Raw genomic sequence first — 119632 nt, forward strand, 5'->3', positions numbered from 1 at the left:
AATTATTGTACCTGAAATGGTCTTGGCTAAAAGCAGAACTTGGTTTCCTGAATTTCTAAAAGACGTATGGATGCCATGCTAAAATACTAATATAACCTTTATTAAAAAGGTGATATTAGTATTTTATCAGGGCATCCATGCCTCCTTTAGAATTATTAAAATTGTAATAAAGACTAAAATTCTGGGTAGCGCAAGTAGACAACAAGGGAAAGAAGAGGTGGTCTGGTGCTCCCAAAACTGCAAGTAATTCTCCTCATGACCAGAATTGAGCCCAAAATTTCTGTTGCTAAGTAAGACATTTGTTAAGTGAGTTTTGCCCCACTTTATGACCTTTCTTGCCACAGTGAATCACTGCAGTTGCTAAGTTAGTAACCCAGTTGTGAAGAGAATCTGGCTTCCCCATTGACTTTGCTTGTCATAAAGTCGCAAAAGGTGATCACATGAACTTGGGACATAGCAACGGTCATAAATATAAACCAGTTGCCAAGCGTCTGAATTTTGATCACATGATCATGGGGATGCTGCAAAGATCGTAACAGTCACATTTTTCAGTGCTGCTGTAATTTTGAACGGTCACTAAACTAACGTAAGTCGAGGACTACCTGAACATATAATATGGTAATCATTCCAGTGTATGCCTACGATGCTGGACAAGCAAGGAGGAGAAAAAGAAAGGCCTTTCTTTTTAGCATCCTGACTAAAACATCTGCAGCCTTCTCTCTGTTGAGGCTCTCCAAATATGCTAAAAGCTAAATTTCAACTATCACTGAAGTCTGGTGCATCTGAAGAGCATCTAGGAGGGGAAAAAAATCAGGCAAGAAGTCTAGAGCATGGGTCTCCAATCTTGGCAACTTTAAGCCTGGTGGACTTCAATTCCCAGAATTCCCCAGCCAGCAAAACAAAACTGGCTGGGGAATTCTGGGAGTTGAAGTCCACCAGGCTTAACGTTGCCAAGGTTGGAGATCCCTGCTCTAGAGGACCTCCAAGGTTCTTCGTTATTCTGTTATACTGTTAATGGCTTTTGAGCAGAAGTCTAAAGAAACAGAGATGTGCCCAGGGCCTCATATTCAAATTTCCTTGACGTCGTTCGCGGGGGGGGGGGGGGGGCCGCCCCGATCACGTGATCCAAGCGCCGACAAACTCGCTTTCCCACAAACCCGGAGCCCTTCCGCCGCGGAGCCGGTGACGTCATCGCGCATGCCCCCTTTGAGGCGAAGCGGCTTCGGTGACCTTGGGCCTGGAGGAAGTGGTAATTGGGACGGAAGTGAAAAAAGAAACATCGCCAAACGCGGTGAGAGGGGAAAACAGGGAGGCAGCTAACCGTCAACCAGGAGGAGAAGCCGCTGCAGGGGAAGGAAGGTTGAACGTTCGTCCGTTAAATCAATCATGCCGAGGGGGAGCCGAAGCCGAACGTCCCGGATGGCGCCACCCGCCAGGTAAAGGAGGTAGAATTGCAGCCGAGGGGGACCAAATCCAGACACGACTGGAGGGCAGCCGAGGCCTTGTTTAAACGGGCCTTGTTTTGGGGGGGGGAGGAGAAGGGGGCGGATTTCGGATGGGGGTGCATTGAAAAGCCGTTGAGGGAAGCTGGGGGTGTGTGTGGAGGGGGGACGCAGGCTGTTATTTGCCTTATCACGGCTGAGGGGCCACGTGACCTAGAGCGGCGGCGACTCATCAGGTAGATCCTGACTAGGTGGCTCAGTAGCTAAGACACTGAGCTTGTCGATTAGAAAGGTCGGCGGTTCGAATCCCTAGTACAGGTCTCCTGCGTGAGCAGTGGGTTGGACTAGATCAGGGGTCACCAACCTTTCGGATCTCAGGGACCACTAAATTCATAATTATAAATCCCGCGGACCACTAATATGATTTTTTTTTTAAAAAAAAAAGATAAATAGTATTTAGCGCAATATTAAAAAATGCAAATAATTTTTCTGCGGACCACCAAAATTTTCTCACGGACCACCAGTGGTTCATGGACCACCAGTTGGTGACCGCTGGACTAGATGATCTCCAAGGTCCCTTCCAACTCTGTTACTGTTAACTGTTAAGAGCCGATGGGAAGGCCGTTTTGAGAGGGCTGGAGAGCTGGGAGGAGCATCCCCGGAGGCTGGGCTGAGGGAGGCAGAGGAAAAAGAACATGGCGGGCAGAATTTTAAAAAAAGGAAAGTGCCGCTTGCACTTTAATTTTTTTAGATTGTTATCCCTCCTTTTTATTATTATTATTTATTTTATATTACATATAATTTAAGGCAGCAAACATTGTTTATTAACAGAGTTGGAAGGGACCTTATAGGTCTAGTCCAGGGGTCTCCAACCTTGGTAACTTTAAGACTTGTGGACTTCAACTCCCAGAATTCCTCAGCCAGCTATACTGGATGAGGAATTCTGGGAGTTGAAGTCCACAAGTCTTAAAGTTGCCAAGGTTGGAGACCCCTGATCTAGTCCAACCCCCTCTTCTCCCCACCTCCCGCGCAAGCAGCAAATCCTACACAATTTCTGTTAAATTCATTTGTAAAATGTATATATGCCATCCCTCTTGCGGTTCATATTTAATGCTGATGCCTCATATTATCACCACAACAACCCTGAGAGGCGGACTGGGCTAAGAGAAACTGACTGGCCCAAAGTTATTCAGACAGCTTTTATGTCTAGGTAGGGGAGGCCTAGAACTCGCAGCCTCCTGGTTTCCAGCCAAGCACATTCATCAATACACCAAACTGGCTTAGTTCAAGGCAACAAACTTGCCTCTCTTCATTTCAGTGCTGCCACACAACAAACCTGTGGGGAAGGTTGGTTGACCCACACCCACTGAATTGAGGTTTGAGGGCTGAAAGTGGACTCTCAATGTATTTGATTGGGTACCATGGTATGCAATAGGAGTAGTTGGTCAAGAGGAGTGAAAGGAACGGAAAAACAGAAACCCCAGGCTTGGCTAAAAGGAAGGGGTGGGCTGCAAGATAGAATAATACCACAGATGTGTATAGAATGGAATTGGAATATGTAAATGAAGACTCAGTCATCCAGGCCAAAAGTATCTAAAAGGGTTAAATCATGGCAACTGGACCAAAGTTTATTAAAAGTAGGTAACATTTTGTTACTCATCCAAGTAACATCTTCAGTCAAAATGAAACTTTTGGGTAGGCAGAGAGTCTTTGGAATGAATCAAATCTTGCAGACATACAGACAGCAGGGGGGGTTCTCCCCAAAATGAAAAGCAACATGTAAATCAAGGTTCAAATCATCCAGCCCAAAAGTATTTAAAAAGGTTAAATCATGGCAACATGGAAATGGAATTGGAAGATACCGGAAAGATAATCTAGTCCAGCCTGCTGCAGTGCACAGATAGTGACTATCCAGGCTGTTTTTAAAACTTCTAGATGGACATCCCATAAATTCCACGGGTAGACTGTTCCAGCATTGTACAGAACTTAACATCCAAATGCTTTTTCCTGATGTTTAAAAAGCATCAAGATAGTCACAACATAAATCCAATATTTTTGTCCTAGTTTTTATCATAATAGAAAAGATGACTTCACTGTCTTTATAGCAGCCTTTTTATGTAACTCACCTTTGATATGTCTCCTGTCAGTCATCCTTGCTCCAGACTGAACATCTGCCTGACTTTAGAGAACCAGATCTCAAATCCCCAGTTAATTTTTGTTACCTTCCTCTAATCCATCACTATCCTTTCGGAGATACGATATCCAAAACTGTACAGATAGAATTTATGCTTAAATATTCTAGTTGTCTAAAATCTTACTGACTGTAGGCTTATCCTGGAAAAGCATGGTCTGTGTCAAATGTCGTAATTTAGTTATATCTTCAAAAGCAGCAGTTGCAGGCTTCCATGTTTTATAAAAGTCACAATTGTAAATGCAAATTATAAAAATGCAATTGTAAATTGTAATATACATTATGCTTTAAATTGCATCTTCCTACTTTCTATGTATGATTCAGAGTGATTTATGTGTGGACCTGTTAAATATAGGTTTCATTTTCTATCACGTGTTTTTTTCCAATTAAACAAGCTTTAAAAGACCGACAAAATGACTGTCAGCTAGTTTTGCCAAAGATCAGCCATAGCTGTGTTTTTCTGTCTTCTGGGCAGTGCAGATTACATAAAATGTATGTGAATATTTAACTCATCTAGCAGTGTCACAGCTTTGTAATTTGTTATGTTGACAGTTCAGTTAAACATTACAGTAGAGAAAATAAATGTTCCTTTTCTTTGAGAAAAAGAAAATCAGATTCTTCCAACAAGTCAACTCTAATCTTATTCTGTGAACAAGAGGTCCGTCCTTACCTATGAAAAATTTGTCCCCTTTAGTATATTAGTGTGCCATAGGATGGTTCAGACAGCATGTCTGAAAACGTGTTCCAGGTGACCTGTAGGCACATTTTATGACTGATACAAATGGATTCATCTGAATATAAGGGTAATGGTAACAAGTTATATTGAAATTTAATTTTCATCTGCCCAGGCTTCTTCAGAGAAGGAGAAGCCAAAGCATAAACAGACATAAATATTGCTGTTTATAGTGCTTCAGCGTCTCTTATATGTTGTAATGGTGCAAGACACCAAGAAGATACAGCGTTTTTTTCTGCTTCCTCAATTATTTACTTATCTGTTGATACAGTCTGTGAGAATGTGGTTGGCACTTTGAAAATAATTCCCAATTTCAACTGGAATTTCATCGCACTGTCCCCAAATTTACTATACTGGCTCTGTGTTCTCAGAAAGCACTGGCAAACTACAGGTGTGCTTCATCTTGTCCTTTCAGACTGTATGCTCTGAAACATGACCTTTCCCAGCTCAGTTTACCTCACAGGGTGGTTGCTGTAGGGAAAAATAGCAACGAGTGGTAAGTACAGGTAATCCTCAACTTACAACCACAATTGAGCGCAAAATTTCTTTTGTTAAGCAAAGCAGTTTTAAGTAAGTTTTGCCCCATGACCTTTTTTGCTACAGTTTTTAAACGAATCACTGCAGTTGTTAAGTGAATCATGCAGTCAGTTGCCAACTGCTTGGATTTTGATCATGTGACCACACGGATGCTGCAATGGCCTAATTTTCCCTTTTTAAATTGTAAATTTTAAATTTGTCTTAACCATTAGGGGTGTTTTTAATTTGTCCCGGGTCAAGTTATTTAATGTGGTTTTATACTGTCTTTTAAATTTTGTAATCTATGTGTTTTATTTTTTGGCTGTTCACCTCCCTGAGTCCTTCGGGAGTAGGGTGGTATATAAATTTAATAAAATAAAATAAATAAATTAAATAAATAAATTAAATAAATAAATAAATAAATAAATAAATGGTCATAAGTGTGAAAAACAGTCATAGGTAACTTTTTCGGTGCCATTGTAACTTCAGTCACTAAATGAATGGTTGTAAGACAAGGACTACCTGTATGCCTCGAGCTCCTTAATGAAAAGTGGAATATAAGCCAAAAAAAAAATAAATAGGTTGAAATGTGGCAGCAGTTCGTGAAAACATGCAAGAGATACTGCAGAGCGGTATCTTCAGTAATCTTCAAATGTGAAAGAAGCTGGCATTTGGAATTATACAGTCCGTGAATTTTAATTGTTTTCTCCCTTTCTTTTCATAGCCGTGTACCAATGCGATCAGCTCCACCCATGGCTGCCCGTGCTCCTGCCCCAGCCCCAGCCCCTGCTTCAGCAGTGGGTTCTCCTGCCCCCAAGCAGCCTGGCCTGATGGCCCAGATGGCCACCACAGCTGCAGGTGTCGCTGTAGGTTCTGCTGTGGGCCATACTCTAGGACATGCCATGACTGGCGGCTTTGGGGGTGGAAGCTCTGAAGCTGCAAGACCTGACATCACTTACCAGGTAAAAGAAATTATTTCTTTTCTGAAATGTATACTTGTCAAGAAAGATTGTGAACTGGCTAATAAATAGGGAGAACAAAAAGGGAAAGACATGTGCTTTAAAAAATGATATTTTAAGATGAAGTGCTACTCTTTTTTTGAAGAGTACATTTTTTCATAGTATTCCACAAGACAAACCATCTGTTATCTTTTTCAGGCTCTTATTAGCATAATTGTATTAAATATCATGGAATGCTTGAGATATTTAGTTGAAGAAATTGGAGGATAAAACCTGCTGATTAGGAAAGGCGTTACATGAAATTGTCAGCAGGGCTGAGAATTCCACAAATTATGGAATTCCACAATTTGTGTATGTGAATTTTCCCCATTTTTGCAGTTTGTAACAAAAAGAGGTCCTGGTTGGACGTCCTTATCAGGATCTGTTCTCTCCCTTCCCCTCTTCCAATTCTCAATCTCATTGCTTGCATTTCCTCTTTAGGAGCCTCAGCCAGCCCAGCCTGCTATGCAGCAGTCCCAATACACGGCTTGCCAATATGAGATGAAGCAGTTCTTGGAGTGTGCTCAGAACCAGGCTGATCTGAAGCTATGCGAAGGCTTCAGCGAAGTGCTGAAGCAATGCCGATTTGCAAATGGTATGTAGCTTCTGTGGCTTCCTCTGGAAATTGGAAGCAGGCTTCTTTTTGAAGCATGAGAAAGAGGACAATTGGTTTAGGCACTGTTATGAATCATTGCTGGAGGACGTTTGAAGGTGATGGTTACAATGTTAGGAAAACATTTAATTTTGTTAACTTAATTCATACAAAACATTAAACACTGCTTACTTACAGTGATAACTGAACTTCATTATTTCATGCAGGATGACAATTTAAAACTGATTTCTATAGTTGCATGCCAGTTTATCTTGCAAACTTAAGATTTTCATTGTTTGTGTGCCTCCTAGCAAGCTGTTAATTCCAACTTTGTTAGACATTCCTGACATAGTGCTTAATCTAAACTTTATGATAAGAGGTATTTTGAAGATACCCAGTTATTGGTAGTGGTCTAGTATTGGCTATCAGTTTACCTCGTTGTATCCTGATGAAATGCAAATACATAATGCATTAAAGTAAAGTCATATCTGTGTTTGATCAAGATAGTAAGTCACATGAATATACAACTTGGGAAAGTCTGTACTAAAAATCTTCAGGTAGAATTTAGTATCCAGCAGCCCATTTCTACTAGCTCATTTTTAGAATTTTGATAAAAGAATGAAAAATAATATTGGCTTGGTGTAAAAAGTGGAGGAAAAAATGCAAAGTGGCTATGATAGTACTTAAATGTGGTATGGAAAGGTCAGGGAACTTAAATGTGATTTTCTAGATCATGCAGTGCATTCTTTTTATGTATTGATACTTATATATGTATGTTTTATTTTTTCCTTCAAATCCACAGGCTTATCTTAATTAAACGCTGGAGGATCAAATCTAGCTCCATCACTGAGATAGATTGCCAGTAAAATTTTCTTTTTAACATCTAAAAGCTCTCCGACGTGTCTTTGTTTTCCATCTGACAAGAAAGCATGAAGCTTGCAGCAAAAAGAATTGTGGCAGTAACTTCTTGTGATTGGGAAAGTAGAATGGTCATCCAATTTTAGGATTATTTCACTTGTGTTATTCCAGATTGTAATTGTGTATGATCCTCAGAATAAAAAAATATTATTCTGGAAAAGAGGTTTTAAATTCCTTTTGATAAATAATGATGACTGAAAACACAGGAGGCATGGGATGCATTACTTTATCTGTAAGTTAAGAATTTGTTTTCTTAATTTATTGTTAAGAATGCACAATATTATAAAATGCAACATCTACTGACATTTTTCCTGGACAGTTGGGCTCAATCCACATTTTGCAACTTGGAGAGAGAGAATTATTTATTTAGTCCATTTTTGAGGCTGTTCACAAATGGACAGCTAACAAGGGTTAAAGAAATTTCAAAGACAAAAAACACATCAGGTGTGTCTGAGGAAGTGCTACTATCCAGATCCAAAAGTGGAAAAAATAAATCATGGGGGTGATTTAGGGGGTGGGGGGAGTCAATCCAGACACCATACCATTTAATGTCAAGTGTCAAGATGATCTTCCCCCTCCGCATCATCTGCTAACAGACTCAACTGCAAAATACTTCTTAATATTTCTATAACATTTCCACAAGTATCAACAAGGTGTCATAAAATTCAGCACTGATCCCCACATTTCTTGAGCAAACAATCAGGAACATTCCATGGTTGAAGCAATACATTCAGTCACTATTCTGAAAAAGCAACAAGGGCATTTCAAGTGACTTTTCAAGTCTCACTTCATGAATTCAGTACAGAGTCATGGCAATTGATACAGTATTTGAATTTGTATAAAAGTTACCACTTGCACGGTACACATTCTCCCTTTCAATCTTCTAAACTCACTGCTGGGAAAATCTGGGAACTCGAGACTATATCTGAAAAGTGCCTGTTTTAAGGAAAATGGCAATAAATAATTGACTTTGGGATACTAAATTGATCTTATGTAAAATAATAGGCAACAGCAACAAGATGAATTAGGATGTCATTTTTAAAACTGAATTTGCTTGATTGTCAAAAAAGGTTAACTAGCCACAATCCTATAAATTTCAAAACAAATAGCTGTAATGGACCATCAAAAGTCTTAAATAACATTCAAACACATCTACTTCTGTATTTCTATTCATAATTTTGGGTTGCACATAAATCCCAGTGATATCCTAGGTGGAACAAAACTGGATAGCTGAAGCTCAATACTTTATTGATAAACTGCCTGTTAATCCAGAAAAAAAGGTACATTGGGAATAAGAAACATTCTGGGGACTAAAATGATGACCAGAAGAGTACTCATTACTTTGTCTTTTGTTAGAGTGTGAACAGTGATAACCTATCATGGGTAAATTCTGTTGCCTTTCAGAATGTCTCATTAAATGCCAGTGCTTCAAAACAATACCTTTGACACAAAACCACATGTTCCACCTATTTTTATGTAATGAAGCGACCACCTCTTCATTAATTCACTTCTATAACACCTTCTCAACTAAATGTAATTTCCAGAGAAAACTTCAGCCTCAGAAATATGCTGAAATATACAGATAATTTTTATATTTTAATTTTAGAACTGGATAAACCAGTGTTTTTCAAACTTGGCAATTTTAAGATGTATAGACACTAATTTCCAGCTGGCTGGGAGAATTCTGAGATCTGAAGTCCATATATTTTAAAGTTGCCAAGTTTGAAAAATGAGAAACACTTTTCCCCCCTAAATATTAGGTAATTTACTATGTAAATGCATAGATCTAATTTGTAAGCCACTTCATACAGAAATAACATCTGTTAGAGACGTATGAGTCAAACGACAGCTACATCTATGTACTTAAAATACTCAATTTATCTGGACCCTCAAACCTTACAGTGGTCAGAAATTTAAATTTTTGTACATAGCTCAGATCATAATTATTGCATTACAATACTCACATTTACTTTTATGAAGCAGTGATCTAACAGAAAATATGAAGGAGATGTTGGATTATCTTTACACACTTAAATTTTCCTTGGAATTGTCAATACTATTCCTGTTTGCCAATCAACTTTACTGAATGATATAAGGAACAAATTAAATTTTATGAGTTATGTATACAGGTTTGTCCCTGACTTACCACCACAGTGGAGCCCCAAATTTCTGTTGCTGAGACATAATTAAGTGAATTTTGCCTCATTTTATGAGGTTTCTTGCCACAGTTGTTACATGAATCACTGCATTTGTTAAGTTAGTAATAAAGTTGGTTAATGAATCTAGCTTCCCCATTGATTTTGCTTGTCAGAAGGTTGATCACATGACCCTGGGACACTGCAAACATCATAAATATGAACCGGTTGCCAAGCATCTGAATTTTGATCATGTGACCATGGAGATGCTGCAACAGTCATTAGTATGGAAAACAGCATAAGTCACTTTTTAAAGTGCTGTTTCAACTTTGAACAATCACTAAACGAACTGTGGTTAAGTTGAGGACTACCTATATTAAATGTACATGGCTTTGTCTAAATTTGCATCATATTGCCCTTTTAAACCTTCCATATTTTAGTCTGCTCTTCATAGTCTTCTAGGAAACCGTGTATAAAATATTAAAGGTGGTCATTACTGCAGATGATATTTAGCAGCCCCCCTGATTTCTAAAATTTAACTTGGCACCGTTAGATACAACATTCTGAGTTTCTCAAATCGGATGCCATCTACATACTGTAAATGACTATGGGCATAGCCAGCAAGGCCAGCTGGTGCCCAGAGAAGAAAATACGGAAGCCACACGGTTCTGAAAACCTTCAGTAGGCACCCCACCCCACCCGACAACAGCTTTCCAAAAATTATCGCCCAATTGCAATTTTTATTTAATTGTATATGAGCCATCAAGTCAATGTTGACTCTCAGCAAACCACATAAATTTTCTCCAGGATTAAATTTTTAATCTGCATTTTCAGCTGCCCCCAAATGTGCCCCTTAAGATACAAGGCATTATATAGAAGTGAATTAATGAAGAGGTGGTTGCTTCAGTACATAAAAATAGGTGGAACATGTGGTCTCGTGCGTCAACAGTATTGTTTTGAATCATGAGACAAACGGAAAGACAACAGAATTTATCCAGGGTAGGTTATCACTCTTCACACTCTTTAACAAAAGGCAAACTAATGAGGTCACCATTTTAAGAATTTAAATGTGCCACTTAGGGTCAACTGCATTCTCAGCCACCCCCAAATGTTCCCTCTTAAAAAAAGCAAAAAATCAATCCTGTAGCACTTCATATGTCCTGCATTATGCATGCATTCCAGATTAAGTTCCTAGTTCTTGTTTCCTTGGAAAAGAAATCCCTGCTTGTCCTTTCATTCATGGGAGCGCTGTTGGTTGTTGAAGAATTCCTTCACCTCAAAGAGGGTCACTCCAACCTAAGCAGAGAGGGAGCTGAGCGTGCAAACTGGAGGACTTGGAACAATTCTCGAGTTGCACTGCGATTTTTATTTTTGGCAATGCAGCCGCCACAGCGTGAGTGATCCACAACAAATTAAAACAGAACGCGAGACCCTGCTATGCGGTTTAATTGCTGGCCATCAAATAACACGGGGAATTCTTTCTCAAGGTGGGCTTTGGGATTGGATCTGCGGGGTTACTCTTGGTTAGAAGATATCGATTGTGCAAATGACGTTTAGGGTAAGTAATCATGTCTTTTATCAAGTCATGTCTTCTTTAGCGAATTAAATTATGCAACTCTGTAAGGGTATTAATTGATTTGGAGATACATACAGGGAAATAAGGCTAAGGCTGAGTTTGAGTTTGGGTTTAGCACTATATTAAAGATAAGGGTAGATAGAACCAGTGGTGGGATTCAGCCAGTTCGCACCACTTCGGGAGAACCGGTTGTTAACTTTCTGAGCAGTTTGGCAAACTGATTGTTGGAAGAAATCATTAGGGCAGAGAACCGGTTGTTAAATTAGTTGAATCCCACCACTGGCTAGAACCTGTAGAAAAAGGTAGCATTTTCCATTCCGGGGCTTTCAGAGTATATCTTCAAGGCTTTTAGAATGCAAGACAAAGATTTTGATCTTATAGTCTGCTTTCCAGGGAAACTTGAAATGTCTTAAAATCCCCAATTACAGTGAGGGAAAAAAGTATTTGATCCCCTGCTGATTTTGTACGTTTGCCCACTGACAAAGAAATGATCAGTCTGTAATTTTAATAGTAGGTTTATTTTGACAGTGAGAGATAGAATAACAACCAAAAAAAAAAAAAATCAAGAAAAACACATTTCAAAAAAAATGTGCAAATTGATTTGCATTTTAATGAGTGAAATAAGTATTTGTATTGCTTTTAAAAGTAAATCACTTCCCTACAATTAGCAATCAGAAAGAGGAAAATAATTGGGGTATGCCTCAAAATAATTAATACACACTATACTATATCTGAACTGAATCACAGTACTGTTCAGATCCAGATTACATGTGTCCTTTATTTAAAACAACCTATCCTAAGTAATAACTAATGTATGTCATGATTTCAAGGAGATCCATGTGTAAAATTAGCTCCCCACAGGCTGTATATACAAATATGTGTATATATACAGTATATAAGGAAATTGCTTCAGCTTTATGCTTTACCCCTCTATCTTGGCTTTCCTTCTATGACCATGGAGAAATTAGATTATGGCAAGTCAACATTTTCCACACTGAATCCTCATTATTTGTGGTGTGTTTCAATTTAGACATTTGTTAGACAATGTTAGACAATGTCTAACAAATTTAGACAAATGTTGACTTGCCATAATTTTTAAAAAGATCTTATTTATAGAGCAGTGTAAATACATTTATTTAAGAAAATTGTAAGTTTATGACTCCAGTCTGTGTACATGTGTGAAACACAATTGAACAGAAAGAACAAAATGTCATAAGGGAAAAGAACTACAATCATATCCATATTCATAATCAATCAGTAGAAGGGATTCAATTACCATCATTTCAGGAGGAAAATGCCAAGTGTTTCAGTTGAATAGAATAGAATAGAATAGAATAGAATAGAATAGAATAGAATAGAATAGAATAGAATAGAATAGAATAGAATAGAATAGAATAGAATAGAATAGCAGAGTTGGAAGGGACCTTGGAGGTCTTCTAGTCCAACCCACTGCTTAGGCAGGAAACCCTACACCACTTCAGACAAATGATTATCCAACATCATCTTAAAAAATTCCAGTATTGGAGCATTCACAACTACTGAAGGCAAGTTGTTCTACTTATTAATTGTTCTAACTGTCAGAAAATTTCTCCTTAGTTCTAAGTTGCTTCTCTCCTTGATTAGTTTCCACCCATTGCTTCTTGTTCTACCCTCAGGTGCTTTGGAGAATAGTTTGACTCCCTCTTCTTTGTGGCAGCCCCTGAGATATTGGAACACTGCTATCATGTCTCCTCTAGTCCTAATAAGACTAATAAGAGTTGGAGCCATCATATTGTTGGGGGGGGGGGGAAGGCTAATTCTGAAGAACACCAGCTGACATAATTTAATGACAGAAGAAGGGTTACTATATTGGGTAGTTTTGCAGTATAAATGTTGAGATGATGATGGAAGCCAGTCAGGAAAATAGAAAGGGCTCTTTCCCATGGCCAAGTTAAACATGCATTTCAATTTTGCAAAGACGTTTTGGAGCAAGTGCATTCAAAAAAATGAATAGTGCTAAACCTATGTTTAAAAGCAGACTGAACAATGGCTGACAAGCATAGAGGTATTTGCTGGAGATGAAATGAAGGCAACATTATGAGGATGGAGTAGAAAATAAAGATAAGTTGGTACCATGGTTAGATGCAAGAGAGGGAAGGCTCAAATAGGTCAAGACAACTGAATATGAACAATTTTTTATCAAGGCTGAATTAGTCATTTTAGTGCCAGTGTATATTCAGGTGCCTAAACCTGAAGTTTATGAGTCATGGTTTATTAATCAAATCACAGCAGTACATAAATCCTGCTAAGCCACAATGCCTAGATTCTGCCATTACATTTACTAAAAAAAAAAAAAAAAGCAAACTACATTTTAGCTAAATGAAATATGTGAATCCACCAATTGCTGTTTTCATCAAGTATTTTTTATTGTGATTATTTTGACCAAAATTAAGTGAATCATGATTTATTCAGTTAACTCAATTTTATGGATTCATATGGCACAAAGAAGCTGGCAAAGCAGGAATTAGTCAGAGTCCAAAGATTTGAAAAGAAGAAGAGAAACCACTTAAATTCTGGAGCCAAGGAAGAGAAAAGAAGCTCACTTGATTCTGTGTTCTGCAATAAGCAGATCTTCTGCTTAAATAGGATCCTTTTTGGTCAGCAATAAATCAATTTATCTACTCATACTCTGCCCTTAACTAGTTCATGAATTTGTGGAATGAAATAATTACCTTCACGTCTCTGTGAAATCTGACGAATGGGCTCCGTTAGCATATATTCCAAATAGGTTTTAGGTCTAAAAATATTCTGACAGTCATTTCCATAATTTTGCATATCAATCTAGAACAGTATTTCTCAACCTCAGCAACTTTAAGATTTGTGGAGTTCAATTCCCAGAATTGGATGCTGGCTGGAGAATTCTGGGAGTTGAAGTCCATACAATTTGAAGCTCCTGAGTTTGAGAAACACTGTTCTAGAATTACAGAATATTTATCGCGAGCAGCATAATATGAAAAACTTTGCTGTAACTATAAATAGGAGAAAGATTACTTGGAGATGTGGGTTTTTTTCTGTTTCTGTTGCAGCATTTTGTCATCTTAGAATAATTTTTTGGAAGGCTCCTAAAAAAGAAGGCCAAAATGACCAAAACTGAAGAACTGCCAGAGAGCCATACTTCTGAAGAGTTTTATGAAAAATATGAACCTAAGGAAATCTTGGGAAGGTAAATATTTGAAAGTAGGTGCTATCGTAATAGGTAATTTGCTATGTAACTCTCAAAACAAAAACAAAAATGCATTTGTTCCTTTAACCGACATTTCCAATTTCAACACAATCAATTCAGAACATAGCAAATTAATCTGAATATATTTCAAATAATTTAATTACAAGAACATTATTGAAAATAATGAATTGTGAAACTTCAGCTCCCTGAAAAAGGAGGATAGGTAGCAGGGGTGAGTTCTACTTATCTTTACTACCGGTTCATAACGGGATCGCATGCGTGCCTTGCTTCTGCGCATGAGGGGCAGTGGGCAGGGCCTCCCGCCTGTTTTACTACTACTGGTTCTTGCGAACCGGTCCAAACCGGGGGCAACCCACCACTGGTAGGTAGGTATATAGTCAAAGCATTTAAGTAAATATTGAAGAAAAGTACTGTTTTTTAAATCTTTCAAAAACATGGTAATGGATGGAGCTGGGTATATAATTTTTCTTCAAAAGAGACTTGCAGAGAATTGTGGCTACCACTGAACAGAAAATCTGAAAACAATCTACCTACCACAGTTTAGATTATAATTCCTACAATACAGATGTTATTTGCTTTTGAGCAGCCTATAACTATATATAAATTTGGTAGTCTTTCTTCATATTCCCTGATACTGAATACATGGGGTCAGTGGTGGGTTTCAGATTATGTTACTATTGGTTTGCTGCGCACCCGCGCGCACAGTTCGGACATGTGCCTGCCTTCCACACATGCACCTAGCCTTGTACGCATGCACTTTGCTCACACATGTGCCTTCCACGCATGTGCCCGGCCTCAAAAACATGCCTAAATAGGATGGCATAGAGCCCACCCCCACCCACGATTTCCGCTACCGGTTCAAGCAAACTGGTCTGAACTGGCTCAAACCGGCTAAATACCACCTCTGCATGGGGTGGAATAACTGCATTTCATGCTGTAGCTTTCATATTTCAGTTAAGATCTTTTGCTATTTTCTGAAGACAATGCCTACAAGCATTTGTGATGCAGTAGCATTTCCAATAACTACCAATTTTAATAAAAGAAACAATTATCCTTGCTTCTCCTTTCACAACATGAATGAACAAAGTAACACAGCCTTTTAGAGATCTGCATCTGTGTGTGAGTTTGATTCTCTCCCTCCCTCTAATTCTCCCTCCCTCTCTCTAAGGTTTCTTTTGTGTGGACTGTCTTTTCAGAGGTGTAAGCAGTGTTGTCCGTCGATGCATTCATAAAGTCACTCGACAAGAATACGCTGTTAAAATTATAGACATCACAGCTGGAAAACTCTCCCCACAAGAAGTTCAGGAGCTGAGAGAAGCCACTCTGAAAGAAATCAACATCCTCCAGAAAGTGTCTGGACATCCTAACATTAGTAAGTTAGATTTTGCTTCCAAATCACCCTAGTGCAAGGGTTAGCAACCCGTGGCTCTGGAGACACATGTGGCTCTTCCATCCCTCTGCTGCGGCTCCGTCGCCAGTCAGCTCCACAATTGATAGGGCTTTTGGTTAGGATAGGTAGAGGAAAAAGGATGCCACACTAGGAGGAAACACTATGGTGGGGGAACCAGACTTCTGGTCAGCAGAGGAAAAAGTACGCCACACTAGAAGGAGACTCTATGATGGGAGAACCGGACTTCCGGTTGGCTCCAGAATTGAATGGGGGACTTCCGGTTAGGACCTTTGTGGCTCTTTGAGTGTTTAAGGTAGCCGACCCCTGCCCTAGTGGTACCAGAGCCTTAATCAAATTGAAACTACTATTGGCTGGGTTTGCATGACATGCCTAACCATCCCCTTCTTAATATATCTTACAAACAGAGTGATTATATGCTATTTAGAACATAGAGCATATGTTCCATTGTCTAGAAAGAACCTTTGGAGACTCCTAGTCCAACCCCCAATGGTATAAGAGAGCTTATACCATTACAGACAAATGGCTGTCCAATCTCTTCTAGAAAACCTCCAGTGATGGAATACATTCCACTGATTAGTAGTTTTAACTGTCAGGATTTTTTTTCCTTAGTTCCAGATTGGATCTTTCCTTGATAAGTTTCCATCTGTTGCTTCTTATCCTGCCCTCAGGTGCTTTGGAGAATAAATTGATCCCTCTTCCATGTGACAGCCCTTCAAGTATTGGAAGATTTGACTATTATGCCACACCTAGTCCTTCTCTTTGTTAGATTAGACATACTTAGTTCCCACAGCAGTTCATCATATGGTTTAGCCCCTTGACCAGGGGTGTCAAACTTGCGGCCCGCGGGCCAGATGCGTTACATGCTGGCCCTGCTCCCGCCCGGTTTAGTGAAGGGGAGCAAAGTCCCAATACGTCACATGATGACGCGAGTTTGACACCCCTGCTCAATATTCTTACAAATATATTTCTAATTTTGGTAGCCTCTACTAATTTTTAAACAATTGAGAATCCAAAATCCTTCTGATCAACTAGAAAACCACCCAATCTGCCATCCACTTTTATTGTTTGATGGCTGTCGATCTTTTCCATTTGAACCAGTGGTCCAGATTAGACACCCTACCCCACCGCTTCCCTTGCACTAGTTGGGATGGTGTATTTTCAATTTGCTGATGAATTATCATTATTATTGCAGGATATAATTTCAGGAGGAAGAGTTTATGTTTGGAAAACATAAACATAAAGCGGTATTTACAAGACCGCCTTCTGCTACCAATAGCCTCCCACCGGCCAATTCGCTCCCACAGAGAGGGGCTCCTCCAGGTGCTGTCAGCCAAGTAATGTCATCTGGCGACCCCCAGGGGGAGAGCCTTCTCTGTGGGGGCTCCTGCCCTATGGAAAGAACTGCCCCCCGAGATGCGGAGGATTCCCGACTTACGCATCTTCCGCTGGGCCCTCAAGACGCTTTTATTCCAACAAGCCGGGCTGGCTTAATTTTTAAATTTTTTAATCGTTAACTCTTAATTTTTAAATGTCCAAAATGGGTAGTTTATTTTAATTAGATATGGGCCAAATTATTTAATATTTCTTAAATTGTTTTTTAAATTTTATATCTGTGTGTTTTATTCTGGCTGTACACCACCCTGAGTCCTTCTGGAAGAAGAGCGGTATATAAATTTAAATAAATAAATAAATAAATAAATAAATAAATAAATAAATAAATAAATAAATAAATAAATAAATAGTATCCAGTTAGCTACAGTATTGCTAAATGTCAATAGAGATTCTCAGTCATTCAGGTCATGGTTGTCCCAAGGGTGCTTTTTTAAAAGGCAACTGGACTTTTTTGGGTTTTTTTCTTGAAAATGTTTTGCTTCTCATCCAAGAAGATGCTTCAGTTTTGAAGAACTGAAGAAACTTCTGGGATGAGAAGTCAAATGCTTTCTTTCAAAGAAAAAAACCGAAAAAAATCCCATTGCCTTTTGGAAAAAATACAGTATTGCTACTTTCTAGTATGGAAAGCTATGACCAAATTTATCATCCCTGGGTAGTTTGTAAGAAATCATTGGCATCTTCTGGCCTGGAAAGAATCCCAAACCTTCCTACACAGACATAGATGACAAGATCATATTAGTATGTCTTTGTATTTTTCCTTTGAATTTGCTCCCATCCTTGCTGGGTTGATCCTTATGTCTAATATGCCAGTTATGTCATATGTATTTATTACAGCACTAATATTTCTAGCCTGCTCTGCCCCCAAAGGCATAGAGAGGTATACACAGAAAAACCAGAGGTCTAAAAATAAGTGAACAAGAAACAATACTTATTATAATGGCATCGCCCCACATTTAACAACTCCCAGTCAAGTTTTGATATCATGGAATCATCATCCTCATAAATAAATAAATAACAAATGAACAGGCATTTTGTTCATAGCATGCCCCAGGGAGCAGTCATTAAAAATAAGAAAATCGGATTCAGTGATGTTGCTACACCCAGTGATGTTAGGACTGAGGAAAAGCAAACTGGAAAAAAAAAATTACAAAATCCCAGGATTTGTAGATTGAAGTTGAATGCTTTATTTAAAAAAAAATCTGCTGTTATATACCAATCGTAATTGAAAACTAAAGAACTTCCTCAGTATTGGTCATTTTGAATATTGGACCTAGATACCCTGATTTTAAACAAAAAATTACACTGCTTGGGATTGCCTCTATCCTGCTACCTTAATAATTCCTACGTTAGAAGTTCAATTATTAAGTCTTCATCGGTCTTTGACTGTGAATCTAATTGTAGGTTATTTGTATAATGATTATCACAAATGTCTTCTCCCCCAATACAGAGAAAATGAGACAGTGACAATTCACAGGGAGATTCTTATGCATGTCTATTGAGAAATAAATCTTTATTGTATTTGCAAAGCACCATCATGGTTTAACAATTGCTTGTTGAATAAACTGTCATTGATTGGATCCACCCATCTTCTTAAGACATAAACCAAATAAATCATAATGGCTTGGCAATACAAGATTTCACAAGGTTCAGATTCTACTGTTTTTCAAAACCAGAGATTTTAGAAAGTCACTAGTTGTCAAAGTGGAGAATGCTGGGATAGGTGAACTAATGGCCCAGATCAGAGTAAAACAGTCTCAGAGATGCCTAGCTGAAGATCCAGGACACACTGGAGGAAAGGCAGAACAGTGTATGGGATTGTGCAATGAAGCCAGGGGTCTGTGCTTCAGTACCTTCCCATTCTTGCTTAGTATTAAAGAAAATTTGTAATGTTATTTCACATTCCTAAAATATCTCATTTTATTTCCAGTCCAGCTGAAGGACAGCTTTGAATCTCACACCTTTTTCTTCCTGGTGTTTGATTTGTAAGTACCAAAGTTCTTTTTGGGGGGAGGTGGAAGTGTCAAATATATTCTCCTTTAAAAAGTGACTTTTTTAGGCTGGATGATTGCCTTGTGCTTTCTATGTTCCTGGGAAGCAGTTTGAGAACTGTAGCTAGGAAAGTGATGTCAACCATCATATGTTGGCCAGCTTGACTTAGCAGATGGATCATCTGTGTGGAAATATACTCCTTGAGGCAGGGGTGAAATTTACTTACCTTCCCTACCAGTTCGTAAATGTGCACGCGCCATGCATACACGTTGCAAAATCGTTGCAAAAAAGTGACATCATGACGTCCGCGTGGGTGGGAGGAGCCTCCCACAGCCACTGCTACCAGTTTGCCCAAGCTGGATAGAATCGACTGAATTTCACCCCTGCCTTGAGGTAGATCAATGTACTTCTTCAGAGGACACTTCTTGATAAAGCATGTATTTACAAGTGTGGACTTTTCTATCATCAAATGCAGACTGCTAACTTGAGTGCTTTGAAAGAGGTTAAACAAATTCATCTATTTTTAGTATTATGGTCAGTTGCACAGTCAGCCAGCGGTTTAGACTAGATTTGGTATTTTTATCCATCTGTCAAGTCCTTCCCAAGGACCTGGGATAGACAGAGGTGGTTGTTCCATGGTATTAAAGAGCAAGACATGCAAGACAAAAGCTGTTCCAGGTAAAAGCTGCCTTTTGCAATTGACTGTTGATGTTTTTGTCAGTGCTGATATGGTGTTCAAGTGATGCTCCAAACATTTTGGGATTTGTACCCAAGGCACCTATTACCATTGGCACTATCTTTGCTTTCTTTTACCACAGTCATTCTACTTCTGATTGGAGGTCTTTCTATTTTGTGATTTTCTTCAATTTTTTTTCTTCTATTCTGCTGCTTCCATGTCCACTATCCAAACTTTCTGTCTTTCTTATTGGGGTGTTATGTGGCAGGTGTTTGTCTGTTTGAACTGTAAAGACCCGCAGCACTTTAGCTTCTTCATTTTCTATTATTTTGACTATTTTTTTTGTGTTAACAGTTCTTGCTTTCAGGCAGATAGTCCCTTTATTATTTTTGTTGAAAAGAATCATGGCTGTCCTTTTTTCCAAAACACAAAATAAGACGATGCCAATTCACCATGCAATCCTGTGCATGTCTACTCAGGAGTAAATCTTACTGGCTGTGTTTGTACATCATGCTTAATTGTGGTTTGTTTTAACCATTGCTTAGTGAATAAGTCATAATTGACAGGGCTCACACATCGCATTAAGCTACAAGTAGTCCTCGACTTATGACCACAGCTGAGCCTGAAATTTCTGTTGCTAAGTGAGATGTTTGTTAAGGAATTTTGCTCCGTTTGAATACCTTTCTTGACACGTTTGTTAAGTGAATCACTGCAGTTGTTAAGTTAGTAACACAGTTATTAAATGAATCTGGCTTCCCCAGTGACTTGGCTTGTCAGAAGATTGTGAAAGGTGACCACATGACTTCAGGACACAGCAATGGTCATAAATATGAACCAGTTACCAAGAAGGACCAGGGGTGACATGGTAGCTGTGTTCCAATATCTCAGGGGCTGCCACAAAGAAGAGGGAGTCAAGCTATTCTCCAAAGCACCTGAGGCAGGACAAGAAGCAATGAGTGGAAACTAATCAAGAAGAGAAGTAACTTAGAACTAAGGAGAAATTTCCTGACAGTGAGAACAATTAATCAGTGGAACAACAAGCCTCCAGAAGTTGTGAATGCTCCAACACTGGAAGTTTTTAAGAAGATGTTGGATAACCATTTGTCTGAAGTGGTGTAGGGTTTCCTGCCTAAGCAGGGGGTTGGACTACTAGAAGACCTCCAAGGTCCCTTCCAACTCTGTTATTCTAATATTCTATCCTAATATTCTAACGTCCCAGATATGAGGTTTATCCACATTTCATACAGGAAATGTAGGGATATAAATACAGCAAGAAGCCGTTATAGCTAAGTGAAATGTCCATGTCCAGGAGCAGTCTACTTCTTAGGCAAGTAAGAGGAGAGGGTCATGCTTGCACAGTTTCTCAAAGGCCTTGGACTGCTTGATAAAGGCCACAGTGTTTAGGAGCAGGGTGGCGCATGGTGACTCCAGCAAAAGACTTCTTGTGTTCTTCCCTCCATCCATATATTGTAATTTGATATCTGTACCAGCTTGTTTAACCATTTGTGAAGGTCTCTGCTGATCTCAGGGCCATCTGTACCATCCATCCACCAACCCACCCGCCCCAAAGCCACAAGGGAGTGAAGCTGCCTGCAGCTGTCCCATCTTCCTGGTCCCGTATCATTAGCCTGCTCAGATTTCCACATAACCTTTGCTAAGGTCTTGGCGGTCACAGATCTACACTATTTTTAGGCATCCTGGACTTGTGAAATACTGTCACGGATGTCTGCTTGAAACCGCTCTACCAGCATTACAGCTTCCATGCGGGGAGAATTTCTCAAACTCAAAAAGTTGTTTAAAACAGATTGTTTGAGGACTCTTGCCAATGAAAAACCTGACAGGCTGGAAGGGGATGTAACAACTTCCCTTAATATTAGAGAAGCTTGTAGAACTTTGATTTTTTAAAGCAACTTGTAATGTTGATAATAACAGCATAAATGAAATACTGTACTGTATAGAGAAGCTTGTAGAGTAGTGATTTTCTTAAATTGTAAGGTAGACAATCACAGCATAAATGAAATATTTAAATCAGCCTTCCTGATTCAGGGCCCTCCAGATGAGGAGAAGGCATTTGGTGGCGCCATTTCAACTAACACATTTTAACAGAATAACAGAGTTGGAAGGGCCCTTGGAGGTCTTCTAGTCCAACTTCTTGCTCAGGCAGGAAACCCTACACCACTTCAGAAAACTGGTTATCCAACATCTTCTTAAAAATTTCCAGTGTTGGAGCATTCACAACTTCTGGAGGAAAATTGTTCCACCGATTAATTGTTCTAACTGTCAGAAAATTTCTCCTTAGTTCTAGGTTGCTTCTCTCCTTGATTAGTTTCCACCCATTGCTTCTTGTCCTGTCCTGAGGTGCTTTGGAGAATAGTTTGACTCCCTCTTCTTTGTGGCAGCCCCTGAGATATTGGAACACTGCTATCATGTCACCCCTAGTCTTTCTTTTCATTAAACTAAACATACCCAATTCCGGCAACCGTTCTTCGTATGTTTTAGCCTCCAGTCCCCTAATCATCTTTGTTGTTTTTCTCTGCACTCTTTCTAGAATCTCAACATCTTTTTTTACATTGTGGCAACCAAAACGGGATGTAGTATTCCAAGTATGGTCTTACCAAGGCACTATAAATTATAGGCATTATATTTTATTAAAAGGCATAATCTTTTGGGAGTTACAGCAGTGTTAGGTTTCAAATTTTTTTACTACCCGTTCTGTGGGTGTGGTTTAGTGGGCGTGGCATGGCTTGGTGGGCATGGCTTGGTAGGCATGGCAGGGGAAGGATACTATAAAATCTTCATTCCCTCCCAATCAGCTGGGATTTGGGAGGCAGAGAATAGATGGGGGCGGGGCCAGTCAGAATTTTTACTACCGGTTCTCCAAACTACTCAAAATTTCCGCTACCGGTTCTCCTGAACTGGTCAGAACCTGCTGAAACCCACCTCTGAGTTACAGCTGACATTTTCATATGCACAGAGTAATTAAATTGATATAGGATATCATTTGGGGTGAGGGGTGGGATGAAAGAGAGGAAGCAAGAAGACAGATGGTTATGGAGGTACAGTTTAGGTGTGAGGCACATTATAAGTACCTTATCAATTAACAAATGTAATACATTAAAAACCTTTTGTCTTTGTTGAGGCCTTCCAAAATGGTCTGACACCTTTTGATATATAGGTAGTCCACAACTTGCAACTATTCATTAAGTAACCGTTGAAAGTTACAACAATACTGAAAAAAGACTTATGACTGGTTTTTCACATTTACAACCACTGCAGTATACCCATGGTCCTTTCATCAAAATTCAGCTGCTTGCCAGCTGGGATGTATTTATGACAATTGTACTGTCCACGTGCTCACCATTTGTAACATTTCTAGCTGGCTACTGACAAGCAAAGTCAATGGGAGAAGCCAGCTTTGCTTAATGGTCCCATGATTCACTTAACAACTGCAGTGATTTCCTTAACACCTATGGCAAGAAAGGTCATAAAACAGGGCAAAATTCACATAACAACTGCAGTCGACATTTTGAGCTCAATTGTGGTCTTAAGTCTAGGACTATTTGTATTTTATTAAATTCTACAATCTCTCAGCTTTACAAATCAAGGATCAGATTCCTCATTTTTGGCTACCATAGACCTGTGTTTCTCAATCTTGGCAACTTTATTTAACCTGTGTGGATTTCAACTTCCAGGATTCCCCAGCCAGCACGTTGAAGTTGAAGTCCACTGGAGGAGTTGAAGTCCACATATTTTAAAGTTGCCAAGATCAAGAAACACTGGGATAGACAGCCACATACACAACAGAAGCAGAAGTGTTGCATTGTGGGTCCATATTTTATTTTTATATCTTTCTTCATTTTTAACATATTCTACATGTCTAAATTTTCTGCCTAAACAGGATGAAGAAAGGGGAACTATTTGATTACCTTACAGAGAAGGTGACCTTAAGTGAGAAGGAAACTAGGTGAGCTGTTTCGACCAACCTGCCAATCTCATCATCTGTCCAAACGTGGAACTTTCCTCCTCTCATATAAGGGTCTCCTGCAAGCTAGTGAAATATGTGGTGCCTTGCGTAATCGATTACACAGATTAGTTGTGACTAAAATCTCATTTTTAAAAAAAATTTTTTTGATTTATATGCTGCCCTTCTCCGGAGACTCAGGGCGGCTTACAGTGCGTTAAGCAATAGCCTTCATCCTTTTGTATATTTATACAAAGTCAGCTTATTGCCCCCACAAACTGGGTCCTCATTTCACCTACCTTAGAAAGGATGAAAGGCTGAGTCAACCTTGAGCCTTGGCGAGGTTCGAACCTGCAGTAATTGCAGGCAGCTGGTCTTAATAACCAGCTTAATAACAGGTTGCCTTAGACCACTGTACTACCAAGGCTCATTAGTTTAGCAATCTTAATACTGTACTGTATTGCAATTCAGCTCAGGCATAGCTTGCTGCAGTGATGGCTAACCTTTTCCGTGCCCAAAGTGTGTGCGCGCCCAAACCCCCCAAATGCAATGTACGTGTGGCCCCGCACATGTGTGCGCCTCCCCCCCTCACACCCCGTGCATGCCACACACCCAGTGGTGGGTTGCTCCTGGTTCTGTTTGGTTCTTGAGAACCGATAGTAAAAGCGGCAGGAGGCTCCGCCCACCCGCCCGGACGTCATAAGGTACGATCTGCGCATGCGCAGAAGCTTCTGCGCATGCGTGCTCGTGTGCATGCACACTCCCGTTGCAAACTGGTAGTAAAAGTAAGTAGAACCCACCCCTGCACACGCCCCCCCATGCGCCCTGACCCCTGCACATGCGCACACGACCCCTGCGCATGCACAGCAGAGACCCGACAACCAGCTGGTTGGCAGGAGGCATGTGCAGCTGCATGGCAGAGCTGAACTGGGGCAAGCGCTCGCGCTCCCACAGAGAGGACACTGCGTGCCACCTGTGGCATGCGTGCCATAGGTTCACCATCATGGGCTTAGTGTATATGAAGTACTTTGAGACATATACAAAATGTTTTCTTCTCTCTACTTCACTGTTTCTCAACCTTGCTAACTTTAAGATATGTGGACTTCAACCCCCAGAATTCCTCAGCCAGCATAAGGTATTCTTGGAGTGGAAGCCCACCTATCTTAAAATTGGCAAGAATGAGAAAGACTGCTCTGTTTGCTAGCCATAAGCAACTCATTTCCATTTCCATTTAATACAGGGATTTCGAGCATTTACAAGAGGTGTTCACAGTGAAATGCTATATAGTGAGATGCTATATTGATGGATTTAGTGATGGATGCATTAGGTGGGGGTTAAACCAGATGTTCTCCTTCTAGCCCTTACAATCTATTTAATACTTTAATTCTATGAAAACACATTATGGGATTTGTTGCATCTCTATACTGCCCTCTAGTGGTTATCTAGAATTGGGCAGGCAGCCCAGATCTGGTAGCCCTGATGCAGTGCGATCACTGCATGCCGAACTTGCACTCCGCGCAAGGTCATTAGATTTCTGCCCAGCTGAGGCACAGTAATCCACTCTGCCATGCCTATTAGCTGGGCTAAAAAATGACAAATAAAGGTAGGTATAACGCGGGGGCGGGCGGGAGGGCCCAGCTCACAGTCATAGAGAACTGGTTCACTGATGTCACATCATCACCACTACCAGCTCGTCTGAACTGGGAGCAATCCACCACTGCCGTGATGACATAATCCCCTAATGCAAATACAGTATCCTTCATTCACACCTGATGATTGTGAGATCAAAACACCTCAACCTGACATGCTCATGTGTTGGAGATCTTCAAGATATCTGAAAATTAGGGAAGACCAGCTGAAGATGATCAATGGGCAATGCCAGGAACCAAGCATGGATCCTTGGCATGGGTATAAAAAATGTCTGCCTTTTCTTCCAGATATTTGCTCATTTAAAAGAGCCGCGGTGGCACAGTGGTTAGATTGCAGTACTGCAGGCTACTTCTGCTGACTGCCGGCTGCCTGTAATTTGGCAGATCGAATCTCACCTGAGTCAAAGTTGACTCAGTTTTCCATCTTTCCAAGGTCTGTAAAATGAGGACCCAGATTGTTGGGAGAAATGTGTTGACTCTGTAAACTGCTTAGAAAGGGCTTTAAAAGCACTGTGAAGCGGTATATAAATCTAAGTGCTATTGCTATTTAACTGACCAGATCATTTTCTCCCTGTAGGAAAATCATGCGTGCTCTTTTGGAAGTGATTCAGTTCCTCCATGCCTTGAACATTGTCCACAGAGATCTCAAGCCAGAGAACATCCTGCTAGATGACGACATGAACATCAAACTCACTGACTTTGGCTTCTCGTGTCAGCTACAGGAAAATGAAAAACTCAAAGGTGGCCTGTCCATCTCGGGCAGAGATTTTAAGAGAGAGAGCTGTGAATTAGGGACCTGCCTGTGGCCATGAAGCTTAGGAACAGAGCTACGTAAGGAGAGACCTACCATATTTTTTGGAGCATAAGATGTACTCCCCCCCCTAAAAAAAGGTGAAAATTTGGGTGCATCTTATACACCAAATGTAGCCCCACCCACCCACCAGCCCCCACCCTTTTGGAGCTTTTGGAGGCTGCAAACACAGCCTCTCAAACGGAGAGCCTCTCAAGCAGAATTTTTTTCTCTTATTTTCCTCCCCCCAAAATAAGGTGTGTCTTATACTCCAGAGCGTCTTATACTCCGAAAAATATGGTACATTGAATCAGCTTGCTCAAACCAGCAGTAGCATATTATATGAATCCAGCTATCACTATTTGCTAACCATGGATATTAAAACTTTGCATATGGCAGTGGACTTAGCCAACTGCAAATCCTTAAGTAAGCCATGGAAACCTAGGGCTTAATGCAATGTGTAAATGATTTTCTACATTGACTAAGGGCACTTCTTCAGGATTCCGCACAAGGTTACGTCTTAGCCAAAAATTGAATTAGGGATATTTTACAGACAATTTGCTCGATTGCGGAACTATCTTTAAGTCCACTTTAGCTGCTCCAATGTTAAAGTCATGTTTTTTCTTCCTACACAGATTTTGTTGTGCATATGATCTGACAGGCTTCATTGATACAGTCGATGATGATATATTTGGAGGCTAAGATTTTAGCTCTGGTGGTCATTTTAGGTTGCTGCAATCACATCCTGTCTCCTCTGATCTTGGGCCTGGTTATCCACAGAAATATCTGCCTGCATAATGCCAAACCATCACTTTTTCATACAAGCAAACTTGTATTAGGCTTCTTATATTCCTGGAATTATCACTCTTATGAAAGAGCATTAGATCTATCTGTTAAAAACAATGAATTTTCTCTTGGGAAAATAATAATCTTGTGCTGAACAACAGATTGAGAAAGAGCAGAATTTGGCTGCAGTCAGATCCAGATTGTAAATCCCCCTTTTTGGGCCCCTTGAAGCTTTGAACAGTCAGAAAGCAATGGTCATAAATTATAGGATACCTATCATGCCCAATTCCTGAGTTTAATTGGTTTTGGCTCAAGGTTGACTCAGCCTTTCATCCTTTCAAGGTCATTAAGATAAGGACCCAGATTGTTGGGGGCAATATGCTGACCACTTAGAGAGTGCTGTAAAGCACTATGGAGCAGTGTATAAGTGCTATTGCTAGGGCTATCCTTAACACTGGGATTCAGCAGGTACACACCGGTTAAATTACCCACCGCCCACTATTAAAGTGGATCCTGGATGCTGCGCTGCAATGGAGAAACGGGCAACGGAGTGGCCAGTGTGAGGGAAGGAGAAGGCTGCTTTCCCTCTTTCTTCTCCCTGCTCCTCCTCCTTCCCTCATGCTGGCCGCTCTGTTTCCCATTTCTCCATTACAGCGCAGCACAGCACCCAGAATCCACTTTGATAGTGGGCGGTGGTGATAATTTAACAACCAGTTTGCCCAGGGTCAGGTTGGCTCTCGTGGGAGGCTCGTCCCACATGTGCAGCAGAGCTGAAGGATGGGGATAGGTCACGCTTCCCATGCCAGCCAACCTGGCCCTGGGCGAACCGGTTGTTAAATTATTTGAATCCCACCATTGCCTTAACCATAAGGTAGCCAACTGGATTAGGAATATCTGACATGCCAAACCACCAAGGAAAACTAAGGCTTATACATTGTGTGAATGCAGCTGTGAGTCTTTTATCTGATCTGATGAGGCTACCCCTATTTTTTTTTAACTCTAGGAATCCAGCAAGACTTGCATCTCCAGAAACAAGGTTACTAAAGTTTCAGTCAAAAAATTTTTATTGTTTTTCTTACAGAGATCTGTGGTACTCCTGGCTACTTGGCTCCAGAAATATTAGAATGTTCCATGGATTCAGATCATCCAGGTTATGGGAAGGAAATTGACATGTAAGCAAGATTGTGTGGCAAGTTCACTCATTATCCTAAACTATCATTTGGGTTATTTGGGTTTAAGCAAATGGTATGTAATTTTTGGATATTCAGAGGATGTAGCTCAATTAATGATGTGTGACCATCATTAATTGTGGCTTATATCAGTAAATCATGGCTAGGGACAACACATCTTAGAATGTGAATCCTGCTATGTTTATCCTAATGAAAAAATAAATGTAGCTTTTAGAGGAATTCACTTCATTTCCTATCCAATCTTCTATAGCACTTTTTGGGAACTTTAAGATGTCTGGATTTCAGCTCCCAGAATTCCCCAGCTATCTTGCTGGCTGAGGAATTCTGGGATTTGAAGTTGCTAAAATCACAATCCTAGGATGCATTAACAGAGAGATAGAATCAAGATCACGTGAAGTGTTAATAACAGTTTTTAATGCCCTGCCAAGACCATGCTTCGAATATTGCATCCAATTTTGGTTGCCACAATGTAAAAAAGATTTTGAGACTCTAGAAAGAGTGCAGAAAAGAGCAACAAAGATGATTAGGGGACTGGAGGCTAAAACACATGAAGAACAGTTACAGGGACTGGGCATGGATAGCCCAGTGAAGAGAAGGATCAGGGGAGACATGATAGCAGTGTTCCAATATTTGAGGGGCTGCCACAAGGAAGAGGGGGGGTCAACCTATTCTCCAAAGCACCTGAAGGCAGGACAAGAAACAATGGATGGAAATTAATCAAGGAGAGAAGCAACCTAGAACTAAAGAGAAATTTCCTGATAGAATAATTAATCAGTGGAACGACTTGCTTCCAGAAGTTGTGGATGCTCGAATATAAGAGGTTTTTAAGAAGAGATTGGACAACTATTTGTCTGAAATGGTATAGGATTTCCTGCTTGAGCGGGGACTAGAAGACCTCCAAGGTCCCTTCCATCTCTGTTATTCGTAAAGTTGCCACAGTTGAGAAACAATGTTCTATGGAGATGACTTTTCATCTCTGTCCATGTTATTGCTTTTTTTTAAAATGCCAGTTTCTCCCAAAGCAGCCTTGTCAAAAATTATGCCCTCTTAATTTGTTGTATTACACCTTGCAGCAATCCATCCAGCAATTGGTGTATTTACAGCATAAATTGGACAAAGAATAATTATTTGCTGTACGTACCAGCATATATAATTCTTTGTTAACTAACAATTACAATATGTGGCATAATTGCTGTGTAAACAAGACCATAAAGTCTGCTTAAATCTATCCTACCTACTGAGGGCTGGAAATGAAGATAGAAAGATCTGTCTGTCCTGCTGCAACGAAGATGTTGTCCATCAACCTGCTTGTTCATCTGCAGGGAATCTTTTGAGCTGATCTGGAGAAGGCTGGTATTGTATGGTGTAGCTTAGGAAACAAATTCAGATTTGGTCAGTGAATGTTTGGTTTCCCTGTGTTTAAAATATTCTGTTGCTAAAACAATGGGCAAACATTGGTCTTCAAAAATGTTCAATCTGTCCTTCTGATGGTTTCCTTGTTTCAGGTGGAGTGCAGGAGTCATTATGTACACCTTGCTGGCTGGATCTCCTCCTTTCTGGCACAGGAAGCAGATGCTGATGTTAAGAATGATCATGAATGGAGATTACAAATTTGGGTCTCCAGAGTGGGATGACCAATCAGATACAGTCAAAGACTTGGTAGGTAACTTTCACCTGGATGGATTCAGAGGCTCTTGGAGAAAAATAAAGGAGAAAAGTGCAGGGTAGGGAAAGATAAAACTAATTGGAACACCTGATGATTAAGAAATTGACCCTAACATCAAAAATACAGTACTTGGGCCCAATTGGAAAATGATTCCCCTTTGTTTCTTGGTGTTCGTTTTCCTGTGTAATGGGATTGTATGGGGGTTGTTTGAATAATTAGTACTAACCAGCGCTAGATCCGTTGTGTTTTTCCACTGCATTCAGAAAAACAATGCCTAAGCTTCTGAGACCCAACTCTGTTCTTCTGCCTGCAGATTGCCCACTGTTTAGTGGTGAAGCCGCAGAATCGTTACACTGTGCAGGATGCCCTTACCCACCCCTTCTTCCAGCAGTACATGGTGGAGGAAGTCCGGCACTTCAGCCCCTTCCGGAAATTCCGGGTATCCCTAAGTGCAGAGAACTCTGGGAAAGGGATGGCCATTTTTCTCAGTAATAGCCAAGGAATGGGGGGGGGGGTGTTAACAAAGTCAAGATGATTACAATTGAAACTGCCCTTTTTCTATGTGCCATGCATGTAAAATATAGGCTTAGATCGTGCGATTCCTGCCTAACATCTTAACTTTTTTGACCTGCCCCATGGATGTGTTGTGGTCTGCCAGCAGCCTGCAGAGCTGGCAGCAGAGTCGGACAGTGAGGAGGCTGGGGAGGAACATGGGCCAGTCCTGGAGTCTGGGGAAGGCTTGGAGATGGGGCCAGGGCCATCTGGGAGTTATGTGCAGACTCCGGAGCCTCCAGAGTCAGACATCAGAGAGGCAGAGGAACAGGGGGAGCCTGTTCCTAGTGCGCGCATGCGCAGAGCTGCCAGAAGGCAAGAATAGTTAAAACAAAAGGGGCGACTTGGGAGTAAGGTTTGGAGATGATTGGCCCCTCCCATAAGACATAAAGGAAGAGCAAAGGCACGTGGGCCTTTGCAGGAAGCAATGTTGTGGATGGTGTTGGTTTGTACTTTGAAGCTCCGTTTTTGACTCTGTGTTTCCATGTGGCCTTGCCAAGATAATTAGGTCTTTGGCAGCGTGTCAAAGAAGATAAAGGTGGGTGTTTATCAGCCTTATCTGAAGGACTGTGGCAGGCTTCTGTTGGATTATTTATAAACTCTTGGTAATTTCAGCAGGTGCTATGAATGAAAGGAATTCACAGCTGTTAAAATAAAAAAAGGGTTTTGGGGATTAATTGTGTGCTTTTTAATATATCAGGAAGCCTAGGTCAGAACATAGAGCTGAGGTGGTGCAGTGGTTAGAGTGCAGTACTGCAGCTACTTCAGCTGACTGCTACTTCAGCAGATCAGCGGATCAAATCTCACTGGCTCAAGGTTGACTCAGCCTTCCATCCTTCCGAGGTGGGTAAAATGAGGACCCAGATTGTTGGGGGCTAAATGCTATTTAGTATACTGTCTTTGGTGTAAGCCGCCCAGAGTCCTCGGAGAGTGGGCAGCATAGAAATATGAATAATAAATAAATAAATAAATAAACAGGATGTGCCTGATGCTGATTCTGATCAAGGGTTCTTTTCAAGTGGGAAAGTGGAAGGCTAAGTCAGGGATTGTTTTGGTACCTGCATGCATCATGCTGCTGAGCTGTGGATCCTAACCAACAAGATTTGTTCACACAACATGCTAAACCATTGCACTTGCCTTAGTTTTGTTTCATGGCATTGTAGAAGTTTGTGATTTATTCAGCACATGAATTAAGCTCCAGTATCTTGCTCAAAATTGGTAAATAGCAATATATTAATATAAACATACATGAACTGTGTTGCCATATACGAAACAAAGCTCCTCCTGGAAAACCTGAAAGACCAGAATTAGGGACAGAGTGTCACAGTTAAAACCACTCTGTGGTTGCTAAGAATTAACACCAACTTGAACAAGTTGAACAATTTGTATCCATCCATCATTCCAGTGCATTCATCTCAGTCATGGGTTTGGTCCCACTTGGTTTCTGTAAAGGCAGCTATGTCATACCTGCCCTGGTGTACTATTGCTTCTAGTTCACCCTGTTTGTTCCCCAAGCTTTGAGCATTTGTATATAAGCATTTAAGATCTTTATTTATTTTATTTATTTTTGTCAAGCATATATAAGATAACAGGTAAAAGTATAAACATAATTTGAATACATGAAAAGAGTAAGAGTAAAAAGGAATATTAGGATAGGGATGGTAGGCATGCTGGTGCACTTATGCCTGTCCACAGTTATGTTTCCTGCATCGCCGAATTGTTGTTTGAATTTTTCTTTCTTTTCATCACTCCCTACCTCAGGTTACCCCATAAATCTTGGGATTTATGATTGGTTTTGTGTTCTAGAGATTCTAAAGATTGGTCACCCTCCCCCTCCAATTTTAGTTTAAAGCCCTTCTTTCTTTTTTTTTTTTGTAAAGTTTTTTTTTATTTTTTACACAAACACACACACAAACATACAATGTATTTTTGCTGAACAGAGTATTCGGCCGGTTAACAAATTTAAACAATTTTTAGTCCTTTCAACTAAAATTACAATTTCTATACCTCCTTTTTTGCCATAACATTTATTTTCATCTATTTTGTACCAATATTACCCTTCATTTTCATCTCTAATTTTGATCAAATTCCATTTTCCTTTCTATTCTCTATTAAACCCCTTCCCATTATCATCTAATTTTTATATCCATCATCAAATTAAATAATTATGTGGTGTTAGTTATTTAATTCTTATATTAATAATAAACTCACTTATTTTATAACATACATTTCCTTAACTAATACAATCCAACATTTTAATATAAATCAATTGATTATACAGATATCTTTTTCATTTATATATGAACCAGAAGAAAAAAAAACCTTAGTTGAATTTAAAAATATTCTAACTATTATCCTCTAATCATAAAGCTTTCCCCGTATTATTCCAAATCATTACTTAATCGTTTGTACACACACCACAGTAAACCATTAAAAACATTTCAATTATTATTCCAATTATTTTTCAATTCATTTTCACCATATGATTTAACATTATTTCTTACAATTCAATTTCAATTCTAGTCATATACATCATATTCCTCTTTCATTTCTTTCCTTTTTTCCCTTTTCCTTTTTATTTTTACCTTTTTTTCTCCTTTTTTCCTTTTGTGCCTTAAAATCCTGATCTCTCCTGTTTTGCCCTATATTTCCCATTGTTCCCCCTCTCTTTTCTCTTTTTTTTTGTTTCACCACTGTTTATCCCACTATTTATCCCACTATTATCATTTTGTATTTCAAAGTCCTGTATTTCAAAGTTCTATTTTGCCCTATATTTCCTGTTATTTTCCACCCTTTTTCTCTTTTTTCTCTTTTCACCATAAATCCCTTCTTGATGGCGCATAAGGAAACTAGGCTCAAACGGGGGTGAGTAATTGGTGACACAGGTTTTATGACATTCAAACCATTGTTTAGCATGTTTTAGGAATCCAGTTATCACATTCAGAAGTAGTGCTGTTTATTTATTTGAGCCATAGCATATTGTGTGAATGTAGCAGCACTGATAGTCAACTGGAATTTAATGTTCTGTGTGAACCTGACTACAAATTGAGAGGTAAAGAATTGAACCAAAAGCATTCTGTATATATAAACATAGCCTCCTTTTGTTGGCAGTGGCCCATTCCTGGTGAATTAATGCATCCTTCAAACAGGGGTGTCAAACTCGCGCCATCACGGCGGCATCACATGATGTATCGGGACTTTTTTCCCCTTTCGCTAAACCAGGCGTGGACATGGCCAGCACGTGACACATCCGGCCCACAGGCCGGGAGTTTGACAGCCCTGTTTTGTTTTGTTTTTTTAAAAGAATCACAAACTAATCAGATATACTTTAAAGAAGATGCCAGTCTAACAAGCGTCTCTTCTCAGGTCATCTGCCTGACGGTCCTGGCCTCAGTTCGGATCTACCTCACCTACCGCAACATCAAGCCGATCACCCAGGATGTGCTGCAGCGTGACCCTTACGGGCTGAAGCCAGTCCGCAAAATGATTGATGCTTGCGCCTTCCGGATCTATGGCCATTGGGTGAAAAAAGGACAAGTTCAAAACAGAGCTGCCCTCTTTGAAAACACTCCCAAAGTCATCCTGTTCAACTTGGCTGCCGAAGAGGAACTTCTCTGATTTCCAAAATCTCCAGGAAGAAATCAGTTGAAACAGCCTTTGGCATCTTCCTAATTGGGCTGAGCAGGGTCCCAACACATGTGCAGACTTCAATTCCCACAGTTCCCCAGCCAACAAAGATGGAAATGAAATAGCAAAGTGTAAAGCCGAATACAAACCAGAATGCCTTTTTATTAAGTGCATTATTATTATTGCTGTTGATTGCACAGTCAGCCAGATGTTTAGACTGGATCTGATACTTTTGTTTACCAGTTACAGGTAGTCTTCGACTTATAACCATTTATTTAAGCAACTGTTTGAAATTATAACAGAACTGAAAAAAGTGACTTGCAACGAGGGGTGAAATGCTCCCGGTTCAGACCAGATCGTGCGATCCGGTAGCGATGGCAGGTGGTTCGGAGAACCGGTAGCAAAAATCCCTGCGCCCCCACCCCCCCAAAGCCTCTGATGATCGTACGGCTCAGCTGGGATCGTCAGAGCCTTTTCAAAGCATTTTTTTAACCACCTCTTCCGCTGAAGAGGTTGCAGAAAAAAATACTTTAAAAGTCTCTCTGACGATCCCAGCTGTGTTGCCTGATCGTCAGAGAGACTTTTCAAAGCATTTTTTTGCATTTGCAGAAAAAAATGCTTTGAAGTTAAAAAAAAAAAAAAAAGTTGGCCACGCCCACCCAGTCACATTACCCCACCACCACCAAGCCACGCCCACAGAACCGGTAGTAACAAATTTTACATTTCACCCCTGCTTGCAACTGATCCTGGCACTTACAACCACCATATGCCTACAGTCATGTGACCAAAATCCCAGCGTTTTGGCATGTGTTTACTCTACTTTAGGTAGAGAAATGGGTGGCGTATAAATTTAATAAATAAATGTATGATGTTGCAGCATAGTCAGGTAACGTGATAACCAATTCTAGTCAGGTTTCAAAAAAAGTCAATGGAGGAATTTGTTAAACAATTCTTTAACAACTGTAGTGATTTGCTTAACAACCATGGCAGAAAGTAAAATCAGACATGACTCACTTAACAATCGCTTTGCTTAGCAATGGAAATTCTGGTCCTAGTTGTGATCATAAGTTGACGATTACTTGTATTATTTCTGAAACCTGTGAGATCTAAGGATAAATTTAAAGCTCTGGAATGCGAAGCTGCACTACCAAATCATAATGCCAATTCCCATCCATCAAGGTTTTTCATCCACTCCAAAGGGGAGACTTTTAAGAGTCATAGGATGAAATATTCAATACGGACCTTTTTCTAACCAGCAAAGAAGTCTTCTCTCATCCCAGGACTGTGTGGCTGCTTTGAGGCTGAAGACGTCTCTTAGAAAGACACACAAGCTTTTGTAATTGTTTTTAGGCTGCCAATCTCTTCCTTAGATGATGTTAAAAAGAGGTAGACAAATTTATTATAAATACATGGATCCTCCATGTTCAGCACAGTCTTATTTAATTTTTTGAAAGGAAACATTGGAGAAAGTGGGGATTTCTGCTTTTGGGGTACCCTGTTACTGTTAGATTCAGGATGCCGAGGTAGCATGTCTTAGAACCAGGGGTGAAATGCTCCCGGTTTGGACCGGATCGCCCGATCCGGTAGCGATGGCGGTGGGTGGTTCGGAGAACCGGTACCGAAAATCCCTGAGCCCCCCCATGCCCAGCTGAGCCTTGCGATCATCAGAGGCTGTTTTTTTTTACTTTTAAAAGCATTTTTTCTACAACCTCTTCAGCTGAAAAAATGCTTTTAAAAGTAAAAAGAAAAGCCTCTGATGATCACAAGGCTCAGCCGGGATCATCTTAAAAGCATTTTTTCTACCACCTCTTTGGCAGAAGAGGTTGTAGAAAAAAAAAATGCCTTTAAAAGCCTCTAACGATCCCAGCTGAGTTGTCTGATCATCAGAGGCTTCTAAAAGCATTTTTTTCTGCAACCTCTTAAGGTTGTAGAAAAAATGCTTTTAAAAGTTAAAAAAGAAAAAGTTGGCCACGCCTACCCAGTCACATTACCCCCCCACCAAGCCACACCCACAGAACCAGTAGTAACAAATTTTAGATTTCACCCCTGCTTAGAACCCAAATCTTCCATTCAAAGTATGGAGGATGTATTCGGCATGATGTCTGAAATGGAACTTCCGTGTTTCAAGCCAGCCTAGTTTTGAATGCCAGCTATTGTGGATTGCTGGGGGGGTGGGAGGTTTGCTGTCATGTTTCACTGTTGTACTGTATGTTAAGATCCAGGTTGCCATTACTGCAATGAAACACATCCCAATCCAGGAGAAGTAGGCAAAGAAAACATCAAATATAAGCAGTTCCATTATCTGTAACAAGGAAGATGATAGATAAACGTCTAGCATTAACACATAGCTGAGTTATGTTGATGAAGATTCTCAGTCATCCAGGTAGTTGCCATAGTAGTAGTAGTCAACTATTGGACTTGTTTTGGTTGGTTCGAAACATTTTGTTGCTTATCAGAGTAGCTTCTTCAGTCTGAGCAAGTTGGTTAGGGGGACCACATATATGTCCTCCAACCCACCCTGGAGGACATCTATGGAGTCCCCCTAACCAACTTTAACTTTAACCTAGAACTAAGGAGAAATTTCCTGAAAGTTAGAACAATTAATCAGTGGAACGACTTGCCTCCAGAAGTTGTGGGTGCTCCAACACTGGAGAGTTTTTAAGAAGAGATTGGACAACCATTTGTCCAGGGGTGGATTCTACTTACCTTTACTACCAGTTTACAGCGGGGTTGTACGCGCTTTTCTGCGCAAGCGCAGAAGCATTTTAATGACATCAGGGTCGGTGGGCGGAGCCTCCCGCTGGTTTTACTATCAGTTCTATAGAACTGGTGCGAACCGGGGGCAACCTACCACTGCATTTGTCTGAAATGGTATAGTGTTTCCTGCTTGAGTAGGGGGTTGGACCAGAAGACCTCCAAGGTCCCTTCGAACTCTGTTATTCTGTTGTTTTGTTATTCTGTTAACTTGTTCAGACTGAAGAAGCTACTTGGATAAGCAACAAAACGTTTCAAAGCAGCAAAAAGAAAAGAAATCCATTTGTCATGACTCAAACTCCACATAGATGTGTTATGGAATTATTTATTGCACCTGCACATGATTTTTTTAAAAAATATTTAACAAACAATAGATGTGTTTTCTTTATTCAAACCAACTGAATTGTGATATGTGGATTCTCAAATTTCATCCAAAATTGATAGAACCTTATCCCAAATTGGCCATGATCCTGTCTCACTTAAAACTATGGCAGAGTCATGCTGGAGGGGAGGGGAAGGGAGGGGAGGGGAAAATTATAAGCAGTTCCTGGAAGGGATCTCAAAATCCAAAGAATTAGTGGCTGGATTATGACATAGTGCTAAATCATAATATGATTTGTTTGGTTTTGGTTTACAGTGTTGTATGAAGAATGCCAACTGTGGTTTAAGCAATATTTCAAAGGGTGTGGGCAATGCCAATGACATCACAGCACCCTCTCCATGCCCCTTGCGGCTCCTAGGCTCCTTACTCATTCTGCCAAACCATGATTTTCTTAACTATGGTTTCTTAAATTAATCAACCAACACAGCATGCTGGCCACAAGCTATAACTTGCAAATCTTAACAGATGGGTTTATTCAAAATGCTATACCAAAAACAAATACTGTACATGGTTTAGAGCAGGGGTGGCAAACTCAATGCCGTGAGGTGCTTAGATCTGGCCCGCGGGAGTGCCCTGGAAACAACGGAATGGCCCACAGTGCCTCTGCCAGCGAAAACGGAGCTCGAGAGCACTGCGAGCTCCGTTTTCACTGGCAGAGGGTTGCAGGAGGCTGTCACAGCTGAAAACAGCAGCCCTCCTGAGCTCCGTTACAGGAGGCCGCCGGGAGCCTGTTTTCTGTGGCAGAGCACTCGGGCCACCATAGGTGCCCCCTACATGAGTGATGTTGAGCTGGCCACGCCCACCCTGGCCACACCCACTCCAGCCCCCTGAGGTCAAACACAACCCTAATGCAGCCCTCAATGAAATCGAGTTTGACACCCCTTGGTTAGAGAAATGAATGAACCCAGCCAATCTCACTTTAGATAGCACAATGGTTTCCTGCACAGGATTGTTCCAGAATGAAACCAGTAATCTGCAAATATCAAACAATGCGTAGCTGTATTACAATTACAACCAGTAGGAAGGTTTTGTTCATTTTTAACTTTCAAGCATTAACATTGCCCTTTATCAAAAGCATTCAAAAAATACCCAAAGTCTGGCCAACAAAGATGCAGGCTGACCCATCTCCATAGGAGAAAAGATCTGGGTCTTTTTAGAAGAGTTTAATGTTGGCTTCAGAGTTCAGCCTTTTTGCCGACAGCTTCCTGCGCTGGCTGCTTGACGAGGCTGGTGGCACATCGGAAGCTCAAGTTGCCTGAAGAGGAATCAGGAGTGTTCCCCATCCTATGGATTAAGAGGAACAAAATTTGTTTTAGCAGAAGATCTCCTGGGTCATCTGGCCCAAATCCAGAGCTACTTCAGCCTTCCTAATTTTTTCCTCTTCCCATGTTTTAGGACTATAACCAGAACTCTGCTTGGGAAATTCTAGGGGTTGCAATCTAAATACACCTGAAAAATGCCAGAGTGGAGAAAGTGGGATTCAGTTCAATCAGTTTACTCTTGGTGAGTTTAAAAAGGAATTCCCAATTAATTAGGCAATGGTAAACATCAATGTACATTTAAATGTTTATTTAACAGGGATAATAAATTATAAAAAGGATTGTTGTGGCCTGTCAGCTGCCAGCCCCTCCAGCAGCTGAATCAGATGAGGAGGATGCATGGGAGTTGGGGTCAGCATCAAGGCAACCCGAGAGCTCCGAGGGGGAAGAGGGAATGGAGCTGGCAGAGAGACAGAGCCCGGGCTGTCCATCAGCCTTCAGATGGAGAGTCAATAGCTCCCAGGTCTGGAGGTGGCTGATGAGGAAGAGGAGGAACAGCTGGGCCCACTGCATGACATGCAGATGCGCAGAAGGCAGAGGAGAGGAGAGCAGTGGAAATCCTTGGGCCAGTCCTTGGGACGGAAGAGCCAATGCTGCTAGTGAAGCCCCATCCTTGCTCAAGGGATAAAAGGCAGGGGGCGGAGATGAATAGAAGTGGCAGACAACTATTCATCTCCCTGTCGGTCAGCCACTGATAGCCTGCACTTCCGAATCCTGTCTGGAAATTATCAGAATTCTTCTTGGAATCTGTAGCACCTGCTGAGCGTGTGTGCGTTTCTCTGCTGCTGGAAGAAAGCAAGCGCACCATTCAGGACTTCCTTTGCAAGTGTAGGAAGAGAGAGAGAGAGAGAGAGATTCCTGGTGTGTTGGGACTAATTTAGGGGGAAAGGGAGCAAGTGTCACTTTCCACAGGACTTGGAGACTTCATAGCCTGCTGTGAGAGAGCGATCGCTGGCGCTCCTAATAAAGGGAACGTTTCGTTAAATACAAAGGGCTTGTTGTTTTTGGGAGCCGGGTCAGAACAAGGATGCATTCTTGCTTTTTCAATCTCTTCCCCAGTTGTATGGGCAATCTCAAGATTTCTCCTTTCTAAGGAATTTTCAGTGGTCTGAATTCAGCATCCAGCTGCTGTTTTCAGTCATAATGTCTCTTGCTGCCGGTGGAAACTCAGTTAGCTTTTTCATCACCGGAAATCTTGGCAGCCCTGGCTACTTTTGACAAATGACATAAGCAGCATCATGTTATTATACCAGAAGCTCCACCCTTTTTAAAATGCCTATGTGATGTTATGACACACATACAAAAGGGGCAGGACTTGCTACACAATAGTGTGCTGTTACTTTTGTCAGACTGATGGCTTCTGCTGATTGCGCTTCTGCAGTAGACTATAAGTTTTAAATTCTGGAGGAGAAGGTGCTGATAAGATGTCACCTGCCAACATACCTGGTTGTAACCTCAGCTTTGTGATTGGCAGAGCCATCCACTGTATCGATCCAGGATGCTCCTCGCAGGACATGCATCTTTTGACCCGGCTGGCGGGATGCAGGACCATTTGGACGATACTCTGAGGATGTCCATTCCCAAGTATTTCCTAGCAAATCGTATAAGCCTGTGACACAGCAAAGACAGTAATTCAATTGGGGAAGCCTCTAAACTGCCTGCAGAGAAATATATGAGCTCTGGAAAATCCGAAAGAAAAAGAGCAAATAGGTAGAAAAATGTATCTACAAGGTTTCTGAAAATCTGATGCTGGCATATTTTCTAGAACTAAACCTGCACTCATATCACAAACTCAATTGGAGGTTCCAATCCAGATAGTTCTTGCATAGCAACTACAATATGGACCAGCAGCTCTGTCACTAAGCAAAATATCATGTAACTGTGTCGGATTTATGTCATTTCCATTAAATTAATCACTTGCTGTCATTGTGACATCATGTAACCACAACTTGCAATTTTACTGCAAAGTTCTCCATTGATTGAGTCAGAAGTCAGCTTTGAAGCATAAAAATAGTGATCATGTGACCACGGGATACCGCAACAACCATAAGGGCAAGGACTGGTCATAAAGCTACTTTTTCTTGGGCCATTGTAACTTTGAAAAGACATTTAACAGGGCAGTCGTTAAGCAAGATCCACCTGTATTATCCACAGAACTTTGTAAAATGCAACTATGTGTTAGGAAGACAATTTAGCTTGCTAGAGGGAGGACTAAAACCTTGAACTTTCAAGAACCTTTACTTAAAATGCTTCCTATTCCACATCAGCATCCGCAGACTGACCAGTTCCAATGACTAGGACCTGTAATCTTACCGTAGTTATTCTGAGGAGGGAATGCTGCCACTGGGGATGCTCCGCGGAAGCCATCTTCAGCTGTGTCAACTTTGGGGAAATTGCCCTGTGCAGAGAAAGGGAGGTAAATATACGAACAACCAAGGTAAATAAGACAACAAATGCAAACTGGGTGCCAAAATTCAGGTGTGTGTGTGTGTGTGTGATAGTTCAAGAGTAGTCTTGAACAGCCCGTGAAACAATGAAATAAGTGATGGGATTCAACCGGTAACAACCGGTTCGCTGAGCCCACAAATCCCTATTTATTGTCAAGACTACATATGAACTCATTCACACATGCACACAATCTGTCTCCTGGTTATTACTGCCTTTTTTAAAAATGGTTTTCTCTTGCTCTGATTTTCTCTTTAACCATTTTTGTCATTTTCATCATCCTCTTTAGCTTTTTATTTTGTAAAAATAAAAAAAATTCATTTTTTCATTTTGTAAAAATAAAAATTCCAGTTTTGGTCTCTTACCTGCCAGAGGTTTGTGCGGTTGGCTAAGAATTTGTTTCCCCAAGGATACAATCTGTCTACCAAAAAGGGAAAGAAAAGAATAAAATAGAATGGTAATGTCAATCTACACTATCAATTCTAAACATGCCAATTTCCTCCCTTTAACCATTGACCCTGGAGTGGTTTGTCTTTAATATCAAACATTAAAAAAGCATGTGGATTATTAAAGTCTAAATTCCTAACTACGCTATTTGGATAGCACACTTAGGGATGTTGGTGCCACGGCATTTTTTTCTATGTATATGCCCCATTGTGTGCTTGCTTACTCTCTTGTAATCCTTTTTTCTCCAATCTCTCCACTCTGCAAAGAGAGGGAACAGCCCAATGCTGGCTCGGAAATTCTGAAAGTTGAAATCACACATCTTAAAGTTGTTAGTAGAGAAACACTGCTGTAGACTGCCTGCCTGGATTAAAAGGGCAAGAATCTTGATCTACATCAATGCTTCCCAAACCTGGTAAATTACCCCAAATTGGGTAAAAGCGGCTTTTCTTTGGCTAACAACATACAAATCCATTACCCAATTACAACAGGGACATTTAAATTGACTTAAACTGTTTTATACCTACACTGGGTAAAAAGGGCTTTTGGATAAATGGGTTTTGGGTAATGCAGGAAAAAGTTTGGGAAGCAGTGCTCTAGATGCTATGGTGATGGATCTAAGACCACTTTGGTTCCTTGCTTACGTACTCTCCAGGCCTCCCCTAGCAGCAAACTCCCACTCCTCTTCTGTTGGTAGCCTCTTCCCTTTCCATTTGCAAAAAGCCTGAGCATCATTCCAGCTCACGTGTAACACTGGGTAGTTTAGCCTGTCTTTGATGCTGGATCCAGGACCTGAAGGCTGAAGATGGGAAAGGATTCTAGTTATTTAAGACACTGTTATCCATTTTTCTCTTTAAAAAGGCTCTCAGAATGCCTTGCAATCTGTACAGTAGTGAGGTGCTTTCTGTTCCTCGAGTTTATAATCTAAATGATATGACACATAAGGAAACAGGACAAGGAGGGAAGAGGAAAAACAAACTCTGTGGTTATCACAATCAGCGGAGCAAGAATTTGGGTGATTTGATGGCGTGACAGCCAGCTAAGAGGCAGCTGGGGGAAAAGTCAAAGGTTAGATTTTCTAAACCTCAACGAAGATAATCTTGCATCAGTTCATAAGATAAACAAGGGCATGGATCTTCCTCATATGCTCAGCCAATCTGATCTCTGATATGCCAAGGAATTTCTAAATTGTTTTTTTGCACAAACTGGATCAAAACCCAACTGTGATCTGGCCTTTCCACCATAGACCAAATTAGTTTCTTGGGGTTATCCATTCCCTTGGGGGGTTCTGGTTCTCTCAAATCCCTAAATTAAATTTGCATGCCTAAAAAGCTACTGCTAAAAAGGCAGATTCTACTAACATTTTCAGGTGCCAAGAGTTTAAAGACAGATTAATTAATTCAACGTCCAAACTACATTGAGACATCATTAGTCTCATCCTCAAAGATCTTGGGCACACTCAGCTGGAAACAGAATCAGATAATTTCTTACTAGAAATCTCATTAAAATCTAAAAAAATATATCAAATTTTCACAAGATGTGATGAGCTCGATTTTTATTTTTATTTTGCCCTTTAAAAAGGACTTATTTTCAGATGTCATCTGGGGAGCCTGCAGATATGATCTAAAGGCACTGTGGATTTTCTAGCGCTGGCAAAAACATTTTGTATATTTTCTATTGGTAGGATATGCAGGGGGCCCCAACTAATGTTATGCATCTTGGATGACAGCCCAGATTACTCCTGTATCCAGTTCACTAATCAACACTGTGGTACACAAATCATGTCTCTGATAATATCTATATTCCTCTTGTCCTCTAGTAAAGACTCACCTGTCTCCAAAATGCTTTCTCAATTGGAAGCCACCATGGTGCAGACTAAAATGGGAAGAATAAAAATAGAATGTAATCAACAATTTAAAAATCCCAATTATGAACTGCTACCTTCTTCACCATAATAACACGCATTTGTCCCCCATTTTTAGAATAACATTGGATAGACAATCCTTTTCAAAGGAAGAAGGATGGTGTAAACTTTGACCACAAATCTTGGTTCATGAAAATGTCCATTTTAAAAGAAAACAATGGTGCTAGCCCTTATGATTTCAAATGCATTGGAAAATGTTGTAATGTTGGTTGCTGAGATCACTAAAGCTTGTTGCTCAATAAAGATACAGAGCCCTAAGGACTTGACATGCCAAACTAGAAGCAATAAGAAATCAAAGTTATACTTTGCAGGTTGAACATTTCAGATCACAAAATTTTAGGCAGGACGGCTGAAAAGATGCCAAACTGCAGAAGCTACGTTAGGTGAGATAGATCAACTCACTTCATGACAGTTCAGGTTAGAATGATTGTTTCCTAGAATTTATTATTTGTAGTTTCTCTCCCTGGGAAATCACCCTCTTAACACTCTATTTCACAATACTTGACTGACCCATTTACTGACGTAAATTGATGCTGAGTAATCTATGAACTGTAAGACTTTCTGGAGTTTGGAACACAGGGCAGGTTGATCAAAATCAACCCTTTCTCCCAAAATACTGAAAAGTAGCCCTTTACCTCTAGTTTTTGCGTCACTTTCTTTTTAAGCTCTTCCGGGACAAAATTCTCAAAGACGAAACTCCAGTCAAATTTCTCGGCTTCCGTTTTGTATTTCTGGTCCTTTACAAATTCCCTGTACCCAAAAGATAGAACTGATTTCCAAATCAGCCATTTTTGGAGATCTCGCGACAATTTTGTGGCTGGCGACTTCTACTTTTAAAATTCTGACAGGAGAAGGATGCAGGGTGTGTGACAATGATGTGCTGAAATCACCTGGAATGGGGACTGAATTGACGGTGCCCTATGTTTTCATTTGTCAGTTTTATACATTTACATAATGTCCGATATGTCTAGTTCTTTCTTTTCCCATAAAACATCAGTGGGAAAGTGCACTGTTGTAATTTGGGTGTCTGCAAATATCTTAGGACATAATTTTGAGGTCTCTGAGGCAGTGGTGAAATGTAAGATTTGTTACTATCGGTTCTGTGGGCGTGGCTTGGTAGGGGTAACCACCCACCGCCATCGCTACCGGATCAGGCGATCCGGTCCAAACCGGGAGCATTTCACCCCTGATCTGAGAGACCCAAAGAGAAGGACTGCGGGAACACATACAATCTACAACTAACCACAATGCACTAAACCCTTTCTCATTCAGCACTGGTTTCTTGTGTTAGCCTTTGCACACTATTTATGTCTTGTTTTTCCTAATGATATTCTGAAAATAAAGCAACTAGGAAATCCAGGGTGTGAAGGAATTTGCAGAGAGAGAGGTTGGCACTGAGGATATTATTGTTCTTTCTTACTACTTAATAAATTGCTCCCGGATTGGACTTCACCACAAAATAGCTGTATCAGAAATTTACCTTCCCTAACATTCCATCTACCCCAAATCTGCACTCTATTTAGACCACCCAGCTAAGACAACTCTTTATGCATGATTCTAGTCCTCAAAAGTATCCTGCCACAATCTTTTACTGCAGCATGAACTGTGCTGTTGAAACTATGAGGAGTTTCTTAACAAAGTAGTGCATAGTTCTAGTAAAGTTTATTTCCTCATCTGGTCTACGTTGAAGGGCTGACCTGGAATTGTTAGAAAGCTGCAAATTGTGAATGCAATCCAAAATGGTAGTGAAAATATTTGTATTATTAAGTAAGGGAGAAACTACTGCCAGTCAAAAACTATGTACAGCTAACATGGGATGTGAACTTTACCTGAAGTCTTTGTTGGTGACCGGATACTTGTCCATAATGAATGGTTTGATTGTCCTGAGGGATCTGTCTTCATTTTTACCATCCAATATGTTGGTTCTAATTTCCAATTTCCCACCAGGCAGCTGTACTGTACCTTCATCTTTCCCGAAAGCTGAGAGAAGAGTTAAAATTAGCAGCAAGAATGTTAGTAGCAAAGAATGAAGGCAAATATACGTATCCCAGGATAACGTTACAGGATCAAATCTGGATTGGTCATTAGGACCAGAGGTTTAGTCTTCCGAGCTTTCTCACATTCTGGTGAGAGAGAAATTCCCTGAGGATGGGTTCTAGCATGAGTCCGAAAGCTCGGAAGACTAAACCTCCAGTCCCAATGACCGACCCAGATTGGATCCAGTTACAAAGAAGAATGAAAGGAGGAAATTCAGAAGGTAACAGCTGGATTCACAGAAGGCTTCAAAGGGGTTGGCAGTTTGTGATCTAGTTGACATGGAAAAGACTCCATAACCTTAACTTGCTGTTTAAATCACCCATCATGTAAAGCTACCGTGTTTTCCCGAAAATAAGATCCTATCTTATATTTTTTTGAACCCTGAAATAAGCGCTTGGCCTTATTGCCATGTGCTCAAAAGCCCGATTGGGCTTATTGTTAGGGGATGTCTTATTTTGGGGAAAACAGATTAGTACTTGGTTTATTTACCGGGCACATGTTATATGAACACAGTAATTAAGTTTTGCTAATCTAAGGTTGTAGTCTAATGTGTGGTGTGAATATTGCTTATAGGTCAGGGGTTCAACTTTTGAGGACAGTCACAGGAAGTCTTGAATGACATTTTGAGGGCTGCAGTAATACTTCTAGTAGAAAAAATTGTAGGGCCAGTGGAAAAAAATAAAACAAAACAAAACCGAACATACAAAACAGTATGTTCGGTTCTCAGCTATTTCTAAAAATGTGAAAACTTTAACAAATGAGAAAGCACAATCTCATGTATACTTTCCCCAACATTCCCTAATATTTTCTTAGATTCAAATGCAATAACTATTTCAAATGACAGTACTGTATTTTTTAAAAGCAAGAATTTGCAATACCTTTATACATTATACATTTTGCTTTTGCTTTATCATTATCTATTTGGATATTTCTATTTTACCGACTGTCCTGAATTATTAAGTATAAATCAAATATATTTCATATTCATATAATATAAATCAAATTATTTATAATAAAAATACGTTACATTATTTATTCTATAACATGGGCAACCTCCATTCTAAAATCATCAGGGCTTTAGGAATGTTAAAGTTTTAACAGGATTCATGCTACATAACTTCCAAGTGGAAAGGTTTTGCAGCATGTCATAAAAAAAAGAAGAAATTTCCTTGAAGTTATACTCTTTGGAAACACGTTATTAAGTATATTCTGAATCAGAATAGAGTTGGAAGGGACCTTAGAGGTCTTCTAGTCCAGCCTCCTGCTCAAGCAGGAGATTCTATACCAGTGGTTCTCAACCTTCCTAATGCCATGACCCTTTAATACAGTTCCTCATGTTGTGGTGACCCCCAACCATAAAATTATTCCTAAAACCATTGAAAAAATGTGTTTTCCGATGGTCTTAGGCGACCCCTGTGAAAGGGTTTTTCGACCCCCCCAAAAGGGTCGCGACCCACAGGTTGAGAACCACTGTTCTATACCATTTCAGACAAGTGACTGTCCAGTCTCTTCTTCAAAACCTCCAGGGATGAAGCACCCAGAACGTCTCTGAAGGCAAGCTGTCCCACTGGTTAATTGTCCTCGCTGTTAGGAAGTTTCTCCTTAATTCCTTAAGGTTGCTTCTCTCCTTGATTAGTTTCCGTCCATTGTTTCTTGTCCTGCCCTCTGGGGCTTTGAAAAATAAATTGACTCCTTCCTCTTTGTGGCAGCCCTTCAAATACTGGAGTAGTGCTATCTCTGCTTGAATACAGAGCTGTTTTCCCCATAACGGTACACTAAAAACTTAAAGCCGTGATAAAATTATTAATATTTAGGATTCACAGGGTGCTGGCTATTTTTGCTGCATTTTTTTTTTTTTACTGTTAACAGCCTAAAAACCTGGAAATGATGGTATGTTGTACCCAGGGCCGGATTTAGATGAAAAGAGGCCCTAGGCTATTCCACTTATGAGGCCCTTTCACCTATAGTGAAAGTGTAATTTTAATTTTGCTAACAATTTGAATGTAGGCCCCTTTTGATCTTGAGGCCCTAGGCTGAAGCCTAGTTAGCCTATAGGAAAATCCGGCCCTGGTTGTACCATCCTTCCTTCTGATGGATCCCAATTTAATTCTAATCGGAATTCAACAGGCACAGCAGCCCTAAGCATGCCTATGCCTGAAGCAAGTTCCACTCTATTCCAGGGGTCTCCAAACCTTGGCAACTTTAAGACTTGTGGACTTCAACTCCCAGAATTCCTCAGCCAGCAAAGCTGGCTGAGGAATTCTGGGAGTTGAAGTCCACAAGTCTTAAAGTTGCCAAGGTTTGGAGACCCCTGCTCTATTCTACAGAATTATTTCTCGGCTTCGATTCTTCCTGGCAAAAACATTCGGGGGGGGGGAGAAAAGGTTTTTTTTTTCAAGGTTTTGCACCCTGCTTGCCCACAAAGAGACAATTTAACCCAAGCCTTTAACCCAGGAGGGAAAAGGAGAAGAAGAAGAAGAAGCCGCGGCGGGGGGAGGGGGTGGGGGGACTCACCGGGGCGCTCCGAACGGCTCCCGGTCACCGCCCAGGGAGACAACAGGACGGGCAAGAAACTGGCGAGCAAAGCGGGAGAGAAGAACATTGACACGGGCAGAGGGCGATCCCTTCGCCCCCTTGGCAGCAATCGGTAGCGTAAAGCAGCCGGGCAGGGCGATTTGCTTCCGGGGTCGACAGGAGAGACACACACGTGTACGGGCAGCTGTGAACTTCCTTCATTTCGCGAAGGGCCTGGGTTGGTTTCGCGTGGGATTTTCTCTCTTTTTTTGAGGGGGGGGAGGAGGGGAAGGACTCCGCTCCTCTCCCTCTTTTTATTCGACATAGTGCTGATCTTAAACCCAGAGGAAGAGAAAAACACTTTTTATCTTGGGATTTATGGCTATTGGAATCTTTTGTCTCCGAAAGGATCCTTATTTTATTATATAAATGTTGTTTTTTTAAAAATTTGATTTATATGCCGCCCTTCTCTGGAGACTCAGGGCGGCTTACAATGTGCTAAGCAATAGCCTTCATCCTTTTGTATATTTATACAAAGTCAGCTTATTGCCCCCACAAACTGGGTCCTCAATTTACCTACCTTAGAAAGGATGGAAGGCTGAGTCAACCTTGAGCCTTGGAGAGATTCGAACCAGCAGTAAGTTGCAGGCAGCTGTGTTAATAATAGGGTGCGTAGACCACTGTACTATCAAGGCTCTTGTTATGAGCTGTACTATCAAGGCTCTTGTTATGTTTTAAATAAAACATTTCGTTAAGCTAACATTAAAAAAAAGTCCAAGGAGCCTGAGTGGCTAGGAGGCTAATGCAGCATTTAACATCCAACTGCCTGCAATTACTGCGAGTTCAAATCCCACCAGGCTCAAGGTTGACTCAGCCTTCCAGCCTTTCTAAGGTGGGTAAAATGAGGACCTGGTTTGTGGGGGCAATAAGTTGACTTTGTATAAATATACAAAAGGATGAAGGCTATTGCTGAGCACATTGTAAGCCGCCCTGGGTCTCCGGAGAAGGGCGGCATATAAAAATAAATAATAAATAAATAATAAATGTTATGTTTTAAATAAAAGCTTTCGTTAAGCTAACATCAAAAAAAAGTCATCAAAAAATGCACAACAAAGAATGTTCTTTCTGCTGCCAACTCAGCTCAAACTGCCCAAGGAGCTGCTGATCCAGTTCCACAGAGGAATGATTGAGTCTGTCATCTGCATCTCTATAACTGTCTGGTTTGGCTCCACAACCCAAGACACAGACTTCAGAGGATTAGAATTGCAGAAAAAAAAATTGCTACCAACCTGCCTTCCATTGAGGACCTGTATACTACACGAGTCAAAGAGGGCTGTGAAAATACTTACAGACCTCTCGCATCCTGGACATCAACTGTTTCAACTCCTACCCTCAAAATGACGCTATAGAGCACTGCACACCAGAACTAGACACAAGATTTTTCCCTAACGCCATCGCTCTGCTAAACAAATAATTCCCTCAACACTGTCACCGTTCACTAAGTCTGCATTACTATTAATCTTCTCGTCATTCCTATCACCCATCTCCTCCCACTTATGACTGCATGACTGTAACTTTGTTGCTTGTATCCTTTATATTGTTTCCTAGTATGATTTGATTGCTTATTTGTACCCTATGACCATTATTGTTTGTACCTTATGATTCTTGAATGTATCTTTCATTTTATGTACACTGAGAGCATATGCACCAAGACAAATTCCTTGTGTGTCCAATTGGCCACACTTGGCCAATAAAAATTCTGTTCTAAAGGTTCTCATTTTATTAACCAGTTTGAAGAAACCACACTTGACTCAGCAAAACTATAGTGCTGCAATGCTATGAAAATTGGGGAGTATGGTAAATACACTATTTAATATAGTAGTAATGAGCAAGGGTTGAGTAATCTAACCCTAACTCCGTGGCAAGATGCCTCACCTTTGCCTGCCCAAATGTCCCAACACAGTCTACCCACTGCCTGCCTGCCTGCCAAGCTCCTCTTTCCAGTGCCTCAGCCACCATCCCACTATAGCGTTTTGTCCATTAGAGACTTTCAAGAAAAATGGCAAAAATGCATTTCATCACTAGGCTTTTAATTTCAAACTAATTTTAACACCTTGATTTTAATTCTAACGATTTAGGATGTTTTATATTTGTAATGCACCACCTTGAATGCATATATAACAAGGTAAGTTTTTTCTGGCAATATGTGCCATGGAATTTCATACCAACAATGCAGTAGAAAATATGAGTCGCATGGTGGCCTACTGGAGATGATGCTCGCCTGCCATTTGGAAGGTTGAGAGTTCAATCCTAGATAACGGCCGATGTTTCTCTCCTAAAGTGAATAGAAGTATCTGCTGCAAACTCCCATGTGGTGTCAAGAAAGGCATCCAGCCAGTAAATGCTCAGCTCCATATATTACCCTGACACTACAGGAAGGGACTACATGGTCATAAAAAGGGTGAGTTTTTTAATGCAGGGGAAACTATAGAAAATAATATAAACAGTGAGCATTTTTAAAATAGACAACACTCAAGCCTGAAGAGAGGGCAAAACTTTAATGGGCAGAAAGACAGTAACTTCAGATGCATTTGTTCAGTGCATGTAAAAAATAAATAGTAATTGATTCTATAGAAATGAAAGATCTCAATTTGTGAGTGGCCAAATTCCTGAAGGTAAACTTTTCTTCTTCCTATAATTTTTGAATTACATATTGGAAAAGGGATGCTGTTAACATGAATTCAGGAAACCGTTGGTAGAGATTCTCCATTCGAGGTCTTCCAATTCAGCCCTTGAGAGATGACATTCCAGCTCGCATAATTTCATCAACCAAGAGAATGTTGCTAGCAATAACAGTGCTGGAGAAAACAGGAAGATAAATTTTATTGGTCTCTATTTATTTATTTAATTATTTTATTTTATTTTATTAGGCTTATATGCTGCCCTATCTCCAACGGATTCAGGGCGGCTCACAACAATAAAAACCACAATAATCCATTATGCAAAGTTAAAATGCCTAATTTATCATTTGTTTATTAAAGTACAGTCAGCCCCTTTTCTTGTATTCCTTAAGAAGGTTCATATGGCCATTTCTGCTTTTTCTTCCTGCATTAAAAGCAAAAATCCTGAAACATCAGACTCTATACCTAGTTACAAGCATTAAAATAGTCTGGAAAAACATACCTATTTATGTAAAAAGTTTACTCAACCAGGTCTTACTTGTCAAATTCTATATACAATTCCAAATGCAGTTGAGGTCATTTTTAAAAAATGGTTAGCTATAAAATGTTACCTAGAATGAAGCAACTGTTTTTTAACACTGTAATTGTCCCAGATTCCAGCTGCTCCTGCCACCATTGGCTCACCTGAAAGACATAGGAGAAAGTTCATTAAAAGGCAACAATAATATCTGTTCCATTTTCTTTTGATAAGACTGCCAGGGTTGTTTTGTTTTATAAAGGACCTTTTGTACAAACTGGGTTGGAAACTGAAGACATGCATAAATATGCTATCAAGTTAAACATGGTTTAGAAACTGGAGAGAAATTGTCTGTTTCCTTTGGGAGCATTCTGCAACTTTCCCAGCCAGTTTTCAATATGTAAATTGGGGAAATCAGATTCACTTCACAATAGTGTGATTCACTTAACATCCATATGATTCGCTTAATGATTGTGGTAAGAAACTGATTTGCTTAATGGCTGTGGTAAAAATGAGTCATAAAATTGGGTCCAGTCAAGTTGCTTAATGATTGCACCTTTTAGCAACCTTAATTTCAATCCCAATTGAGATTTAAATTGAGGATTACATGTACAACAAATGTTTATAGCCTGCCCTTGCCTGGGTTATTAGGAACATGACCAAGCTTTCTTTACAATACTCAGATTTGTAACCTTTTTAACAGTTACAAGTTTATGTAATTGCTAAATTGTCACAAATAAAAGTACAACCATTATCACCAGCCTACCTCAATAAATTCTAAAGAGAACATCGATAAAGGAGAATGCTTGCAGCTCAGGGTTGAACTGTGGGGTCCTTGGTGCTCTCTGAGCTTGATTGTTTTCTTGCAGATGTTTCATTACCCAAACTAGATAACATAATCAGTGCTGATGTTACTTAGTTTGCATAAAGAAATGTTGGCAAGAAACCAAGCTCAGACAGCACCAAGGATCTCTTGAGAAGTTTGTGCTACTGTTTTCTGGATAAAAGCTTGCAACTGAACTAGTTTATAATAACTGTCATTTTTAAAAATCATCAACCATCTGCTAGCTTAGTTTGTAAAAGGAAAAACTTTGATGACCATAACATACCCAGCAGGCTGGAATTGTGAAGTAAGTCCCTGTCAATCATACTAGTCCCAACCACTGCTCTGTACTCACCAGAATTTAGGTCCACCCCCACTAGTTGTCCTGACTCAGCATATTCTGCTTGAACTTTAACTAGCGTTTCCTGAGGATCGTAGCCAGCATTCTGAGCAAGTACCTGTAAGAATAAATAAAGGGGGGGGGGGGGTATTTTCTATTGTTCACTCTGTCAAAAATGAGCTATTTGGTATTTAGTAAATGCCCAATATATACTTAAAACTGACTGACACCCACTCCTTTTCATTTTCATTTCAGCTGTATCTCTGCTGATAGCTGAAAAGTCTTGTCGATGGTAACTACAGAGCTCAAGAATGCTATTCGAGTCCAGAAGCTTCCTACCTTAGGAATGATCAGCAATGCATCAGCAAATGCCTGAACCCCCAACTGGCTTCTTCCTTTCACACTGGGCTTATGTTTTACAAGTGCATCAGCTATTGCCACCTCCAAGGCTCCAGCACCTGGAACTACACAGCCTGGAGAATAAAAAAATCATTTGTTAACATCAATCCTGCAACAAAATGCAGAACAGACAGCCAAAGAAATAGTGTTTTAAAAGGGTAACCCTATTTCTTAAATATAAAGCTTTTGGGAGTTCTCAAGTCTTCTTAAAGGAAGAATTTTAAGTCTGGAAAAATCTTTCAAACTCAACACATGCTGTATGCCTCTGATGTTTGTACAATCATCATCTATGTGGTAGTCTTATTTTACCTTCATTCCTTCCTCCCACTATACATTTATGTACCTTTAAAATAGTTTTCAGTTGAAAGGCAGGACAATAGTAACTACTTATAATTATTTTAAAATATCAAAACTCATTAATCTGAAGTTTTAGTGCATTATTATGCTTCAGTTTACAAAAGAAAGGGGGGGGTTTGGCTATAATTGCCTTAGCAGCGTATTGTAAGTTGCAACACCTATGTTCATTCAAGATGGCTTAGCTATACTAGCACAGGCACTACTAGGAGCCAGAGCTGGTGTGGTAGGTCTATTTTATGAGAGAATTTATGTTGTTTTGTTAGCCATCACCACAATCTCAATTATATTGGTACTCACATAACCAAAACACATCAATCACATAGGAGGTACTACTGGGCTTATCTAAATGTAGCAACACAAAAGTATCCTGAAGCAAAAATGTTTATCCACAAGAAAACCTTGAAATATGAAGAATGCTGAACTTAGCATTTTAAAATATAATTTCCTGCAAATACAATTTTCCTTATTTGAGATCAGTCTTAAGTAGCACCATTCATGAAGTTTTAGATTCCACTGTATTCTCCAAAGTAAAATTAGTGAACCAATGAAGGCAACTTCAAGATGTGATGACTAAAGACCAGAGAGATGCATATTCAAATCTACAAAGAAGCTCTTTAGTCAGTCTAATCTGCCCCTAACCATTGCTTTTGTTGGAAAAATCAGAGAAGGGAGTGCTATGTATGCCACTTCGAGCTACTGGACCTCTTTTTGATAAAAGTGAATTTTCAAAATGCTATTAATCAAATATAGTAATTGAAGTAATATTAAAATAAAACTTCATTTAATCAATTGGCTGCCCTGAGGCTACTAAAATATGAAGTGCTTCTAATCCTGACTCACCATCCTCAATGGCATTTTTGACAGCACGCAGTCCATCTCTTACAGCATCCTTGATCTGTGTCAGTGTGTGCTTATTCGGTCCCTTGATCAACAGAGTCACAGAACGAGGGTTTTCACACTTCTCAATAAAAGTGAATTTCTCTTCACCCTGTGCAGAGAGAACAATTCAGACATTATTTAAGGATCATAAATGCTATGTGATATATATTTGGTTTTCTATAATTTTGAACAGTACATTTATTATATTCTTATTACTATGCCTATTTTTATGTTTTTTTAAAAACTCTTGAGTTTGCTCTATTGAGTAATATCTAAGAATTCCAAGATTAATTTAGCATATTTCTAAATCACTCAGCTCCCTCAAAGAGCAGCTCTAATTCTATGAAACGTTCTTCCACCCATCCATCTACCCACTCAGCTGATGAATAACATAAAACTATTGAAGTTCGGTATTAATTATGCTTGCCACAGAAATCAAACTGAAAAGAATTACATACTTCAAAAATCAAACTCACCAAGGTATATTCATAGACAAGACCTGCATGTCCCAGGCAGTCAATGGAAAGGTCATCTACAGAATTCATAGCAATACCTCCACAGGCAAGAGTTAACCTGAACATAAAGAATATGCTTGGATATTTCTGTTATAGTCTGTGGTTTACATACATACTTGATTTGGCTTGGCAAGTTGTGAACCAAGCTGTGATTTATTCAGTAAACCAGGACTTAGGCTGGTGGCAATACCTGCTCCTATTTTTAAATGCAACCAAGAATATTAAGCAGTCCCTTTGTTCTAAAAAAGGGGGATCAATATATGAATATCTTTATGTAATACTAACAATTCAAAGCGATTAAAGATGTTAATTTATACCAATATTCTAAATTTATTTTGAATAAATTCTAAAGAACACATTGTTTATAAATTTCCTAATGTTTTCCAAACATCTAAGATTAGAATTATAACGTAAGAGAAGACCACTCCTCTCAAAAGTTTTGGATGTCACTTTTCTGATTTACAAGATGCTGTATTAGCAGCTAAATATTTTCAAAGGAAAAGAAACAGCAGTGTCAGCCCAAGGCAGCCCCCAGGTTTTTGCAGAAACTGACCTCTCCATATTTCTTCGCTTTGCTCTGCGCAGTGCTACTATCCCTTCTTTTGCAAGTGCATCCAGGGAGAAAGGATCAATCCCCTGAAAATACAGAAGACCATGCAATAAGCAGATCTACTCGGGTTTAAATAAAGCTTATACTGAAAAATTAAATACAGAAAAGATGCAACAATACCATGATTTAATGGACCACTGGGGTTCCTATTATAGCTAAATGTCTGTTAATGATGAATTTATCATCAGTTTATGTTATTTGCATAATAAAATGTAATTTGACTCCCAGAAATTCTGGATCATTTACAATACCACAAGTAACAAATGTTGACAAATAGCCATTTGCACAAATTGCCCATTTCTGATAAAATGGATCAACAAAATCTGGATGCAAATTTTGTCCAATGCACCTTGGACCATCTCAATCAATACCAAACCCTTCTCTTACCTTTTGGTTGATGACAATAAAACTTTTATTTGAATCCCCAACAACTGAATTTTTCAATTCTATGATTTTATTCACTCTTTCTTCAATGAACTTTCTTTCTGCTTTAACAAGCTTTTCTCTTTCTTCTGCACTCTTATAAAAGAATCCAGAATTCACCTCTCTGGAGAAAAAAAAATGCTGTCAGAATTTAAGTTAGACAGGAAACATAAAAAGTAACCTAACACTTGGGTCAAACCTAACTTCCAGGAATTACATGGACAAAACCCAGGCAGTTTTCTTGACAACTATACAGAAATAGTTTTCCATTGTCACCTTCCAGGATTTTTTCATCTCCCAAGTCTAGCATATCATCTAAGCATTATGTGGTGTCTCCCATTCAAATACTAATCATATCTGGCCTAATTTGTTTTCTATCCCAGTAAACATATAGGTGAAGGTAAGGGCAGTCAGAAGTAATTGACACCAGAAATAGTGGATTTCAACCAAGAAGATCCTATAAGCCAAATACCAAACTCCAGAAATGTAGGATTAAACCAGCTCAGTTTGCAAGTCCCAATTAGAGCTGTAAATTCTAATGTATACATACGTTTTTTCATATTCTAGTGACACATTGCAAATAAGGATGTAAGCATCTTCAAGCCTCTTCTTCATGTCAGGATGACGAGCGCCATGGTCCAGGACAAGTCCTTTTATTAGGCTGTAAAAGATATTTAAAATAGCTTTTTAAGAAGTTAGTTTCAATTGTTTATCCCTTCTAGTCTCATGCATTTCATGCTAAAATTAGGACTCCTAGGAACAACTTTGTTGTGTATCCCTTTCAGATCCAAACATACTGCTTTAGCACAGCATGTCACTAAATAAATCTGAGGCAAATTTTATTCTTGCATGGTGTCTGACTCCATTAGCCATTGCAAAAGCCAATGCAGAATTCACCCATGCCCTCGGTTCTAAGTACTTCACACTTATGAAACTTTGGCTTCAATCCCTTTAACAGTTCAGAATAAAAGATAACTATGTATCTTTATTTATCAGATATTATAAAGCTGAAACAGTGTAGTATATCTTCCATCCTAGGGCCCACAGTGTTGAACAGTAATTCCCACAATTCTCTGTCATGCTGGCACGGAATTCCACAAGATCCAAAATCTGGAGCATGATGTGGAACAGTGACAATTCTGCCAGAAGGGAGATGTAAGACTGATATGTTTCAAGGCTTTGGGAACAGAGTCCATTTATCTTATACCTACGTTGTGTCTGTTTCAGATTTGTGCTTCATCTCCATTATTTCAACCATATAAAGATCTATTGGCTCGTTTGGTTTTCTGATTGCCAGAATCGAATCGACCACAGCCTTCAAAGAAAAGAGAACAAGCCTCATCAAACAGGACTACAGAATTTAGTAACTCAACTATCCCTCCTCCAGGGATCCACTTCACTTTAAATATGGGAATTATATAGAATTTATTTTTGGATAACACAAATCCATAAAACTCACCTCAGTTAAGATATCAGCAAGCTCAGCATGGACCTTTGTGCGGAGGGAAGTTCTAGCAACATCTAGGAGTGTTTCCCTGTCCATTTCCTTTGCTACTTTGACCTGCTCCAGGACCTGAAGAGCTTTTTCTTTTGCAACTTCAAATCCTTCTGTAACTAATCGAGGATGTAACCCCTAATACCAAACAAACAATTTTTAAAAAACCATGCACACATATACAATTTCATACTCTGGTTATAGGCAAAAATCAAGCAATCAGTTTCCACAAGCAATTTCCTTTTATTATTATTATTTTTTTTTAAAACCTCTGCAGACATACTTTAAACCCCTGAAGCAGGTACTGAAGCTGCCCAATCCCTGCGAGTTGAATGGCATATACATTTAATATATTATTATGACATTATTAATGGTAACATTTGAGAGAAAAGAAAACAATGGAAAATCTGCCTATGCAACAATAGATTAAATCAAGTGATTTCAGGGAAAACTATTTCAACTTTTTTAGATGATCGGCGGCTGCGCATGAAGACACATTGTACTGTCCTTTTGAATACATATAAAAGGAAAAAGTCCTTTCAATGCAGAGGTTAAAGTACAGTTTATTCTTGCACAGAATTATGCCAAAGGAACTATGGAGCTCATTTGGGTGTTCACTGTGCAACAGACTCAAAAATTTCTCACATACTGTGGTCAGAACAATTATATACCACCCCTAATCTGAATAAATAAAAGTTCAGAGCCACAGGAAAAATAAAATTAATTTGTTAAACATGCTACAAAGATTGAAATTTTAATCTAGTTAATGGATATTCACTTTGATTTAGCAAAATAGGGATGGTGCAACTAACTCTTGTTTTAATAGCAACACCAATAATTTCTCACTCAGCTTTAAATCTGAAAGCAAAATGAAGATGTCCTCATGCAGATTACAAGTACATATATGACATATAACATTGTCACATACCTCTGAAATATAGAGATCTGCCTGCTTGAGCAGCTCACCAATTATAAGGACGTTAGAAGTAGTCCCATCACCAGTGATGTCATCTTGTGCTGTTGCTACTTTGGCTATCAAGGAAGCTGTTGGATGTTGGATTTGCTGATGGATGTAAAGAGAACAAAAAGAGTATCATCAAAATGTCATTCCTTTGCTTAGTCACCCATGAGCTCTTTTCTGGATTACTGCAATATGCTCTACATGGGGTTCCCCAGGAAGAGCATTCAAAAACTCCAAGCTTTTATTTTTTTTATGCTTTATGATGTATACCACCCATAGAGACTTGTTGAGATGGGTGGCCATAATGGCCATTATTGTATTTAAAACCCTTCATGGCTTGAAACCAAGCTAGCTAAGAGACTGTCCTCTCCCAGTCATTTCTACCCATCCAATTTGATGCAGGAGGTTAGGTTGGCATGTCACGGGGCCTGCCGGCCAGGAATGTCATTTCTCTGCCTTAACCTCTGCCTTCTGGAATATTTTCCCTTCATATATCAAGATGACCGCATACCTACTGGCCATTCATAAGGCGTGAATACTTGAATATGTACCTGGGATCCCAAATGTATTCGGTGTTTCTTAACTATATTAACATCCATGGCAATAGTTCCACTCAACAACTGTATGTATTTCTTTTTATGTTTTATGATGTATACCACTCAGAGTCATTTGTTGAGATGGGCGGCCATAGAAATCAAATAAAAATGAATACATTCCTCCTCCTTTTACTATTGTGCTTTGTTATCAATTTAATCACTTGAAGAAACAATCCACAGTAACACCAGCAATGTATATATTCTAATCTTTGAACCATAAAAGCAGAGAAGTTTATGCTTTGATCAACAGATCCTTCGAGAATATTGTTACACAATTTGAACAAAACACAGCATTTTGTGCTGAAATAAAATATAAAATCATCAGTAAATTTGACATAACATTTTAGTAACACTGTATCACCAAAAGTGTTCACCTAGTAAGATCTAGCAACATGCTTCTTTTCTGCATGTAAATAAAACTTCTAGAATATATTGTATGACTTGATATTTTAAAATTATATTCTTGGAAGGGAAGGGAAAGCTTACCATCTCATGAAGCAGGACATTGCCATCTTTGGTAAGCTTGATATCACCAGCACCAGATACAAGCCTATGGAAAACAGAAAGCAAAGCCATCAGCCCTCAATCCCAGTTCCTTTTCCAAGTGTTTGGGCAAAAGGACCTGACAAATTTAATTTACTAATATCACTATCCTTACTGTGTCATAGTACAAAGGATGATTCAATAGTTTTGCAAAAAGAGATGACATTTCAAAGCAAATTATGTTTCCTTTTTTGGGCTCATCATAAATATCATTAAGGAAAGACCTATTAATAAATATATATCTTAACCCAACCATCATAATTTGAAATGAAGAATATCATTACACGTAGTCCTCAACTTACAAGTTCGTTTAGTGACTATTCAAAGTTACAACAGTAGTGAAAAAAGTGATTTACAACTGTTTTTCACATGATCGTTGCAGCATCCCCATGGTCATATGATCAAAATTCAGATGCTTGGCAAATGACTCATGTTGTTTGCAGTGTTTTAGGGTTATGTGATCAACTTTTGCAACCTTCTGACAAGCAAAGTCAATGGGGAAGCCAGATTCATTTAACTGGGTTTCTAATTTAACAAGTGCAGTGATTCACTTAACAATTGTCGCAAGAAAAGTCACAAAAATGTCTCACTTAGCAACATAAATTTTGCGGTTAATTGTGGTAATAAGTCGAGGTCTACTTGTATAAAGGACCCACATTGTCACCCCAATGTGGAGAACCTTCTGATTGTTTGGCATGCATCCCATAGCCCTGACTTTCTCTTTAGAGAGAAAAAGAGATGGGGACTTAGCAAAAATAGTTTGGGGCTTGACCAATAAAATAATACAATCACTGTGAAAGAAAAACTTATGTAACAGAAATGCTAAGCAGGCACCATGACCACCAAGGCTCTCTTTTCTACTTTCAATTCTGGAACTGACTATCCTATTAATCAAGGGAATATTCTTCTAATGCTATCTCCTCCTCCAGCCAGTTACAGCAACCAGATGGAGACGGCATAACAACTTCAGTACTTTGGAGTTGTGTAAGAGCGCTAATTTTGGGAGAGGTACAATTATAAACCTATGACATTGCCTCAGACTAAGATCTGGCCAATCAAACCTGCCATGCTTTCATTGAGCTGACACCATGCATTGATAATTAAGCCAAGTACATGCTAACAGTGCTCCACCTGTGATGGTGGACGAGTTGTAACCCCACCCCCACCCCCAAAGGTAAGACAATTGTGTTCAATTAGTATGTTTCAAATTCTGACTTGTACAAAATTAATTGCCTGATGGGACAATTTTATGCTCAAAGCCTAATTTAGAGAACCAGTGGGGTAAGGAGTTGGGAGTAGTAAAATACAGGTCCTAGTCCACCTCCAGCCACACAAGCTCACAGGTGATTTTGAGCTACTTGTGGTCTCTCTAAGCCCAACCCATGTGGGGACAAACAGGAGGAGGGCAGACTACGCATGGCACCTCGAACTCCAGTACAAAAGGCAGGATGTGCATTGAATAAAGATTCCTAACTAATTGCGTAGAGATAAAATGAAGCAAGCCTTATATGTAATCACTCTAAATTGACTTGAGGCAGAACATATAAGTATTTTATGCTCATCTGGAAGTTTATCGTACCGCTCAGTGCTTTTTAACTAATTACACGCCCTGTAGAGACATATTTGCTGTCTCTCTGCATGTATTTGTTTTTTTTTTTAAAAAATAGATGCCACTACTGGTACTGCCTGATCCTTTCCATTTTTATAAAAGAAAATTTGATTTGACAACGCTGCGGAAAGACTACGTACAAAGGAGCATATCGGTAGGTGAGTTCGAGGCTATTTTGCGCATGCGTTCACCACGCCACTCCCGGCCTCGAACGCCATGTGGGTGGGCGGGGCTAAGGCGTGGTTACGCCTCTCCTCCCCAACCCTCAGCTCCTACAATGAGCCCCCCCCTTCCCCCCCCGCCTTACATTTTCATGGTTCCTTTGGGCCCGAGATTGGTCCTGAGCACATCCTGCAGGCCCCGCGCCGCGCTGATATTGACCGCCAGAGCTGCTTGAGCTCGCGCTACCTCAGCTTTAGGGTTGAGCGCCTTCACCGCCATCGCTCCCGACTACTTCTGGAGGAGAAAAAAAAGGAAAGGAGCGAGTGTACGCACGCTCCCGCCTGACTTTACCCAGGTCTGACGAAACGAGGGGGCGGGCCTAGAGACGTCACAACCGCCTTCATTCTAGAATAGTCCATATCAAGGCCTGAGCATTTGGGGTGCTATTGGTCCTCTGAAAGGCCGCCTTTCATTCCCATTGGTCAAATAGCTGCGTCGCTCAGGGGTCCACTGGGCTGCCTGATATAACGGCTAGGGTGGCGGTTGGAGACAGTTGCTATGCAAAATGGTGGTGGGCCTAAGTGTGGAATATTCATAGAACTTTAAAATATTACTATATAATCTGATTTAAATTATTTGTTTAAGAAACATTTTGTTCTCTGGATTGCTTAAAAAGTGTTTATGAATGCACACGTGCACCCACACACATGAAAGCACTGTTACATTGCTCCCTTAAATCTCAGATTTTGGGATTCTCCCCTGAACTCTCAGGAACTGAGGAACAAAATCAAAAGAATGAACAAATAAAGGAGTGTTCTATATTTAAAATAAGTCCACTCTTCCTGTCATTTGAAATCTGGCCACTAATATCAAATTATTTGCAATGTTTTCCTAACAGTTTAATACATAATGTAGGTAACATTAATTATGCCATATTCCTCAGAATAAATAGAGAAGTCAAAAGTCCTAATTTTTGCCATTTGTTTTTAAAATTCTCTTGTTAGTTCTAATAAATACATGCTCAAGACTTGGGGCCAAAGGAACAGGCTAGGGATGGCAATCCTAACATCCTTCCAAATGCTTTATCAAGCTGCTTAATCTCATGGTGGGGGTTTTGTGGCCTAGACTGCTAGTACAGGTAGCCCTCGACTGAGAACAGTTCATTTAGTGACTTTCAAAGTTAGAACGGCACTGAAAAAAGTGATTTATGACCATTTTTCACATGACCCCAGGGTCATGTGATCAAAATTCAGACACTTGGCAACTGGTTCATATTTATGACAATTGCTGTGTCCCAAAGTCATGTGATTCCCTTTTGTGACCTTCTGACCAGCAAAGTCAATGGGGAAGCCAGAGTCACTTAACAACCAGGTTACTAACTTATCAACTGTGGCAATTCACTTAACTATGGCAAGAAAAGTCGTAAAATGGGTCAAAACTCACTTAACAAATGTCTCACTTAACAACAGAAATTTGGGGCTCAATTGTGGTCGTACGTTAAGGAATACCTGTACTGGGTGATTTCAATCTTCCCTCTCTGAAATCAGAGGCAGCCTAAGGTTTCATGGCTGTCATTACAATCATTGTCCCATCCCCATCAGTGGCCTAACATGAAAGACCATATTCACGGTGGAGCAGATATGTTGTGATTTCCTTTGTGGGGAGGCTTTTATATCAGTTCATTTTCATGGCAGATCATTCTCTTGTGATCTTTTAAAGTTAACTAGACCTGCCTGGGAGGAGGGGCTTATTTTTCCCAGATATCTGATGAACACAGCAGATTTATCTAATGACATTTTTGCTTTTGGTCAGGACTCTTTTTGGCTACCTTGTTGCTCTCTGGAACACAAAAGTACTAGGGCATTTGATAAGCTTACCCCTGAGCAGCCTTTCCTTGCCTGCCAATCCTATGGTGCCTAGTGGTTCAGTGAGGGCCTCTGGGAAATGAAATGGCTGAAGAGATGCCTGGAACAATGCTTGGGATAAAACAAGAGGCGAATGTGACCAGACATGAGTTAAAGCTTAGCTTTGAGTTTACTCTGTAATGATAAAGAGTAAGCTTTGAGCTTACTCTAAATGATAAATTTATCATTTAATGATAAATGAAGCATAATTTGATTTCTGCTGAATGAGCAGAATCTATAGAAAGGACAGATTTTTTTTTAATCCTGTAGATTCTAAAGAAATGGATACAATCCTCTGCAATTTTAACTCGGCCAGCTGTAGATCAGATCCTTGCCCTACCTGCCTAGTGATGCAGGATATAGTCAATGCTTCTTTGAGGAAATGGGAGGTGGTAGAGGCTGGTACATGGCTTCACCTGCTTCTCAGGAGACCGGATTGAATAAAATTGGACAACTACTGTCTTCTAATTATTTCTTGCAAACCGGTAGTAAAGGTAAGTAGAACCCACCTCTGGACTTATCATGACATTTTTTGCCTTTGCAGAGCCGAGGCGGGTGTGGCCTGTGTGTGAAGTATCCGGCCCATGGGCTGCCAGTTTGATAGGCCTGTTCTAGATCCTTTAGCAGCTTTTGATAATATCAACCACAGTATCTTTCTGGATTGCTTGTGAGGGTTGAAAAATAGGGGCAGAGTGTTGCAAATGGGGCCAAATGTTGGTAATTGTGAGAATTTGCTCCAAGAACAGTTACAGAATTATAAAATATGTTCTTTATGGAATGTCTCATGGTTAAGTCCTGTGTCATATCTTGGAATGGGTAACTTTAGGAAACTGTTGAGAAAAGTAATCCATCAGTTTGGGATGAAGTACTGTATCATCACTGTGCAGTACTTATGTACAATATGTATGTTTGCTACACAGCTCTACCCTAGGCTTATTGGGAGATTCAGTAGAAGTCATAACCTGATATCTGGAGGCTATCAAAGTTTGGATATAAAAAATTAGACTCAACCCAGACAAGAAGGAGGGATTCCTGATTCAGAAACATATCGGTCAGTCTTTGTGTCTGATAGGATTGAACTCCTGTGGAAAGGACAGTCCTACAATCTGGCAGTCCTCCTGACCTTAGGTTTTCAATTTGGAGAGCAGGGGAAGACTTTGGTTGGATTTTTGCATAGATGTGACTTGTGTACAAGTTGCTAGAAGAAGATGCACCAAAGTCACTCATGCCCTTGTCATCTCTTAATTAAACTACTATGGGTTCCTTAGATCAGCACTGGTCTGCAGCATGCCAGAAACTGGTCTGCACAAATAAGCAAAGCCCCATCCACAGGATGCAGGCAGCATGCAAAACCACGTCCCCTATGGTCCATGGAAAAACTTCTCTCCAAAGAACTGGTCCTTGGTGCCCAAAGGGTTGGGGGCTACTGGTTTATAAAACTTTTAGAATTTCTTACGTATTATGAGAAATATATATTGTAATTTCTTTTGAGAAAGTCACCCAGATTTTCTATTTTCCAGATGTTTGGAACTTAGAAGTGCATTGGGCCCTCTTCATAGTGTGATGTGCTTTAAGAAAAAAGGAAACAGGTAAATGAAGCCTGTATTCTACTTAGTTTTCAAATTTTCCAAATTACTGCTTTGCATTGTTTCTATTTGCATACTATGGTTTTTGTATACAATGATTTTTTAACAGACTCTTGGAAGAAATATTCTTTTGGTTCTTTTTTTTTTTAATCCAGCATTTATTTGGGTTTACCAGATAATGCAAAAACAGCCTGAAGATTGTCCACTTTTCTTATCTCCACATACCATGTTTTCCCGAAAATAAGATCCACCCCGAAAATAAGCCCTAACCTGATTTTTTGGGGCCTAATATAAGCCCTACCCCCCAAATAAGCCCAGGGAATGGGCATGACCAGTACAAGAGGTGGTGAGCATGCATGAGCCGACGATGTTCGGCAGCAGCCACAACCCACCGGCTCCTTGGCACAGTGCAGATAAGTCTGAGCACAAAGGCAGAGGCGCGGGGGGAGACAGGCAATCCGGACATGCTGCGTGGCTGCCTGGCTCATGTGAGGTTTGCAGGAGGCTTGTGCAGTAGCACTGGCAGCAGGCAGAGACAGAGTCACCAAGGGGGAGGGGAAGAGGCAGGCAATCCTGATGCCCCGTGCGGCAACAGGCAAGCCGAGAGATGGTGGGGTGGAGTGGGCAGCACGTTGGGGATCACATGCCTCCCCCCCTGTGCCTCTGCCTCCGCTTGGATCCATCACACACTTTTTGCCGAGAGGGAGACTGGAAGCTTTGCCTGCTTGCAAATTGGGTGCTTTGAAACGGAGCTAAAAGCACCCTATTTGCAAGCAGGCAAAGCTTCCAGTCTCTGTCATTTCTCCAGTGAAAAGTGTGTCTGCCCTGGGAAGCCCTTTAAGCCATTGCAGCCATGGGCAAGCAGATGATGGGAGGGAGTGGACAGTCAGTTGCAAAATAAGACATTCCCTGAAAATAAATCCTAATGGGTCTTTTGATCTCCTCAAAAAAATATAAGACCCAGTCTTATTTTCAGGGAAACATGGTATAACATACGATAGCATGTCTAAACTGGGTTCACACATCATGCTGAGCTAGAATTTTCATACAGTAATTATTTGCTGAGTAAGTTATTGTTAGTTGGTTGACATTTCACTCTAAACTGGAACATCCTTGTGGATGGATGTGTTAGAATGAAACTTTACATAGGATTAACATCCATCTCCTATCCATTGAAATTAGTCCAATTTTCTAGGGTCACACAATATACCCAATCACAATATTAGAGTAGGACAAAATAGCATTTTGGATCTGATTCCAAAAAAGTGCTTCAGAGTATATTAGGATACAAAGATAGATTCTGGTCTGTATTTCCTTAAATCAGACACCAGGCTTAAGGATTGTAAACAGGTGCTATGTTTGCATCTCCAAATCCTCCAAAGCACCCTTTTATCTTGAAACCTAGAGCATTTCACCATGTTCCCCAGTAGCTGAATTTGAAAATAGTGAACTTCAGGCTAGGTTTGGCTAGTTTGTGATGCAGTCTCTTCTATGAATACGACCAGACACAATTGAATTTAACTCTGAGTAGATATAATATGTGGATTATTTAAACTGCACCAGAAGGAACATTTTCCAGGACATATTTTCTCCCTATTCTATCAAATTTAGATAGAAAAAGCAGAATCTGGGAAGTTGCTTTTTCTCTAATTCAGAGGAAATATGGCCTCTTTCCAAAAGATGCAAGGACAATAATATGCTTGTAAACCCCTGGAAAAGAAGATAATACATTCTTTTCTGGTTTTGAATTCCTAGTCTGAAATCTGCTTGTATCTTGGTTACTGTATTTATTTATACATAGAGCCTTTTATCTTCCTTGAACTATATAGAATCAGTCAGAAGAGGGCAGTGCATTAATACTAAATCCAAAAACTTGGCTTCATTTTCTGGCTTGTAGAAAATGTAGACTAGTCTCAAGTGAATTTTCATAAATCAATCCTCAACTGTTGGATTCTGAAACCGATTGTCTGTCCTCTACCCTATGGCTGAGAGCAATTTCAGAGATGAGGTGGGGAGAATGGTATTGGTTGGGAATACATTTTAGACACCACTTACCAGGTAGTTTAAACCTGCAGTGCTACTTAAAACTTCTTTTAAGCCTACAAAGGAAAAGAAAGAGTTCTGCTTTGGGAAATCTAATGATGTATTTCCCATATGTCCAAATCCAGGGTATAGCAGAATCTTGGAACAAGGTGAAATTTTTGAACTTGGAATAACTTTCTCTCAACCCTAGGAAGAAAACAGCAAGGGCAAACCACTTCTGAAATCTTGCCAAGAAAACTGCAGAGACTTGTTGCTAGGATTCAAGACTCAAAGGCATACATGTACACACAACATTTCTATGCAACTTCCTCCTCAGACCTTTCCACAGAAAAACTTTTCTACAAGTTCAAAAGCAGATCTGATTAATAGTGACAATAAATGACAATTGAGACAATTTATTTTTTATTTTTTATTTTGCTTTTTGTAATGTCAAATTCTACAGAGCTTGTGGGCAGGTTGTTTTCCATTAGAAGAACAAAGAATAAAGAATAATAGGGTTGGAAGAGAACTTGTAGGTCTAATCCAACCACGTACTCAAGCAGGAGGCACTACACTATTCTGGACAAATGGCTGTCCAGTCTCTTCTTGAAATCCTCTAGTGATGGAGAGCATCCACAACTGCCGGTGGCAAACTATTCCATTGATTAATTCTTCTCACTATCAAGAAATTTCTCCTTAGTTCTAGATTGGATCTCTCTCTAACGATCTTCTATCCATTACTACTAACCTGCCCTCAAGTGCTTGGAGAATAGGTCAACTCTGTCTTCTCTGTGGCAACCCCTCAAGCACTGGAAGATGCGAACTTATTGCTGCAGTCCTTCTCTTCATAAGACGAGATATACTTAGTTGCCTCAATTGTTCATCATATGGTTTAGCCGCTAGACCCCTTATATTTGTTGCTTTTATTCTTTCTAGAATCTCATCTTTTTTGTATCTTAGCGCCTGGAACTGGATGCAGTATTCCAAGTGTAGTCTCATCAGTGCAATATAAAGCAGTATTATTACTTCATGTGATCCTGAAATTATCCCTCTTGATGCAACCTAAGATTGCATTAGCTTTTCTGGTAGCTGCTGAACACTGCTGGTTCAAAACTGACTGGTGATCTACTAGGGCACCTAGATTTCTTTCATCTTCTCTTCTACCACCTGAGTTTCAGCAGTCTGAGTTTATATAGAATATTCTGTTGTTGATGTCTGGTGGTCTTATGAATTTTTACAACCCACAAGTGTCTGCCCAATTAATTTTAGTGCCACCAACTAGAAAATAATTTTATTTTCTAATTATTTAATAATTTTGTTCAGAACTTACTATATCTTCTCAATGTCAGTCACCATTCCAGTTCTGAACAATATTGAGAAAAATGCTTGGGTGTAAAACTGATGAAGACATTATGTCAATGGCACAACATTCAATGGAATTTTTAATTAAGGAAGAATTATGATTTGATAGTCTGGCAGCTTCATCTTATTACCAATACTCCAAATAATCCAAACAAATGTATACAGCATGTATTGGAAAAAGGTGTGGAAAGACAATAGCCATTCATTACATTTCCCTTTGGTTGTGGGATTTTTATTGCTGCTTTAGGAATAGCAACTAGTGTTGGCTTGGAATACTTGTTCACTTACTTTTTGTAAGCTCCTACTGGTCAGCCAGAGGGAGAATGCAGATTGGTTCTCAGCATTCCAGGAGTGAATAAAGTTGGCAAGTTTGCTTCAAGCTGCTTTTGAGGAATTAAGGAATGGAAATAGTGTTTTACAGACATGCCTTTTACTTTACCATAGTTATCACCATAATATGCATTTCTCTAAATGGGATCTGTTAAAATATATGTATCAGTGTGTAATGTATGTTTAACAGTCCTGACAGATTCACTGACATATAGAGTAATCCATTAAATATAACTATTTACCTTAAATAATATAAATCATAGATAATGCCCAGATCAGGTTTATCAACTTTCAGTTGGTCTTTGTAACTAAACCTTTAAGAGAAGCTTGTGCAGCCCCTACATCATTCTTCCTGCTAGTCAACTGAGTGCAGAAGGAAACTGGCAATCTGCTTTGAACTCCTTCACCTGTTCCCAGCAACTCTTAATGGTATGTGAAACCAGGGATTTGCATCAAAGCCACTGGAATTAAGAAGGAAGCTATATTGCTTCTCCTCTCCTCCTGATAAATTTGATTAAGGTGACTGGTTTCCATCTGCCATTAATAGTGGGAAATTAGCAATATTGAGTAGGATTGCTAGAGAGAAACTTCATATCAGGAAAATGAAATTGACAAGATTATCTTCATCCTTCTATTGGCAGGTAAATTTATATGTAAAGGGGTGTGTGTGTGTGTGTGATGTATATAGGTAGGAGGGAGGGAAAGTATGTATGAATGTATGGATACATATATTACAAGTATGCCTCCTGATATAAGGTACTCAGATGCCTCTTCCTCCATTGACCTCAAAAATAGTCAGTTTCATTCATACCTACTTGATTTTGAAAGGTGTCACATAACAACTTTTGAACTTTTTTGGATAGACTGATGTACCCACAGGGAAGTTATGATTTTTTAAATGTTCTCATATATTTGAAAAATTAATGCAGGTAGACCAATACCTATATAGGCTGTGTAATTTATAAGACACAATCTAGTTACTGAATTAAACATCATTTTCTGGTGTTGCACAAAATACTAAATCATAAATATTAAATTGGCAAGGTTCACACCATATGCTAACATAAAACAAGAACCAATCTCCCCTGCTGAAATGTCAGATACAGGAATTACTTGAGAGGTGTGACTTTTGCTGTAGTAAAAATTTCTTTGGAAAGGCTCAAGAGATGAGACTTCACTAGAGAAATATTGTAGTTTTTTAAATGTAAGGTTATTTACAAATCAGAGGTCCCTTTTATTTATTTGATGTTCTTTTTTGTCACTTTATTATTTTCCCTTTCTCTTTTATGTTAGTTTGTATTTTAATGCATGATGTTGAAACTTAATATATTACTATATAAAAAAAGGAAAAAAGGCTCAAGAGATGGATAGATAGAGTGTGTGGGTGTGGATGTTGGGTAATATCCTGCCTTTAAACAAGGGGCTGAACTCAGCATTTTTGGTCTTTTTCAGCTCCTGGCTGTAAGCTTTCCCTTCATATTATATGACAATATAATATGAGACAGTATGTATCTTAATATAATTCCTGTTTTTACCTCAAATTGAAGTGGGGGGGGGTTATAATTTTTGATTGATTTGAACACACCTTGGAAGTTTACCCATGATTATTTTCATGGACAGGAAAGACAAGCTTCTGCAAAAGACAATTTGTTTACTAAATTGATTTGCAGAGGGCTGTGGGGAAGTTTGAAAGTGTATGTTTACTTTCATGTTCATGAAAGCAGCCCTGGAGAGCCCAGCAGGCCTAGCAGAGGCTCAGTACTAAGCAACTTTTCTTCACAGTATAATCCAGAATGTATAAAGCACTGAAGTTTCATGACAGGCAAAATTATTCAAAAAGAGATCATTGGGGAAAAAAGAAAAAGACTGAAAGAGCTGAACTGCTGCAAACAAAATTTGTGCTACAATTTTATATCTGTAGATCTTTTGGGAGAAACAGGTTTACATTTTCTTGCCTGCTTTAAAACTGCACCACATTAGTTGCTCTGTCAGCTCTCGGGCTTGTTCCCCTTGTCTTCTGCGGCCAGTAGCTTTTCCCCCCTTCACTTTCCTTCTTCAGGTTGCCTTCCATGCCAGGCCTTCTAGCTCAGCTCCCCATCCCTTAATCTGACTCCTACAGACTTGGCAAGTTCAAGGTGACTTGTTCAAATCAAGACAATTTTCCACCTCCTTCTCCACCCACTTTCTCTCTGCCGGCTTCTCTTCGACCAATCGGGAATCTTGCAGGGCTGGGTTTGAGGGGCTCCTCCCCCCCCAAAGTGCAAAATTACACGTTTCTTTCCTAAGCCTTTCTGTAAACAACCTGAGCCCTTTGCTTTCATGTAAGCAGCAATTTTTTTAAAAAAGGAGGGCCACTGCTTGCTCAGCAGAATTAAGAGGGCTGTTCACAGTAAATGTGGCTGGCTTCCAGTTCATTTGGTGCTTTTGCATCTATGTGACTAAAGGACTTCTCTGATCCTTCTCTCGGCTCCACAGTCAGGAGGTAGCTGGCACTGACGTCCAAAATTGCAAAGGACACCACCATACTGTAAGTTGCTGGGAGTTTAAATTCAGGGAACGTATTTCCATTTTCTTTCTTTTCTTTTTTTTTCCCTCTGATTTTGCAGCTTCTTCAAACTGACAGCTAACACAAAGAATTGGCTTCGAAACCCTCTGCTGGTTGATACTGTTTTTGCAGTGGTGCTGGAAAGAGGTGCTGGGCCCTTTTGTAATGTACAATGAATGAATGATGCAATCCCAAAGAGGGAAAACATCAGCATCTCAATCTGGAGCAGAAAGTTGTTCTTTTTGTATATTGCATAATATGTCATTTTGAAGCTCCTTTCCCTCTGGTAAAAAGGTTTTTAAAAATATAAGACAAACTATATCCAAATCACCAACACTTGTCTCAGGGAAAATCTTATTATGAAGAGCTCTGCTGAGTTGGATTACACTCAAAATTAAAGCAGATCATCTAATCTAGCAGTTTGCTTTTTACAGTGATCAGTGATCAGATTCTTCAAGGAACCGGAGGCACAAGTTATGAAACTGATATCTTGTTTACATGCTTAGACAGATTTGCTGTTGAATATGGAGATTCCATTTTTTCCCATCAGTAATCATATCCAGTAGATATATTTGACCACTGTTTTGAAGGCATTTTAAGCTTCTATTTTTAAAGTAGAAATTTTTATTTTTAGAAGTAATTTAAGCTCATGTCACATACTCTGATGTTGAAGAAATGTTTTATTTTGCTAGAGGAAAATAATGCAGGATTCTTTGGAGTTAGAACACGTATCTTCATTTTTATTAAACACAGTATTCAGTCTGGTTATCTGAAAGAAATTGAAACAATGTGCTAATGAAAGGAAATGTTTTGAAAAAGAGAAAGAAAGAAAAGCAGAACTTTTCAAATTCTTTTTGCAAACAGCCTTCAGTTTCTCTTGGCTGCAGTTTTGCTGAGTTTTGTACAGTTTTGCTGAGTTTTGTACATGGAAATCTGTTGGATTGTATGGAAAGCAAATTTCTCACAACTATTAACTTTCTTCAGCATTTCCAGTATAGATGCCAGTGTTCTAAACTGATGAAAGGTTCAGCAAGTATGAGAAGGAAAAAAACCCAGAGTCTAGGAATCACAAACGGCACAGAATTCACACATACTGATTATTGAGATCTTCCAAAGGTCTTGTAATTCACTACCTTTATTAGAGACAGTCTGCTTGAGTTGTTGGGACTTTCTTCCACCAGGCCAAGAAACTGGGAGCCTTTTTAAAAACAAATACTGAACTATTTATTGTTCGAGGTAGCAGATTCCACAGATAATGCTCCCAGTCCCTGATGGAATCATATTGTATCCCCATATTTTGTCTCTATTTTGTAAAGGTTGAAGAAAGGAAGAATGAGATTCCAGTGCAGAGGGAAGTTCAGATCCTTAAAAATGTACTATCATCCTTGATATGCTTAATGAGATTAGTATTGCTGATTATTTAAAATTTTCATTATTATTTTTTATTTCATTATTCCTACTTTGCCTATGGGCAGAAAATTCTAAAAATTGTCAAGAAAGCTGACAAATAGCCACAGATATAAAAAAATAATAATTTTGACAAAAATGCTGCTTAAAATTGCTGATTTAAAATGTTCTTAAATATATAAACACAGCTTTCTTTTTCTTCTTGATGATCAGAGTGAATTGCTTTGCATGAAACAAAAACAAAACAGATTTTGAAACTGCCAGTTCAAGTTCCTTGCTTTAAAAAGGATGATTCATCATTGTCAATATTTTTTTTTAATCTTGGAAATCTAGGACTGGCCTGTTTAAAAAAGGCTTCCCAGTTATTTTTCCTCAAACCTAGCACACTCTCTTTTCTAAAAGGATATTCTGGACTCACCTGTTTCTTGACTTTTATCAGCCAAGTTGTGGCCAAAGAGCAAGCATATAAGTGGTAGGTTGCACATTTTCTCAGGCTATGGTGCTTGATGTCCCTGAGCAGTGATGCAGCAACAAGGCCTTTGTCTCCCCTTGGCATGCCCCAGTTACCTTCTGTTCAGATATGGGGTCTTGCCAATTGCATCTCCAGAAAGTAACTGTTAGTAAGGGTCAACCCACTGTGTGCTGAATTAGGCAAAGCATGAATGAGACAAAGCTCAAAGCAAGAACCGAGCAAGGATGATGGCACATTAATGGGATCCATAGAGAATATTGGCAGCTTCACATATCCCACTAAATGATTATTAGCTTTACTATGGTTTGCTCACCAAGCCATGGCCAGATTTGTACAAAATTCTGTGACTCTGATTGCTGAATCATAAAATACTTTGATGAGGGAGCCACTTCAAATTCTCACATTAGACATGGGTGGATCGTGCAGCAGTCTCTATTGCCTTCTGTTGCTCAACTGCTGCCGACAGGCTTTTTATTTCTTCCAGTTCCAAAGGTGGAAAGCAAATAGCAATAGCACTTAGACTTGTATACTGCTTCACAGTGCTTTATAGCCCACTTTAAGCAGTTTACAAATTTCAGCATATTGCCCCCAACAATCTGGGTCCTCATTTTACCGACCTGGGAAGGATGGAATGCTGAGTCAACCTTGAGCGGCTCAGAATTGAACTCCTGGACTGAGCAGTGACTTAGCCTGCAGTACTGCATTCTAATCACTGCACCACCACGGCTCTATTAATTCCTCTTCCCCATGAGAAACTGAACAAGAGGAAAAAAGCTTTTTAAATTAAGAAAGCATGAATAGAAGCAATCAAATCATGTGTGTTTCAGGTCAAATGGGATTAAATGCAATTGTGGGAGTACGTATCATCATTCAATATCTTTTATAGTTATAGCAACTCATAATCTCCATCTTCAGAAGCTGTTTATTTCCAGGAGATGGAAAATAGGAGAGGGATTTTCCTTCCTTCTTTACTTCTAAGTTTCTTAGAAGCATCTGGATGGTCACAGTGGAAGCAGAATATGGACTGAATGGATCTTTGTCAGATCCTGTAAGGCATCCATTACATTCTTTATTCATTCATTCACGTAGCTAATATAGGCAGTATTTTTCATTACAACTTAATATACACTAGCCTTTTCTCACATAAACTCACCATTAACATTTTGATTGCTGGGAAGAAAACACATTGCTGAGATTAGAGCAAAGGGATGCATGAAATACTATAATATATCCTAATTTATTCATATTGATTCATATCATGTTCTATTGCATTACATCAGAGTGGCACAAACAAGATTTAAAATATTCAAATAAAAATAAGTCCTCCAAATTAAAACACTGGTAACAAAAGTTTTTATTAAAAGACTTAATAATATTAAATATTATAATATTTTTTTATTAAAGAAAATACTGATGTTACAAGAGAATCCTATCATCTGAGTATTATTATTATTGAATTGTCCATTGAAATGTAAAGCCCCATTGAACCTAATGGGACTTACTTCTGAGTAGGGCTCTGGCTGTCTAAGCCAAAAGTCTGGTGATGTTGCTGCCTCCATTCTCCAATTTTTCTTTTCTGGATGTGTTGTATTCTTGACCTTGTTTCTGTGTCTGTTGGATTTTCATCCTGTGATTGCGTTGTTTTCTTTCATTCCCAGCAATAGCTGGAATACAGTGAAGTCATTTCACTGACTGCTGTTCCAAAACTGAAAAGAGGGGAGGGGCTTCTCTTTCATGAAGAGAGAGAAAGAGAGAGAGAGGGAGGGAGGGAGAGGGGGGGGGAGAGAGCGAGAGATGTCAACAAAGCCCGGTTTTCAGAGAAGAATGCCATTTTCATTGCTTATGAACTGAATACTGTGAAGCAGTCTTTATGCCTCTAGTGCCAGAGTCAAATTATCACTAATTCTTTAAACTTATTTCACTTGCGATGATGCCATTTTTCATTCTGGTTGCCCTTGAACTTTACCAATAGCACCTTGGCAAAAAAACATAAGTACTTTTCCATTTCCTACTGCTGAGACTAATCAGTATCCAAATCACCCCACCTTTTCTCTATTGCCCAATGCTAAAACAGCTATTTATCACGCCCTCAAAGTTCCAGCCTGCTAGGTAGGTTCTTCAGCAATCACAAAGTTCGTTCTTCTGCTCCTAGAGCTGACTTCCAATAGAAATGGATAAAAATGTTAATTAAATCACATGCCTGTTTTTATTACTTTGGCAATAATCCCCTCCATGCTATAATTATCTACAGCCAAAAAGATGTCCAGTGCCACTTACACAAAGTTATTAATAATTTGACAGTGTTCAAAATTTAAAGAACAGAAGATACAAGAAAATAGAGGACTGCCCGCCCTCCTCCAGGGTGGCTTTGCTTTAGCTTCCTTAAATCATGCCTGAAATATATATGTAAAATGCCATACCAGAAAAAAGAATAAATTGAGAAATTGAGCATTACCTGGGTAACCCTAAATGTTGTCTACCGTTTAAGGATGTGGTCTAGGTTGCTTGCTTTTTCAGTTCCATTAGGCAGCAAAATTTAAAATTTGCTGAATTCCTGAAAAGTATTAAAGGCACCAGGTTGGAAATAAAGAGGCTGTGAGTTCTAGTTCTGCTTTAGACTGGATGAAAGCTGGCTGGATGACTTTGGATGACTTAGCAAGGTTGTTGTGGGAAAACAGGTGGAGGAATGAATATTAGATATTTTCACTTGTTGAGGTACTTATAATGTAATAAAGGATGAAAATCAAATAAATTTTGGGTAGCTTTAGAAGTTAGCTGAAGTAGTATTTGGTTAGGGTTAGCGATTTATAAACTGAAATATAGCTTATCTTATTGCACATACAGTAAGTCAATTGTACATTATTTAGTGAACAATGATCAAGCAAACCATGACTTTTCATATTTTATGAACCCAGCTGCTAGTAATTTTTTGCAACAAAACTCCAAGCTATGTACGGTATTATGTTATATAACTGCTTGGTTTTTTTTCAAGAGTATTCACTGGAAAGAGCTTTAAACAAAAGCATTGCCCTCTTCTGCTACCTTTGAAGCTTGCCATGAAAGGAAGAGTGACAAACTCTACAATTTAAAATGTATATACTCCTTGAAGGCATTCAAATATTAAAGCAGGCAGTGTCATTCACATTACTTAGGATTTATCCCTTCAAGTATAGGTAGGGTTGGTGCCCATAGCTGCAGTCCTCTTGCACATTTACCTAAATTTAAGAACTTCTAATCCAAGGATTCCTAACACCACTAATCGAAAATATCCTGTAGCTCTCTTTTGTCTTTCCCTCTTCATCAGTTACTGCTGTTCGTTTGCTTGGTTGATTTATGAGAAAAACGACAGAGCAAATGGCAAAAACCCTTTGGAAAATTATCAATGGGATTAATACATTTGGATCTCTTCTATGAATGAGGCAGGGCAATTATAATTAAACAGAACAGAGCGGAATAACAGAGTTGGAACGGACCTTTGAGGTCTTCTAGGCCAACCCCCTGTTCAAGTAGGAGACCCTGGCCTAGACAAATGGTTGTCCAGCCTCTTTCTCTGAAATCCCCTTCAGTCCCACACTGAACTTGGTGAAACAGTAGAGTTCTGCATGCCAAATAGTTGGAAAATGTTACTTCTCTTTTTTAACTAGTGTGAACTTGTTGCATTGGATTTATGGTCTTACATTGCAGTCCCATAAACACCAATACAGAGATGAGCCTAATTGAGTGCACAGGTAAATGTGTATATTAGATTACAATTCTGTTATTAGACACTTTAGTTGAATTTGGCTCATTTTACTTATTTATTTTGAAAATATTTTCAAACATAATAAACCATATGAATTTACATTTGGGGTACCTAAGGCTCTGGAGATCAATTGTTTTTTTTTCCTCCTCTTCAATCGTATCTGATTTAATTGATTTAAATTATGGCAAAATCTCAGAAGGAGGGAAGCAGGAGTTTTTCCACAGTTCAGAACCAAGACATGTAAAGAGCTATTTGCATATCTCCTGTAGGCAAGCAAACCCAAGAACAAAGGGCTATATTTGCTTACATTTTCCTATATTATCAGTTCATATGAAAACAATATCTGCATTGGTTTGCAATGGAGTGTACCTTTCTAAAATAAGGAGGACTTTGCTTTTTGATTTCTTAAAGTCCCAGCCTCTGTGGTGCAAGATCTTATCCCTGACTGGGAGATGATCCGAAGAGGCCTAACCCAACCCTGAAGGGGAGCCTGCTTGGAAGCCCCGCTGTGTGCCACCATCAGCTCAATCATGTAAGAGAAAATTGATATACAAAAGGAAAGTAATCCAATTTTTCCTTCTACTGGTGAGGAAAGACTTCCTACAGTTGCTCGCTCAGTGTAATTGTATTATGTCCCTGACAATGGACAGTATATGAACTATGGCTTAAGCCAGGGGTAGGTATGTATTATCAGAAATCCTTTTTTGGGATACTGTAGAGGCCAATGAGGATTATGCTGCTGAATTTCAGTCTCAAACCACCAAATAAATCCCTGAAATTTTCTATCAGTTTCCTGCAGGGAAATAGATTTAATTTAATTTAATTTCCAATTTATATACCGCCCTTCTCCCTGAGGACTCAGGGCGGTGTACAGCCAAGATAAAAAACATAGAATACAAATATTAAAACATTTAAAAATATATATAAATTTTGGCCCGAAAGTTAAGAATCACAAACTAATTAAAAGAATCTAAAAATTTATTCTAAGCCAACCCGGCTTGCTGAAAAAGATAGGTTTTCAGGGAACGACGGAAGGCATTGAGGTCATGGGTTCTTCTTATCTCTGGGGGCAGCTGATTCCAGAGGGTAGGTGCCCCCACAGAGAAGGCCCTCCCCCTGGGGGTCACCAGCCTACATTGTTTGGCTGATGGCACCCTGAGGAGGCCCTCTCTGTGGGAGCGCACGGGTCGATGAGAGGTCGTCGGTAGCAGCAGGCGGTCTCGGAGATAGCTAGGCCCGATGCCATGGAGTGCTTTAAAGGTGATAACCAACACCTTGAAGCGCACCCGGAAGATGAGTTATGTATCTGCTAGGTTCATACCTATAAAAAGGTTAACAGCTTCCCAACCAAATAAAGTGTGGGGAAACTAACTCCAAATCCTATCCCTCTACAGTTAGCTTTAAGTGCTCCCACAGGAATGCTCATACAGGAACAACAACAAGCCAGCATTGGCATGTTTCAAATTTCCACATTCTTGGGTACCCTTGGAAAACTAAATTTCCCCACCTTCAGGTGCAGTTGGACTAAGTGTTTTGGCACGGGTGTCAGCAACCTGCGGCTCTGGAACCGCATGTCATTCTTTGGGCTCTCTGCTGTGACTCCATCACTGGCTGCCCCCCCTCCCCCCCAGTCACTCCTTGCCTGGCCTGAGAAGGTAAGGGCGATGGCGGGGGATGGAGAAGCGGCCAGGGCAGAGACAGAGAGATACAGAGAGAGGGGGAGAGAAGGGGGGAGGGAGGGAGGGGGGGGAGAGAGAGAGAGATATCAAAGGGTTTTGTGCTTTCCAGTGTTTTTTAACCGGTTCTCTGCCCTAATGATCATCTGGGGTAGGCATGGCTAGGGGGGATGTGACTGGTAGAAGTGAGTGAGGTTGGGTTGGCCACGCCCACCCAGGTTTTGTGGCTCCCAGTGTTTTCTTTTCTGTGGGAAACAGGTCCATATGGCTCTTCGAGTGTTTAAGGTTGCCGACCCCTGTTCTGGCATATTTGTCTGCCATATCTTCCTCTTTTTGAGCCAGTCCAAGTGTTCCCATCCCAAGAGGGTCTAAAAAGCTTTTAATATCCAAAGTGAACCCATCTGGTGGAGAAACTTTGTCTTGGATCCAACATCCAAGAAACATATTTATCATGTCTGAAAAGCATTATTGGAGCAAAGGCATGCCCTTTCAGGACTATGCTAAATTAAAATGGAATGGATTGGTACAGAGCTGTTTATGTCACGTCTGTTACTCACTGCAGCTCTTTGGAGCTGGGGGACAAAAACCAGCTACCAGGCATCAGCAAGTTTCTCATCTTTGGTTTATGGTATCACTGGATAGTCCAAAGAACATACAGCAAACCCATGAGGCTTTGGTGCGGCCCATAAAATGCCATCTTGTTTGGCTGTTTAAAACTGGTAGTAATACTGGTTTTCCACAGCAAACCACCTACGGCTGTATTTCAGCAGTAAGCTGTTTTGAAATTTCTGCATAATTATGGTTAGAAAGAATGGGTCTGAGAAATAACTATGTTCATATTTTAGGTCAGCATTCAGTACTTTACAAAAACTCTGAAAAAGAAAAAAGGAGGGGGGAAAAGAGTGGGAAGTCCTACCTATTTATGCCAGTTTTTTGCACATCTTTGTATGCCAAGGTACTCACAGCTCCCTAGATAGCATCTACAGAACTCCAACTCTAAATAAAATTTGAAATATTGAAAATTAAAGATAGTTGCCGGTACAATGTTAAACAATTGCCAGATTTTGTGCGATTTTTGTGTACTTATGGTACATGAATTTTGGAGATGTCAAGTGAGGATGTCAAATCTAGTAATCTCTCAAAATTTCAGCGGTTTTAAAAATCCATTTGAGGTCTTAAAAAGTGACCTAGCTTTTGTTTATTCTTACTAGAGTTTTCATTTTATATATATTTAGCTGAAAAGAATTTGACTAGTTTCCCCAAGTGGCTCACTTTTTCTATGAATGCTCAGGTGTATGTTTATAAAGCTCCTCCGCATGTACCAGTATGGGCCAGTAAAATATCATTGCATGGCAGGCACATGTTTTCCTTTATCACCAAAAGTCCCTATTGCAATCCAGCTTTAATCAGCAGATATTACATCATGATTTGGGGACAGGGTGACGCAGGCAGCTTGGTGCATCTTGGCATGATGTCCCTGTCAAAGTTGGCCAGGTGACATGAGATTGAGTTCTGGTTAGATGTTTATCCTTTCATATTGCCTGGAAAAAAACAGCTGGATGTACTCCAAAGCTGTGAGCACGTGTCTTTTTCATGGCATTGTGTAACAATGCGTCATATTGCGCGGTGTTCCAATCCCGCCCCAGAGTCAAAGCTCTCTCTTCTGCCTTCTCTGGCTTAAAACAAACAGAACATTTGGAAGCCATCAGCAAGTCAAGGCTGCTAGTGAGCAAATGTGAAGGTCCGCTTTCTCAACACTTTCCCAGAGCCTGTCCTTTTACCATAATTGCCACTTCTCGGATTCTGACCACATCCAAACCATAAGCTTAAAGCATAAGTTTAAAGCCTTAATTGTCACATCCTACCAGGATATACCGGGACCAATAGCCTGTGTCTTCCTAATGTCAGAGTGAAGTTTGTAAGGCTTCTTTATTTTATAGCCATCACCTTTATTAGTATAAAAACTAGTCTATGCTTATACTATAAAATATAATTAGGCCACAGTGAAACAAAAAGCAATGGAAACCTCTAAAAATATTCTTAGGTACAAGCTAAGTTTCAACACTTCCTCATGTTCTCCTACCTGGTTGGAACATGCTTCACTTAACTCTTCTTTGAGGACCCCTCCTGATGATGCAGCCTTCTTCTTACCCCAACCCATCCATGAGATCATCTAACTTCGATCTGATTTGATTTATAAGTGGTATTCCCCATCTTTTCCTCATGTAAGCTTTGCTATGTGTGCACAATTTGTGGCACATTGACGGCAGTTAGTGGTGATGACACGGCAGAGGTTATGATCTATCCAGGATCTCCCTTCCAGTTGCCAACATCTCCTCTAGACTCTAGAAAGAGTACAGAGAAGAGCAACAAAGGTGATTAGAGAGCTAGAAGATGACTGGTTGCAAAAACTGGATATGACTAGTCTAACGAAGAGAAGAACTAGGGATGACATGATAGCAGTCTTCTAATATTTGAGGGGCTGTCACAAAGAAGAGGCGAACAACCTATTCTCAAAGCACCTGAAGACAAGACAAGAAGTAATGGATGGAAACTTACCAAAGAGAAATCCAACCTAGAATTAAGAAGAAATTCCCTGACAGTGAGAATAATTAATGAGCGGAATGGGTTGCCTTCAGAAGTTGTGGCTGCTCCATCACTGGAGGTTTTTAAGAAGGGATTGGACAGCCATTTGTTCAGAATGATATAGGGTCTCCTGCTTGAGTTGGGAGTAGAAGACCTCCAAGGTCCCCTCCAATTTTGTTGTTCCATTGACACTTTGGCTTTTGATCAGACATCTGGTTGCCACAACCAGGGTAGTCTTAAAAAGCATGTGGAAAATAATAACTTATGTTTAGGATGAAGGGGATCTTGTATAGTTCCTATTCTTGTGACTGAATGGATCTTGATGCAATCATTTATTATCATTATATATAGAAACATCCCATTCCAGTTGCTAATGAAAAACTCTTGTTTTTTCCTCATGGTGCTGATTCTTCCCCTTCCCCACAATTATACACTTGTAATACTTCCTTTTTAATTTTCCTCTTGTTCTTTGGTTAAACTTTAAGACTCTGGTTTCATTCCCTGGGATATCAAAAATGATTATTTACTTTGCCTTCAATCCAATTTAAGATGGATTCTTTTAGTGTTCCGCTGTATTTATGTCAAGAGCTCTGAGTACCAGTTGATGGTGCTTTTGACGGGGAGCAAGACTATATAACTGGAGGGGATAGTTTGCTTAAAACTATCACCAAAGATGGTTATTTTTATTCAAGAGGTAAAATTCATTTTGTGGAATTTTTGGATAGCAAAGATGGCCACTCCTGGAGGAAAAATCCTTCTCTTTAGTAAATGTGTGCGATACCTCAGATGGACTGTGTCAGTGAAAGTTTCAAGAATGGTTAACTCAAAGGGGGGGGCAACCTTGATTGTCTGCCCATTTCTCTGCTGCCCCTGAAGCCAGCAAATCAGCAGCGTCCTCTACCCCCCTCCTCCACTCCCTGCTCTTGCTTAAAAAGGAGCTGCGGCATTAGCTTTCCCCTCTCAACACAGGGCTTTCAGCCACAGAGCTGCTTCTAAGATGGCCCAACTGAGGGTACAAGCTGGTGAAATCCAGAATGACTTCATCTATCTTTCACATAACAGGAAGGTTCCCAAAAAGATGTCTTCTATCATGGAGATGAAAGAAATCTTCCTCAATGCTGATGCCGTTTGCTTCGATGTGGACAGCACAGTCATTAAAGAAGAGGGCATCGATGAACTGGCAAAATTCTGTGGTGTTGGAGATGCGGTGGCGGAAATGTAAGTATGATTGTGTCTTGCTTGATGCTTCTGAGAAGAGAGAGCAGACATTGAGATACTTCTTCAGTTCGGTTGTCCAGTTCTTTACTTCAGAACTGTAGAAGCTTCTTGGATGAGAAGTGAAACATCTTCAAGGAAAAACAAAGAAAGTCCAGCTGTCTTTTGAAAAAGCACCTTTGGGGCACAGACATGGAAATTTGTTCACCCAAAAGACTGTGTGTTCAACAGTGTGTTTGACCTGAATCTGAAAAGTCGAAAGCCACTGGCCTGTATATGATGATGACTGCTCTTACCAACAAAAACCATTTATTAAATACATTAAATTTATAAGTTTAATGTTTGGGTTTGGTTGCCCATCTAAAGTCCTGCATGAGAGTTGCTTAGTTTTATCAGATCTTAGATCATGTACAGAGTCTTCTAATGAAGCTTCTTGAACAGATAATTGTGAGCAAGCATCTAACAAGCATATACAGATCAGAACTATTTCTAGTCTGAGAAACCAGTTTTGTAGTTACCTTTGAAACAGATCATAAACACTAAAGTCAAGAAGATGGAAGGCAGGAAAATTATACAAGGAATATTGCTTCTCTTTGAACGAATCAAACCACTGCTTTAAATATATTGATATGACAACATATACTCATTTTGAGTTCATCTGTTATCTCATTGGAAGCTGCTTCATGGCACAATCAGAACGCTGCTAACTTTTTCCCCCTAGTATGGTATCTTAAATCTTTAGTAATGCAGCAAGCTTTGTCTTTTGTATCTCTTCAATATGACTTACAAAGTAACTCTAAAGTTTGCCTGTGCTTTTGCTTGCTTTGGCATTTCACTGAATAATGCAGAGAAAATTATCAGAGACTGTATGTGCAAAGATGAAAAGACAATTGAAGTAGCTCTGTGATGAAGAATAAAAAAACCTTGTGTAATTTTATTATCAGTCCAAGGCCTTTATATCTCATACCTTCAGTATAACATTCAGTGTCTGTGTGGATTTGAAACTTTTGTGATACCATATAGTTAATCATGAGAGATTCAGTTAAGCTTCCTGTAAAATTTGTTTCATAATGCCATGTGGGTTTTCGAATATCTCTGGCACAACTTTAATGTACAGTTTAGAAATGCATCTACAGTAAACTTTTAGAAGTATCTTTACAAAATAGCTATGTTGTGGTCAGTATCTGGCATTTTCAGGACCAAGTCTAAATGCTGAGAGATTCTGTTGGATTTTCTGCTTGCCCAAGCCAGAACACAGTGTGAATTGACAATGGATGTGAAAAGTTCCTGTAGCTGGTCATGTCTGTCCAAAAAGTTGTTGACCACAGCTACACAGTTGTTATTGCTTCCAGTACTTACAGTATGTATTTTTTCACTGTCCTCTTGCTACTTCTAGTTAAACCAGCTGTGCAAGTTCCTGACATTTTTTGTTTGTTTTTTTTTTTAAATAATGAAAGAGAAATGCCAGCCTGTAATGGGTGTAGTTGAGAAATTATTTAACACTCTTGTGGTACAAGAACACAGGGCATTTACCATTGTTAGATTGCATAACCATAAGAATTTTTAATTCTTTTTAAAAACCACTTAAGGATCATACTGGAAATACTATATGTGTCATTTTTAACACTGAAATAGCATCTACAGGTGATTGGGATTGAGGCAACATTCACAGACATTTATTCATCCAAATTGTTATTTGGGCTTTTATTGTTTGTAAGTCATCCAAAGTCTCAGAGAGTGAGTGGGCGGCCATATAAAACTTCAAAATAAATAAATAATAAACAAACTTAGCATTAGCGAACATCGGGTTCCAGCTTTTGAACATCAGCTTGAAAAAGTCAGTATTATCCTCTTTATGGATTCCATAAACATGTATTTGGCCATTATGGGGAATGGACTGCCCGAAACAGTATGATTTGATATAGTGGGGAGCCCTTATATTCTTACATCACAGAATAAATTTTCAGTGGGTTTCCACAAGACATTCTAGTTTATCAGGTTTGTGTATTGAAACTCCTCAGGAGATCCTTCTGCTTTCCTTAAAAGTCTGAAATGAATTTCTTTGACTCCTAACTTAGGACTCGCAGAGCAATGGGAGGTTCAGTAACATTCAAGGCAGCTTTAACTGCACGGCTAGGCCTCATACGACCTTCCTACGAACAAGTGCAGAAATTAATATCAGAGCATCCACCCCAGTTAACGCCAGGAATAAGGTAAGAAATATTAGGAATGGTTATGTTTTGCAGTATTCCCAAGATGTATTTTTCCCATGGCGATTGTCATAGGTCCTTGCTGTGTGTTCCTAGGATCTTATGAAAGACATAGTACAATAATGCTGCACTGGGACTTGAACCTTTGAGTTGGATTCTCTCTCTCTTCCCCCCCCCCCCGTTTATTAAGGCAATCCATCAAAGCATACAAGCTGCTCCTGAATTCAGGCAAGATTATCTTTGCTCCCCCTCCTTTGTCTTGCCCATTGCCAGTTGAGATTAAAATCCATTGCAATAACACTATTTTTTTTATTGTACTCAAACTGCAGCCAAACTTTGCTTTATCTGCTTGTTTTCAAGCTACGATGTGGAATTTGGATTCTGATCAGGGGATTTTCATCTTTGGTTCTGGGTGCAACTGCATTCCTTGACTCAAAGTTGGTGAACAGTTTGGGTTCCTCCTGGACTCACAGCTCCTATGAAGAACAGATGACAGCTATGTCCGGGAAGTCCTTTGCACTGCTTTATCTTGTGCATAAATTGCCCCCATTTTTGGATCAGGAGGCCCTGTTCATTGTCATGCATGCCTAAGTCATCTCCCTGTTGGATTTCTGCAGTGGTCTCTACAAATGACTGCCTTCTAAGTTGCTGCAACTGGTCCAGAGTGCAGTAGTACAGGCACATTGGTATGTCCATGTAAGACCACTACTGTGTTCTGTGCATTGCAACAGCTCCTGATAGGCTTCTGGGTGTGATTCAAAAGTTAGTTATCATCTATAAATCCCTGTATGGAACAGGGCTGTTATTTTCAGGATCATCTACTTCTTGTTATTTCTGACAGTCCCAAAATTACACACCAAGGTAACAGCCCTTTGTTTGAAGTAGTCATACAATGGGACCTAGAAGACATGTCTATTCTGTTGCTTCCCCTGTCCTTTGGAACAATCTCTCCTAAGGTGTGGGTGGCTCTGACCCCTTATTCTTTCACAGAACTGTGAAGACCTTACTTTTGTCTTATCCCAGCTTCTGCCAACCTTGCAGTTCGAAAGCACATAAAAAATGCAAGTAGAAAAATAGGGACCACTTTGGTGGGAAGGTAACAGCGTTCCGTGTGCCTTTGGCATTTAGTCATGCCGGCCACATGACCATGGAGACGTCTTTGGACAGCGCTGGTTCTTCAGCTTTGAAACTGGAGATGAGCACCGCCCCCTAGAGTCAGGAACGACTAGCACATATGTGCGAAGGGAAACTTTACCATTACCTTTACTGGACTAAAATGATAGTTCTTTTGTGAAAATGAGCTTTTGCTATGCCCAGACTTGGCTATTTGAGGAGTTTAGTATCATATTTTTATTTCTCCTTCATATTAAAAAGTCTACGAGTTTAGAGCTCATTCTGAGCTAACCCTCTTGGGTTGTTTTTTTTTTTTTTACTTTTTTTGTCTACTCAAAAAAAGAAAAGGGGAGGGGAATCTCCACATAGCTGTAAATCTGTGAAAATCACCAACTTTCAGTTCCCATCCTAGAGTCATGTGCTACCCAGTCAAGGTCAGTCTCATGACCATAAAAACAGGGCCAAGAAATCATGGTGCCAGATTTTGATTAAAAAAAAACCTTGGAGTTATTGCCCTGGTGGTGCAGTGGTTAAAGTGCAGTATTTTAAGCAAACTCTGTCCACAGCCTGAACTTCGATTCTGACAGGGCTCAAGATTGATGGAGCCTTCCCTCCTTCTGAGGTGGGTAAAATTAGGACCCAGATTATTGGGGACAATATGCAAATAATGGTTCTACATTGTAAACTTCTCAGAGAGTGCTATAAAGTGCTATGGAGCGATATATAAGCCTGAATGCTGCTGTTGTTTGTTGGGAGTGCTCATTATGGGTCTATTATGTAGATGATAATAATGCAAATAGCAAACAAAAACCACCTGTTTGAATGTATTCGTTCCTTTCCCCTGACCTTATGGTGTCTATTTTTTTTCCCCCTTAAAGAGAACTCGTCAACCGGCTCCACCAGCGCGGTGTCCAGGTTTTCTTAATTTCTGGAGGGTTTCAGAGCATTGTCGAACATGTCGCCTCACAATTAAACATACCAACAGCAAATATCTATGCCAACAGATTGAAGTTCTACTTTAATGGTAAAATTTTCCATATGATTGAACTTAGAACTGATAAGGTTGTTGACTTAATAGGGATCAAAGATAATAATAATAATATCTCTATGATGTGTTAACTGAAACAGAATTACAGAACATCTCAATTCTGTAGCAACAAAATCAAAGTCTGTTGCCTTAAAAAAATGAAATATATAAGAATTATTTGAAGACTAGCTACAGTAATCAATGTGAAAATTTATTCCATATAAGATTAAATCATTTCTTCCTTCATTGTTGAAATTTACATTTAGTAGGTATTCGTTTGTACTTCTAAGCATAGGGCTTATTTTTTCTCCCCAACAACCAGCTTGTGAAGTTGGTTGCAAGCAAGACTGGCCAAATCACCCAGGGAGTTTCTCAAACTGAGAATGAACTAGAATCTGGGTTCCCCCACTTTTACTTTGGTATGTTAACCACTGGACCATATTGCCTCTCATGAGCAGAAAGGCTTTTTAAATTACCTTTTTACTTGAACTTTCTTTTTTGATTTGGAACTCGGGAAAATAATGGTATTCTAATACATTACTGTATGGCCAGATGATACATTTCCATTGAAAAATAATAAAGTTGCAAACAAATTTAGATTAGAAGTGGGAACCTATTTCAGATGAAGGTTGCAGTATTTTATGGCATACCCAAGAAGGCTCAAAACCCAAAATGTGTGTCATACCTACATTTTAGCACTTCCTCACTGGTAGATCAGTCCATTTTCATCCATGCATGAAGAAAATGGCTACTCGTTTCTCACACATAATTCAAATTAATGACCATGCACTCTATGCACAGAGGGCCTTTTCCAAGGTAGCTAAACCTCCACTTGGCCTTAACAAGCCAACTGACAAGTCTTATTGCCAGTTCATACAATAAGTCAAGGTTTGCTGCATATTTCTTACAGATCTTCTAGTAACTTCACACTACAGGATACATTTCAGAAATGTGAATAAAGTGTACTGTAAAACTAGCTTGTTGAGCTGTCTGCAAAAAGGATCTTTGGGGTTATAAATATCTGAGAGCTTTTAGCCTTAGGACACTTAAGCTTCTCAAATTTCTGGGTTGGCAATTATGGGCTCCATTTGCTTTTTTAGAACATAAAGCAGAACTAAAAGTCCATTAGGCCAGCTGTGTCTAACCTGATCATGTAGCTGAGAACTCTGGGGATTGTAGTCTGGATGGCAAAGGAAGGGGAAGACTGGTTTATTCCAGCTTCCTGCTTCCCAAAGAAGTCAACAAGCCACAAGTTTCTCTTGAAGCAGCAGGTCTCTGGCCTTCATCTTTTGCTTTCCCATCAGTTAGGATTCAGCAGTATATAGATTTAGAGATTCTGTTCCAACATCATAGCTAATAATCTGTAAACTACTGTGACCCTGACTAAATCTTCCCTGCTTCCAAACTGCAGAAATTTTAGCCTGTTCTTGTAGAAAAGGTTTTCCAAACCTGTTCCCCTCTGGAATATTTTGAATTGTTCAATTTTTTTTTAGATCATAGATCTAGTTGTTGCGTAAGTTGACCCTCAGCTGGGAAAACAAGTTGAAGTGAACTCTTTAGACTGTAAATGGTTGCGCTTGAAGAATTAGGCCTGCTAATCAGTTTCCCAGTTATGAAACATCAATTGCCCAGGTAATGTAAAACAAGTAATTTCTTCCAAGGGTTAAGATTTGACACTTTGCTTTGGCACATGGTAAGAGCAAGGGGTGTGTTGCTGAGATCAGCTTGTTTATTGAGCAATCAGCAGGGTCTCTTATCCATTAGCTGACATACAACTACAAGGTTAAGATATCCTGCTAGTGATATCCCACTGATAGCCAGGCTCAGCTGATTTGGAACATTGCAATAAACAGGATCATTCAAGTGTGTGGTACTTGGCTTTAGATTAATCACTCTGTATTGCCAGGGGGACAAATAGAAGCAAATGTGAAGGATCAGAATTTTTCCATTGTCTGTTCTAATCCTTTTTGCTTGTAGAGAAGGATAGGAAGCCTGAATATATAGAGAAAGGGGGGAATGGTAATTTCCCCCAAACTTTAAATGATGGAATCAGAACCTAATGTGTTTGGGACCTATTTTCAGGATTTAGTTTTGAAATTAATGGCCTAATAATAGACATTTGAGCCCCTGAGCATGTAAGAAAAAGTTTCTTCCTCTTCAGAGGAAAATAGCCAAATTCATGTACTAAGATTATTAAAACAGATTATTAAGGCAGAATCAGGATGGCATAATGATTAAAAGATCAGAACGGCACTGGAGAGACACAGATTCTAGACCAGGGGTCTCCAGCCTTGGCAACCTTAAGACTTGTGGATTTCAACTCGCAAAGTTGGCTGAGGAATTCTGGGAGTTGAAGTCCACAAGTCTTAAAGTTGCCAAGGTTGGAGACCCCTGTTCTAGACCACCTCAGCCCTAAAATCTTCCTGGGTGACTCTAGGCCACTCTCATTCCAAGTTCTTGTTGTAGTGTCATATACACCATTCTGGTCTCCTGAATGAAAAGGTAACATATAAATCCAACATGCGAATAAAAGCTAGATTTCTAACCAGAGAATGGATTTTCCAGATATGAAATCTTTTGTATCAGAATTCTGATGACTAGAATTTCCCTAAGGACATTTTTCTCCTTTTCTCAGACTTCTAACATCCTTGAAATTCTCCCTAGTATTTTGGGACAGCCAGTCAAGGGGTTTTCCTTTGTGTCATTTATTTAGGAGAATACGCCGGTTTTGATGAGACGCAGCCAACAGCTGAATCAGGTGGTAAAGGACAAGTCATCAGTTACTTGAAAGAACAGTTTCAATTTAAGAAAGTAGTTATGGTTGGAGATGGAGCAACAGATATGGAAGCCTGCCCTCCAGCAGTGAGTATAAAAGATGGACGTTTCAACCACAATTTAATTTTTATTTACCCTTCTTCCTGTTGGTCTAGGGCAGGAGTGTCAAACTTGATTTCATTGAGGGCTGCATCAGGGTTGTGTTTGACTTCAGAGGTCTGGGGGTGAGTGGCCAGAGGGGCATGGCTAGCTCCACATCACTCGCCGAGGTTCCGTTTTTGGCCATGGTCGCACCCAGTCTGCTTGGGGTCCATTTTCACTGGCAGAGGGCTGCAGGAGGCTGTCATGGCTGAAAACAGAGCCCCAGGAGGGCCATGCGCTGCTCCTCCGAGCTCTATTTTTTCTGGCAGAGGCACTACGGGCCGGTCCTTCACTGTTTCCAGGGCAAACCTGTGGACCAGACCTAAGCACTCTGTGGGCCAGATCTGGCCTACGGGCTTTGAGTTTGACACCCCTGGTCTATGGGAATTCTGTGCTGAGTTTCCTGTATTTTTATCTCCACAGAGATTGGGATAGGCAGTGTGTCAGAGACCAAGACTGACCAAAAGCTGGGGAGCCTTTTGGCCCCGTTTAAATGCAGTAAACCCCTTATAAATCAGTCAGCAGATTTGCCTGGCATATACTGTATAAAAGTGGTCTAATCTAGCCTCCTGAGAAAACACAGATTCACCTGTCTTCCTTTCAACTTTCTCTCTCCAGAAAGATTTACCTGCACTTTCCTAACCTTAGTATTAACAAAAGCAACTTAATTTACACATTACAGTGCAAAAATCTACACACCATTTAGACAAAATGAACCCACAAAGCATGCAGATGAAAAAGGGGAGCCTTTTTAAAAATTCATTTTTTGGTACATACTTCTCCATAAGGAACCAAGCATGATTCCCATTCCTGGTTAATAATTATCACTCATTGTTAATTATTGTCTTTTATATCTTCTAGGGGAGGGGAGGCAAATCAGAATGAATAGATCATGGAACAATCAGAACATTTAGATTTGGCATTCAGAAGCAAAATCCTTGTGCTGGTCACGGCAGTTGGCCAGCTTGACATTTAAAGGCAAATATTTCTCCTTTATTAGATCAGTGGATTTAGATTTGGAATTTTGGATGACCAAATAAAGGAGGGCAATGCAGTGCCTCCTGGGTAGGAAAGATATGGTACTAGGCTAGCCAAAAGAAGTTATTTCAGAATCATTTCCTCTAAAGAATTTTTAACAGTGGACAACACAACATAAAGCAGTGGTTCAGGGCGGCTAAGGATAAAAGATACAGAAAGAAAAGCAAAAAATCAAAAAAAATTTGTAGCACTTTCCTGACGAACACATTTATTAAAAGGCACACACTTTAGTAACATTGATTAGTTGGCACTCATACCCTCTCATTTTTAACCACTGTATAGACTAACACAGTTCTCCTCCTACATTATCTAACCACGGGAAGCATTAAGACCGAAAGGCAGGAATTCCACAAGTGGAATTTGCCTGACTATTAATATCTTTATTTTCTCAAACGTCCATGTGCCCAAAGTATTTAATTCTCCTAAGAATAAACAACCATTCAGTCTTGCTGTTCATAAGTGTTGCTTTTTCAGTTGTTACTAGAGGATGAGGACACATTTCCAATTTGTCCATGACTTGTGAACTCTGAAATGGTTTCTAGGGAGAGGAAGAATAACCCCCAGCTTGTCTGTTTTCTGTTTGCCCAGGACTGTTTCATCGGCTTCGGGGGCAACGTTGTACGGAAACAAGTAAAAGAAAAAGCAAAGTGGTACATCACTCATTTTGATGAGTTGCTGAAAGAACTGGAAGAACGATAAATTATTAACTAGACTTATTTTATTAATACTTATTGTAGGTAGATATATAATTATGCAATTAAACATATTGTTATTTGCAAATGGATGTGTTCTGGACTGTTCATTTATGGCTCTGCAGAAGGGCATAGCCATCACTACTATCATTTTCCTCTGAACACCCATAATTCAGATTATGAGGAAATTGCACCTGTATAAAAATCATAGCAAAGCTTTATTTGCCATTGAAGATGGGAAAATAATGATAACAATATGTCACCAGGCTCCCAAAAACTGTAAGCAGTTTATAAATTGTTAAAAATATTTAAAAATAAGGAAACAGCAATAAAAAGAAAACATTAAAATAAAAAAAAGGACAAAAATGGCAGAAATGATATAATTGGATGGTAAAACGAGGGTTTCAATAAATGAGGTATCTCATAACTAGTACCCATAATCCACTTAGAAAAATAGTCTGGGGATTCAGACATGAGGGAAAGGGGATTGGGAAAAAGTTAAGAATGGAACAAGAGAAGAAAGATAAATTTTGTTCATCAAAGAAGCAGCAAACTATGATGTGAAGAAGGCAGCATCAAAATGAAAGGGAAGAGAAGATAAAGGGAATAAAAATGGAACTGTAAAACAAGAGATTGAAATTCAAAATGTATATCCTGCTTCAATCTTAATTTTTCAGGTGTCATTTGATAAGTATAAGAGAATCATCAGGAATATCACCAGTTCTTCGGCAAACATTTAAAATCAAAATAACTGAAGTCAAGCCATTTAAAGCAGTATTGAAACAAGGAATATGTTTCCAGCCTCGTGTCTCCTGCAGCTTTGAGGCCAACCCTGATTTGCAGAAGTCCATGTAACTTTCAGAGATAACATTCTCAGTCTGTCTGAGGTTCAGTGAAATATAATATAGTGGCTCACAACTGCCATATGTTACACTTCAATATAAGCCAATGACAGGATTCACACATTAACCACAGTGTGATTTACAGTACCTGTTTCTAATTCTGCATGTTATATAATCCTGCAAATGTGGCTTATTCAACAGACCACGGTTCAATCAAACCACAAAAGAGGTGACTTCAGAATACAACATTAGATGCATATCCCAAGCCAAGAATGGATTTAAGAGATCAGAAGTGGAGAACTGCAAGGGAAATGGTATGCAGATTACCAAACTATCCAGCTCCCCTTTCCTGACAGCCCATCCCGCCCATATTCCCAAACTTGCATTGGCTGAGTTCACAAATTATGCCAAGCCACAAGTTAAATTTGATTTATTGAACATGCCACAATTGTCTGGGTTCACACTTTCCACCCAGCAATCATAGCAAATTTCTGGATTCAAATTCCATGCTGAACCAAAATCAGGCCAACTCCATTATAGCTTAGTGTGAAGTCTGAACCCAGACAATATTTTTCAACAATAATACCTACCCCAAAGCTCAGCCTGTACCAGCACAAGGCTTTCCTCAGACACTTCTGCTCTATAAAAGTCCAACAGAAATCTGCAGCAATTCCGGTAGGAAAATACTGCCAAGCAGCTTTCCTTCTTAATCTTCAGGCAGGAACAATTGTGGTATTACGCTGGGAGTTGAAGAGCTTGACCCATGGCAGGATTTCTCTTGGAGACATTACAAAAAGAAACCTCACCCCACCCCCTACCCCTGCTTTTTTTCTCATATTTCTTTTACAGTGGTAGAATTTCATATCCAACCAGTGGTGAAATGTAAAATTTGTTACTACCGGTTCTGTGAGCATGGCTTGAGGGGGGGGGGGGGGTGTAATATAACTGAGTGGGCCTGGCCAACTTTTTTTTTTTTTTTTACTTTTAAAAACATTTTTTCTACAACCTCTTAAAGCCTCTGACGATCCCAGCTGACTTGCCTGATCGGCAGAGGCTTTTTTTTTTTAAAGCCTCTGACGATCCCAGCTAACTTGCCTGATCGGCAGAGGCTTTTTTTTTCTTTTAAAAACATTTTTTCTATAACCTCTTTGGCTGAAGAGGTTGTAGAAAAAATACTTTTAAAAACCTCTGATGATCCCAGCTGAGCTGCGTGATCATCAGAGGCTTTTTTTTTTACTTTTAAAAGCATTTTTTCGGCCAAAGAGGTTGTAGAAAAAATGCTTTTAAAAATAAAAAAAAAGACTCTGATGATTGTGTGGCTCAGCTGGGCAATGGGGGGGTGGGAGGTGGGGCAGGGATTTTTGCTACCGGTTCTCCGAACCACCTGCCTCCATCGCTACCGGATAGGGCAATCCGGTCCGAACCAGGAGCATTTCATCCCTGGATTAAGGCTCATCATTATAAATGTTGGGATTCAATCTAGGAAAATATATCCTCAAAGCTTTTCCTTCATAATCACTGCTGAGAACAGGGATAGATGAAAATTTCTGGAACTTCTGGATTCCGGGAGTTTTGCAGGCCCTGAACAGAATGCAATCCTGCACAATAGATAATGCAGCACTGGCTGAGAAGGGGCATGTTTCTCTTTCCCTTTAGACAACAACACTATAATTTCAGAATTTCAGGTCATCCATAACTGCTCAGCAGAAAAAAAAAAAAGAGAGAGAAAGCAGAACATAAAAACTGTGCTGGATTAGAGTAACAGTTATTATGTCCAGTGTTTCTAAATAATATAGATATCTGACCTCTAATGCCATTACAGCACAGACAACATAGGCCAGTGTTTCTTGCAGCTTGAAGATGTGAGGACTTCATCTCCCAAGATTCCCAGCCAGTCCATACATCTTCAAGTTGCCAAGGTTGAGAAACTCTGGCATAGACAGTGGAGAATCTCTAGCCTAATAGAAGTGAAAGACAGAAAGAAAATGCAATAATATGTAACAAATTTGCAGACTGTAGTCCATAAATACTGTTGCACAAATCTTTGTTTAATAATATAGTTGTTAGCCCTATGAAATGCTTTGCTTTCAACTTTGTAAATTGAATGAATGGGTTAAGAGAAAGGACTATCAAAATATAGTTATTTAGTTACATCCTCCTCCTCCTCCTCCTCCTCCTCCTCCTCCTCTTCCTCCTCCTCCTCCTCTAAATTGCCCTGAAAGGTGAGCTCAGATACTCTGATGAGCTCAAAAGATGAGCTCAGATATCTGGAAAGAGAATTTCAGCTTATTGTAGAAGTTTCACTTGAAATCCTCTATGTCACTTCTTCCAATATAAAACAGGATTTGGCCTCAAAAGACAGTCCAAGGACATGTGTCTGGCTGGCTGCTGATATACCACATGATTTTCTGAGAATTGTTTTGCCAAACTCATAATACACTTCTACATTATTCATCAAACTTTACATGAGGACAATGCCAGGTTTTATAAAATATGGTCAAGTTTACAGGCTCTCTCTTAATTGCTTTCTAACCTAAGGCCTCCAGTTGGGTTCCTAGAACATTCTTAAGCAGATTAGTTAAGGACGAAGCGGATGCATCTGTATAACATGCTAAACTTTGCATGCTCACTTTTCTATATCTTAACATGCTGTGTATCAATGTATTCCATGATGAAAGAAAGTGGGTTGCAGAAGTTCACATGAATGCAACCTATGTCTTTGTATGGCACCAGCTGTTAGGTATTTTCTCCTTGCTGGCTGGCCTTGTGACATTGGAATTACGTTTTCTTGATTTGATCAAATGGTGCTAGCCAGAGATACAGCTTTGTAATAAATGTGACAAAATTTGTGGAAAGAGCAAGGAGGCCCTTGTATAACAACATTCAAGCAGGAGCCACATATGCTCCCTATAAAGATATCTTTGCTGGAAGGAACTCTTGCATGTTCAAGGGCTTGGGAATTTACTTGGGCAAGTAGAGTCACCCAGAGTAACCACAGAGGTGGAAAGGAAAAAGGAAAGGAATTCCTGCAGAGTTTACTCTGCTAGTGGTTGCCAACTATAGGAAGTGATGCTCATCTGTGTTTCAGGGGAAATGGACAGCATAAAAATTTCATACATAAATATAGAAATAAGTAATCATATGTTTAGGTTTAGTTGGACTGACTTTATTTTTGAAATTTGATGAAATTTGATAAGTGTACTGGCCTTTCCGTTTGCCTTTTTCTAATGTGCTTGCTTTATACCCAGAGATTTTGTTTATTGTTTTGTAAGAGATATTCTGATTAAAAACTTCCCTGCTTTGAAGACTGTATGGTTGCACAGCCATGTTCTGTATTCCAAGACTATTCCAAGAGATGCAGCAAACAAATGGCTATAAATTTGGCCTGGTTGCTGAGCATCTGAATTGCGGGCATGCAACTGCCAGGGAGTCCCAACCATTAGAATTTCAACTCTTGGTCGTAAGTACCCCCAGGAAGGTCCATCGTAACTTCAAATGGTCATAAGATGAGTACTAATTTTATGCTATATAGCAGCTTGGTTCACACAGCATGTTTAGCCGTATTTTACAAAAAACAGTAACACAACATGTGAATGCAGGCCACATACGCACATATCTTCTACCCAAACTTTTAACACTTTCGACAAAAGGATTGCATGGCAATTGGCACACTTTTGTTGGCCAGTGTAGGCTATTAAGTCACTGATTGGTGAAGCTGGATGGATGCCACTGGCCGGTCAGAAAGTTCAAGGGCTTCCATGAAAAAAATCCACTGTTTGACAGACAAAATAAACAGCTGACTTTCAGGGTCAGGGAACATGCCTGGACACATGTCAGAAGCACTCAGATAGGAAATGATCGGGTGATGCAACACCAAACCTTCACTTTTTCAACTGAAGAGCAAAAACAAAAATAGGAAGCCATATTGATAGCCGCAGCTAACTCCATGTTTGCCGCTTAATTCTAGACTTGAAGGGGTTTGCCAGTCCAAAGGAAAAAGGCAATGGCATCTTAGTGAGGACTTTTTCCTCTCGCATGTAAGAATGAATAGAAAATCTTAGGATTTGTTTTAAAAAATGGATAGGAATACACAATTACAGTACAGGAGAGTCTAGTTAATCCTAAGTATGGAAGTCAGTATATCTCAGCCACTATCAAGCTTTGCCTGAATGTAGATCTGCCTGGGCTTGACAAAGGAAAGCAGTGCCTGTCTTGATTGGCAAGGAAAATTCATGGTTACCTAGAAAGATCAAAGAAGATGGAGTGGAGGAAATAGGTAGAGTATCAGCTGGACAGCAAGCGCCAGTCTCCCAGCCACAAAGACCCGTTACAAGTGGGAATGCATTATCAGCATACTTTGGGGACAGATATAGTGGTAAAGGACCTTTAGTGTCACTGCATTGTCTAACTCACATTTGGTAGGCTCTTCAGACAGAATTGCTTTTTATTAACATAGGTATACTATAAATTTATTTTTATTTTATTTTTATTAAATTTGTATACCGCCCTTCTGCTGGATTCAGGGCAGCGCCAAAAATAAAAACATTCCAATACAAAATTTAAATTTTTTAAAAAGAATTACACAACTTTGGCCCAAAATTTAAAACATCCCAACTAAAACCCATAGACAATTAAAAATCTAACATCTCAAAAAGGGGGGGGGGTGTTACGCCAGCCCTGCTTGGTGGAAAAGAAAAGTTTTTAGGGCATGGCAAAAAGCCCGGAGATCTGGTATCATGCGTATCTCTGGGGGCAAATCGTTCCAGAGGGCAGGTGCTGCCACAGAGAAGGCCCTCCCCCTGGGGGTTGCCAGCCGACAATGCCTGGCTGACGGCACCCTGAGGAGTCCCTTTCTGTGGGAGCGTACTGGCCAGTGGAAGGCTATCGGCGGCAGAAGACGGTCCCGCAAATACCCAGGCCCTATGCCATGGAGCGCTTTAAAGGTGGTAACCAATACCTTGAAGCGCACCCGGAAGACCACCGGAAGCCAATGCAGCTCACGCAGGAGAGGCGTCACATGGGAGCGCCCCCTCGCTCCCATAATCCCCCGCGCGGCCGCATTCTGCACCAGTTGGAGCCTCTGGGTGCTCCTCAAGGGGAGTCCCATGTAGAGAGCATTGCAGTAGTCCAGGTGGGAAGTGACGAGTGCCTGAGTGACTGTGTGTAAGGAGTCCCGATCCAGAAAGGGACGCAACTGGTGGATCAGGCGAACCTGATGAAAAGCCCCCCTGGCCACGGCCGTCATATGCTCTTCTAAAGACAGCTGTGCATCCAGGAGGACGCCCAAGTTGTGAGCCCTCTCCGTGGGGGCCAATAACTCGCTCCCAATAGCCAGTGATGGCACCAGCTGGCTATATCGGGACGCTGGAAGCCACAGCCACTCGGTCTTGGAAGGGTTGAGTTACCTTGTAAGGCCTGTTACTTCCCATCCAGATCTGCACGGCCTCCAGGCACCGGGACATTACTTCAAGGGCATCATTGGGATGGCCTGGGGTGGAGATGTACAGCTGAGTATCGTCAGCGTACTGATGGAACTCCCCCCCAAAGCCACGGATGATCTCGCCCAGCGGCTTCACATGTTGAACAGAAGGGGCGAGAGGACCGACCCCTGCGGCACCCCACAAACAAGGCGCCTCGGGGTCGACCTCTGCCCCCCTGCCAACACCGACTGCATCCGGTCGGAGAGATAGGAGGAGAACCACCACAGAATGGTGCCCCCCACCTCCCAACCTCTCCAACTGGCGCAGCATGATACCATGGTCGATGGTATCAAAAGCCGCTGAGAGATCTAACAGGACCAGGACAGAGGAACAACCCCTATCCCGAGCCCTCCAGAGATCATCCACCAACGCGACCAATGCCGTTTCTGTGCTGTGCCCAGGCCTGAAGCTGGACTGGAGCGGATCCAGATAGACAGCTTCATCCAGGCACCCAGGAAGCTGTCACGCCACCACACTTTCAACAACCTTCGCCACGAAGGGAAGGTTGGAGACCGGACGGTAGTTAGCCAAAACAGCCAGATCCAGAGCAGGTTTCTTGAGGAGGGGCCTCACCATCGCCTCTTTCAAGGCGGATGGCAAGACACCCTCACTCAAGGAAGCGTTGATAATCCCCTGGAGCCAGCCTTGCATAACCTCCCGGGAGGCCAGCACCAACCAGGAGAGACACGGGTCCAATAAACATGTGGTTGCGTTCAGCCGCCCCAGTATCCTGTCCACGTCCTCGGGAGCAACAGGGTCAAACTCCTCCCAAATGACATTCTCAAGACCGGCCTCCATCATCCCGTCTATACCTACCCAGTCAGAGACCAAGCCTTCCCGAATCTGAGTGATTTTATCGTGCAGATACTGAACAAAATCCTCAGCGCGACCCTGCAAGGGATCCTCCCGTGCTCCCGGGTGGAGGAGGGAATGGGTCACTCTAAACAGGGCGGCCGGGCAGTTATCTGCCGATGCGATAAGAGCGGAAAAATAGTTAGATTTTGCCGCTTTTATCGCTACTAGGTAGGTCTTAATATGAGACCTTACCCGTGTTCGATCGGATTCGGAGCGACTAGACCTCCAACTGCTCTCTAGGCCTCTTTTACGGCACTTCATCTCCCTCAGCTCCTTGGAGAACCAAGGAGCCAGGTAAACTCGGCGACGGGTCAGAGGCCGCAAAGGCACAACTCGGTCCAAAGCGTCAGCGGCCGCTCTATCCCAGGCGGCCACCAGCTCTTCAGCCAAGTCATGAGTCAGAGCCTCAGGAAATGGCCCAAGCTCCATTTGGAACCTATCAGGATCCATCAGGTGCCTGGGGTGGAACCATCTGGTCTGTTCCGCCTCCCTGCGGCGGGGTGTGGTGGTTAGAAAGTCAAGCCTAAGGAAGGAATGATCCGACCATGACAAGGGCTCAATCGCTACCGCCCCTATCTCAAGATCATTCATCCACTGCCCAGAGACAAAAATCAAGTCCACAGTGTGTCTTCCCGTGTGAGTGGGTCCATGAATTAATTGGGTCAGGTCCATGGCCGTCATGGAAGCCATGAACTCCCGGGCTGCCTCAGAGACTTCGCTGACAGATGGCAGGCTGAAGTCCCCCATGACCATAAGCCTGGGGGTCTCCACCGCCACCTCGGCAATCACGTTGAGTAGCTCGTGCAGGGCAGCCGACACGTGGCAGGGAGCCAGGTACGTAATCAGCAAGCCCATCTGCCTCCCTTGTCCCCACTTCACCAGGAGACTCACATCTGGCTATCTGAGGTACAGTGGCCTCCCTTGGAGCGAGACCTTCCTTTACAAGAACCGCCACCCCCCCTCCCCTCCCCTGGGACCTTGGCTGATGGAATGCATAGAAACCCGGTGGGCACATCTCAACGAGGGGGACCCCCCCTCCTGGCCCAATCAGGTCTCCGTAATACCTACCAGGTCTACACACCCCTCCTGAACCAGATCACAAATGAGGGGGGCTTTATTTACCACGGACCTGGCATTGCACATCAACCGGAGGCCCAGGGCCTGAGGATCTGAACAACCCAGGGAGCAAGAAGAGCATTGGGGGCCGGAGCACGCAATCGCTCACAAGTAGCGAGTGCGTCCTCCCCTAACACGATGTGGCCCCCTGCTCCCGCCATATCTGCCCCTCCCACCCACAATGCCGATGGAAACGCCCTCCCCAATATAGGAACTAGCCCCCCTGACACCAGTAAATGATACTGGTTCCTGATATTTGTAAGAAAGCAATGACTGCTCTAATTATATGTTTTCAATTTCAATTTCTTTTGTCTGAGTATCCTAGAAAATATATTCTAATTCCTAGTTCTATTCACTTTTTATTTTTACTTCTTGATTAATTTATTTGGAAGTACTGGTAATATACTGTATAACAAAGGGGATCTTTTGCCAATGATCCCTAGAGTAGATTATCACCATCTAGTGGTCTGCCATGAACATTGCATGCCTTTGTGTAATTTGAGTTTTCATAGATCTTTTCTTTCAGGTGACTTTATTTTTAAAAATAAAGTTTGATTTTATCACTTCTGAGATCTCCCAATGGGGGAAAGGGTTAAAGGAGGTCTTCACGCTGGCAGGTTCATTATATATATTCTTTATTTCCATTTTTTTAACCTTTTATTTGCTACAAAGACACTAAAGGTTGTGTAAGTCTTCTTTTTCTCAAACTAGAATTAGAGGGAAGATGCTAGATAGTAGCAGTAATTACCAAACTGCTGCACCAGGGCAAGAAGTCAAGCCATATCCTGTAGATTCAGTGGGCTTCTAGACAAGAAAGATTGAAACCGCCAGCCTCTCACCCACAGGTCCAGCCAATTAACTACATGCTAGTTAGTATTTTGGGGCATGGCGTGTTAATACAGGATGCGGATGGAAAATTACAGGGAGTCCCAGAGCTACAGCAAGATTGTGAAATCAAAAACCATGTTGGAAGAAAACAATGGGAGACTACTACTGTTGCCAAGAAAGCAACACAAATATACACATTAAATTACCAGGAGTGGAGCCTGATTTAAGTAGTTTTATCACATCCGGGTTGCAAAAATCCAGTTGATCACTAGAAGCCAGCAAAGCCTAGATATGTAGCACAGAAGTCAAGGGAAGATTTATCTTTTTGTGCTAGAACTGATTCGCTGTTGAGTAGATTAAATATGCTATTTGTCGCTTTACTCTTGAGAACTGCAATATTTGATCTATGGATCTCAATCCATGAAATAAAACAAAATCTATTCTGCAACTAGCTTTATGTACCCTAGCATGCTCTCCAAATTCATTAGATAAATTCAGATTCTACCAGCTGAGGTTGGGTAGGGGACAGGCAGGAACGTTGTTTCAACTAGCTTCAAAGAAGAAAACAGAAATCCCTGAAGTACAAGACAAAATAGTCCTTATATCAAAACTCATGCAAAGGAAGACATCCAAATTCCTGAATGGGTTCTTGGGATTTGATTTTCCTTGCAAGGTTTTCCCAAAGGTGCTTTTTCAAAAGGCAACTGGACTTTCTGGTTTTTCTTTGAAGATGTTTCGCTTCTCATCCAAGAAGCTTCTTCAGCTTAGAAGCTTCTTGGATGAGAAGCAAAACGTCTTGAAAGAAAACCCAAAAAGTCCAATTGCCTCTTAAAAAAGCAGCTTTGGGACAACCATGACCTGCATGACTGAGAATCTCCGTAGACATTCTTCCAAGGTTTTATTACTTGTGCTGATTACTACTGGACTGTAGGTCTAGTTAACTATTCTGTGTCTGAACCACAAGAAATAGAAAACCATCAAATTTATGGGAGTTTATTTCTACAATCCTCCTAGCAAATCAGTGGCAAATGGTTGTGGAAATCAGACTTTGATGGGGAAGATCAGACACCTTTACTAAGAAGTAGATAGATGATGGATAGATAGTTAGTTAGATAGAAGTATAAAGATTATGTGCCAATGAGTTGTTTTCAACTTCTAGTGAATAGATTTTCCTCCTGGCAATCTTATCCCTAACCTGTTTTCAGGTCTCCCAATGGTACTCATTATTACTGTAACTGAGTCCACCCACATTTCTGCTACTCATTCTCTTCTCTTTCGTTCCATCTTTTCCAACATCAGAGTCCACATCAGAGAAATAGGTTTTTGCCTAATATGCTTGGGCCTGGTGGCTCAGCAGACTGATAGCATTGTGATTAACACCAGCTGTCTGCAATTACTGTAAATTCGAATCTCCCCAGGCTCAAGGTTGACTCAGCCTTCCATCCTTTCTAAGGTAGGTAAATTGAGGACCCAGTTTGTGGCGGCAATAAGCTGACTTTGTATAAAATATACAAAAGTATGAAGGCTATTGCTTAACGCATTGTAAGCCGCCCTGAGTCTCCGGAGAAGGGCGGCATATATAAATCAAATTAAACAAACAAACAAAAAAAACCTAGGGAAATTTGACCTGGTTATTCGTGCTTTCAATGAAAAAACTTTTAGATTGATTTCTCCAATGTTTCATTGGTTTGCTTTCTTGGCGGTACATGGTATTCTCAACAGTTTTCTCCAACACTAGAGTGCAAAAATGTCAAATAGGAAGCATTTATTATGGATCAAGATGGTTATGCAAGATGGTTCTTTTTCAGTTATCCTCAGAACAGAAATTCTCCAGAGAAAGCATGTCTTCCTCGAGCAGCCTGATCTTGTGGAGAATCCTGTTGTGTGAAAATCAGTCAGGGTGACCTCTAGAATGCTGTCCTTATTAAAGCACAATTAATTCTATTCATCTATTACGAGTTGGATTACCTTTTCATGTACTATTCTGTCATTCCAGCTCCGTAAATCAGATTAAAATACCTTATGTAAGTAAATTCAATTCAGTAAATTCAGTAATACTTTATCTTCTGACTCCAAACAAAAAGAAACAATATCTAATAATAATCAGTAAAGCTGGAACAATGCCCATGATATGAGAAAATCAATAGGATTTTATTATGTTTTGCCAAAAATTACTGAAATGTTGGATACATCATAGATGATAGATAACAGTGTATTACACTGATTCATCAACTTACAAGATAATCACTTCAATGTATCTACATTATACACACATATTAAAAAATCCATCTATTCTAAAAGAAAATCAAAAACAGACAATTAGACATGGCAGAAACATTAATTTGTCTTTAGGTAATTTAATAGGCAATCTTTTAATTACCTTTTCTGAATTGCCATCTACAAAAGAATCCCACAGAAATGATTGTTTTTTTCAAAAAAAAAAATCTGTCCATATCCTACTTTATTGTGTAAGTCTAGGAGTGTTTTTAAAATATTTTAACACACTGATCCTTCTTTAGCTGATTCTCATGCTATAGATTAGGGAATTATCTAGATATGTCACACTGAACGCCTTCCCAAAACTGAAGACATATGGCTTGAACCTCCTCTAATTGCACAGCCGTCCACAATATATTTCAGGGAACTTTTTGCCACTGACTCTTCACTGAAACAGAGCAATTAGGGTGGAGTATTTACAGATGAGAAGCAAGGGGATGAGTGCCTTTACTCTGCAATTAAGTTTACAGTTCCCAACAAAGAAACAAGAAAGGGAAGGTCTTGAAGAAAAATGAAAAATAGAGGAAGACTTACCGTAATCGTCACTTCTCCCCTATTGACAACAGCTTCACTTTTTGGGGAAATTGGTCTTACTAAACACAATGGGACTTACTTATGAGTAAAGGCTGACAGATGCAAACTGCGCAGGTAGTTGCAGATCAAACTATATTAAGAAAAAAGAAACTTTTTTCTTTTGATATTCTAATTTCGCATCTACATTCCTAGTGTCTTTGAGTGAACATTGGTGACTTTTAGAAATACTACGGTCACCATTTTGTAGTGCAGGAAGCCCCTTTGCTCTTAGGAGCAACTGGTAACAGACATCCTTGAGGTGACAGTACACCTTTCCTAGAAAGAAGAAAGCAACCATGCCATTTGCCCTCTACGCAAATCTGGAGAAGCGTAAGAAAGGCTTTGCCCAGCAATGATTTGTACCACAAGGCCCAATAGGCTGAATACGCAGATATGAAGGCAAAAATGCTCAATTGACAAGTCTCCCCATAATAAAATGCAAATGTTCAAATGGTTAAAGCTCATGCAACTATCACTGAAGCATGTGTCCTTCCATCAGTGTTTGCTGCCTGTCCAAATGCTTGTGCATGTACAGTTATATGGTTGAAAGCTAAGACTTAAATGATCACCCTACAAATCTTCCATATGGATTTGTAAGTGCTCCTGCAGGATCCGAAGAAAAGATTTACCAGCCTCGGTATATAATACTTTGGGACGTCAAGGTTTTCACTGCCAAACACATGCCATCAAAATTAACTAAAAAACAACAACGAAAAAGTCACTTTAAATCAATGCATAGGCATCGGCTGACCGGTAGCTTTATTGAAGTGGAGAAATCTTCAAGGGTATCATAATTCTGGATTCCATTTCCTGAATAAGTGGCACTGAAAATAAATAAAAACAAATAAGGTGATACATGTGATATATGAAAAATGAATGGCTGCTGTAGCCAGAGGAAAAACATGGCAGATTCCTGCAGCCCAAAGAGCCAGTGAAAGTAGCCACCACAACTGTTAACATATATTCAGAAGTGGTTGGGGGCATTATAGAAAAAGCTGCAGTCATGCCTAACATCTGCAGGTATACAGAGAACCAGGTCAGTAGCATCTGCAAGGAGAGGGTAAAAAAAACCAACAACCCAACACAACAGTTGCAGGCGTGCAATTAAAGCACTAGCCCTTTACACAGGTGTATGATACAGTCACAAAAAGAGCAGGGCTTCACTCCTGCAGTTATGGCCACAATTTTGACCCCTCCTGGGTGCCTCTGCTCTAAGCAGCTTTACACAGACAAAGATGCACTGTGGGGGAAATCTCTATACGACATGTGATAGAAGCTTTGTTCTGCAGCATTTTGAAACTCTTCTGAGACTTTAGAAAAAAGAAAGTATGTTGCTCCTGATAAGGGAGAAGAGCAACCCATGAGGCAGAGCCAAGAGTGGGATGAGTTTAAGAAACAGTGAAACAAAATGTGACAACAAGAAGATTAAAAAAGGGAAAGGGAGACAGAATAATTAGAAATCCTGAGCAAAGGGCCTCCTTTATCAGATCAGCATCTGGACACAGCAATAACTCCCTAGGAACTTAGCTGGTACTCAGGGGTTGGAAGTAGATGAGTCAAGGACAAGGCTCAGATAGGTAATCTGTTTATACCGTAGCCCTAATAATCACTGACTACAGAGTCTAGCAAGTCAATCTTCTACATATAAGAGCCTGAAGATTTCAATCTTAACATGTCTTTCTCCCATCCAGATTTCATGTCACTCATTTCTCGTCTTGGAAATGGAGAGGAGTCACCCTCTGATTTGATAATAAAATTTGTCTGCTCTCCAGCTCCCTGTCTTCAACCTTGGCATCTTCAGACCCCGTCCTCACAGCCCTGGCAGCATAATAAGCTCCACACGTGATGAGCATCGTTGCTGATATTGTCCTCCAAAATCCCTAACTTTGCTGATCCCAGCATCTACCTCAAGTAGAAAACTTTGTTTTTTTTAATCATCACATTTAAATAAGTATAGAAATATGGTCCGAAATGCTTGCTAATCTTATCTTCACTTTCCAACCCCAAAACTACCCTGAACTCAGACTTCTCAGTTAGCCATCTGTCAGCCTAGTCCCAAGGATCATGGGTACTTGGAGAAGAGAATCTGTATCTAAAGAGGGAACAACTAAGAGAGAAAACTAAAAAGTTTCAGGGCCACAATATCTTATGTGAGTATTTATTTACTTTTTTATTCATTCACCAAATTTCTGCCCTATTGCAATCTAATGCCTCTGAGAGGCTTAAACAAAATATAAAACAAGTTGCAATATTAAAATCTCAAGAGGGGCCATCCAGAATTATATAAGAAAGAACTGATAAGAACAGGGAAAAAAGAATTCAAAAATGGTATTCTATATCAGTTTGAGTGAATGCTGTCAAAAAGAGTTCTGAGCGTAGAATTATTCCTGCAAGGAGACTGCTCCAAAATGTGACTCTGCCCTAGAATAGCAGTCCCTTCAGCCTCTCTTCCTAAATCTCTCAGAAATGAGGGACTATGAACAGTTTCTCCCCGAAAGTTCTAATAGACTGAACTGACACTGGCTGAAACACAGAATCTTGTAGATACAGTATGCTGTGTCATAAAAGACTTTATAGGTCTAAACCAGAGCCTCATGTGCACCCGGAAGCCAATTAGCGATCAGTGTAGGGTCCACAAATAGGAAAAATCTCTCCCATCTCCGAGAGCCAGTAAGTATGTGGGCCACTGCATTATGGAGCACTTGGAGTGCCTGGGTAATCTTTAAAAGCAATAGCAATAGCACTTAGACTTATATATCACTTTACAGTGCTTTACAGCCCTCTCTAAGCAGTTTACAGAATCAGCCTATTGCCCCCAACAATTTGGGTTCTCATTTTACCCACCTTGGAAGGATGGAAGGCTGAGTCAACCTTGAGTCTGGTGAGATTTGAACTGCCAAATTGCAGGCAGTCGGCAGTCAGTAGAAGTAGCCTGAAGTTCTGCACTCTAACCACTGTGCCACCATAGCTCAATCTTTAAAAGCACCCTGATACAAAGAATATTGAAGTATCCCAGGGTATTTAATATTTGTAAGCTGGCCAGAATTGTCTCTGAGTTACTGTATCCAGCTTCTCTGCACCATGTTAGGCACCTCTGGCCACGGCTTCCACATGCTATTCAAGCAGGAGCTGTGAGGTTTAAATTGTTACCCGTATAATACACGAGCTCATCCCATCCAGGTTTGTGCCAGGCAGAATTCCTTATGTCTTCTCTCGTCTGCAAGTCTTTGTAAGCTGCAAGCATTGGTAGAAAAAAGATTTGTAGTTTCAATGATATGATAGCCATCAACAAGTTTTAATTACAATAAAATGCCATAGAAGGCTTGGCAATGTGATAACAAGTGTCAATGCACCGTTTGGCATATATCCTCCTGATACTGGTCGTTCACTTTATTTTTCATTCTTTCAGGATGGCCAAGAGTACTTCAAAGTGATTTAGCTTCAAAAGCTGAGTTCCTAGGCAGATGGCCCAGGACTGCAACACTTTGTGTTGAAGAACTCTTAGCGATCTATAAAAGAAAAATAAAGTAGTGTGGTGCTATGGAGGCCAGGGAATGACTCAGAATATGGGAGAAGAAAACAGTGAATATTGCCATTTTAACATGAACAAAATCCACATTTTCCAAGGGAACATTAAAAGGATGCAAATAATAGTTGAATTTGCTCTTATGTTTGGACTGACAAAGAAGAGGAGGTCAACCTATTTTCCAAAGGACCAGAAGGCAAGACAAGAAACAGTGGATGGAAACTAATCAAGGAGAGAAGCAAGCTAGAACTAAGGAAACATTTCCTAACAGTGAGAACAATTAACCAGTGGAATCGTTTGCCTTCAGAAGTTATGAGTGCTCCATACCTGAAGGCTTTTAAGAAGAGACTAGACAGCCACTTATCTCGAATGATATAGGGTCTCCTGCTTGAGCAGGGGATTGAACTAGAAATCCTCCAAGGTACCTTCCAACTCTGTAATTAATCTCTCAAACCACCCCCAGATTAAAACCTGTCACATTGTGGGCCCTGACATGGCCTTTAAGACAACTGGGATTAGACACACATGGCCTAAAGGATAACAGTGAAGTCAAGTCCTACCCCAGAGATGATGGACCATGTATAACTGTCCAATCTGTGAGAAAAATCCACCAACAGCTTCTTTATCATCCTGCCGGATACGAATAGCCCGGGCCCTGAAAGGAAGGACATGGATGTTTACAAACCAAATGCTGCAGTTGACATAAATGCTGCGTCATATTTCAATCACAGCAATAAGCAACAGATTGCAAAGCCACACATTGCTATAAATAATATTTAGAGCAATAGAAAAAGTTTGGAAGATCTGAAGCCAACAGCAGTGTTTGGATTACAGCACCAAGGGGTAATTCAGCTTTATATAGGTTACTTATAATTTAAAGAGTACCTTGAATCCATTTATGATTTTACAACCATTTTTTATTTATTTAAAACATTTGTAAAGTTGTCCATCTTAAATCAAACTTAAATAAACTTGGCTTATTATGTATTTTATTAAAACAAATCTGGCAGAGCAGTCTCCTTGATTTGTAAAACAGGGACTGGCCACTTGTTCAGGGCTACTTCAGAATTTAGAGGTTTTGAAATCGGGCTTTGCAGACACTAATCGAATTTGTCAAGAGCCAGGATCCAGGAGATGCCCTTTAGATGCTATCATTATCAATAGGGCCCAGGATGGTATTTGTCATTCAACAACTTCTCTAAGTTCTCCAGTTCTGTCCTCAATCATGTTACTTCATATCAAACTGCCTTATACTAAGTTAGACAGTTTCAAGCAATATACTGTGTATGATGACTAGCCAAAGTTCCTTATTCTCAGGATTCCAGCAGCTGCTTCATACAAAGAATTTCCTTTAATACATATGTTTTTTTCTGGAAGTTCTGAGTCTAGAGTTAATTAGCCTATCCTAAAATAATGGACCGGTCACTTTATATAGAAAGTCAGATAAAATAATAATAATAATAATAATAATAATAATAATAATAATAATAATAATAATAATAATAATAATAATAATAATTTTATTTCTATACTGCCCTTCTCCCGAAGGACTCAGGGTGGTGTACAGCCTACTTAAAAACACAAGACAAAACAGCAATTAAAATTTAAAATGATTAAATAAATTTGGCTCAATTAAAACCCCAGAAATTTAAAATACCCCAATTTAAAACTATTATGTTGATAGCCCGGCCTGGCGGAACAACAGGGTCTTCATAAAAATTCATAAAAGTGAATTTGCCTAATGATCCATATTAATGTAGTCTTGAACTGAAAAAAAAGGGATGAGAATTAATTCTGGAATAAATTCTTACTTTGTCTTTTAAATTAAAAAAACCCCAAACATTTATGGCCAATACTACTAAAGAGGATGTCATCCAAAATAATTATTAGCTTGATGTGGCAGTGCTACATAACTTATTTTACTTATATTTACAATCAGTTCAACAAAGCAAGCTCCTACTCTTCTCATTTTGCAGGGGAGAATCTGAGGCTCAACCTAGTCGTAAAATTCAGCACATCTAAAAATAAAAGATATAAATTGCATTATAGGTATGATTTATACTTGTCAGTATTTATACCAACAATGCTAATGCACATGTTTTATTCCTAAAAAGCTGAAAAATTCTCTTATTTTCATTTTGTAACGTGCACCTTTATTTTTCTTAGTAGGGGTTTGTTTACCATAAAGGTGCATGACCTTCTGGGTTAACAGAGTTAGGTTAAGGAGGAATGAGCAGGAGAAATATATATGAAGGCTCCTGACAGATTTTTGTTTAGCTATTTACAATAATGGAAGATGCTAAGGTTGAATGGGACAATCATATTCATAATCATCTCAACAGGTATTTGGGAAATAGAATGTTGTATTAAATTATACCTAGTTAATCTTGCACTACTATTTTTGTTTTTAGCAATTTCCTTCCAACCCCTGGAAGCAGCATATAAACTTATACTGCAACCTACAACAGCATCTTCAACACATTATGGCCTTACCAGTAGTTGCCCCATTCAATCATTGTTCCAGGCTGAAAAGAAACAAAATATATCATTAGATCTAAAACGGCTTCTTCTTATCACCCGCAAGCTAAGAATTAATACCCCCGTTTCTAGTTTTTTTGTTTTAGTTTACTAATCCCATTTCTTTTATTTCTTTTCTAAATCAACGTAAGAACAATGACATAACACTGTTAACAGTTGAAGCGCTTACTTCACACACACCCAGCAAAAAATGACCCTATTGTCAAAAAATAGAATTTTCAGCAGAAAACAAATAAACTTAGGTAGCACTGGTACTCTAGTTAGGCATTTCTATCAAGAACCAAACTGCCGTTTTTGTCTATCAGTTGCATTATCCGAATAAGCTTCCACAAGCATGCAATCTTAAGACATTATTTCTGAGTAATTAACTACTGTTAATCCGATAAAATGCAGGCTAAGTCCTGAGGTTGTACTGAAAGCACGTATGCTTCTTCTTTACCTTTTTTTAAAGAAATAAGTTATGCAAATTCTATACCTGTGGAAAAAAACCCACTCACACGTAATTGGTAAGACCTTAATTCATAGATGTTGGGTCCTAGCCTGGAAACAGGCTCATTCCAAAAGCTGAACTCCAACAGCAACTGATTCTTGCGAGACAGAAGCATGTTTCCTCTTGCTTTGCGAAACTCTGTAAATTCCTAAACAACAACAACAAATTGGATTCCTTAAAGGTATTGTGAAAAGACATTATACTTTTAAAAGAATTTATCCAGATTCTCTTTAAATATTCATAATTCAATAATGGAAAAATACCAAATGCCCCAAAATTGTTGGCTTTTCCCAAAGCTTTAAAACATGGCTGTGTACCTGGGCTTGGAATGTTTTAAGAGTCCTGTCACTTGGCTTTACCATTAGTTGATTAATCATCATGGCTGCTATTTGTATTTATTTATTTTGTGGATGCTTTTTTAGTGTTTTAATGTTTGTTAAATTGTGTTATATTGTTAGAATTGTAAGCCATCCAGAGTCACTTGGTTGAGTTGGGTGGCTCTAGAAAATGAATGAATGAATGATTCCCAATAGATACCGAACTCTAGACCTGTCAATGATAATGTAAATACTATTTGAATAAATCTTACTTTATATAAAATTTGAAGTATTGAGTTATTCAAAAATACATAAGCTAATAATTTAAAAGCCAAGAGAGAGAAGAAGGAGTGTGAGAATAAAAGGAGATCTCATATAATTGAAAAATGGTATAGTCTTTAAAGTACTCTTTCCTTACCTGGTGTAATTAAAATGTATTTGGCTTCAGCTCCTAGAATCTCTTGTCAGCATATCCAACAGTGATTCCAGGAATTGAAAGCCAACACATGTAGAGAGCACCAGGTTGAAGAAGACTGGATTAAAACATGTAACTTTAATTAAGACCCAAGCAGTAAAATAGATTATTTTATTTCGTTATAAAACTGTGGTATATTAACATAAAAATCACTCTTTTTCTTAAATAGCATAAAAGTTGCTGTAATATCAGAAATAAGTAGTAGAACTCTCCATATTTTTTTTTTCTTTGAAGCTGGATAATGAGGTATAGCTCCAAACAGAATTGGGCCACTAATACCTGGTGATGAAGCTGCAGAAAACATTTCTAAAATATAATCCTTCACTAACAATATTATAGCAGCGTCCCAGAGACATGAATTCTTGGAAGAGATAGTCAGTTTGCAGAAACATGTCAGAAACTGGTCTATGTCTGATAATTTTATAGTAGACAATTAGATAACCTTGCAAATAGAAGTAGATAAGAGGAGCTGAGCTCTCATGGCAAAGCATCCAGAGGACTATATTCCATTAGACCAAGGGACCCTCAAGCAGCTACTTTTAAGCCCAAAGTCCCTTCCATGTGGCCACTGTTTTTTTGTTTTTTTCCATATATCACCAATCATAAGTAGCCTTTTTCATTTTTCTCTCTGATATAGCCCTGTTTGTTTTTACAGGGGTAAGGGGCATGGGGCAGGAGAGAAAAAGCCACTGAGCAAAGTCATCTGCAAAGTATCCAGAACAAAACAGGAGCCAGATACTTTCTCTTCATGAGAGGAAGGGAAACTCCAGGCCAGAAGTTACCAAAAAGGTTAGAAAGTATTGACAGAAATCACTTGGTTTTACCTTATCATCTCGAAGTTTACTCATGACTTCTGTAAGGGCTGGATAGCCACCCTCATATCGCCAGAGATGTACTGAAATCAAAAGACGCATATTTAAGTTCTCTTTTCTTACTGGAGATATATAGGTTGGTTCCATCTGCTGCATCAGATATAAGTATTCCAGAGAGCATTTGAATTTTGCTGGGTCAGTATCTGCTCTTTCTTAGACCCTGCAGGACTTGAGTCTGATCAGCTCTCTGTAATCAGCCCTTCGTTAATCTACTTTGTACAGTAGATTTGTGTTTTCCTTGCCCACCCTTTGCAACTTCACATCCAGATTGGAACAAAACATCTCTTGCAAACATTGGAGTAATTTTGCATTCTGCTATATGTTTTATCTCCTACCAGCCTGATCTTGCTCTCCGTACCACGTGTTCCACGTCCCCACCAATGTACATGGATACTCCTTCCCTTCATGGATCTTTGGCAGAACTTTTTCACTGATTAAAAACAAAAACAAAAGGAATGTGTGTAAGCGGCATGCTATCGACTTCGCTTTCTTCCAAAGTATTTACAGCACTGGTGACAGTTGATTGTCACTAACATTTTTATTATCCATCAGTATTCAACATAATCTAGGCTGAATCCTCCTGGATTCCTGGAAACTGCATTTTCATGATGTAATGAAAAATCACTCTGGAGCTTTTTAAGAAGAGATTGGACAATCATTTGTCTGAAATGATAAAGGGTTTCCTGCTGGAGTAGGAGTAGAAGACCTCCGAGGTCCCTTCCAACTGTTATTCTATTAAATTTCTAAGAGATTTCTCCACAGCATCTTCACATAACATCAATGACTAAGGGTCCTTGTGAAAATCTAGATACTTTAAAACCAGTTTTCTACATTTGCCTTGGCAAGGAAAAATCTGCATTGTTCTTGCTTTTAAGAAGAGTATTTCTGCATAATTAATAAGTGGATATTTCTCATATTTAATAGCATAATTATGTCTTTTCAACATTCAGCAGAATGAGGTGGTACAATCCTGAACAACAGTACCGTAGCAGACTTCCTGTTTCGTGGTTCATCTTACAGTATTGCAAAAATCTCCCTGCATGTACAAAAATGCATTTGGGTAAAAGGTTCTAGCTCTCTGTTGTACTATTTTTTTTTTTTTAAATTTTTTGGTGAACTGTTTCAACGCAGAGTTCAAATACTATCCATTTTATAACCTGAGATAACTTATTCTTGCTCCTTTCAAGTGAGCAGATGAAGTGTTTGCCCAATCATATGTATGTTTACCCAGAAGTCTTACTGAGTTCATAAAATTGGGTGTAAGTAAATATACGTAAGATTTAGAGTCTGATACCTGGACTTGAAAGCGTCTAGCCGGATATCAGGACTTACCAAAGTTTGTTGTAGGAGTCTAGACATTCCGGTTTGACATTGTGAACTGAAACATCAAACATCAATGTTAAAAGGTTGAGGGAGAGACACAAACTCTAATAGAGAAATATTAAATATAGAAATAGATGCTCACACTGCAATTTGTAAAGACTGCTAGTCTCCTTTTTGGCTAAGAGGGTGGAGTGAGCATCTTTCCTGGGATCAACCTTGCGGACAAACAGTGATTTTAACCAACTATCTTCTCCAGATTGGTTATGTGATAAGGCAAGGCCCCTGAAAGAAATGGTCAAAGAATAAATATATAAATTATATTCATAGTTAATTCCCAACATTCCATTTATTTTTGTACAAATGTCTTTTTAGGAAAAATTATGTTTATGAATATTTAAATGTGGATAAGCTTATATGCATGCAACACAGATAAAAGATACAAATTTATTTTTTTAAATGTTTACCACTATATTCTTCTGTTTTTAAATATCTTTTATCAATATTCTTTATTTTGGTAAAAAAAGAAAAGCACAATTTTAAAGAAACCTTCTGTAACTAGTGTGGTGATATTAGACAGATTATTTTTTTTTAAATCAAGACCAGATAGGATAGATCATTATAGAGAGAATCTCTGTGGTTACAAAGAGTCAAAGATGATTTGATGGCATGTAATCATAATCAGAACTACCAACATAATGATGAAAAAAAAATTATTCAGATTTTTAAAAAAACTCTTAAAAGTTAACAATTTCAATTTATCAAACTATCTACTAGACTAGAGCTATAAGGGACGCGGTGGCTCAATGGCTAAGATGCTGAGCTTGTCGATCGAAAGGTCGGCAGTTCAGCGGTTCGAATCCCTAGTGCTGCCTAACAGGGTGAGTTCCCGTTACTGGACCCAGCTTCTGCCAACCTAGCAGTTCGAAAGCACGTAAAAAATGCAAGTAGAAAACCAGGGACCACTTTTGGTGGGAAGATAACAGCGTTCTGTGCGCCTTTGGCATTTAGTCATGCCGGCCACATGACCACAGACAGCGTTGGCTCTTTGGCTTTGAAACGGAGATGAGCACCGCCCCCTAGAGTCGGGAATGACTAGCACATATGTGCCAGGGGAACCTTTACCTTTACCTTTACTAGAGCTATATGATCTCCAAAAATGCTTTAAGATATAAGTGTACCATCTGTATGTAACACCTTAAAACAGCATTTTTTTCTGGAGTCATGGTAATTGCTGCATAGTGCTCAGGAAAAAGTATGGTGGATTTAAGGTTTTGCACATAGGTGCAATATAATAATAGTAAGCACTTTGTTTATGATCCTGTGCATTCTGAAGGTGGTCTGAAGACTAGATCTGAAAGGTTGCAGGGCCCTTTTATCTAAATGTCTAACAATAGGACAGACATATAATTAGATATATAAGATCATGCTCTTTTAGGCTTTACTGATATAGCACGGATCAGGGTGGATTGATTTAAATCGAGTTGATTTAAATCACAATTTAAATCATGATTTAAATCACTAGTAAAAAGGCTTGATTTAAATCAACTCGATTTAAATCATAATTTTTAAAGAGCAACTGTCATCTCTGCTACTTTGACCCACTGTTGACTCACTGATAGTCCCAGTGTTGCAGAATATACAGCCTCATGCTACATAACTAAGCTCCATTTCATGCTGAATAAACTAAATTATTTATGTATCTTAAATAGAAAACTCTTACGATAGATTTTTACCCCAAAAGTTTTTTATTGAAATAAATTCGATTTAAATAAAAAAAATCCGATTTAAATCAAAAAAATCTGATTTTTTTTTATTTTTTTTTAAAAAATCATTGATTTTTATCCACCCTGGCACGGATACTTCAACTATACTGAAATCTAAGTATTCATTTAATCCAACAGTCATGAATCTGCAGCCAGAAGTTGCTTAACTACAAATCCCAGTGTATTCTGAGTTTACCCCAGACTGAAATTACTGGGAATTGTAATTTAGTAATAACATCTTTGAGAGCCATAAGTTTCTAACCTCAGTGGGGAAGATATAATTTCTACCAGTAGGTACACAAGCTTTAGTCCCTCTCTTGTGTCTTACTGCAAATTAGTCCCAAGGACTATGTTCACTTCCTCAGCCTCAACAGGTTCAAACCTTCCCAGATAACCAGGCAAGACTCCTCCCCAGACCCACAACAAGGCCAGGGTCCAACAGTGAGCAAATTTGAGTGACCCCTTGAGGTATCTCCAACCCCCCTCTATCCAAGAGGGCATGTACCACCTAAAAGCCTTGGTAGTACAGTGGTCTAAGCACCCTGTTATTAAGACCAGCTGCCTGCAATTACTGCAGGTTCAAATCTCGGCAAGGCTCAAGGTTGACTCAGCCTTCCATCCTTTCTAAGGTAGGTAAATTGAGGACCCAGTTGTGGGGGCAATAAGCTGACTTTGTAGAAATATACAAAAGGATGAAGGCTATTGCTTAATACATTGTAAGCCGCCCTGAGTCTTTGGAGAAGGGCGGCATATAAATCAAATTAAAAAAAAAAAAAATAGGGCCATGAGATGGTTTCCACAGATGCAGTAATGGTAGAGAACTAATAATGCTTCATTACCCTTATTGCCACAAGGTAATCCTTAACAGTGGCTCTAATCCATATATTCAGAATGTTCTATGTACAAGATAGTAATATAAGTACAGCCACAAACAGCAATCTCATGTAAGTCTTTGCTTCTTAATTCATGTCACAAAAGGTTAGACTTAATTGGGTAGAAGTGAATCATACAATAGAAGTGAATCATACAATAAGAATTCCAGGGCCTCATTGCTTGATTTGTGAGAAAGTCCTGTTTCCTAGGGAACTCGTACATCTCAAGGACGTTTGAATTGCCCTTACATCTTTATCAGGCATACTTTTTAACAAAGTATAAACAATGCATACCAGAGCATCTTTACATAGTGCCTTCTACACTCTGGATTTAGCAGCTCAATCAGAACATTTTTATCCAGCCTTGGTTACTAAGCACTAGCCTCTGTCATTATTCCTTAAAGGTGTTTACTGCACTCATGCATGCTATACATAGGTAACCTGTTCACATTAACCTTACATTGGGGCCTCTAAAACATGGGGTTTGATGGCTCACTCTTTTCAATAAAGAATAGTTTGGGATCATCTCCAGTTGTTTCAGTTACTTCCTTGAGTGCATTTTGAATGATCCCAGTGTGAATTTATTTATTTTTATTTATCAAATTTATATTGTTGAACAATATATATTGTTCATCTTGCGGTACAAGGAGACACCGAACAGCTATGATTAATAGAAATGGATAAGGGATTATGTTTCCCTTATTTTTTAAAAGTGAAAATATAGAGAATAAAATAAAGTAAAAGTATACGTTCTTCTTTACACCCTAGTAACAATTCTCTCTCAAAGCTAAAAAATAATTGACATATTTGGAAGCACCAGGGTGGGGAAGACTCCTAGGGATGGAAAATTAGAAAGATGCACTGAAACAGAAAAGTATCTAGGGCCAAAGAGCATAAAATAGTTGAAACCTTCATTTGAAAGAGACTTGGCTATGAATTTTAAGGATATGGGATGTAAAGGGCAGGGGAAAGTTCTGATACAAGTTTTTATTTATTATTTTTATATATCACCTTTCACCTGAGAATCCAAGGTTCTCAGCCATTTGGGTTTTTTTTTCCATTGTTCCTCACAACCATCATATGATGTATATTTTATCCATCCATCCCATTTCTATATTACCCATCTCACCCGAGTGACTATGGTTAGCTAATGTTACAAAATATAAATGCGTAAATAAGAACAAAATTAAAAAACAGAATTAAAAGATAGGGTTAGTGTCTTAAATGTTAAAAAGATGGAGAGAACAGTCTCATGAAACCAACCATCTCCAGGGTTGTCTAACACTCGACTCCCATGCCAATTAGCAGAGAAAGGTTTTAACACTCTTTCTGAAGGCCAGGAGAGTGGGGGCTCATCACACCCTTGGGGGTGAGGTTTTCCAAAGGGGGTGAGCAATGGCAGAGAACCTGCCAGGTGAAATTCTTCCTGGAACCCGCCAGGTAAAATTCTTTAATCATAAGATATCCTCCCTGCCTGATAGGGTGGCACAAAACAATACAATTGGACAAGATAACTGGTAACTGGTCCCATGCCATGAACAGCTTTAAAAATGATTTTGAAAAGGAATTGGTCCCATATGTATTGGGCAATGGTGATCGGATTGGATTGGATTAGTATGGTGCCTAATCCAAAGACATCCCGTAAAGTTCACAAAGCCATGTGGCATTTGCACAAGTTGTCCTAGATTTAAACCATTTGTTTAGTGACCATTGGAAGTTACAACGGCACTGAAATAACTGACTTATGATTGGTTTTCGCACTTAGGATTGTTGTAGCGTTGCCATGGGCACTCAATCGAACTGTGGGCACTTGGCAAATGAGATGTATTATGACAGTTGCACTGTTCCAGGTTCATGTGATTTGTAATCTTCCAGTTGGTTTCCAACAAGCAAAATCAATGCTTAATGACAGCATGATTCTCTTAACTACTGCAATGATTTGCCTAACAACTATGACAAAAAGGTCATAAATCAGGGCAAAATTCACTTAACAACTGCCTTGTTTAGTAATAGAAATTTTAGACTCAATTGTGGTCATACTTTGAGGACCACCTTGCAATGGATCTTCCTGGTAAATACAATTCAGAAAGTGTCCGATAGCCCTTGTTTGAAATTTGACAATGTTATTTACATTATATGCTTTCTTGGGAAGAAGCTCACTTGATCATATGCAAAGTGACATGATTCATGAGGAATTTAAATGAATTGGGTAAGTCAAGAGAGGGGAAGATAAGAAAGTTTTGCAGATGAAAGTTCCATGGTGGGGGTTATTAACAGCTGCAATGTGCTAAAAGCCCTTTTTGCTAAATCCTTCTGAGATGGCCTGAAACATTTCAATGCTCAGCTGCCTCCCACTCAATGAGATCTGTGATGAAATAAACCTGAGAATGTTCTGTTTTTACTCTGCTCCTGTTTGATAACTCCTTGTGTCCATTATTTTTTTTATTTTTGCACAGTCTCAAGGGTGATTTTTTCAAGAGACAACTGGACTTTCTGGTTTTTCTTTGAAAATGTTTCTCATCCAAGAAGTTTCTTCAGCTCCTTTGGGACAAGCATGATCTGGATAACTGAGACTCTCCATAGACATTTTGCACAAAGTCTGACCTGTTCGTGCTACATAAAATCCAGAGGGGCTTTGGTGGCATATATCACTGTTAAATAAAGTAATTGGAGAAGAGTCAATTCATGGGCAGGGAGGTAGCCAATGGGCTTCACACATGAAGTGAAGAGGCAGATAAATGGAGAGGGAATGGCTTGATAAAATTTATATTAATATATTTACACCAGGCCTTTGCTTCTTTCTAATATAGCATCCTAGCATGCTAGGAAAGTATTATCCAGTGGATGGCAAGTGGAAAGCAGAAAGAAGGAAATTCTACAGTTGCAAGTTACTTTACATAGCATTTGGCGCACAATACTGAAATGGCAGGATTGTCGTATATAATCCAACGACTATTGCTAGAGGATACTTACAACCAGTGGTGAAATCCATTTTTTTTTACTACTGGTTCTGTGGGCATGGCTTGGTGGGCATGGTGTGGTGTGGCTTGGTGGGCGTGGCAGGGGAAGGATACTGCAAAATCTCAATTCCCATCCCACTCCAGGGGAAGGATACTGCAAAATCTGAATTCCCACCCCACTCTGGGGCCAGCCAGAGGTGGTATTTGCCAGTTCTCCGAACTATTCAAAATTTCCGCTACCGGTTCTCTCTCAGAACCTGCTGGATTTCACCCCTGCTTACAACCCATCATCATAAAGGTCTCCAAAGTCACTTACAATTTAATAAGAACCCAAATGGAGATGTTGAAATAAAGAGGAGAGTGTTCCTATAATATGGGATGCGGTGTGTTTGTGTGTGTGTCTCAAAACTTGCTTGCTGGGGCTTAATTATGGGGATTTTGAGAAGGAACTAAACTAGTTTACATGTGCAGAGGGCACGAACGGGACATCCTTTCACACGATGACTAAATCATCCCATCCTCTACTGCCCTGACCCATAAACCGTCGGGGGTTTACCCAACACGCCCCCCCCCCATACAATCCACACTCCTCCAGTGCGCACGCGTATTGCAAGAAACCAACCATTGGAGCATTATTAGACGGGGGAGGTGAGGCGCGGGGGGGGGGAGAGCATAATAAGGAATCTGAAAAGGTTTACACAGATCCAGCCTGGCCGCTGCTATCAGGTACCGGCAGCATTTACAGCCATTCCCTGCACGGGGCTGGAGCTCTGCTTTTTCCTCCTCCGCCAGCGCCCAGAGCGAAGGAAACGGGGAGCTCCGACTAGAAACCACCTGACTTGCCCGTGACCTTGAGGATGACGGCGGCCGCGGGACTGGGGGTGGTGGTGGAGAGAGAGAGAGAGAGAGAGAGATGCGCGCGGAACACGCTCCCCTCCCCCTTCTGCAGCTTCGCTCACCTGAGGTAGAAAAGACGGAAAGTGGCCCCCGGTGCCGGGAAGGAGCCACGGCGGAGGCGGCCCCCGGTCCCCCGCAGCAGCACTCCGGCCGCCATCTTGCCCACCTACGCTGGCGGGGCGGTGGGGAGCGCGGGGCGAGAGAGGGGCGCGCTGCACCTGGACAGCCACTAGGGGGCCTTAGGGTTGCGAGGAGAGGATAGCGAAGGGGATTGGGTCGTGGGGGGGGGGGGTGAAGCTAGTTTGCCTCGCGCGCAATGAGAGACGCGGGCGCGCGAGGAGTCCCGCGTGGACTCGCGATTTGCGTAAATCGCGAATATGACGCGACTGAAAGGAAGGGGTAAAATGGGGGGAGCAAAAAAAGAATTTAGGAGAACGGCCCGCGAAATAAAATCTCGTTGCTGCTCTTATGTCCTACCTGTAAGACTTCTGTAAATTTAGCCGTGTTCCAAAATACAGCTCATCCAGAGGAAATAGAAGAATATTTAAGATGGGGACCCTCCCCAGGACGTGGATATTTTCCTCCCCCCCTCCATCTATTTGGGAGGGAATATAGCCTTGAGGGAGATTTTAAATATATACTCATAAATTACCAAAGCAAAAGATATTCCTAAATATCTGTTTTTCCAAAACACGTGCAGATTGTGCTCCCCCACAAACAATGTGAAGATTTTGATTTAATGCCAAACGAGATATTCAGATTCACTTCCCCCCCACAAAAAATATTTTGATTTTTCTTTAAATTTGGGACATTTTAATAAAATGAATATGCTTTGGCTGTGTAAGTATGTCTAGGTAAACAAGTATCACCCAGTCAATCAAAATTGATTCCCCAAAGAACAAACCAGCATTGGTTGCAGGGGGTTGGTTAGAAGACCTCCAAGGTCCCTTCCAACTCTCTTCTGATTGATTGATTGCTTGTAGTTAGTAGTCAGAAGGAAATCTGCCAGAAAACCCCAGGGCTATAGATTAGAAGCCAGGGAT

General features: G+C 40.0%; 6 protein-coding genes and 2 non-coding genes across 11 annotated transcripts; 3 read left to right on the top strand and 5 right to left on the bottom strand.

The window, feature by feature from the left end:
* The first annotated feature begins 1225 nt into the window (after window positions 1-1225).
* Window positions 1226-7550, top strand: CHCHD2 (coiled-coil-helix-coiled-coil-helix domain containing 2). 2 transcript variants are annotated; one of them, XM_070946230.1, is made up of 4 exons: window positions 1227-1436; window positions 5607-5844; window positions 6322-6475; window positions 7275-7550. In XM_070946230.1, exons 1-4 carry the CDS (start codon window positions 1387-1389, stop codon window positions 7283-7285), a joined length of 453 nt encoding a protein of 150 aa, XP_070802331.1. In that variant the 5' UTR covers window positions 1227-1386; the 3' UTR covers window positions 7286-7550. The 2 variants fall into 2 exon arrangements, with proteins under 2 accessions (XP_070802342.1, XP_070802331.1); XM_070946241.1 differs by lacking the exon at window positions 7275-7550 and having other exon boundaries at window positions 1226-1436; window positions 6322-6483.
* A 3438-nt stretch (window positions 7551-10988) lies between these two features.
* PHKG1 (phosphorylase kinase catalytic subunit gamma 1) lies at window positions 10989-34497 on the top strand. Of its 3 annotated transcripts, none has more exons than XM_070946252.1 (10): window positions 10989-11083; window positions 14167-14303; window positions 15521-15696; window positions 19055-19109; window positions 23691-23756; window positions 25980-26143; window positions 28060-28150; window positions 29674-29827; window positions 30148-30273; window positions 33753-34497. In XM_070946252.1, exons 2-10 carry the CDS (start codon window positions 14221-14223, stop codon window positions 34002-34004), a joined length of 1167 nt encoding a protein of 388 aa, XP_070802353.1. In that variant the 5' UTR covers window positions 10989-11083; window positions 14167-14220; the 3' UTR covers window positions 34005-34497. The 3 variants fall into 3 exon arrangements, with proteins under 3 accessions (XP_070802353.1, XP_070802362.1, XP_070802370.1); XM_070946261.1 differs by having other exon boundaries at window positions 14199-14303; XM_070946269.1 differs by lacking the exon at window positions 30148-30273.
* A 2579-nt stretch (window positions 34498-37076) lies between these two features.
* On the bottom strand, window positions 37077-48054 carry SUMF2 (sulfatase modifying factor 2). Its single transcript, XM_070932111.1, is given in 10 exon segments — window positions 37077-38433; window positions 39912-40077; window positions 40782-40866; window positions 41279-41334; window positions 42006-42156; window positions 43188-43232; window positions 43917-44031; window positions 45111-45261; window positions 47833-47955; window positions 47958-48054. Coding segments are annotated over 10 exon segments (1098 nt in total). The 3' UTR covers window positions 37077-38324.
* Window positions 48055-50366: 2312 nt separating this feature from the next.
* Window positions 50367-61092, bottom strand: CCT6A (chaperonin containing TCP1 subunit 6A). The gene is made up of 14 exons (XM_070932110.1): window positions 60888-61092; window positions 58915-58978; window positions 57800-57934; window positions 56836-57009; window positions 56588-56691; window positions 55927-56037; window positions 55341-55500; window positions 54897-54979; window positions 54305-54401; window positions 53790-53937; window positions 52533-52666; window positions 52209-52311; window positions 51125-51197; window positions 50367-50690 (listed from the first exon to the last, which is right to left on the bottom strand). The coding sequence occupies exons 1-14, from the start codon at window positions 61019-61021 to the stop codon at window positions 50618-50620; spliced, it is 1593 nt and encodes a 530-aa protein (XP_070788211.1). The 5' UTR covers window positions 61022-61092; the 3' UTR covers window positions 50367-50617.
* LOC139309144 (small nucleolar RNA SNORA15) lies at window positions 56145-56279 on the bottom strand. Its single transcript, XR_011599802.1, has one exon. It is a non-coding gene; the product is annotated as a small nucleolar RNA SNORA15 (small nucleolar RNA).
* On the bottom strand, window positions 57367-57496 carry LOC139309147 (small nucleolar RNA SNORA22). Its single transcript, XR_011599805.1, has one exon. It is a non-coding gene; the product is annotated as a small nucleolar RNA SNORA22 (small nucleolar RNA).
* A 20251-nt stretch (window positions 61093-81343) lies between the features above and the next one.
* On the top strand, window positions 81344-90673 carry PSPH (phosphoserine phosphatase). Its single transcript, XM_070932112.1, has 5 exons — window positions 81344-81592; window positions 83668-83802; window positions 85791-85936; window positions 88653-88801; window positions 90482-90673. The coding sequence occupies exons 1-5, from the start codon at window positions 81372-81374 to the stop codon at window positions 90590-90592; spliced, it is 762 nt and encodes a 253-aa protein (XP_070788213.1). The 5' UTR covers window positions 81344-81371; the 3' UTR covers window positions 90593-90673.
* An 11165-nt stretch (window positions 90674-101838) lies between these two features.
* Window positions 101839-118776, bottom strand: NIPSNAP2 (nipsnap homolog 2). The gene is made up of 10 exons (XM_070932113.1): window positions 118652-118776; window positions 112240-112379; window positions 112107-112152; window positions 111110-111204; window positions 110727-110797; window positions 109118-109258; window positions 108576-108607; window positions 106643-106737; window positions 105707-105790; window positions 101839-103380 (listed from the first exon to the last, which is right to left on the bottom strand). The coding sequence occupies exons 1-10, from the start codon at window positions 118744-118746 to the stop codon at window positions 103316-103318; spliced, it is 864 nt and encodes a 287-aa protein (XP_070788214.1). The 5' UTR covers window positions 118747-118776; the 3' UTR covers window positions 101839-103315.
* Between the last annotated feature and the right edge of the window lie 856 nt (window positions 118777-119632).

This window comes from Pituophis catenifer, unplaced genomic scaffold, assembly GCF_029215685.1.
Source record: "Pituophis catenifer annectens isolate HBS135680 unplaced genomic scaffold, rPitCat1.0.hap2 SCAF_1, whole genome shotgun sequence".
NCBI lineage: Eukaryota > Metazoa > Chordata > Lepidosauria > Squamata > Colubridae > Pituophis > Pituophis catenifer.

Excerpts from the sequence above, each read along its gene's own strand:
- CCT6A (XM_070932110.1), bottom strand. The coding sequence starts at position 61,021 with ATGGCGGTGAAGGCGCTCAACCCTAAAGCTGAGGTAGCGCGAGCTCAA. Across the intron at positions 53,938-54,304 it reads TTGTCTATGAATATACCTTG|GGTGAAGAGAAATTCACTTT; the intron begins GTGAGTTTGATT and ends CTCTCTGCACAG. Across the intron at positions 51,198-52,208 it reads GGGGGTGGACCTAAATTCTG|GTGAGCCAATGGTGGCAGGA; the intron begins GTGAGTACAGAG and ends TATGTCTTTCAG.
- PHKG1 (XM_070946252.1), top strand. The coding sequence starts at position 14,221 with ATGACCAAAACTGAAGAACTGCCAGAGAGCCATACTTCTGAAGAGTTT. Across the intron at positions 19,110-23,690 it reads TTCTTCCTGGTGTTTGATTT|GATGAAGAAAGGGGAACTAT; the intron begins GTAAGTACCAAA and ends CTGCCTAAACAG. Across the intron at positions 30,274-33,752 it reads GCCCCTTCCGGAAATTCCGG|GTCATCTGCCTGACGGTCCT; the intron begins GTATCCCTAAGT and ends GTCTCTTCTCAG.
- NIPSNAP2 (XM_070932113.1), bottom strand. The coding sequence starts at position 118,746 with ATGGCGGCCGGAGTGCTGCTGCGGGGGACCGGGGGCCGCCTCCGCCGT. Across the intron at positions 111,205-112,106 it reads GACTCCTACAACAAACTTTG|TGAAAAAGTTCTGCCAAAGA; the intron begins GTAAGTCCTGAT and ends GTTTTTAATCAG. Across the intron at positions 110,798-111,109 it reads CGGAGAGCAAGATCAGGCTG|TACATCTCTGGCGATATGAG; the intron begins GTAGGAGATAAA and ends TTTTGATTTCAG.
- PSPH (XM_070932112.1), top strand. The coding sequence starts at position 81,372 with ATGGCCCAACTGAGGGTACAAGCTGGTGAAATCCAGAATGACTTCATC. Across the intron at positions 85,937-88,652 it reads ATTGAAGTTCTACTTTAATG|GAGAATACGCCGGTTTTGAT; the intron begins GTAAAATTTTCC and ends TCATTTATTTAG. Across the intron at positions 88,802-90,481 it reads TGGAAGCCTGCCCTCCAGCA|GACTGTTTCATCGGCTTCGG; the intron begins GTGAGTATAAAA and ends CTGTTTGCCCAG.
- CHCHD2 (XM_070946230.1), top strand. The coding sequence starts at position 1,387 with ATGCCGAGGGGGAGCCGAAGCCGAACGTCCCGGATGGCGCCACCCGCC. Across the intron at positions 1,437-5,606 it reads CGGATGGCGCCACCCGCCAG|CCGTGTACCAATGCGATCAG; the intron begins GTAAAGGAGGTA and ends TTCTTTTCATAG. Across the intron at positions 5,845-6,321 it reads GACCTGACATCACTTACCAG|GAGCCTCAGCCAGCCCAGCC; the intron begins GTAAAAGAAATT and ends TTTCCTCTTTAG.